Raw genomic sequence first — 125,000 nt, 5'->3', positions numbered from 1 at the left:
CACAGCCCATTGATCCTTCATATTCGAGGGCCCAGCCCAGCCCGCAGCCCAGCCCAGCCCATGGCCCATTGGGCTGGCCCGGCCCATGGCGAACACTGGTGTCGATGTATAAAAGTTTATTGGCGGTGGCATATCTACGCACCAGATCACCGTATCGGATTGATACCGGAGCGCGAGATGCGTAAACATCATCCAAATTACCTCAGACCAGCCTTCATAGCCTTCTCACAGATGCATACAGTGTACCCACATAACCAGTTTCAATCACCGAAACTTCAGATGCCTGCTGTTGCGGCCGAACCTGTTGACAATACTTAATCGTAATCCATGTAGATGCCATGATGCACGTAAAGTAGGATCAATCCGTTAAGACCAAAGACGTGTTTAATGCATCGTAGAGCGTAGATAGTTTTGGTAGGTATAGGTACTTCATTCATTGTGCATTTTTCATTCATCGTCCATTTGTGGCAGTTTTCACAGGCAAGACATCAACTATGTGCAATAGAACGACTAAGTTGAAAAACATGCCAAAGGAGTAAATAAATGATAGGAGGGCAGCGATCAACGGATGTTGCCAATAGGTAGAAGGGCTGCGATCCACAGGAGGGCGCTAATAGGTAGAAGAGCCCCGATCAACATCCCGAGTTTCGACAGTAGGGCACCGATAGGTAGGAAGTTGGGGAGCAGCAGGAGGGCGCCAATGGATAGAAGGGCAGCGATCAACAGGAGAGCACCAATAGGTAGGAGGGCCCCGATCAACAATCAACAGGAGGGCGCCACCAGGTAAGAGGGTGGCGAGGAACAGGAGAGCACCAATAGGAGGGTGGCGATCAACAAGAGGTCGCCAATAGGTGGGAGGGCGGTCATCAACTGGAAGTCGCCAATGAGCGGAAGGGTGACGATTAAAATGGGGGTGGCAATGGTGAGGAGGGCGCCTTTGCTCAAGAGGATGACACGGGAGGGCGTCTGTGCGGAGGGCGCTGGTCAACAGGAGGGTGCCAGTGGTTAGGAGGGCGGCGATCTACACGAGGGCGCCAATAGGAGAAGGGCCCCGATTAACATTCAACAGGAAGGACTAGGGAACCAATAGGTAGGAGGGCAGCACTGAACAAGAGGGTGCCAAAGGGGAGAAAGGCGGCCTTCAAAATTTCACATGAGGGCGCAATAGGTAGGAGAGCGCCAATAATTATGAGGACGCCGATCAGCAGAAGGGCGGCAATGTGTAGCAGGGTGGCGACCTACAGGAGGGCGCCTTCGGGTGAGAGGGCGCTTATTTACAGGACAGCGGCTTACATAGGCGACCACCGTTACGCTTAGAGCTACAGCCTACAAATGTGGTTGGAGGGCGCCCGAGGGAGCCCTCCAACCGTATTTGGAGGGCGTATTTGGAATGGGCGTCCTCCGAGGGCGCCCTCCATCCGTATTTTCCCTGTAAACACATTCGCGATTGGAGGGCGCCCTCCAGTCGCGATTGTTTTTCGATTCGATTATATCACAATTGCATTTGCGACGGCGCCCTCCAATCGCAAAGGGCGCCTTCGGTGCCCAAGGGGGGGCCATGGCCCAGTGGCCCCCCCTGCCTACGCCCCTGCACCACACAGGTATCCAAAGGTAGCAAAGAAAAACAATCTTTTGAGAGAACAATGCACATTGCATGCGTCATGCTTTATTAACTCGTTTTTGAGTCTTGCACAGTAATAAGCTATGTAGTTATAATTTTTGTTTCAGTCGCGAACCCCTGACTCCACTTTACAGTTCTTGGCCCAGCCCATCCACAGCCCATCAATCCTTATTTGAGGGCCCAGCCCAGCCCGAAGCCTGAGCCCAACCCATGGCCCATTGAGCTGGCCCGGCCCATAGCGAACACTGTTGTATTCCCTAATCCTCAGCAGATGCAACTATAAAGGCACTTAAGACGTTTCATACGTTGATTTGTGTGACGTTCCATTTGGTCGGCAGCCGCCTGGTACGAGGCAGTTTTCGTTTTCGGTGTTTCCTCCTCTTCTTCTTGTGTTTCCTCCTCCTCCATTTTCTGCGCTTCGTGTTGCTCGGGTAGGGTATCAAACTGAAAAGGCACGGGTACATTTAAAGCCTCAGCTCATCACCAAGTCGATCTGTGATATGCTCAACTACCGGTCTGTCTAGCTGACCGATGTACGTGTATTATTCATGAGACGTGGACTGCTAGTCTAACTTCTCAGTGGCATCACTAAATTAGGTATACGAGAGGAAATAGGCAATGGATCATGCTACTTGTGAGATTAAAAGAAGAACACGTTACAAACAAAACAAGCAAAAGTTCGCTCAGCTATTTAACGTAATTATAAACTTCCTAAAAAACAAGCTGGGAATAATTCATGAATTGCAGCTGGCACTGCCTACAAATACCCATTGTCCTCCTTTGTATTATGCAGTGTATCGGTTACGTGTCTCGGGTCACGTGACACGATCGGCGCTGCTCCCGCTCACCTGGGATCCGCGCGTTTCCGCTCCCCTGGAATCCGTTCCGGCTCACCTGGGATCCGTTCCGGCTCACCTGGGATCCGTTCCGGCTCACCTGGGGTCCGTTCCGGCTGTGACGCCGCTCGGCTGTGTAACCGCCATGTGTTCTCCATAGTGTCTGAATACGGCCACATTCTGCTCAGCCTTGGACCCCTCCACTTCATACCGGTAATAGCCGTCCTCTGAATACGGCGACAGTCGGTTGTCCGACACCGAACGGCGCAGCCGGCTACTAGAGCTTCCGTGACCCCCGCCAGGTGGCAGGAACTCCGCGCGGCGAATGTCACCACCAGATGGCGTCTCAGGCGCTAACTTTGGCACGTGCAGATAGTTATGCGTGATATCGTTCTCCATGGAGAAATCGTCATCGGTGTATACAATGATGAAGGGCTGTAGGTGCCACCTGCGCAAGCGATGTCCTCGAACAGGTCGAAAGTGAGAGCGCCCGGGGCGCTTGAGTTCGATTCTCAGGCCAAGCAGGTGTTTTTGGGAGGTTAGGGCGACCCGAACGGGCGCGCTGACGTCGAATTTCTGCCAACCAGAGGAGCTGCTGAGGCTGAGAACGATATCTTCGAGAATGGCGACCTGAAATGGACGGGACATGTCGAGAAAATGAAGCGGACAGAGGTAAAGCCAGCATACGACTCAAACATACATAAACTAAAAATACACGCATGCTTGAACACATGTAACTGAAACTAACCAGTCACACTGCAAAATTCCAAAACAGTGCCAAAACGGAAGCGATGCAGCGCTTCCGTCAGTCACCGTTTCAATATTTTTTTTCTGAATGGCTACGGGCTGTGTGTGTTTTATTCTACCAGTTTATGTCATGCCTTCACTCCAGTCACCCGGAAACTGGTGGCACCAGCACAAGACCAGTCAGTCGACAGATCTAATACCAGTGGGTATCCCACTCTCCCTCCCCCCCCACACACACACACCACCACCACTCGACGTCAGAGGCGGATCCAGCTCAGAGTTTGGGGGGGGGGGCAAACCATAACAATTTATCGATTCTTTCCATGCATCGTCCATAGGCGTAATGTTAAAATTATGCCGTTTGGGGGGGGGGGCAAATGCCCATTTTGCCCCCCCCCTGGATCCGCCACTGCTCGGCGTCAGCCTGACGGGAACAGCAGCTCAAAAGACGCCCTTCAATGACCGGGCACAAACAACATATCCAACTCTCATAGAGCGCCTGCCGTCACCTCCCGGTTCCCGTAAATGCAGTGTGAACCGAGCTTAACTGCCAATCTCCACCCGTACCGGCGCCACGTGGCGCCATTTATTTGGCGCGATATTCGGCGCCGCGCGCCGGAATGGCGCCAACCTGGCGCGCCAATTATCAGCTCGGTGGCGCGCGCAGGGCGACTGCACGCGGCGCGGAGTTCTTTGAAAGGAGACATATGCATCGGAGTGACGCGACGCGGGCCGAAATTGGCGCGCCGCACATCGATATTGGCGCGACCGGTGCCGAAATTGGCGCGCTGAGCTGCAGGTAGGATCTGTGCGTCGAACTGCATTGCATTAGTGATTAATTCAGTGTGTTAGATATGTTCGGCGGTGCCCTCTTTGAGTGAATGACGCACGGCTATTGAATGAATGGAGCGGGGTTTGAATGAATGAATGTTACCCGACGTTTGCTCCGCGGCCGAGTGGAAAATTTGACGCTGCGATTAGAGGGAACAGGACTGCATGTGTCTGCATACATTTAGCTCTGACTGTGTTCATGGAGAGCCTTATGCAGAAGTCAGAGCTCATGGCTGGTTTAAAAAGGAGATACCTACATTCGGAAGCATTCGGTAGCAATTTAAGTTTGCCTCAACATAATATAGTCGACGGACTGAAAGCAACTGACTCGATTTCTAGTTTCGACTTCCCCTGTTCCTCACCATGTGATGCTGAATAATGTGATACTGTGATACCGTGTGATACTGAATAATGTGATACTGTGAGACCATATGATACTGAATAAGCACCGAGACTGCCCAGTGTCCCAGGTTAACCAGGACTGAGCCCCAGACTGAGTCAGACAACAGTCTGTTGTAGGGGAGAGCGGGGCCAGTTGAAACGGGTGCGTATTATTTAGGCCAGGGTTCATAATGTCCAGGGCACAATGTGTCCAGTGCTCGAATTGGCCAGTGCCTTGAATTGGCCAGTGTTCACATTGTCCAGGGATTACATGGTCCAAAAGTGGCCAACTGGCTGCAGATAGGGTAAATTCAAAGAGGCCAGGGTTCATAATGTCCAGGGCACGATGTGTCCAGTGTTCAAAATGGCCGGGGTTCATAATGTCCAGGGCACGGTGTGTCCAGTGTTCGAAATGGCCAGGGTTCATAATGTCCAGGGCACGATGTGTCCAGTGTTCAAAATGGCCAGTGCCTTGAATGGGCCAGAGTTCATAGTGTCCCAGGGATTACATAGTCAACCCAACCCAACCAAACCTAACCTAACCTAACCTAACCTAACCTAACCTAACCTAACCTAACCTAACCTAACCTAACCTAACCTAACCTAACCTAACCTAACCTAAGGTAATGATGTTTGCCTACCAGGGATAAGGAAATAGTTTCTCGCATGAATAGATTGCAAGCAATAGTAAATCAAATATTTTTAGGTTAAGTGGTTATGCATCAGGCTTCAGGCCTTCGGCCTGAAGCCAGATACATAACCACTTAACCTAAAAATATTTGATTTACTATTGCCTGTAATCTCTCCTAAGGCATTGCCTTCGGCACTGCACTGCTTTGCATTGAGCTGATTCCGTGTTTTTTACATAATGACGTCACTTTCAGTGACTATGTAATCCCTGGACATTATGAACTCTGGCCCATTTAAGGCACTGGCCATTTTGAACACTGGACACATCGTGCCCTGGACATTATGAACCCTGGCCATTTCGAATACTGGACACATCGTGCCCTGGACATTATGAACCCTGGCCATTTTGAACACTGGACACATCGTGCCCTGGACATTATGAACCCTGGCCATTTTGAACACTGGACACATCGTGCCCTGGACATTATGAACCCTGGCCTCTTTGAATATACCCTATCTGCAGCCAGTTGGCCACATTTGGACCATGCAATCCCTGGACATTATGAACTCTGGCCCATTCAAGGCACTGGCCATTTTGACAATGGGCATAGCGTACCCTGGACATTATGAACCCTGGCCAGAATGAATGCTCCCCGTTGAAACACGGGGTCAGATGAAACATGGCTTTATTTTCAACAGTATGCAGCATATGGCGTTGCCGACACCACTGCGCATCCGCGCTCGACCACTTCCTTTGTCAACGGCGTTTGGGCGGCAAACGGACGGTAATTTTGATTTGACACTTGTTTTTGTGTTTTTGAGGGGCGTTTGGGAGAAATCGTTTTTATGAATATTTTGTGATATCTCATATTCCTTTGTTTGCTGAAAGAAGAACTCCTGGCTCCGGAATAACACCTTATTTGGCCCTTCATTCAGCATGATGCCGTCCCTCCAGCTCGTTTGACATGTGCTTTACGGCGCGTGCGAGATGGCGGGAGCGGATGGGGTCAATTGAAACGCTTCTCTGAGGGTCAGTTGAAACAGGGCCACATGCCGTTTCAATGGACCCCGGTGACCTTTGCAATGGTTATTGTTCAGAGGCTGTAAACATTAAAGGAAATAGTCCACCTTTGAAATGAGCTTTTAAACTGAAATAGTAGTTTAATAGGGCTCAATTTTTAACCCCTTTTCTCCAGCCTTTTGCTTGAAAGCACACTATAGCCTGAGATATTTCTCATTTTCCTCATCCACCCATTTTACCATAGTCTATGTACTTTATGTCACCTATTATGAGGAACTTTGCACTTTTAGCTTCCCAACGACCTATTGAATGTAGCATTTGGAAAAGTAAACCGGACAAAATATATCCGTAAGAAAGTGGCCTTAAAGAGGAAAACACCCCATTGTTAAGGATAGGTGCAATTGATCCCATGGGCTGGTTCAATTGACCCTCGCATCGGGGTCATTTGAAACGGGCGTAGAGCTGTTTTATAAGCATGCGTTTGGCAGCTAAATATGTTTGAAACATAATTTTACATATCTTAAAATAAAGCCAAAAGAACATATTTTTTCATGGTATTGTGCATTTTTCGATATTACAACTAGATCTCGCTGTGCATGTCAATATATAAAAAGTGGTTCAACTGGCCCCGCTCTCCCCTAATGTAACCCTGACCGTCCCCGGCAGACCGAAACAAATCTGACGGAAACTATAGCTGACCCCAGCCCACACCACAGTTATGACCCTAAACGACCTCGTCTGACCTAGCTTCATAACTTGTTTCACTGACCCAGCCCCCCCCCCCCCCACTTACCCGTTCCGGTGTCAGATGACAGACTCTCAGGCGCAGTGAGCCCCCTCTGCCCATCCCCCTCCTCCCCGACAGGACACGCCGGTGAAGATGCAGCTCAGCATGCCGCAGCACCTCCTGGTCGTGGATGCTGCTCAGGTTGAACAGCTGACCCGGAGACCCTTCGAGAACACCTGCAGATAGAACACGGGGGAGTTACACAGTGAAGGGGTGTGAGGTTACACAGTGAAAGGGTGTGAGGTTACACAGTGAAGGGGTGTGAGGTTACACAGTGAAGGGGTGTGAGGCTACACAGTGAAGGGGTGTGAACTGTGAGGTTACACAGAGAAGGGGTGTGAGGTTACACAGTGAAGGGGTGTGAGGTTACACAGTGAAGGGGTGTGAGGTTACACAGAAGAGTCATCGATGAAGTGAAACGTTAGCCTATTATGAGGCTTATTCATTGGTTTGCTTATTGTGAGGCTTATTTAATTGACATTGACGTTTTGTCGTTATTGGTAGTATAAGCATAGCTCAATTAAAACGATTGCATTGATGGATATCGGTTTAGTCGAAATGACTCCCTCATCAGCTTGTTCGGAACTGAAAAAAAGACGAAGCTGAATGAAAAGACACGTTTAATCGTCACTGTCACCAGACATAACATAGCTCGCTTGGACGGAATCAGTGAAGAATCGCGAAACAAGTCCAACTTATCAGTGGTATACGGACATGGAAAACCTGCGTAAGCATCAAATATAAAAAACCACAAATCACAAATATCAATGGCAATCACAATTCAGACAACCGCTCGCCGAGAAATTTAGAGGGGTCTACCACCCAAAACCGTCAAACCCATTTACATAATATTCTATATCCAATTCTGAGTTATCTTGCTGCCGACCTTGCCGTCATGCGTGTGTGGCTGTGGACGCCCCGCCGCTGGCCAGCCGCTCCATTCACACGCACTATCAGCTCGATGTGTGATAGATGTTTGTCCGGCCAGTGCTCCACACGACACTGGTCTCCTATGTATCCTACGTGAGGAGGATCGCACCAAAGGCAGAGTTTGTGTCGTAAGACTTATGGTACACGTGGACACACGTAGCTACACGTGGTGGTACACGTGCGTGGTACACGAGGTGGTACACGTGGTGGAACACATGTGATGACTACACGAGGTGGTACACGTGGTGGTACACGTGGTGACTACACGAGGTGGTACACGTGGTGGAACACATGTGATGACTACACGAGGTGGTACACGTGGTGGTACACGTGGCTCTACATGCGTGCCGTCAAGTGGTCATTCGTTGCTCTAAGGACGGAACATTTCTAAAATAAAGTAAAAAACACTTGCTTGTACATTTTAACCCACGAGCCGCTGGGGGGGGCATAAAGTTGCCCCCCCTTTACGTTTTGTGGAATATCTCCAAAACCTGATGAGCTACGAACGTGAAACTTGGCATAGCTTCAAATGAATACCTAGGCAATGTTTGAAGAAAGTTTGGTGGTTGTAGCACCTAAGATGACGTCACAGTGACGTCATAAAGTTTTGTCATTTTCCGATATGGACCGTTTCTGATGACGCTGAGCATGAAACTTAACTGTAAATGAACTAGACAGCACCTGCTGTCATCCTAAAATATCTAAGTACACTTCCATCTAGTTCCTAACCAATAATCGGCCCTTTATATTCGGTCCCATATATCTGATGTATCGTGAGGAAACTGAGAGTCGCAAATCTATAATTTAACTTATGACGTCACTGTGACGTCATTTCAAATGGGTTCGACACCAAATTTGGACACAACCTCGGCTAGGTATTCAAGAAGATGTGTGCAAAGTTTCGCTTCTCTATCTCTTCGCGTTGCGACGATATCGCCGCGGAAGTAAAGGGGGGGCAACTATATGCCCCCCCCCCCCCCAGCGGCCGGCGGGTGGCGCGGAGGCCCAGCGGCCGCCGGGTTAAGGTACTTTTACATAGGTACCTACTACATACACGTGACCATATAAGACCGCAAGGGTTGTAGATTTGAACGTGGCTACACGGGTTTGTACAACTACGCGGTAGCACGGATATAGTTGACGTGGCTGGTAGCTATACACACAGTGCAGTAGTACGTACTCGTTCACCTTTTTACGCCCAATTTAGGCGGCATTACACACGTTCCAGCAATAGTGCAGGCGATTTCGACAGTGCAGCATAGCCAGTTTATGGCGAACTGTTGAAATCGGTTGCACTTTTACTAAACTGTGTGCATTATGCCTATATTTCGCCGTAAAAAGGTGCCTACACGTGTCTATAGATTATCTGCTGACATCAACCAGTAGACGGTATTCCAAATAGCCCTAGAAGCACTTTAAAGTCCTTCCCGTCTGTATCCGAGCCCATCCTCTGCCAAGGGTTAGAGAGCGGGCCGGGACGAGGACCAGTGGGGTTGGTGTGTGTGGGGAGGGGAGGGGGAGGGGCTGTTTGTTACCCGGGAGGGTGGAACTGGTGACCCTCTGCTGGTTCCTCCCCAGTGCTGTCATATGCACAGCTGTGGGTAACTGCCAGCAGGAGGGAGAGAGAGAGAGAGAGAGAGAGAGAGAGAGAGAGAGAGAGAGAGAGAGAGAGGGAGAGAGAGAGAGAGAGGAGAGAGAGAGAGAGAGAGAGAGAGAGAGAGAGAGAGAGAGAGAGAGAGAGAGAGAGACAGAGAGACTCATAGCAAGCATCACCACCAATAGTCTTATTCAGAATTCAGAAACGCCCGCAAAAAGTTTTGCTTTCCTCACCCCGGATGTTTTCTTTTCCCTGTCTAACCAGAGACCGTTGACGGTGTCTGAGATGCGTTGACGGCCCGTTCGGGACAGGCGGGCAATTCAGAACAGATGTTACGACTTACTGTCGTCTAGCGAGCGTCAAAACTGCCGAATGTGAACATCAAAACTGCCAAACTGAGCGCCAAAATTGCCAAACTTTACTCCCGATCGAATACATTGAGAAACTGGATCATAGGAAGATAATAAAACGAACTGCTGACTGAATGTAGATAGTAAAAGTTTCAAGTTTGTTTACTCTAAACGTCTGCTTGAAATGGAAACATTGGAAGCGTCTTTCAGGATACCTAAAAGAAGCTTTTCTCATTCACTATCAACTCATATCATCAGTATTTATTATTGACTAAATTACATGTGTCATTATGTCTTACATATGTAGGTATGTGCGCAAGTATAGGTACAAACTACGCACCAACTTTTTTACAACTATATTTATGTAAGAGGCCTGGCCGCCGTCCACTGTAAAAGAAGAAAACTCCCGAGAGGTAGGCCGAGTGGGACGCCATGTTTGATTATTTTGTACTTACGTTCTGGCGGGATGATGGAGAGGTGGGCGGTCGCTGTGCTGAGCGTTCGGGTTTGGTTGTGTGGACGGAGATCGTTGAAATATGACGGAAAAGACGAAGGTAACGGTGTATAAAAACAAACATATATAAGCCTATATAAAAGCTTATATATGTGAGCTTATATATAAAGGCAGCTAACGAAGAGCGTGACGGTTCACCGAAGAGCGAGACGGCTCTAACATTTAAACCAGTGTTCACAAGGAAGCATCTTGTCGGCGGCGCTGAAAAGTTTCACTTCCGTTTGCGCTCATGTTTCCCGATTTCTGTGACTGATTTTGATTGTGAGTCGTAACAGGCCGCCGTACAGGAGTCGTAACAGGCCGCCGTATAAGCCATTATTCCGTAAGGACCCGAGATTTCATCCCCATTTGGTCAGAGAGGGGACGGGATGATGTGAGGCAATCATACAGGAGCATGCACTTATTCGTGAAATTGGTGTAACTTTACCTGACACAATGGCTGCATACTTGGACACTATAGTCTGGGTGAAGAGGCACCCGGCAGGGACATGGATACAACAGGATTGCACTTCCCAAAAGTGGGTTTGAATGTGAATACAAAATGGAATGGGATACATCTCTGGACATGGGTATGAATATGATATGAATGCATGATATGAAGAAGTGTTACATGAGCATTGAACATGAAGGTAAAAAAAAAATCAATCTGCATATCTCGCCTCGAGCCAACTTTTTAAGCTTTCTTATCACCTCTCTCTCTCTCTCTCTCTCTCTCTCTCTCTCTCTCTCTCTCTCTCTCTCTCTCTCTCTCTCTCTCTCTCTCTCTCTCTCTCTCTCTCTCTCTCTCTCTCTCTCTCTCTCTCTCTCTCTCTCTCTCTCTCTCTCTCTCTCTGTCCACCCCCTCTCTCTCCCTTTCAATCCCATTGGCCGGTTTTATAATTCCCCACACGCCTCAAATCAAACTCGAGCCTCTGTAGCCGTAATTTCCCGATTCTAATCCGACCAGTGCCAATAGCTGGGCTGGCCGCCGCCGTGGCTGCTATCAGTATCAGCACCGAATCCTTCCACCACAGTGTATATCCTTCCACTGCTCATGGTGCCATAAAAGTTTGGATTTCCTCGCTAAAGCCGCTGAGTAGATCTGCTTTGCGGAAACCGCTGGCGATTTGACGCAGTGGCTCAATAGGGAGGCGGAGAAGGGGGGGCTCGTATGGGGCAGTGTGGAAGGCAAGAGCCACCAGAGGCGCTTTTTAATGATAATATTCGCACATTTTATCTCAAACATTTCAGTGGTAAAATTATATATTATACATATAAACGCCAGTAACAAGCATCCAACCAATTAATTAAAAAGACCGCTCACTATACCCACCTGAAAACCACAAGGTGAAGGCCAAGTCGATATCATATAAAGCTCACAAACTGCTGCGAAAGCACATCATTTCAACAGAATCAACAGGTAAGCACTTTCGTCCCAGCGTTAGCACTGGCTATGATTGACATTAATGGCGCTGGCTCTGACAAAATCGACGCAGTGGCAGATATCAGCTGGTGATCGCTGTATTGTGTTTACTGACAGATAATGACAGAGAGGGGGAGCAGGCGTGTATCGGAAGGAGAGAGGGGGAGAGAAAGAGAAAGAGGGAGGAGATGAAGGAGGGGCAGAGGAGAGAGGGAGAGGGAGAAGGAGAGAAAGAGGGAAGAGAGAAGGAGAGATTGAGAGGAAGAAGTTAGAGAGAGAGTTAGAGAGAGAGAGGGAGGAGAGCGAGACAGAGAGAGAGAGAGAGAGGAGAAGAGAGAGAGAGAGAGAGAGAGAGAGAGAGAGAGAGAGAGAGAGAGAGAGAGAGAGAGAGAGAGAGAGAGAGAGAGTCCGTAAGCCCGTGGCGGATCGCTGTCATGCACACATGTCAGCGATCTCTGGCTCTACATGTGATGCACGTTCTCTGCTTGCTTGGAGGCTGCCATAACGTTTGAATTCTGTGGTGCCCTTACTGGCGTAAGTATAATTATCAGCGGTGGGTATCATTCACTAGACGGCTTTCACAAATATCTAACGGAAGTAAATAATGGCGTCGTGACGTTCTTATCCCTAATCAGACCCCTATAGAAGTGGATTCGGCAAGTTCTAAGCATTCCACTCAATTTGCAGAGTCGACGAGTGCAAAAGTGAGCACTTCAAAAGTAAAAGACTACCGTTTTATCATTTCATAGTCCCTGTACATTGTCAACTACCGTTTTACATGTCATAAGTGTTTAGGACATACAAAGATGCATATATTTACCGAGTTATCACCAAAGCCCTTCAGACCGCCCCGCTTTGAAAGGTAAGATCAAAGCTCACTCATGATCGCGATGTATTCGGGATAGCTCTAAACGACTCAACATAATTTGTATTGCATGCAGCCCTCTGAATTTGATAATAGACGGAAGATGGCCGTTTTTACGGCGGTGAGCACGGTAAATAGGACATGGAATGTCGGCGACAAAACATTACATTCACTGAAATGTTGTAATATTTATATAAAACTTGACACAGCGCATACAAGTGACACAAAAAGCATAGACCGGGTGCATTTCGCATCAGTGCTAGGCGTAATACGAAGGTAACTTTTTATTATTTCAGAATAGTCCACGATATCATTTCAATGGTACATATCTGACGAAACTAACGCACGAGAATTTCATCAGCTAAATGAGCCGCTGATGCTGCCTCATTCCATCCACATCGCCTCATTTTGTCCAGCTTTAAATCCCGCTCGAGCTGGAGCTACTGATGGCGCGAGCCCAGCCGAGAACATCCCAACTTTCCAAGCAGTGTCGAAAGCTTCCGGAGGAAAGTTTTAGGAGCGGTGGCCGTAATCCATGTCAGCCCATATCAACCGAGCCAAACTGCTTTTGACATTTTGAGAGCCAGCACGGATAACTTCGGTGCTCGCTGAGTAACGGCGGAGCTAACTTATTGGGACACGGCCGCCGGGTTTTAATTCGTCTGGGGTTGGACGTGGTGGGAATAGATGGATTACGGGGTAGGTCACAAGTCCTGTATTGGTCACAGGTAATCAGTATAGAGGGTTTGGTATCTGCAGGATGGATGAGTTCGTTGTGTTTACCGCTGAAATAAACAGTAGGGGTATCATTGGGAGTGGGTACAGATAGGGTATATCATCAGACTGCATTGAAATCAAAAAGTAACTAATGAAAGACCGCAGTCTGAAAAGTATGCCTTTGTGACTAGAGTGAATATTCTATAGGTTTATGTTGAAGATGAATGGTGAATATGTGCAGCATTTTCAATGAGCGGGTATCAATTGCTGCATTTAGCTGTGTAGCACATTCACCACCATGCACTAGATATCACTAGTGATCTTTCAGCATCAGCATAACACGCGGGGCCGGTCTTGAAGGGATTGAATGTTTTCGCCGAAGACAGTATGAAAACTGTTGTAGCCACAAGACCGCTGGAGCCTCTAGGACCGAACCATAGCTTAGGACCACAGTACCACAGCCTAGGACCACAGTACCACAGCCTAGGACCAGACCGTACCACAGCCTAGAACCACAGTACCACAACCTAGGACCAGAGTACCACAGCCTAGAACCACAGTACCACAACCTAGGACCAGAGTACCACAGCCTAGGACCAGACCGTACCTCGGTCACCAGAGACTCAGACCAAGGACCAGACCAAGACCACAAATGACTCAGGACCAGACCAGCAGGAGCCTCCTGACCGCTCTTGACGACTCGAGACCGATCCCCGCCGCCATGGGACCACCAAACCACAGACGAAGATGACACCGGACGCTGTCGTCGGCCGCCCGATAGTTTTGAGACGTCGCCGGCCGGAGCGCTGAACCTGGGACGGCGATATCCTATTTCGGGCCGCCCGGGGGGGGGAGCTTGGGCCTGTGGACCGTGGAGTATATCTAGCAGAGCTGTGTGCTGGGTAGGGTGTCTACTGAGCTGAGAGACTCTTCGTTTGTGTTTGTCACATGTTTGTTGATTTTGTTTTGATCTGTTTGGATGTAAAAATGTGTCCGTTTTGATAGCCACTGTCCTTTGCCTCTTTGACTGCTAAAAAGTTGTTGTTTTTTATAAAGCACTTGTTAAATGTTGTTAAATGACTATTTTCCACATTATGCCATTATATCATTGTGCATCTTGTGCTTATGGTCTTACGGTTGTTATTACATCACCACTCTTCACCATTTTAGGACATCAGAAGCACTTTAGAACGTTATCGTATTTGTCGCCATGTCTCTGTCGACGAACGTCACGTCACGTCCAAAGTAGTCACGTCCAAGAACGTCACGTCAAGTGCGATGTCAACCTGTCAATGTGTTTGAACCATCCAAGGATCTTAACTCAACGAAACTACCGCGAGAAAACAGCCCGCACATTAGTCGTGTTTACATAGGGTTCCCTTAATCTTCCCCTATTTCTCCCTTATTTTCAGATCGAATTTTAGGCATCATAGCGCTCGCGTGTAACGTTGCTATGGACGCCATTGTTGTTAGAAGCATACTAAGCATCGTTTATGCTGTAAACAATATAAATTAGGCTTATTTAATACTCGAAATTCAACAATTCATATTTTGAAGTAATTTTATCCTGCCCTTCAATTCCCTCTTTAAGCGACAAATAGGGGAGGATTTGGTAGCGTAGCGCCTTTCCAAAAGCTGCTACGCTACCATATCCAGTGGTTCTCAAACTAACACATCACAAAAGCGGCGTGCTGATTGGCCGGCAGTTCCGAATCGTCCGACTGGTGGTCCCCGACTCGACAAGCGCACGTGCGCCGACTGAGGATTTTTAAGTGGCATTAACGCATAAACGGCAGAAAGTCAAGGCGGAAATTTGACAGGTGCAGTGTTCTGATATTGCCGTGGATGTGATTACACCTACTTGAATAATAGCTCAGCCGTTTAAAGTATGGTAAATGCCAGATAGTTTTCTGATTTTTCTTGCTTTCAGCTTTCATGTGCTATCACTTTTACCTCAGTGTCTAGTCTGGAAGCTATTTGGGAGAGCCCTAAAGGTAAGTAACAATTGCAAACTGCTTCTAGAATGACTTATTTGCGCCATATTTGTAGTGAAGCGAGGTAAAGGAGACAGAGGATTCCTTTATAAGGGACATTTAAGAGACAAATAGGGGAAGATTAGGGGAACCCTATGTAAACACGGTTATTGTTAGCCAAAGGCCTAACTCAAATAGCCGGACACCCGTTCAAATATCAACACGGAGGGACCCTTTAACCACATTAATCCCTTCAGTGTGTTCAGGAACTGAAGTTTCTGCTGTAAATGTATTTACCCACAGGGCCTGTCCAAACCCAGCCCACCATTGAAATGCCAGTCTTCTTACAATGGGTCGCTAAAGGGGTGGGGTGGGGTGGGGGGTCCGCAAGTAAGGAGGGGGGGGGGTCGAGTGACAGTCACTATACCCGACACGACCGTATAGCTCGGCTGACATCCCGTCCTCTGGTGTCGTGTTGACGGACTGACGGACTGACGGACTGACGGACTGATGGACTGACGGACTGACGGACTGACGGACTGACTGACTGACCTGACTGACAGACTGACTGACGGACGGACTGACGGACAGACGGACTGGCGGGCTGGCGGACTGACAAACGGAAGTCGGTGGGGCGGCGACATCAAAATGAACCGACAAATATGGTCGAGCCATAAGTAACGTCGCCGGCCAGAATGGTTCAACTTCAAACCCTATAAGGTAAACGCTATTTATGATCAAACACTCGAATCAGCACTCACTAAAGCATAACACAGAGGAAACAGTAACACGACAATTTTTCACACGTCAAGCATGTGTGAGGAAACTGCCCCGGTAAAAGTTCGACCTAAATGAGACCCAATGATGATATCGGCATTCCACAGCTCGCGCGTGAGCAATTCATGAATTGAAGACATTTGGCTATGGTTGACTCCATGAATAAAGTCACTGTGGGCAACAGATCGCAACACACCATTGCACGTGCAATGAATGACAAGGCGTCTACAGAAGCCCATACACTGTAAAAAATGCTAACAAACCAGTTAGTTAATTCTTCAAGCAAAATCTAGTATAAAAACACACGTTGTTGCAAAAAACGGGTCAGATAACACATATGTTTGCAACCTTACACCACATCCATTTCATCCAAGCAGAAAAGCTAACATCATTGTAAGCCGACAAATATTATCCGTGCAAACCATGCCGTGTTATTTGACAAACATGTTTGTTTATGCTTTCTTTGCCTTTTTTTCTGAGTAACGTGTTAATTAACAAATCAAACGCATGTTGTAACTTACAATCTTAGTTTTCTTACTACCCTTTTTGTTGTAGCATTACAAAGACCTTAGTTAATTGAAAAAGTTCGCCATTTTGTGCGCCCCTCTGCGCCCGCCATGTTCAGTCTGTGCCAAGTCAGAGAAGGGAGAAGACGTGTGCGTTGTGAAGGGTGGCGTATACAAAGTGTAAGTGTTGCGTGTGTGCAGTATATAAGGAGCTGCTGTGGTGTTAAGAATAAGAATAATAAGAAGTCAAACAGTGAAATGATATGGATTGTTGGACATGGCTTTCATCCTTACTGGTATGGTGAGTGATTATGGGAAAGATCAGTGCAGATATTGCTGGCGTTTTAGTGTGGTTTATGTACCTATGTCACTCATTCTCTTTTCAATTGAACCTCCAACCAGGCTTTAGAGGGTCTCAGGTTGGAGACACTGTTCATTTGTTGACTGTCAATTGACGTCTGTAAGTACATATGACGGACTGAACAATGAACATGTTGCACACTAAAACCGCATTAAGCTTTGAACAAGAAATTAAATGTACCTAATTTTTGGTTGGGCACTCAACCAGTGAACGCGGTGAGGTGCTGTTTTATGCAATTCCTGTCACTGTACCCATGTTGTCAAATAAAATGTTTGTAGTCACATGAGCCACCATTGTTCGGTCAGGGAATTTTTGCCCTTTTGTTGCAATTTAGTGTACCCATATCGACAGAAATGAAGCATTCTCAATGTTTTCGTAATAGGTATTTGGAGCCTGTATGGTGTCATGGCTGGTGCGGATTCCTGCAGGCTATATCCCTATTAGTGGCAGGCTCCTGGCTACCCCCTATTAGTGGCAGGGGGGGGCTGTTTACGACCCCCCCTTGATATCTCGAGATCTAACGGGCCGATTTTCAAAATTCAAACGGCATTCGATTTCGCTTAACGTGATCTACATTTCTAAAAAATAAAAATTAAAAAATGTCAATAGGGGGGGTAGAGGGGGGTAAAAACGGGCAAATTGCAGATACATTTTAGACTGTTTATCACGGCCAGGTTTCTGAACCAATCTTAACGCAACTTTTACCGATCGATAGAGAATGAACCAGGAATTCACATGGATCCTAAAAAATATGCATTTTCAAAAATCATAGGCGGATACAGATCATTGAGATTGGGGGTACACAAAAAGTATAGTAAATAAGGTTTTTGTTGGTACTGTTTCTAAAAAGGGTGGTAATGGTCTTGTTATGTTATAATTTTCTGATGAGAGAACGACTAAAATTGTATTGGTAATGCATAGGCGGTGTCAGGGCACCTATGTTGGGAGGTAAAACATAACCCCCCTTTTTGGACGCCTGGATCCGCCTATTATAGCAAAAACGTGTCAAAAGAGGATGCAAAATAACTGTATATGTTATCACATGATACCTTTTATTCACTGTTCGTAAAACTGGTGCAGCATCGTGATCTTCGCCCAAATGACTCGCTTCACGAATAGGACCCCCCAATTCCCAGTGCTCTGGAGCCGCCCCTGGTAAAGTTATGAACTTGAAATTTTCAGGGAATGTGCCCAATTTAGTTTTAGGAAAAGTCAGAAAATTTCAGCATCGTAGCTTCAGCGGTTTCGGAGATATTCCCGAAAAACCTGAGGGGTGGATAAAAACAACCCCCCCCTGCCACTAATAGGGATATATAGCTTAGAACGTAACTTTAGAACGGAGCGCCTTTGCCGCTCGGCAGTTTCCTACAGAAGATTACTTTTTTAGGTTCATTTTTAGTACAATAAGAGAAATATTACTGTATGCAGTTGTAAGCTTGCTGAAAGGAGCTTGAATGCAGTTTTGAATAAACATGTTTGATGAGTTTAATTCGATTCGTTTTTTTTGGGGGGGGCGGCTGTGAAAAGAGGTGACTAACACGCACATTAGTTAAGTTACACGCCTGTTCTCAAAAATGCATTTAGTTTATTAACACGCACAGCTTAGTTAGCTAACACGCAATATGTGTGTTTTGCGTACACGCATATAGCTAGTGAAAAGTGGCCGTGTGACAAACACATGTGTTACCTAACACGTCTGTAGTTATTAACAAAACACACCGATGATAGTCAATAAACACGCTTACACGGCTTATCTTAGTAACCTGGCAAATATTCGAAAACTAGGAGGTGTGTTTCAAAACACGCTATTCAACCTTTTGCGTGTAATTGAAAACACACTTAGTCATGAAATGCGTGTTTTGCTTACACGCCTATGGTTAGTGAAAAGTGGCCGGATAACTAACTAGTTGGTAAACTTTTTTTACAGTGTAGGATGAATCACTGCAACGAGTCGTGATGGCATCGGGCTGCGCTAGACAGCTACTAAGGCTATCGTGAAACCGCTGTACAATGCTACAAGACGCCAGAGGCAGAACTGAGCCAATTTTGGCGCCTATGAGACATCCGGGACGATGCGACTAAATCAAAGGGCAGGGATTTGCGCTGGTGGTTTTTGGCTATTTCAAGGGCAGACTCGATTGGGTTAGCAGAAAAAGCGAAATGAAATAAAATACCGATACCGTTCACTCGATAAGATTACAAAACCTCTTAAAATGATCCTACCATGTATTTGAGTTCCTTCCGGCCACGGCGTGAGTCGCGTGCCTGTGTGAGTGGGGGGGGGGGGTCTGGAAGGCTGAACTCTGTGGGTGTGGGTGCTGGTTGGGGGGTGGGGTTACTATGTGTGTGTGCAGAGGGGGCGGGATGCGAATTGTCGTCCCTCCATGCTCTGAGTTTGCTGAGAGCCTGCACAGACATAGATGGATCCAGTGAAAGCTGATATCTATCAGAAGGGCGCCACCTCTCATCACGTGATGGACAGAGGAGAGAGAGAGAGAGAGAGAGAGAGAGAGAGAGGGGGGAGGAACGGCGGAACTCGGTCATGGCTCATGTACCGAAGTGACAATATGACCGAAAGGTAAGTCTATATGAGAGAAGATGGTCTACGATAACGCTCAGTAGGGGAAGCCGGGGGAAGCCCGGGCGCGGGGGAAGCCCGACCACCCCGTTTCCGGCTAAATTATTCACAATAAAATGCTCAACTGTTTGTCCTTTCAGCGTGGCAGCTAAGGCAACGCCAGCAAAAAAGTTAAGGCTAACAAAAATTGCGTATTGTTAAAGTTATAGAGCAAAAATGATATTTTAAGGGTTTTTAGCTAAAAAGTGAGATATGTTGCACTGTTAATGTTATACCATACAGTACTAATATTTATACGAATGTTATGTAAGGACCGTTTAAGTGTTTGTAGTGAGGGGTGACGAGGCAGGCTGGCTTAAGTATGACATTTTTTCGAACATCGCTGTTCTAAAATAAAAATTAGCACATTGGGGTAACCCCGGGCGAGTGGCCAAGCTTACCCCCAACCGAGAGCAATGCCACTAAACCACTGTTTTCCATGAGATAAAAGGTACTGAGCAGGTTTGGTTTACACCTAGATCAAAGATAAATTTCGAAAATAAACATGTTATCATAGACAAAGCCAGTCATGTCACTTAAAGGTAGTGTGCCACCTTTGAAATATTTCCCATTTTATTTTTCCTAGGATAAGAAGCTTCTGTTTTTACCTAATATCGCAAAAAAAATCAAAAATGGGCCTGGAATAGTGCCTTTTTCGCCTAAAAGTTTATCGGTTTTTAGATATGTATAACAACTGTAGTGGGCTCACCTGCAAACAGGCGTCGGGCAACAATCGCGAATGCGGCGCACTTGTGACAATAAGCAAAGGTCATTATAGTGTTACGACCATACGACGTACGGGAATGAGTTATCAGCTGTCTAATCGTAGACAACACAATGTCGAGCCTTAAACTATAAGCCCGTATTGGTATTGTTTCTTTTATTTGGCCGTCGAACATTATTTATGGTTTGAAATATGATTTTATGTAAAATAATTGATATGAAAAAGCCGTCTTATAAGTTATGACCCCATTTCACCACACGCAAGTGGCAGAAATGACAATGATCAGCTGACGCATTTTTCTTGGCCGAAGTCAGAGCGCGCGGCCCGACGCACCACGCGTATTTGGAAATTCCGACCTCGACGAGCATCAGAAGCCAACTAACAGGCGTGTTCGAAACCGCAGGAGCTGATGATGAACGGGTTTATCGAAACTTGATTGGATGAGCATATCGGTAATAGCGATTTCAGTGTGTGCATTTATTGTTCATAGTGGTGTGAAATGTGGTTGGGGTACGACCGACAACCCGTCGGGGCGAATTTCGCACTGGGGTACTCAAAATTTGAAGAATTTAAGACGTTTCCATGAGTTTTGAAGGTATGGATAAGTTCTAAAAATCCGGTTCTCCTTATCTGGGCCATTAACTCCATACGGTCCAAGAAAGCTGGCACACTACCTTTAAAGGGATTATCAGGGTTTAAAAATTGAAAGGAATCGGCATAAATTTCCAATCAATGAACTCCCCAGACTCTGCCGATTCTAAATATATGCATAAAATGTAAATCGGTACCAAAATTTGCGAGATATAGCCGTTTCAAAATTGACAAAATTGTACTTACTCACGCAAAACAAGTACTTGGGCGGCCAAGTTGGCCCATCACTAAAATGTAAACAAAGAGCAGCCTTGGGAAATTTCGCCAAGGCCGCCGCGGCCGCACCGCACTGTCGATTTCCACAAGACGGGCCTTGTCTGTTTTGTTTTTGTCTGTTGTTTTTAGGGCCTTGCAACAAGATTTCAGTGCTTGGCATTGAATTTGGATATGAACAAATTGAAGATTTGCTTTTCAATAAGACAGCAAGAGTTATCAACATTGCCAAAGTTATTATTTTGATTTGGGTGTGATTTGAATAGCTTGAGCTTGTTTGCTGATCATCAAATCTTGATTAATATCATTTAAATGTCAACAATTTTCAAGGGTAAATTTGAGTGTTTTATTTCAATAAATTGAAATGTAAGTGCATCAGGCACAAGAGCTCAGTTTCAATCTGATTATTTTGTCAAGAGTGGTCAATCTAATGTAACGTCTTGCGAGAAAGCTTACCTAAGTGACTGAAGAAAGCGCTACCTACAGTTTTTCAAGATCTATGTTGATCTGTTTTTTCGAACAACAGGTTGTACAACATGATGTTGTGACATGACCTCTGTGTCCTGTACGTCTCCCCTGCTGCTGCAGCAGAGCCCCGGCTTCAACTATAGTTTGTTATGGGTGGGCTCTCCGTGAACGTCTTGGTGCGTTTCTACATATTGCTGCTGTGAAAGGACGGTACATGAAAAAATATGTAACTTGTATGTTTTTATTGCCCTGGTACCTACTTAATGTATATTTTTGTTGTTTATGAGTGATAAATGAATATATTTTGAGGAAAATTGAGGCATTTCAGTTTTAGTTTGTGGAACAGAACAGAAGAAGCTGCTGAGTGCGGATCATGCTTCAATTGAGAGAATCATCCTCAGTTATCTACATATAGGCATGCTTTGTAAGCTCCTTGCATTTTGCCAGCTTCTACTTGCTAGTCAAAGTTGTAAGAAATGCCACCATGTGCAATCACCAAACGAATGAACGTGAGGGCCAAGTCCTTCACACAGCATGGATGCTTATAGGTACTGCACTAATGTATAATGTTCATTATGTTCATATTAGCAACTCACCCAGACAGCCTGCCTTGTGGTATTTCTGAGTTTAAGATTTTGTAAGACTCACACTAATCATAAGGTAAATTATATTGATACGTATGGATGAACAATGTGCAAAGGGGTCGCACGTGCCTGCTCAGTGCTCAGCCATGGATGCACGTGCCTTCTCAACAATGGGCGTGCTTGCAGACATCTCCATGGACGAACAATGTGCAAAGGGGGGGGGGGGCGTGCCTCCGCGGCCGCCTGTTGGCTCAGCCGCTGCTGCTGCTTGGCGCCGCTGCTGAGCGCTGCCGGAGACGCCGCTCGCTGCCGGAGCTGCCGGAACAGTCACCGGAGCTGCCGCCCGCTGCCGGAGCTGCGGGAGCCGGGCCCGCCGCTCATCTGTCAGGACCGCCGACGGCAGCACGCCCGTCTGTCAGGGTCTGTCAGTGCCGGCAGTGGACGCGCGCGGGTGCGGGCCGGGTACGGACGCGCGCGGGTGCGCGCCAGGTACGGGTGCGCGCCGGCTATGGACGCGCGCGCGCTTGCGTGCCGACGATGGGCGCGCGCGCGTGTATGCCGACCATGGCTGCCGCCCGCTGCCGGAGCTGCGGGAGCCGGGCCCGCCGCTCATCTGTCAGGACCGCCGACGGCAGCACGCCCGTCTGTCAGGGTCTGTCAGTGCCGGCAGTGGACGCGCGCGGGTGCGGGCCGGGTACGGACGCGCGCGGGTGCGCGCCGGTACGTGCCGGGTACGAACTCGCTTAGATCATTTTCTTAGAAGAGAAAATAGATCATTGTGCTTTAGATGAGCATAATGAAGAAGCGTTCCTGAAGTTGAGTTAGTGACTTTCCATCATCCATGCCAGATGGCCAAAACACACCATTTCAATACTGTCCCAAAAATATATTTCAAAACACTTATTGCATGGCTATACACACCAGCTTACTCAGTCACCACACTCAAACCAAGGCCATATAAGGGTAGTAGTATAGCAGGCGTCACACTTGTTTTTTTGCAACCATGAACGAACGAAGGGAGGCGCTATAGGTTAGGTTTGGTTTGGTAAGGTTTGGTGAGAAAGCATCTCTGGGTATAGCGCATCTCCTTGGTTGCAAAAAGAAGTGTGACGCCTGCTTTATGACTACCCATATAAGTAGACTCAAACACAGTCTACTGATACAAACGTCACTGGTCTCAAGTCTGCGCTCAATGCACCAGATGTACACTACTCACAATACGTCAGGACTCAACGTCAGCCACCAATTTTCTACATCAAAATTCACATCAGGTTTTCAAAGTAACAATGTATGTGCCACTTCTGTACTTTGTGCTACAAACACAGAATAAATGATATCAGTCAGCAATGCATTGCTCATTGTCAGCCAAAGTCTGCAAAGTCAGTCCGCAGGCTTTGCAAGTAAGTGCAAAGTCTGCGGAGATCAGTTGCTTTACACACCACCAATATCATGCTGCAATGTGCTCAAAACATGCCTATACACCAACAACAAAGCACAACCATGAAGCACCACTGATAACACTTAACCTCAAAGCACACAACTTGATAATTTATTTATTTTGAGTACCTACAGAAACAGAATGTCTCAAGGCCACTCGTGCTCACTCCGAAATCTGCCAGTCGCTCAGCCTTGAACATTGACATTATTTCATCTGAAATCTATTTTCTTCACTTGATCAAAGTTGATCTGCGTCATACATCTTACAACGGATGTCTCGAATTATTGGTAACGTTCAGCACTTAGCATTAAAAATGATAGGTAACTTTGATTCAACACTAGTTCCATCCAAGCTTCTTCATTGCTTGAGCTATATCACTTTCAAGTTTAATTACTTGAACTAAGACATTCTTGAATTACACTCGGGATGAGCTTAGTTTGAACGCACACAACACAATTTTTTAATTTGAATTATTTTGATAACCCACAGGATATCTAGAATGAGAAGCTGAGAAGAATGAGAAGAAGGTTGTGTTCGTTGTGTTACGGACCTATGCTATATTTCCCTATTTTGTCTTGGGAAAATATAATGGAGCATGTAATCCATTATATTTTCCCTAGATCCATTATATTTTCCCTAGATCCATTATATTTTCCCTAGAAATATTTAGAAAAGTCTCCGCTAGTGTAAACCCTATGGGCGTTTAGAGATGGACCACCAAGTACTCGCAAGTTTACGCGGCTGGCAGCCGCGAAAACTTTGGAGGCCCACCATTGGAAAATTAGGCAATTTTGAGACGAATGACTTTGGATTGGGGCTTCAGTCACCTTCTTCTACACGTTTCACTGAGTAAGTCCGAAATTTTGGAAAAAACCCTGATAATACCTTTAAGGTCAACTAGGGCCAAACTACGTTTTTGCAGATAACGCGACAGACAATGAAGCTAGAGCTTCAAAAATGGTGTCGTTGTGTCCTTCTTCATCAGCCGAGTCGAATTATCTGCAATATGATGCATTAAGGTAAAAAGAAAAAGAAATTTTAAGGAATTTTGAAATGCACATTTTTTTGTCAATTTTGCATCACGATTTTCATCGATCTGTCCTGTATATTTGGTAGACGCTAGCTAAAATACCAGTAGTGACATAAGCTCTAAGATGTCCAGAGCTAATCAGTACCTCAATATTTCACTTTCCGTTAATATTTGGAAGACACATAATGGTTTCATCAACTCGATGTAAAGCGCTGGGGAGGTGGCCGGCGTTACCCCTATGCCGGGCTCACCCCAGAAAAATCAACACTTTTTTAATACTCGATTTTCTCAACCTTATACTTATTCCACGAAACCGAATTTTTGGGAAAACACGGCCAATGAACTTAGCTAGCTAACAGGATATCAACATTTTATACAGCACGTATGGTATGTGTTGTGTCGTGAATTTAGTTGCGCTGTTCAGTGTTCGTATCAGCTGCGCCAGAATTGTGCGAGGTTGCTTTGTTATTTTTAGGGAAGACCCAAGTCGTGTCAGCTGATTGCAAATTCCGAACCGGCGCCAAGGTGATTTGTAAAATGTAGACGTTTCATGCCCACGCGTTGTAGTCGTGCTTAGTTTCTTATTTGATAGGCACTACGATTGTAAGAACGCTCACCGCCCTCTCGTCTCGTGTTTAGTCACCGGCATCGGCCCACTACTAAGTCCGGGGTGGACTTCCGGGAATGGCGGCGTGGGCGTTGGTCACGTGGTTTTTTGGTATCTTGTTGTGCGGCGGCAGAATACATGTCCGGCAGTTCCGGTGATTGTTTTCGGCCGCCCGCCTCTCACGAGGCCACAGTGAAGAGGCAACACAACAAAGTGGCGACTGAGGACTTCGAACAGTGATTTTTCACCATGGATTTCGCGGCGGCTCCCGCGCCGTTTTTGCCCACCGCTGGAGCTGAGCCGGCGATTCCCTGGCCTCGGTGGGTCAGGATGTTTGAGAACTTTTTGTGTGCGGTCGGAGGTGACGCTTTCCCTCCCGCACGTCGCCAAGCTGTCCTCCTGACTTGTCTAGGGACGGAGGGGCAGCGGGTGTTTGAGAATCTGCCACCCATGGAGAAGCTGGAAAGCGAGGACGACTTCCAATGGTGCCTGCGCCGCCTCGAGGCCCATTTCGCTCCCAAACAGAATGTTTGTGTTGAGCGCTACCGCTTTCGCAGCCGGGGGCAGCAACCAGGTGAGATCACCAGTCAGTGGGTCTCCGTGCTGCGCCAGTTGGCCAGCACGTGTGAGTACGGTGCCCAGATGGACGAGTTTATCAGGGACCAGGTGATTGAGAAGACCGTGAGCTCTAAGCTGAGGCAGCGGCTTCTCATGGAAGGGTCAGGTCTGACTCTGGAGAAGACCCTGACTCTGGCCGACACCCTGGAGTCTGCTGAACGAGAAGCAAGGGTGATCGAGGGACCAGCCGTGCCTGTGCCTGTCCAGGCCCTGCAGCCACAGAAGTTTCAGCGAGGGGGGTCCAGACGCCGACGCTCCGGCCCGGTCCCAGCCCAGCAGCAGGAAGGACGGCAGCAGCTTCCGCAGGGGAGGCAGCAGCAGCCGAGACGGCAGCAACCACAGCAGCAGACAGCAGGCCCTGAGTGCTGGGGCTGCGGGCGCCCTGGACATCGCAGAGGTGACCGCGGCTGCCCAGCATTCGGTAGGAAGTGCTCCAAGTGCGGTAAGACCAACCACTTTGCCCAGCACTGCGGTGCTAGTGTGGTTTCTAGTGTCCAGGTGCTAGCTGTTGGGGCTAGTGCCGTGCCGCTGACCCTTGATGCTGAGGTAGAGGGGCTCAAGGTAACTTTCACTGTGGACTCAGGGTCTCCAGTTTCCATCCTGCCGAGGGACTCTGTGCAGGGTGATCTCGGGGCAGCCGAGGAGAGCCTTTGTGCCTACGGGGGGAGCGTGCTAAATGTGCTGGGGGTGAAAAGTGTTCATGTGTCATGCCGTGGGAAAACAGAGATGGTCAAAGTGTATGTTGTGCCGTCAGGACGCGCTCTGATGGGCCTTGACCTGATGGAAGTGTTTGATGTTTGTATTGTGGGCAACCGTGTGTGCAGTGTGTCCACCAACCCCACCTGTGTGTCCTCTCCTGAGCCTGCCCAACCCACCAGCCCTCCTGACGAGCTACCAGCCTCTCCGGGGGCCCAACCCGCTATCCTTGGGTACCAGCACCGAGTGACAGTTGACCCAGGGGTACCACCAGTGCGCCAGCCACTGCGCCGCCTGCCTTTGGCTGTGCTGGACGCAGTGAGTGCCCGGATTGATGAGCTGGAGGCCCAGGGCGTGATTGAGAAGGTGAGCGCGTCTCCCTGGATCTCACCACTGGTCGTTGGCAGGAAACGGGACGGTGCCATCCGCCTCTGCGTTGACATGAGGAGGGTGAACCAGGCGGTCATCACGGATGGTCATCCTCTCCCGAGGATTGAGGACGTTCTCGATCGGCTCCGTGGTTCGCTGATGTTCTCCAGGCTGGACCTGAAGGACGCGTACCACCAGCTGGAGCTGCATCCCGACAGCCAGAACCTGACCACGTTTGTCAGCCACAAGGGTTTGTACCGGTTCCGCCGTGTAAACTTTGGTCTGGCGAGTGCCGGCCCTTGTTTTCAGAGGGTGATGACGTCGATGCTGGAGGGCATCCCCGGGGTGGAGGTGTACCTCGACGACATCATCATCCACGCACCGTCCCAGGCGGAGCATGACGCTCGCCTGAAGCAGGTGCTGCGGCGGTTGGAGGACCACCGTGTGAAAGTGAACTGGTCCAAGAGTGCCACCGGCTGCCGTGACATTGATTTCCTCGGTTACAGGATCTCAGCGGCCGGTGTGCAGATCGACCCAGGGCGGATCAGTCCGCTGCTGGAGGCTCCAGAGCCACAGGACGAGAAGGGCCTCCGCGCCTTCCTGGGAGCCACGGGCTACCACGCCCGTTTCATGCCGCGGTACTCGGACCTGGTCGAGCCGCTGCGAGCTGCGCTGCGCGCTGACAAGTTCGAGTGGTCGCCGGCGCTGTCCAGCGCCGTCCAGCGCGTCAAGGACGCCATCCGTCAGTCACCGGCGCTGGGTATGTTCGACCCCGCGCTCGCCACGGTGCTGACGACCGACGCCAGCGACGTCGGAGCAGGCGCGTGTGTGACGCAGATCGACGCCTCGGGGTCGCCCAGGGTCATCGCGTACGCGTCTAAGTCGTTCTCTCCGGCCGAGCGTAACTACTCCACTGTGGAGAAGGAGGCGCTGGCCGTGGTGTGGGCCTGTGAGAAGTTTCGCCACTATCTCTGGGGGCGGAAATTCACTCTGCGCACGGATCATCAGGCTCTGTGTACCATTTTCGGTCCCAAGGGTTCCACGCGCGTCGGCCGGCGTGTCGCGCGGTGGGAGGCCCGCCTGCTCGAGTTTTCTTTCGACGTTGAGTACGTCCGCTCGGAGCGGAACACCGTGGCCGACGGCCTGTCACGGCTGCCGGTAGCCGAGACCTGGTGGCCGGATGATGACGATCTCCAGATTGCAGCTCTGACGGTGGCAGCAGCCATCTCTGAGGAGGAGCTCAGTGACGCCTCGGCGGCCGACGAGTGTCTCAGCGTCGTCCGTGGGTACGTGTCCGGGCAGTGGCCCCGCCAGAGGGACGTTGACCCCCGAGCAGCTGGTTTCTTTCAGGTACGGGACGAGCTGTCCGTACACGGCCAGCTGCTGCTCCGCGGTGACCGGCTGGTGGTGCCAGCGGCGCTGCGCGAGCGCGTTCTGACTAACGCGCACGCGGGCCACCAGGGGGTGGTCCGCACAAAACAGCGGCTTCGTGAGCGTTTCTGGTGGCCGCGCCTGGACCGGCAGGTGCGTGACCTGCTGAAGAGCTGTGAGGTCTGCTCTCAGCACGATGGGCACGTGCGGAGGGAGAGGCCGCCCCTCCAGCCCATCCCACTCCCAGATGGACCGTGGCAGCGCCTCATGGTGGACGTGATCGGTCCCATGAGAGGTCCGTCGTCTGAGCGCTACGGCATTGTGCTCGTCGATATGTACAGCCGGTGGCCGGAGGTCGCGCTCTGCCAGGACGCGACGGCAGACAGTATCTGCCAGTTCCTGGAGACAGTGTTCGCTCGCGAAGGTGTGCCGCTGGAGCTACTGTCAGATAACGGCCCTGCGTTCCGGTCGGGCCGACTCGCCGAGTTTTTGGGTCGCATGGGCGTCAAACAGACGTTTAGTTCGCCCTATTCGCCGCAGACCAACGGCATGGTCGAGCGGCTGAACCGGACGGTTAAGGAAGCCATCCAGTCGGCTCGCCTGGCGAGGGAGCCGCGCTCGACGTTTGTCAGAAAGTTCCTGGGTGAGTACCGGGTCACGGTCCACCCGGCGACCGGAGTGTCGCCCTTTGTTTTGATGAGGGGGCGGGAGGCGCGGACGATTCTCGATGTGACCCCGTCCGATGTGACCCCGTCCGGCCGTGCTGCCGAGGATCGAGCTGTCCGGCAGCATCACCAGTCGTACCAGGAGACCTACAGGGCCCGGTATGACCGCACCGCCACGGCCGCCCCGCGATGGGAAGCTGGCGACTGGGTGCGAGTACGGAAGCCCGGGACGGGCCGGGTCGAGGGGCAGCGCTCTGTGCAGGTGAGCCGCAGGACCGGTCCGGTCAGCTACAGGCTGGCCACAGGTGAGCGGGTGCATGCCAGGCGCCTGGTACCGGGCCGCCCGGGGGAAGCTGATCGCGAGGTGCCGGTGACCTTTTACCCAGTCGGGGGCGAGCCCGAGCCTACTGACCCAGCCCCTGTGACCGTGGACCCCGCTCCTACCGATGATGTGTGTCCCGAGCCGCCCAGGGGTACCAGTCCTGTCCCAGCGGCGCCAGTCGGTGCCGCCCCTGACGAGCATGCGGCCCCGCGCCGCAGCCGTAGGGTGCGTAGGCCGCGGAAGCGTTTCTCGCCGTAGGTTAGGCGAGTTTGCGCGTGTACAGTTTAGCTCAGCACCGTACCTGTGCCTGGGTGTTTTCATAGGGTGTGTTTTCCCTCAAAGAGAGGGGTGGTGTTGTGTCGTGAATTTAGTTGCGCTGTTCAGTGTTCGTATCAGCTGCGCCAGAATTGTGCGAGGTTGCTTTGTTATTTTTAGGGAAGACCCAAGTCGTGTCAGCTGATTGCAAATTCCGAACCGGCGCCAAGGTGATTTGTAAAATGTAGACGTTTCATGCCCACGCGTTGTAGTCGTGCTTAGTTTCTTATTTGATAGGCACTACGATTGTAAGAACGCTCACCGCCCTCTCGTCTCGTGTTTAGTCACCGGCATCGGCCCACTACTAAGTCCGGGGTGGACTTCCGGGAATGGCGGCGTGGGCGTTGGTCACGTGGTTTTTTGGCATCTTGTTGTGCGGCGGCCAGAATACATGTCCGGCAGTTCCGGTGATTGTTTTCGGCCGCCCGCCTCTCACGAGGCCACAGTGAAGAGGCAACACAACAGTATGTAATAAAAATGAAAAAGAGCTTACTATGCCGGGCTTCCCCCGGCTTCCCCTACGGTTGATGAAGCAGACAAATCTGGTCAGACTGAGCAGAGTCTGACAAGGCAGTCTGATTAGTTATGCAGCCTTAGTCGGCACCAGTCTGACCTCCGAGTAGTCTCAACAGAGTACAGACCGACCATCCAATTCCTCTATACCCTAAAGACAGACACAACATGCTGAGCTGGGCACTCTCTCCCCTCCCTCCCTCTCTCTGCAGCCGAGTCGGTATCCAAAGGGCGGCAGGGTCACCACCTTTAGCTGACCTCTGATCCCAATGACCCAGCAGACACGGTACGGCGAGGCTGTGCTGCGGATAACCACAGTGCATGGGGGGGGACATGGGGGGGGGGCGTAACTCACACCGTGAGATACCTATTACCTAGACTGTACTGTAGAGTTAGGAGTTGAAGCCTGGAGGAGTTAGTATAGACAGCCGGGATAGATTCAAGACAAAATAATAAATGCTAAATCCTAAATCTGCTAAATTGGTAAAGTTCAGTTAAAACTGCTAAATCAATTACCTACTGTTCTTCTACGTCGGACTTGGAACCGTATTCACTATTTTATAACTGCCTAGCAGGACTTGGAAATAAAACCTACGTAACAATGAAAATATTTGATCTCATCATACATGGCAGTCTTCAAAGCAGCAGACTCGTCAGATAAATCAACTCCATTTCAATCAGCCATTATTGGACATCAATTACAGGAACCGGCTTCCCGTGTCTCCCTGATACTACACAATCTCCCATCTACCCAGTGTGGTGTGTGCCTTCCCCAGGGTATCTCCCTAACTTCCCGGCGTCTTACCAGCGGCAAGCCGTCTCTCCATCTCTCTCTCTCTCTCTCTCTCTCTCTCTCTCTCTCTCTCTCTCTCTCTCTCTCTCTCTCTCTCTCTCTCTCTCTCTCTCTCTCTCTCTCTCTCTCTCTCTCTCTCTCTCTCTCTCTCTCTCTCTCTCTCTCTCTCTCTCTCTCTCTCTCTCTCTCTCTCTCTCTCTCTCTCTCTCTCTCTCTCTCTCTCTCTCTCTCTCTCTCTCTCTCTCTCTCTCTCTCTCTCTCTCTCTCTCTCTCTCTCTCTCTCTCTCTCTCTCTCTCTCTCTCTCTCTCTCTCTCTCTCTCTCTCTCTCTCTCTCTCTCTCTCTCTCTCTCTCTCTCTCTCTCTCTCTCTCTCTCTCTCTCTCTCTCTCTCTCTCTCTCTCTCTCTCTCTCTCTCTCTCTCTCTCTCTCTCTCTCTCTCTCTCTCTCTCTCTCTCTCTCTCTCTCTCTCTCTCTCTCTCTCTCTCTCTCTCTCTCTCTCTCTCTCTCTCTCTCTCTCTCTCTCTCTCTCTCTCTCTCTCTCTCTCTCTCTCTCTCTCTCTCTCTCTCTCTCTCTCTCTCTCTCTCTCTCTCTCTCTCTCTCTCTCTCTCTCTCTCTCTCTCTCTCTCTCTCTCTCTCTCTCTCTCTCTCTCTCTCTCTCTCTCTCTCTCTCTCTCTCAGGCGTCCCGCCGCCCCATCTTCCCCCGTGTGTCGGCGCACTGTGCGATGTTTGCTCCCAGAAGTGGCCATTATTTGCTCCTCTCGGCGCCGACCAGTCGGGGAACACATTACACCGGCTCCGCGGCGCGGCGCACCATGGGGACAGGTGGGGCCCACTGAGACAGGCGGGACTGTGGGACAGGTAAAGAACCCAGGTGGGACAGGTATAGACGACCACCGGCGGACGGTCAATAAATAGACGGCAAGGGAAAGTGGGGGTACAGACAGCAGGGGTCAGCTGGTAACGGCTGTAAAACAGCCGAAAAGCCGGCTGGAAGGCACGCACTGTGGAGTTAGCAGTCCAGGGATGGGTGAAAACTTCTGGATGGCTATCCATCCAGAAGTCCTAGGATTTGTGGCTGTATTAGCGGATTCCACGAAACTGGTGTGCGACCGGCGCGGCGCCGGGATCCAGTTTTGGACTCCGTACCCAGTACTCCGCGGACTCCGTGACTCCCTACTACTGACTCGTGACTCATGACTGAGCCCTGCATCACGCGTCTCTCACCCTCTCCCTCTCTCTCTCTCTCTCTCTTCCTCCCCTCCCTCTCTCTACCCCTCCCTCTCCCCCTCCATCCCTTCCCGTCTCTCTCTCTCTCTCTCTCTCTCTCTCTCTCTCTCTCTCTCTCTCTCTCTCTCTCTCTCTCTCTCTCTCTCTCTCTCTCTCTCTCTCTCCCTCCCTCTCCCGGACGTCTCTCTCCGTACAGAGACAGACGCCAGGCGTCCGTCTCTGTACACACACACGGACTAGACGGCGCCGGGCCTATTTACCGTGGCGGGCAGGTGCACAGGTCAACTAATCGGCGCACGTGGCCCGCCCGGGTGTGGACTGGGAGCCGACTGAGAAAGACTAGGGAGCAGAGGAATCGTCCAAACCCGACGCACTTTGTATTTACGGTCATAATAGGTCACGTCTTTAATGCTCGCTTACCACGTACCTCTACCTATTTTACTAAATGTGTTTTAGGTATGTCAGTTAAGCTAATAGGTTCCTGTCATATTGAGCATAACTGGGCGTAGTAAAACTGTACAAAGCATTACAAGATTACTGGCAGTCATGAATGCCTATTATTGGCTACCTAACTGCAATAAAACTTTCATAACATTTGCAGCATTATTGAGTCCTACTGTCGAACAGAACGGGGACACGACTGGACTGGGACTGGACTGGACTAGGACTGGGACTGGGACTGGACTGGGGTAGGACGTACTGGGACTGGGACTGGGACTGGACTGGACTGGGACTGGGACTGGACTGGGACTGGGACAGTGACTGGACTGGGACTGGACTGGGACTGGGACTGGGACTGGGGCTGGGATTGGACTGGGGCAGGGACTATGGCAGGGCGGACTGGGTCACGGCGGGACGAGCAGGAGACACTACTCGTCGCCTACGGGTGCTATTGAAAGGTTCATCTTTATTGTCACATTTTAACACGACTCGGACTTCCCTCATAGGGGAGAGTGGGGCAATGGCGGACGGTGGGTAATGCCGGCCACCCATCTCTAGTGAGTACTTTGTCCATCACTAATCAGCTGATGTTGTTTACATTTCAGTTGAGCGCCATTCTAGCACGTGGTGCAAGTTTGTCACGGTAGCTCCATTATTTTCATTTTTATAGCGTTAAATGTGTTTTTCGTATCTGATTTTTAATTTTTGTTGCATCTATTTGCTGACTGTGAAATGTGTTAACGCATTTTCAGAAGTGCTGCTTTGCAATGACCTTCAATTAAGCCTTTTTTAGGCGACTGCTGGATGTGAGGCGTTTGCGGCGCAATGCATTTGACTGCTGCCTGCTTTCTTAAAATAAAGCTGACCTCGGGGTAATACCGGACACGTGTCCGGAATGACTCCACGCGGTTTTGTTTGTGCCACTTCTGTCGTTAAAGCTCAACGTTTCGGGTTGCTGTGTTTACGGCTGTGTTAGTTTGCTTGCTGTGTTTACGGTTGTGTTAGTTTGCTGCTCTGTTGGCGCCGCGCTGTTGTGTTGCAGCGAGTGCAGTGTTGTGTTGCAGTGCAGTGTACTGTTAACTGCTGAATACAGTTGTCGTTTGTTAATTCTCACTTAAATTTCCATCGAAAGAACGGTGTAAGGATGAATACCAGTGACGATATTTCGACTTTTTGTGCTATTGCACTTAGTGGCCGGCATTACCCCTCGCTTTTTTGCACCTCCATTTTTCACCACATTTTCGCGTAGGCTCTGAATCTGTCATAAGTGATCTGAGATACTAAAACTGGGTGCTATCTGAAAGCCTATTCCTTTGGCTATAACCACAATCAAAATCACCATAAAATAGCTTCAAATAGCTAAGCTATTGAGCAAAATGCTTATGGTGTCGCCATTGCCCCACTCTCCCCTATTTCCCTCATCTTCCGCGCGATGCAACCCTCGCATGCGTGCGGCGTTTGCCAGTTTCTGACGTACAGAATTAACTGCTGGTTCAAAACTACACAACATCAAATATCTAACTGCATCAATAAATGAAAGATCATGCACAAATGTCATTATTAGAGCTAATCTAGTGATTATCGCTGTTTCTCACCATGGCAGTGTGTGTGTGTTTTCTTACCTTTATTGGGCAGAATGGCGTGAACAGCCGTGCTCGCCGTCCGAGACTGGGCATCTTCTCCAGCGAGCTGTCGGTAAAAGTCCAACAGGTACTTGGGTAGCCTGACATCTGACCTGACCTCTCCGGATGACCCGACCTCTCCAGCTGTCACCGGCCCGGACACCGCCCAGCATAAGGTCACCGCCGCCAACAGCGGCCAATTCCGCCAAACCCCCATCGTATTTCGGCACTGAATAAAGAGCCAGTTTCACATGTCCGATTTCATTCAGGAGACCACGTGATGGTCACTGTGGTAGCGCAATGTGGTCACGTGATGACAGATGTGTGATTGGCAGCGCACCACTGAAGCCCAATGAGGTGGTCTGGACGCGATAATAAGCTCAGAGGAGGAGCTACAAGAGCCCTCACCCTCTCAACTCCAAGACACGGACTGGATCGCGCCCTGCACCGCCGAGAGCGGCGCGCGGAACTGACGATACTAGCGACACGTGGTGGCCAGTCACGGAACTGCGGCTGACACAGATGGTAGCGCCGCGTAGTGGCAAATGCAGTAACTAAAGCTTTCATTGTCAGAGCTGTAGGTGACGCAGCCACCTTCATACAATCGTGATCATCCAATCATCGAATCATTTGGTCATCCATCATCGAATCATGTTTCATTCAATCGTCTTCACGTTACTGGAGGATTGGACGATCACGTGATCAAATGATGTAGTGGTCATGTGACTAGATGATTGGACGATCGACTAGATTGGATGTTCGGATAACATAACCACAAGTGATTAGAATTAGATGGTGATGTGACTGGATGATTAGAAGACGGGGCTGACTGGGTGGTCGCCTGATCACGTGATGACACAACCGCATAATTGGATGATTACGTGACTGTGTGACCTGGCGATCACGTGATTGGGCGGTGCCGTGATTGGACGACTGTTTTCGTCCGCGTTGCGACTGCGTCCTATTTTTAATTCCGCGGCGTTCATGGTACACCGTTTACATGTAAAACACACAGACCCCTCGCGCCATTAGAGTGATGTATTGAGACCGCGGCTCCGTTTAGTACATCAATCGGTGCCCGACACGGCGCCGGTCTCTGGATGGACCAATGGTCCCGGACCGGACCACCGCGCCGAACCCTGGTCTGACCCTCGGACCAAACATGGGACCAGACCAGACCATTGGACCAGCTGCCTTGTGGGACCAGCGGTCAGCTACCTGTTTCCGAGGTATGTATCGCCCGACAGACAGAGGGGTACAATTACCCCCCCCCCCCCCCCACTCACACCACCGAACAGCTGTTGAGAGCCTCACCCTACTCCAGTTCGGACTCTGCATTCCGAACACAGGTCAGCACTAAGGCTGAGTTAAGTACCCGAGCGCTAAGTACAGCTTGGGGCGGAAAGTTTAAAACAGACGGACGGTAATTGACTTATAACGAGTCTTGGTTCAGCGGATTTCAGCAGCTATGCGGTCGTTTACTATGTACGATCAGTCTGCGTTGGCTCGTTATACCGCACAACTAGCTCTCCTGATTAAGGCTCCAGTGAGATGTGATTTCGAGCACTGACAGACGCATCCAGCGGGGGAAGATACAGAGCGTGATATACCGGGAGAGCGAAAACACCACGAAACAGCTTAAGGAAACAGCTGAACGGCAGACGACGTAGCCCGAGACCCACGCACAATAATTTACCTACCACCTCCCCGCAGCCGAGTCGCCCAGATCAGATGTATGACGTCACAGTTCGGACCGGCCACCAATCAGCGTCAGTGACGTCACCACCCTACGACACGGGGAGTGACGTCACTGCAAGACACGGCTCTTACGTCACAGGTGGCGCGGGTGACGTCACAGCTGCGGGTGATGCCGACGCGCTGAGTGACGTCACTCAGCTCTATGTCGGCTGACGTCACAGGTGAGTATGACGTCATCGTCAGTAGGGCTCTGCCGGCGGTTAGCTGGCCTTGGCTGCCAGAAAGTGGACTTTGTTGACTGAAACAACGGGGAAGAACAGAGCACGGGTCAGGCCAGCAGGTCAGGTCAGGTCAGGTCAGACCGGGCACAACGGCGGCATATCAGGCCGGCCGAGCAGCTATCATTCAGTCACACGGACTATTCCATCGGCTGTCACCCGGATCATCGAATGATCAACGTCTCACGATCATGCATCCGATTACGGTAGTCACGGATCGGCGCGGCGCTCCCCACTCAGTGGCGGCACCTATAGCAGTGACTTGCAAGCTTTAGTTCTCTTGTTTACCACTGTGGCGCTAGTATCGCCCCAAGAACCCGGTCGGCTACTTCTAACACCTAGGCGGCGCTAGTGTCGGGGTTTCACTTTTCAGAGTTGATTTGGCGCTCAGCGGGGCTGGGCCTAGTGCTCCGCCGCCGAGAAATTAGATCTGTCTGACGTGGGCCGACCCGATTACACGCCGCACATGCCACAACAAGCAGCGGTACAGTTTAGTCCTGAGTCAGTCTGTCCCCGTGCACTGCCCGTCGGCTTTCCCCTCAGACTGTCTGTCCCCCGTATAGAGTCCCCTGTATCCGCGACCCCAAAATAACCCCCGCTATAACTAAATATCAGGAGGTTGGGGGTTACTACTACTATGGCAGTCGCCATAATCAATATACTAGTATTTCATCCCCCCCCCCACATACACACAAATAAACCTCTATAGCTGACCGTAATTGGCCCCGTACGAGGCTATATGGGTGCGATATAGCCTCGTTGCTGGTGCGCCCTTAAACAACAAATCATCATCATCATCATCATCATCATCTCCCCGTGACCGGGGCCGGTGTGCAGTGAAGGTAGAAGCCTTCGGTACCCCGTCCCCGTCCCAGTCAAGGTAGAAGGAGCCCCCGTCCCCTGCCCCTCCCCAATCACCAACTGGTCATGGTCCTGTCCAGACCTCTGTCCCTGCCCCTCGCTCCCTATCCCCCCCCCCTGACCACTGGCGCCGTCCAGTGCGGCGGGCGGGTGCAGGGACAGTACCAGCCCCCCCCCCCCCACTGACCACTGGAGCCGTCCAGCGCGGCGGGCGGGTGCAGGGACAGTACCACTCCCCCCTCCCCCCACTGACCGTTGGCGCCATCCAGCGCGGCGGGCGGGTGCAGTGAGGGCGCCGCGGCCAGCAGGGCCTCGGCCTCGGCCACAGTCAGCTTCATCTGCGCCGAGTCCACAGTCACTGCGTGGGTGTCCAGTCCGTGGGCGTCCGCCTTCCCGGAGACGAGCTCCCGCCAGTGGCCGGCCGTCTCAGAAATGACGCCGTGAGCAAAATCCCGGTCCTTAGCCGCGCCAGAGAACGCGAACTGCGGGAGGGAGGGGGGGTGTGTCAGAGAACGCGAACTGCGGGCGGGGTGTGTGTCAGAGAACTGAACTGGGGCGGGGTGTGTGTCAGAGAACTGAACTGGGGCGGGGTGTGTGTCAGAGAACTGAACTGGGGCGGGGTGTGTGTCAGAGAACTGAACTGGGGCGGGGTGTGTGTCAGAGAACTGAACTGGGGCGGGGTGTGTGTCAGAGAACTGAACTGGGGCGGGGTGTGTGTCAGAGAACTGAACTGCGGGCGGGGGGGGGGGTCAGAGAACTGAACTGGGGCGGGGTGTGTGTCAGAGAACTGAACTGAACTGGGACGGGGTGTGTGTCAGAGAACTGAACTGGGGCGGGGTGTGCGTCAGAGAACTGAACTGGGGCGGGGTGTGTGTCAGAGAACTGAACTGGGGCGGGGTGTGTGTCAGAGAACTGAACTGGGGCGGGGTGTGTGTCAGAGAACTGAACTGGGGCGGGGTGTGTGTCAGAGAACTGAACTGGGGCGGGGTGTGTGTCAGAGAACTGAACTGCGGGCGGGGGGGGGTGTCAGAGAACTGAACTGCGGGCGGGGGGTGTCAGAGAACTGAACTGGGGCGGGGTGTGTGTCAGAGAACTGAACTGAACTGGGACGGGGTGTGTGTCAGAGAACTGAACTGCGGGAGGGGGTGTGTGTCATAACTGAACTGGGGCAGGATGTGTGTCAGAGAACTGAACTGCGGCGGGGTGTGTGTCAGAGAACTGAACTGGGGCGGGGTGTGTGTCAGAGAACTGAACTGGGGCGGGGTGTATGTCAGAGAACTGAACTGGGGCGGGGTGTGTGTCAGAGAACTGAACTGGGGCGGGGTGTGTGTCAGAGAACTGAACTGGGGCGGGGTGTGTGTCAGAGAACTGAACTGGGACGGGGTGTGTCAGAGAAATGAACTGGGACGGGGTGTGTGTCAGAGAACTGAACTGGGGCGGGGTGTGTGTCAGAGAACTGAACTGGGGCGGGGTGTGTGTCAGAGAACTGAACTGGGGCGGGGTGTGTGTCAGAGAACTGAACTGGGGCGGGGTGTGTGTCAGAGAACTGAACTGGGGCGGGGTGTGTGTCAGAGAACTGAACTGGGACGGGGTGTGTGTCAGAGAACTGAACTGGGGCGGGGTGTGTGTCAGAGAACTGAACTGGGACGGGGTGTGTGTCAGAGAACTGAACTGGGGCGGGGTGTGTGTCAGAGAACTGAACTAAACTGGGGCGGGGGGGATTTATACACCGTGGACAATTAGCTGAGGAGGAGGAAGCATTTAAAGAAAAAAACGCGAGCTGGAGAGGTGACAATGTTATACACTGAGTACTAGCACTAACAGGGATTAGGGAAAAATAGTTTAAAAGGCGCTAAGACAATGTTATGCTGGGACCAGACGGTTGCAGCGCCACCTATCTTCTGCCTGCCCGCCACCTGGCGGCGACTTACGGAAGTTGTAATGTGCGGTCCGCTGCCGCCTTCAAGTCAAACACACGCAGACAGCTGAGCTGACGTAGGTTCTGAGCGGTTCGTCTCAGTACACCGTGCAGCAAATGACGACCGGAATGGACAGATATTACAATGGAGAGGGCAGCCGTTTGGCGCATCGAGAACGGCCTGCTGGTTCTCAGGATGGACTCGTACTCCGGGACAGTGTCTCCGGGATATACTGTCTCAGTGTCTGGCTGTGTCTCAGCCTGTACCCCCTCCGCGTCCTGACCTGCCTCAGTATGTCTCAGTCTCTGGCTGTGTCTCAGCCTGTATCCCTCCGCGCCCTGACCGTGGCTCAGTATGTCTCAGTGTCTCAGTGTCTCAGCCTGTATCCCCTCCGGGTCCTGACCGTGCCTCAGTATGTCTGAGTGTCTGGCTGTGTCTCAGCCTGTATCCCTCCGCGCCCTGACCGTGCCTCAGTATGTCTCAGTGTCTCACTGTGTCTCAGCCTGTATCCCCCCGCGCCCTGACCGTGCCTCACTGTCTCAGTGTCTGGCTGTGTCTCAGCCTGTATCCCTCCGCGTCCTGACCTGCCTCAGTATGTCTCAGTGTCTCAGCCTGTATCCCCCTCCGCGCCCTGACCGTGCCTCAGTATGTCTCAGTGTCTCACTGTGTCTCAGCCTGTATCCCCCCGCGCCCTGACCGTGCCTCACTGTCTCAGTGTCTCGCTGTGTCTCAGCTTGTGTCCCCCCCTCGCGTCCTGACCGTGCCTCAGTATGTCTCAGTGTGTCTCGCCCGTCGCTCCGGTGTATCCCCGCTCACCGCCTCACCTGGTTCTCCGGCTTTCCGTCGGGCACTTTATAAAGTCTGAACCACTCGACGGTGGCCTGCAGGTAGCCGGGAAGGTGCTTCTCCACGTCCGAGACGTCTGTACCGGGAGAACAGACAGGGGTCACGGGTCAGGACACATATTCAGACCGGATCTGGTCTGAACGGTCATACATACGTACATACATAGACAGTAGACACGTACAAATAGTCGCGGCATTACGGGGGATCGTGTCACATCAGGTAGGACCCTACTCATCTACTACGAGACATTTGGGCATGTGCACGTACAGGGGTCTACTATGTAGTCTACTATGTAGACCCACTGTATACCCCCGATGAACAACTGTGGTACACGTGTACGGTATATTGGCCCCCGTAGCGCTGACACTGAAACTCCGTACGTATATTGCAGCACACAGTCCCCTGGTTACCGTGGAGTTTGTCGGCCAGCGGGTCGTCCGTGTTGATGGCCAGCAGCTTCCAGTCGGTCTCGCCCTCGTCGATCATCGCCAGAACGCCGAGCACCTTCACCTGGATCACCTCGCCGCGGCGACAGACCTGTAACGTCACACAATGTTACACCTTCACCTGGATCACCTCGCCGCGGCGACACACCTGTAACGTCACATAATGTTACACCTTACACCTAAAGCCAGCGTTCCCCGCCCGGCCTGCGATGCACCCTCCCCGTTCTTGGCTGCCCAGCTCAGACAGTATCAGGTGGCGTCCCCTATAACAGACGGTGCCGCCCTCTATACCTTGCCGCCCAGCTCACAGGTGGCGTCCCCTATGACATACAGTGCTGCCCTCTATTATTCCGTGCTCTCCATACCTACGATCTTTTGCTTACGATCTTAGGTCGTACGATCTTTTGCGACATACGATCTTCATCTTACGATCATTTTCCTACGATCTTTTTCATACGATCAATTGCTTTACGATCTTTTGCTTACGATCTTTTGTCGTACGATCTTTTACAACATACGATCTTTATCTTACGATCATTTTCCTACGATCTTTTTCCATACGATCTTTTGTCTTACGATCTTTTGTCACGTAATCCCATACCTTGCCACCCAGCTCACAGGTAGCGTCCCCTATGAAATACAGTGCTGCCCTCTATATTCTCGTACTCCATACCTTGCCACCCAGCTCACAGGTAGCGACTAGTGATGTCAATTACGGAAAATCGTGATACCGATACCAAACAAAATACCAACAATATCCACGGAAAAAATACCGAAACCAAACCGACTTGGGAATGTGAGGAAAATACCAACTTTTTACCAAATCCTCAGCCTCTTTCACATTAGTGAGGAATCATAATACCAACAAAATACCAAATGCAGTCGCCTTGAAATACCAAATAACAAGTTGGTATCGGTTTGGTATCGGTATACCAAAAAGTTGGTATCCGATTGACATCTCTAGTAGCGTCCCCTATAACAGACAGTGCCGCCCTCTATATATCCGTGCTTCCCATACCTTGCCGCCCAGCTCACAGGTAGCGTCCCCTATAACAGACAGTGCCGCCCTCTATATTTCCGTGCTCCCCATACCTTGGTGCCGAGCTCGCAGACATCGATGGGGTCGTTATCTCCCTTACAGCCGGTGGATTCGTCCGTGGAGTGCGGGTTCTCCCAGGTCTGGAGACAAACAGCGGGCACATCGGGGGTCAGGTCATGGGGGGAGGAGGGGGTCAGGCCACGGGCGGGTTCTTCCAGGTCCAGAGACAAACACAACGGGCACATAGGGGGGGGGGGTCAGGTCACAGAATGAGGGAGGGAGCACACTGAATCATGCGGCAGCGCGGGCGGATTATCAAAATCGTAATCGCCACAATACCTTCGAAATTCACACTGCCCTACTGACCCGCGCGGCGGCAGGGCTCCGCAGTTCTCGATGTATCCGTGGTGGGGGAAGACGTTAGCGACATAGCGCAGCTTTCCCTTAATACTGACCGATACAGACCTGGGGCAGGGCTCCATAGTTCCAGATGTATCCGTGGTGGGGGAAGACGTTGGCGACATAGCGCAGCTTTCCCTTAATACTGACCGATACAGACCTGGGGCAGGGCTCCGTAGTTCCAGATGTATCCGTGGTGGGGGAAGACGTTGGCGACATAGCGCAGCTTTCCCTTAATACTGACCGATACAGACCTGGGGTAGGGCTCCGTAGTTCCAGATGTATCCGTGGTAGGGGAAGACGTTGGCGACATAGCGCAGCTTTCCCTTAATACTGACCGATACAGACCTGGGGCAGGGCTCCGTAGTTCCAGATGTATCCGTGGTGGGGGAAGACGTTAGCGACATAGCGCAGCTTTCCCTTAATACTGACCGATACAGACCTGGGGCAGGGCTCCGTAGTTCCAGATGTATCCGTGGTGGGGGAAGACGTTAGCGACATGGCGCAGCTTTCCCTTAACACTGACCGATACAGACCTGGGGCAGGGCTCCGTAGTTCCAGATGTATCCGTGGTGGGGGAAGACGTTAGCGACATAGCGCAGCTTTCCCCAATTACTGACCGATACAGACCTGGGGTAGAGCTCCGTAGTTCCAGATGTATCCGTGGTGGGGGAAGACGTTAGCGACATAGCGCAGCTTTCCCTTAATACTGACCGATACAGACCTGGGGCAGGGCTCCGCAGTTCCAGATGTATCCGTGGTGGGGGAAGACGTTAGCGACATACCGCAGCTTTCCCTTAATACTGACCGATACAGACCTGGGGCAGGGCTCCGTAGTTCCAGATGTATCCGTGGTGGGGGAAGACGTTAGCGACATACCGCAGCTTTCCCTTAATACTGACCGATACAGACCTGGGGCAGGGCTCCGTAGTTCCAGATGTATCCGTGGTGGGGGAAGACGTTAGCGACATAGCGCAGCTTTCCCTTAATACTGACCGATACCGACCTGGGGTAGGGCTCCGTAGTTCCAGATGTATCCGTGGTGGGGGAAGACGTTAGCGACATAGCGCAGCTTTCCCTTAATACTGACCGATACAGACCTGGGGCAGGGCTCCGTAGTTCCAGATGTATCCGTGGTGGGGGAAGACGTTAGCGACATAGCGCAGCTTTCCCTTAATACTGACCGATACAGACCTGGGGCAGGGCTCCGTAGTTCCAGATGTATCCGTGGTGGGGGAAGACGTTGGCGACATAGCGCAGCTTTCCCTTAATACTGACCGATACAGACCTGGGGCAGGGCTCCGTAGTTCCAGATGTATCCGTGGTGGGGGAAGACGTTAGCGACATAGCGCAGCTTTCCCTTAATACTGACCGATACAGACCTGGGGCAGGGCTCCGTAGTTCCAGATGTAGCCGTGGTGGGGGAAGACGTTAGCGACATAGCGCAGCTTTCCTTTCTTGGTGTCCTGTTTGATGGGGTTCAGCCGCTCACCGGTGGCGATCTGTGGACAACGACCAATCGGGTGAGACGTGCGGTGGGGATGGACCAATCAGAGGGGACGTGGGGTGGGCACGGACCAATCGGGTGAGACGTGCGGTGGGGATGGACCAATCAGATGGGATGTAGGGATGACAAGAACCTGGGTTCGAAACTCCCCCTGTCATTTGGTGCTGCAGCCAAACACACACTGTACATATACAAAATGTTAGGATTGCAGAGCGTTGACCAGTTTCCATTGTTTCCATACGTAACGATTGTTATGTTCCATGTATAAAATATATCGGGTAAATGCCGGTAGAAATACATCCATGACATTCACCAATGTTCCCATCAGCCCTGAGACACAGCCCTGGCCTGAAGTACCGTCCAATGCCCAATCCCATTCAAGGCTGCTCCGACACCTGTCCTCAAGGCCGGCTGCTAGTCTTCTCTCTCCCGTCTATAGAGACAAAATCCAACAACCGACACTGCGCGGCCGCCGTCCACCGGTCGTCAAAGACGATAGCGGCGATCGGGGTGCGCTAGCAAAGGCACAACCGGCACCCCAATGTCGTACTTTGGCTTGGGTGTCAGAGGGGAAATGGCTCTCCAAAAATGGGGATGAGAGTGGCGTATATTTCTGAACAAGTGTGGTGAAAATTAGAATGCATAACAACCAGCCACACAAATGCTTTTCTCAGTGAAATTGACGGTGGGAAAGTGCTCTTTAAATTGGAGGCGACAGCGAAAAATGGTTTTCATTTGGATATCGTTTCCTACCTAAACCAACCCATTTTGTGACACTGTACGCCGCGGTACGGAGACCGGGCGACCAGACTCGACAGGAAAGGTACACCGAAAACATGATTAGCCAAATGGGCTCACCACAAACACCGAAATACACATGGATAGGAACACGTAAACATAACGGAAAGAACAGACATGACTCAGGCGCTGTGTTTCAACATGCTCAGGTAAATAGCCAATGCTGGCGCTTACGAATGCCGCCTTAATTTCGGGGGCGGAAATTGGGCCTTACTCACCCCCCCCCCCTCCTCCTGCACCCGAGCAGCGCCCGTGGCGATGACGACACATACCCCCCCCCCCCCCTCCTTCACATAGGCTCAAGTGTCGGATACATGCTCTCTCACACAAGTGGCGACGACATCCGCCTCTGATAGGTGACACGCGCACCCCCCCCCCCCCCCTCTCGAGGAGTGTCTGCTCACGGTCCGGGGTAACCTTTGACCCTGGCAGTCGGGGTCATTGGGTCATGATACACCGGCCGGGTAAGACCTTAGCCACCATACATTGAGGGTCAGCGGGGCACCATGGGTCATTGGGAAGGGTCAGTGAGTGAGTGAGTGAGTGAGTGAGGTGAGTGAGGTGAGTGAGTGAGTTGAGATGGAGAGAGGCATAGACTTTCAGACATTTGTTGACACTGTCACGCAGGCTGTCATATGTAAAGGTAACTTCCGCCAGACCGATAGCTCCGACAGGAAAGTCCATCAGATAGGTCAAGTAAAGTCTCCCAGATAGACCACTAATGCCCTGCCGATTAGTGAAGTCAGTAAGCCATTAACGGATTAGCCGATAGGGCCAGTGAGCTGTCGAAAGGCGTGATACCGTATCAGGGGGGATTAGTGAGCGGGATCTACCAGGTGATACCGTATCATGGGATTAGTGAGCGGGCTCTATACAGGTGATACCGTATCATGGTATTAGTGAGCGCCTGTGATACCGTATCTGGGAACTCAGTAGTGGCTCAGGGGGTCGATGACACGACTAGCGCCCACCGTATCAGGTCAGGTCGGGAGGAACAGACTTCCGACCCGTCTCAAAACTGCGATGAGGAGGGCAGGATCACATTACGGGTCACATTACGGGTAGCAATGCAGGTCAGGATCGGGGTAACAATACGGGTCATATTGAAGGCCATCGAACTTTTGTCACATTTCAGACCGCATTGCCATGTGACACATATGTATCAAATATCAACATCTTCGATAGTACGGGGAATATTTTATGACCTGAATATAATTTTGAGCAAGATCGAACGTTTAACGATTTGGAGTAGAAACTAGCGAATGTTGTGATAACTGACATTATCGCACATCGTCCCAGCACAGTAGCCGCCAAAAACGAACTCAGAAGCCAACTCCACTCGCCAATGGTACAAAGCCACTGACTGAAGAACAGACTTGTCATTCTCCGCAGATTACGTCAAGTACCCCCGATTACTCTCCCATTACCTACACCAGAGTGCCCTTATCCGGTATATCTGTGCTAACCTCAAAAAGCGGCGTTAGGCGGCGGTCCAAGGTCGGGTTATCTTAGCTCCATCTCCAGTACTGATACCGTACCGGTGAGTGGTTCTATGACGTCATTGGATCAGATCAGCCACTGGGCGGCCGTTCAGCCGGCCGGAATGGTTAGGATTTGGTGAGGTTTGTCTGTCAGAAGCTGAAGGTGCGGCTGGGCAGCTGGGGTGTTGAGCCGGCCGGAATGGTTAGGATTTGGTGAGGGCTGTCTGTAAGAAGCTGGCGATACGGCCGGCGAGCCGGGGTGTGACCGGTGGAATGAGACGAGAGGCGCGGTCCGTCTCTGAACGGGTGACAGTACAGGCCCGGGCCATAACGGTAGCTGAGTTTTACCGGTCCGTCAGTACCCCCACAGGGGGGGGGGGGGCAGGGAACCGGCTGACCCTGACAGAGAAAAGCAGCGGCCCCGCGAGTCCCTCCTTTAGTTCCCCACACAGAAAACGGTCACACATCACGGCAGACTGAACCAAGCTCTGCTACACCCCGTTACACCGACAAGAAGTAACTGCAGACTGGCCAGGGCAGCCGTCCACAATCACATATATAAACCGTTTCCGGGCGACGCAGACCGCCCTCACTGCTCCAAACGATAGCCAGTTCCCTAGGCTGGATTTACACTGGTGCAGGGGCCAGGTGACACCCGAACCAGGCCCAGATCACGGAACTAGACTAAGTACGCTGGATTCACTTTACTATCAATAACCCAGCGCTGGATAATTCTAGACTTGCTGGCATTACCCGTCATAGGCGGCGGAACAGGTGGGGGGGGCACCGTGGCCCCCTTGATTTTGCCATTTTAACATTAGCCCTATGGGCGTTGCATGGAAAGAATGGGACGGCAAAAGTCGGCAGTGCCCCCCCCCCCTCTAATTGAAGGAGTTCCGTCACTACTGTTACCCGTAATGCTAGCATTCACAGTTAGTGGCAGTCACGGTGAGCCCATGTCCCATCCCCCCCCCCCCCCGGGGGCCGTACGTCCGAGTTTATTTGGATACCAATGCTTGGCCGGGGTGGTCAGGAGACGTCATCTCAGCGTCCAGACGGGCAGCGCTGTGGGGTTGCTGGTCGGCTAAACCGTGCCGCACGGAGGGGGGAGGGGGTCAGCGGCCCGCCAAACTGGACCGTGTGAACTGTACACAGACTTCACACAGTGTATACATAGACGGCATTGAATAGTACGCTGGATTCACCAGTTGCGCTTTGGAACCGTGTGTGTGTGTGTGTGTGTGTCGAAGGGTAGCCTGGTTCAAAAATAATTCAAGATGGTCGAAGGCGGAATGAAATGTGTCAAGTACCTTATTTTCTTCTTTAACTTCCTATTTGTGATCTCTGGCATCGCGCTGGTCACGCTGGGCGCCGTCATCAGGGGCTACTACGACAAGTACCTCGACTTCCTCGGCGATGGCGTCGTGGTCGCGCCCATTCCGCTGATCACCGTGGGCGTCGTCATCTTCTTTGTGGCGTTCCTGGGCTGCTGCGGCGCCATCCGGGAGAGCTACTGCATGACGATGACGTTTGCCGTGCTGCTGACACTCAGCTTCATCCTGGAGCTGGCGGCCGGCATCACGGCCTACCTGCTGCGGGACGACATCCGCACCACGCTCCACACAAACATGCCGGCGACTCTGCAGAACTACGGCCAGGACGACTACGACGGCGTTACCAGGACCTGGGACGCTGTGCAGATGGCGCTGGACTGCTGCGGTACCTCCAACTACACCAACTGGGCCGACACCGCGTACGGCTCCCACGGGGACCGCGTGCCCGACACGTGCTGCCGGATCTTCTCGGTCGGGTGCGGCGCCGGCGTGGCCGCCCTGCCGGAGTCTGACGCGGCGCGGACCATCCACACGGCCGGCTGCCTGTACAAGCTGCAGGAGGAGATGAAGGAGAACATGGCGGTCGACGGAGGTGCCGTCGGAGGTGCCGTCGGAGGTGCCGTCGGAGGTGCCGGCGGAGGTGTGGCCTTCCTGCAGATTCTGGGCGTCATCCTGGCCTGCTGTCTCAGCAAGAGCATCAAGAAGGAGAATGAGACCGTGTAGCTGGCGAAGCTGCCGTCTGAGGGCTTCGCGCCGCTCGCCGGCCGCTGCTGCCGTCTGCGGGAGCTGCTGCCGTCTGCGGGCGCTGCGCACCGCGCTGCTCGGGGGCCACCGTTAAACAGCACGTCTATCTTTGTAGCGTCTGTCTCTGCCGCCTGTCTTTGTCTGTCGGTCTGCCTGAATCTCCGCTGTACCATACTCTCCGCCGAGCGATCTGATGTCTGGATCGGTCTCCTCGCGCCTGACCTCGCCCCCTCGGATCTGTACGGACCGTGTTTAGAACGTGTTAGCGACACAGCCGTTCCTAGCGTAGAAGCCAGCCGCTCGCGGTCGCTCGCCCGCGCGTGCTCCGCCGTTGGGGACCGTTGTCTGTTGGAGCTGTTTCTGGATGTCGCGCGCGGACCGCGTTGGGCCGGGGGTGCTCCGTATCGCGCCCAGCGGGCGTCTGCTGTTGCTTTCACGCTGGGTCTTTTGACGCCTTTTTGGGGTGTGTTGTGTCGCGCGCGCAAACGGACCTGTTCTCTTGCCGTCATCCGCGGGTGTTTCGTATTAGAGATGTCAATCGGATACCGACTTTTTGGTATAGCGATACCAAACCGATACCAACTTGGTATTTGGTAATTCAAACCTCAAGTTTTTGGTATTTTGTTGGTATCATGAATCCTCACTAATGTATAAGAAGCTGTGAATTTGGTAGAAAGTTGGTATTTTCCTGGCATTCCCAAGTTGGTTTGGTTTCGGTATGTTCCCATGGTTTTGCCTTGACCTGAGGTCAAATTTTCAAGTTGACCTTTCAAGGTCAAGTTATAGTTCATTCGATGCGTCTTGACGAGAGGAACACGATGCCGGTAAAAGTAAGCTCGTACAAGGCTTGGGTCAAAAGTTATTGCAGAAAAACTGTTTCCGAAAAAAATCGGCTATTTTTGCAGTTTTTGCCCCCTGCAGGCAAAACCGTTGACGTTAGGTCAAATCTGAGAGAATTACTCAGAAAGGGCGTTAAAAGGGCTATCGAATGCACTTTTCCGCGGCGCTGTAGCTCTATTGGTTCCCGAGTTATGCGTTGGCTTCTTGGAAATTTTCGACATTCGACCTGGAAATCGGCGAAATTTTGCCTTCAATGACCTCTGGTGACCTGACCTTTGACCTGACCAAAAAATTGACCGAAGTGATTTCGTCATTATTTTTGACGCTCTTTCGAACGCCGCCTTCCGCGTATCGCTACGTGGCCCAGGAGCCGAGTTAGAAGGGGGGGGGTGTTCAAACACCCCCCCCCCCCCCAGCAGGGCGTGGAAATCCAGGACCCCCAGCCGGGCGCGGGTTAAATGAGATGCATGACATGATAGCTCGATTGCAGTCAATGACATGTAATATTCACCTCCGCTGCAGGCATTATAGCTGTTCGGTGATGTCGTTGCCACGGCCGAATCCACCGTTACCGATCCCCCACCCCACCCTCCCCTCGCCCGCCGACCGGCCCCGTTTTGGGATGGGCGCTGTCGCTGTGTGTGCAGTGCCATGCTCGGTGCGCCAATAAAACTATAACAAACTCGAAAAAAGTACGCTGGATTCACTTTGCTTTCAACAAACCAGCGCTGGATAATGCTAGACTTGCTGGCATTACCCGTCATAGCGGCGGAACAGGGGGAGGGGGCACCGTGCCCCCCCCCCCCTTGATTTTGCCATTTTAACATTAGCCCTATGGGCGTTGCATGGAAAGAATAGGACCAAAAGTCGGCAGTGTCAGCTAAACCGTGTCGCAGGGGGGGGGGGGGGGTCAGCGGCCCGCCAAACTGGACCGTATTTATACTGCACACAGACCTCACAGAGTGTATAGACGGCACTGGCCGCACAGAATGCATAGTGTGTGTATATAGACTGGCTGTAGTGTATATGCATTCGCGCAGACACGACTCAAATCGCATATAGCAGTGATGGATAACACTGTACCATAGGCGTCGATTTGCATACTTTTGTGGGTGCCCGGGCACCCACAATGCTAAGTTGGCCACCCCCTAAGGTGTTCTGGGCACTTACAACCAAAGTTGGTACTAGCATCACTGGGGCGGCATCACCTAGATCGCTACGAGAGATAGCCGTACAGTTTTTGATCCACACATATTGCCATGGCTTGTGAGTTGTGAGCCTGCCCGGACGCGGGGCGGCTGACGGGCGGAGTTACATCACCATGGCAACGAGCGTCGCTACCAAAACAAACAGCTGTCGCGGGATGGATCCGCCGTCAACATATCGTGGCCACCAGGCCATATAGTCCAGTCTGATATTAATGTGCCAGTTCCGGTCGGTCTATTAGGAGGCAGGAGCTTTCAAGATGTCTCACGGTACACACAAATGTTTAATGCACCCAGTGTATATGGCGTGTCACACGGCATTGAAAAGCCGTGAAGCACCCGAAACCGCGCGAGCGGTAGAAATATAATGTCAGCATTATTTTAGAAGAAATCGAAAACAATGTCGAACATCAGGCAAATACAAACTGACATTTTTCGCCACGAGTTTGGCGTTTCCTCGCCTACATTTTGGCACATCCCCTTCCATTTTGCATACTATGATCTCTATTTCGACATAAGCTCCCTTTCACTTTAGCATATTCTCCCCTTCACTTTGGCGTGTTCTCGCCTTCACTTTGGCGTATTCTCCCCTTCACTTAAGCATATTCTCCCCACCATTTTGACGCCCCCTCTATCTTTGGCATGTTCTCCCCACTATTTTGACGTATTCTCCCCTCTATCTTTGGCATATTCTCCCCACTATGTTGGCATATTCTCACCTCCATCTTGGCGTTTGTCCATCTGGGCACCTCCACCACCATATTGAAGATCTTTTTCTCTTCGTCGGCGTACAGTGGGATATCGTGGAACGGTGAGATCGGGCCGGCGGCGTTACCTGTGGCACCGCGGTCAGATATACGGTGAGACGTCTTACCGCTTGGGATACCAGACACACACGAGGGAAATACTGGGAAATGTTATCGAGGGTTTGGGGAAAAACAGCTGACGCGGTATCGTACCCGTGGGGTATATAACGGTCATGAGTCATGACTCATGTTACCGACATTAAAAAGGCCAGTCCCTACAAGCTTTACGATTTATGCCATTAAAATCGACGAAACATTCTCAACAAGAAAGTCTGGACAATTCCTGGCTGCCACGATTTTAGCCAGGCATCGTCAATGGTGTGCGGTAGACAACATTGAACAATCTCGAGTCCAAGAACCCACACGGAGCAGTACCGACAAAAAGCCAGACGGATCACCACCAGCCGTCCCTGCCCAATCTTACCAATGCCGTAAATAGGATTTGGCAGCACTGGCCGGAGTTAACGGCACTGATATATAAAATATCCTTTTTATTTACACCCAGCTAATCTTGTCCACTGCTTTTGATAGCGTGCATGATTATGAATGTTGCCTGAACGAATGAATAAGTGAATGTGGAATAGTTCTGAATGTTACCAAATGCCGTGAGTGCGCAATGCGCATTCACGGCATTTGGTAAGATTGGGCCGGTTCCGCGTTTAAGCGTGGAGGCGGCCGGTTCCGGCCACCCGAGCCGAGCCCCATAGGAGCCGGTCACATCACAGCGAACTCCAGGCTATTATCCGTTACACGATAGGGCATTGATTATTGATATATCGAGCCGGGATCATATTACGCTGGGGGGAGTCGCCTCGCAACTATTAAGCGTGTATTCGGCGTCTGGAGAATCAAAGATAATTTTCCTAGATCACCGGGACCAATCGGCGTAATGGGATTTGGGCTGACACCTTGCACAATGGACAATGGACATGAATCAGAAGCGAAACAGTAGCAATGTAAAAACATGACTAATTGCATCGTTGGTCCCTGAAATACCAAATATTTACCGGTGATCCCGGAAAATTAGCCCTCATTTTCCAGATGCCGAACACACACTAAGGCAGCGGGTTGAGACGAGGCTGTACGGTACTGGGACATAGCACCATGGGTGTTCGTGACATACGGTCCTATGGGTACGATGCACGAATGGTCACCCTGTATGGATACGGCGGTTGTCACCTACTTTGGGTAGGGTACTTTGTGAATCAGTGGTCATGCCACATGGATAGGTACCAAAGGCGAACGACGGTGTAATACGGTAAAATCGGAAACTTCTGCTCCGATATCGTAATCTAGTCCGATAACGTAACGTGTCTGCAATAAAAAACTTGACCGTTGTTATTACGTCCGGACAGAAGTGGCCCGACGATTACCTGAGGAGCCATGACTTTGCCACGAACACGATGACTCGTCATCAGGTGATCCAAGGGCAGGCCGAGACCCTGAGGGCCGATATGATATTTATCCACTACTGCACCCACTTAGACTCGGAATTGGACAGTGGTGACCGACCCGTGGGCCGTGACAACAGGACACTGGCACTAACACGGGCTCGGAGCCGCAACGTTGTTATTGGAAACGGACCCCGAAGCTGGGGCATGTCGAAACCGGAGCTGGGACAAACTGAAACAGCCGGGGCCGGGACTTCGGAGCGGAACTCCCAGCCGAACGGTCAAACTCCAACCGATTCATCACACTATCACACACGAAGGTAGCCAAAATCACGACTCACCAACTCGGCAACAATTCTGAGCAGGTGACTAAATGCTGAACATGCCATTACACCGGTAAAAATTGTATGCACCATAAAAACAATAGGTAGCTGTACGCGGTTGCAATGGCGTCGCTAGCTCACGAATGTTGGGGGCTCATCAGACTTTGCAGTGATTGTTACGAATGAATTTGAATTATATCATGCATAAATACGACGAAACAATTAGCTGAAAAATGAAAGATTATTTTCTTGATATTTATATTGTGTTGAAGAGCATAGGTCAAGGTTCGTCCGCAAACGCCGGTAGCCGGTGACCGCCCGTGAAAGCCGTCCACTTTACTCACGATAATAGATGCGGTAGTCGTCCGTGTTGGGCGTGCCCCGCTCTTCCAGAGTTACACCAGCCATCGCAGAAAATTTCCGAAACGCTCTCGCCACCAGTGGTTCAGCCCCCAGCACACCAGAGCTGCCCAACACCGGAGTTCCCACGCCGGCTACCGAGCTAAAAGACCGCAGGAGCGATCGCAGCATGGCTCTTCATCCAGGTGGCGACCTTGATACTGGCCAATGCCAGTGAGTACTGAAAAAGCAGTACTTGTTTGCATAATGATAAGGAAAATTCATTGTTTTTCGTTAGATTTTGCTGTTTATTTCAAACTACATTCATCTTAGATAAATTTAAGGAATTTTGTAACAGATAGCGCGCTTTTTGCGATCAATTTGCCATTCAAAAACTAGATTAACAAGTACTAAGCATGAAAAGGTGACCTCCATCTCTAGATAGTAAAATTTGGAGACAGCAACGACGCAGATGCTTCAAAAGATAAACTAAAAACAGATGTACTGCCTGTTCAGCGTATCTCACTGTTCTGCACTCAGAATGCTCGACCAATGAAAATCAGGCATGAGCAATAAGAGAAGTTGAGATGACGTCATACGCTTGGAATCCACACTCGTCATTGGCGAACCGAAAAATATTACATCATCATTGATGACCCATGTTTCGCTAGCAGAAAATAAAGATTGGTTAAATAGCTATGTGCCTCCACGTGAGCTTCGGCCTCATGATTTGCAAATATCAAAGGGTGTTATCAAATAAATGGTCACGCGCCCTAATTCAACAAGAAAATATTCTGTTGGGATGCAACATCGATAGCTGCTGGTGTATTTTGTTAAGCTTTTACATTTAGTTTCGATTGTAATATTCCCTGATCATGGGCAAAAAAGGAAGGGGAAAGAAGGTAAGAAAGCATGAGAAGGAAATTATAAAAATCTAGGAACACTTAAGTTTCCGAGTCCTGATCTCACTAGAAATAGCTACATTCTTGTAAACCATGAATGTATGTCAAGTTATTTCACATATAGGTTATCACTGCGGCGTAACCTCCGTCATTTCAGGGAAAGACGAGGAGGAACAATGAGGCATCCAAAACCCTGGAGCCAGAGGAGCTGAAGCGCGCTGCCCACTCGTTTGTCGTCTCCCGAGGGCGGACCGGGAAATATGTGAGCCAGCTGGTGATGAACTTCAGGAAGGTCATGGAGCCGTTCACAGCGTCACAGCTCAAGGTGGGCCGTGCCACTGCGATAAATACCAGGTGGCATCATGAGAAATTAGGTGTGTCGAGGCAGGCCGACGTCATGGTTCGAACATTTGCGGCAGTGGATTGAGCATTCATGAGATAATATTAGGCTTATAGATATTAAATTTTCATTAAAGTGTTCCTAAATCTTACAAAAAAGTCAAAAAGTAGTACATTTATTTTATATTTAAGTGACTTATCCAGGAAAGGTCCACTATTCACTCCACCTCACCTAAACCCAACACGGTACAGGTTTGCTATTGATTACAGCCTGGGTGGTGCCACCAGTGGATGGCCAGAGTCCTTCAGTGACGCACAGTTTGTTTGTTTGCAATAGTATTTATGAACTTTTGGTATTCAATTAATAGTGAATCAGTATTGTTGTTAATAATTGTTTGCGACACCAGTTTGGTTTATTTAAATGATAGTTTTATCATCTTCTGTGTGAAATGGTATACAGGTATTCAGGTTCAGCATTCTCCATTCTCGAGCTACCTCATGGTGATAACGGACAACTTTGCGTGCTATGACGCAGGCCAAAGGCACAACGGTCCGCGACCTGGCGTCGGTGGCCGGCCCGCTGGGGGTGACCCACCTCTGCCTCTTCACGCGCAGCCAGATCGCTACCTACATGAAGCTGGCCAAGTTTCCTCGCGGACCCACCATAACGTTCCGGTGAGACGGCTGCTCGTGTGAACCACCTGCCCCTGACCCTCTGCCTGTGAGTTGGAGTGAGTTTTGTGAGCTGTTTTCTTGTCATTGTTTTGCAGTTTTATGATGTTTTCTAAAGTACCTACTGATCTTTGTTGAGTACCATCGGTTTCTGCTCAGAGTCGCCGAAAGTGAGTTTGTTTCCTGGCATTCGTTTTTCCGTAAGGTATTACCAAAAGGTACCTCGTTTTCCATATTAATCACTGGGGGTCTCGCTAATGGTGCAGTCTCCCCAATGATGCAGATTGGTCGGAGTGGTTATGGGTAATAAACGCTTATGAGCCACCTGACTTATTGTAGAATTTTACCTTACTTGAACAGCGAGCTGCGGCTCATTGGATATTTCTAAGTTCGACGGTGAGAGTTTCGAGCTTGGTGACAATGAGACAATGTGACTGTTGTGATTTCGTGGTCGCGTTCCTTTCTACCTTCACCCGTGCGTATGCTGATGTGGCTGATGTAATCTACCATTCTTCCCCCAATAAAACTTTCCTTCATTTGACCGCCCTTTTCCTGAATCCTTCGCTTTTAGTTCATGATGTAGCGCTACCATTTCTTCACCGAGCCGACTTCGTTTTGTTTTGATCCGCCCACGGCAGAGTTCTTTCGTCGCCGATACCGTGCGCATTTGCGACCGAGCCTACCGAGTTTTGTCATCGCTAAGCCACCGCAAGTATATAACTACCCGAACAAATATTATTTGCCTTCCCACCTTACAGAGACGATGTTGCATAGCCGTCAGTGTCGTTAGTCCCAGTGTGTTGGCATCGTCTCCAACTGCCCCTGCCGTCAGGGTGCTCGACTACACGCTGTCCCGGGACGTCCTCCATTCGCTGAAGCGGATGGTCACATACAGCAAGCAGTTCCTCCACGGCCCGCTGCTGATCCTCAACAACTTCAGCGGCGCCGAGCAGCACCTCCAGCTGACGGCCACCATGCTGCAGAACATGTTCCCCGTGCTGAACGTCCACAAGGTGACCGCGGCCACACGTACTGCGTACTGGTATACAGCATGCGTGGTGTTCGACGGGCTCACTATATGCACAAGGTGTATAGTATAGGTATATATGACCTGCTGTTATTACGCCTAAAACATGCAGTTATAGCATTAAGAGAGCAAATTTTATCAACTGTCACATTTAGTAGGCCAAACATATGATTTTCCTGTTGAGAATCAAGCTGGACTGATTTTATTCTCCGGGAGCAGGATCAAAATTCACAATTCCAACGTTACCCCCCCCCCCCCCTCCTTTCCCCAGCTGAAACTGAACACGCTCCGGCGGGCGGTGCTGTTCAGCTACAACGCCTCGGACGGCACCATCGACTTCCGCCACTACACGGTAAAGGTGGTGCCGGTCGGCATCTCCAGGGGAGTGAAGAAGCTGGTCACCCGGCCCGCGGTACCCAACATGGGACGGCTTCAGGACATGGCCGACTTTGTGGTGAAGTGAGTCGGGCTGCCGTGGAAGGGAGGTGGTCGGGGTCGGGAAGTGAGACATGGGCTACTCTGTGTCATACATAGACTATAATATAGTAGCCCGTGAGTCAGCGTAAGGCAATGTGTAGCAGAGAGTTAGGTCTAGTAGCCCGTTTAGTCAGTATAAAGCAGTGTCGTGTAGCAGAGGGTTAGATCTATTTGAGTGTATATTTCGTTTGGGGTGTTTCACTACAAGGGATTTTTCAGGTCATATTGCGTTATTTTGTAAGTCCAAGAGACGTCCGAGTTTGGAACCGTGCCATGGGGTGGGATAGCTGAGGCCGAGTGTGAGATAAAGCACAGGTTACAGTAGGTGCGCTATATCGCTCAATATCAATTATACGTGTGGAGGTGTGCATAAAAAGCGGCGAAGACGCATTAACGTGGCTACATGAGCTTGAATGTGAATACGATCGAAATATCTGAGCTGACCTGACCTGATCCCACTGACCCAGGACATGCTACCTGACCTGACCTCTATCTCAGGGCGGGATTTATGGCCTGACCCGACTCGACCGGACCCTCTGTGACCAAGGGCCTGTTACATGTCACTATATTATCAGACCTACCTGACCCTACTTGACCTCCCTGACCTGACCCCGTGTGACCCAGGGCTGGCTATATGTAACTATATTGACCTGACCTGACCCTGTGACCCAGGGCGGGCTACATGTCGGAGTCTGAAGGGGAGGATGACCCCAGCTCTCACGTGGAGCTGGCGCAGCCGGTCCGGTCCAGGGGTAACATGGTGAACGCCCGGTCTGCCATCCGACTCATAGAGCTCGGTCCCAGACTGACCCTGCAGGTAAGAGGGGAAGTAGGTAACAGGTAGTAGGAAACAGAAGCGGGAGAGCTTAATGTGTCAATTAGACTTTATTGTGTGCACGGTGTTCACTTTTGAACGTCACTATTTTTCGTTGATATTGTCTAGTATTTCTCAAGTTATTTTTTGTTTATCTTTCGTTGTTGTTAATCGCCTGTTTCCGCAGTGCGGTAATCAGAATAGGTCAAAGGTATGTAAAACAAACATAGCCACTAATCAGGCTCTGTCCTGCCCAGGACGTTAGTTGTCGTTGTTCGTGTCATCTGCCATGTTCCCTTTGTTACACATGTGATTAAGGCCCAGTCCGGTCTGGTTAAAGACTAGGTGCTGTTCCACAGGGTTTACTGGTGAAGTGCTATAACCGTCCCATGTCGTCCCCCAGGTGATAAAGGCCCAGTCCGGTCTGGTCGGAGGAGAGGTGCTGTTCCATCAGCTGATCACCAAGACAGAGGAGGAGATAGAGGCCACCCGACTGAGGAGAGAGCAGAGAGAGTGAGTGGTCCGGGAGAGAGCAGGGGTGTCCGCGGAACGGCGGTATATCTGACCTCTAGCCGGCAGCGTGTCTGACCTAATGGTTTTAGCAGAGCCGCTGAGCCTCTCGTGTTAGAACCTCTCATATTATATTACCTCTCGTATCGTAACCTCTCGTGTCATAACTTCTTGCGTCGTAACCTCTTATTATAGATTCTAAGTTGTATTACCTCTCGTTTGATAAATTCTCGTCTCGTAACCTCTCGTGTCATAACCTCTTGCATAGTCTCGTATTATAAGTTATAACCTGTCGTTTATTGAACCTCTGACCGGCTGTATTTAATGTGCCCTGCCGAGTTTGACCTCTGACCTGACCTCTGACCCGCCCTTTGACCTCTGACCTCCGACCTCTGACCTGTGCCCTCTGACCCACCCTCTGACCTCTGACCTGTGGCCCGCCCTGTGCCCCTACAGACAGCTGAAGGCCCGCCGGCGCGCCGAGCAGCAGAGCAACGTGGAGCGTAAACAGGCGCTCAAAGAGGAACTGAAACAGAGGGCCATGGATGGTGGGTGGCTGCACCACTGGCGGGGCGCCGAGACACACTGGGACATAGTGAGACTTACTGAGACACTGGAACACACTGAGGGACACTGAGGGACATTGGGACATACTGAGGCATGTTGGAGAGCACTCAGGGGGACACCGAAACATGCCGAGACATATTATTGAAACGCACTGAGGAATAGGGAGACACACTGAGGAACACTGAGACATACTGAGATGACACACTGACTCGGTGTGTGTCAGACACACTGACTCGGTGTGTCTCAGACACACTCAGACCCTCGGTGCATGTCAGACACACTGAGACCCTCGGTTTAACTTTGTGTCGGTCGACAGTGTGCCATAACTCCTGATCGTCAGTCTGTCTGTGCGCTTGGTATTGATGACGATTGTTCAGACATGTTTGCTTTGTTGTAACTTTGTAACGCATATCATGCCGTGAATGTTAGCTACAGAAAAGTAGACCTTTGGTCGCCTCAGAATGTTAACAGCCCGATATTGTTTTCATGTGCGCAAAATCGGATAGATTTTTACGCACATCTTACCTTTGGCACGTTTCAGGATAGGTGTTTTCAATGGGCTCGTTATCCCAGCCGCCTTGTTTGTGATTCTTCTCCAGTAGTTCTGTCGCTGTCGTTTCAGGCATGAAGAGGGCGATGGCAGCGGCCGCCGCCACCAACAGCGGCTCCTCCGACTCTGAGGGAGAACCTGAGGAAGACGCTGCTGCCTCTGACGCTGAGGAAGGCCAGGAAGACGGTCCCGCCGCCGAGACTTCCAAACCCTCCGCTGGGGGAGACAGTGAAGGAAGTGTGACAGAGGAAGGGGAAGAAGATGGAGAAGAAGATGATGATGATGACGCCGAGTGGTATAGGAAGGAGGTGGGACAGGAGCCTGACGAAGGTGAGACGGGCGACGGGTAGGTGGCAGAGGTAGCTGAACATTGTGGGGACGCCAGCCAGGGGGTGAGCCCGCCTGTAATAGAATGTCGGTGGGAGGGGCAGACCAATGTCTCTAGTAGAGGGTTCGTTCTAACAGGACATCCAACCAGGGGGTCCAATCGATCCAGTGCAAAGGTCAGACGAATTGTGTCACTGATGGATGAGTCGTGAATGAACCGATGAGACCCCAGAGGGGGAGTGCGGACGCTGGGCTTTACGATTGCCTGTGCCATGGTCAGAGTGTCTGTATCTTCTCGCCGAGCTATGATCTGACCCTCTGACCGGAGTAAGATCGGACCGTCTGACCAGTGTGAGACCTGTCGGGTGTAGGTACAGGTCTCGCCGGTTTTAGCGGTAGGTTTTGTACCTAGAAAAATAAGTGTACTTCAAGCTATATCTTCGTCGTCTTATGCTTTTAAGTGTTGAAGATGCGATCGACTTGTTGGGTAACAAGCCGGCCATGATCGTGTAAAATGGCTTCATCGTAGATCGATTAGTTTCTGAGATATAACCGGAAATGTAAAAGTGCAAAACCTACCGCTTAATCTCGCGAGACCTGTACATGACTCGCCGTCCGGTGTGGGTTGACGAGAGCCGTTGGCGAGAATGACCCCTGTCCGGTATTCCCACAAGACGTGACACCCGCGCTAACACCGCCCCCGCTCTGTCCCCCAGAGTTCCGCTCTCTGGCCTCCGGCTCCGGGGGCGCGTCCCGCTCCGTCGCCAAACGCTACACCAAGAAACGCCCCGGACCCGGCGAGCCACCACGGGGAGCCAAACGAGGCCGGAGGGAGGAGGATAAAACTAGCGCCGCGGAGCGCTGGAAACCGCGGAACAAACGGGGGAGGCCCATATCGGGGACGAAGGTCCGACGGAAGCAGACAGCCGGCGCGGGAAGGCGGTGATTGGCTGGGAGGGTTGGAACGGGGGCGATGATTGGTTGAGGTGGGTGCGAGGCGGTTTGTGATTGGTGGGTCACACGCAGATGTGCTGCTGGTGACTCGTATGTGCGTTGTGTGTATGCGCGTGACATGGTATGGGAGTAGTGCCCGGACCGACGCCTGGCGATGAACTGCTGTTGCCGACTGGTTGCCGACTGGTTGCCGACTCATAATGTCGTTAATAGCCGACTCTGAGAGCGGATTCTGTTAGTGTTTGCTGGTGCGCGGACAGCTGTGCGCTCTGGATATTCACGTCACCGTTTACAGCACAAAGTAGAGAAACCAGGAGCCACTGCCAGTCGATTATAACATCCTCTCGGAAAACTTGTGCGCTCCTGAATGTAACTAGACTCCCCATCCGCGAAATAAGCGACTGACGAGTCACTTATTCCGCAATTTATTTGATCATCCGTGTCACCATACACCAACAACATCGTATCGTAGATCGTAACGAGCAACACCGCACCAAAATATCGCGCATATCAAGAGTAACATTGTATGAAAATATCATGTAGAACCAATCACATTTCACCGCAATATCATGTATAACCAGTAACAGTGCACCACAATATCGTATATAAGCAGGTAGGTGTTCACCATAACCTCGGGCATGGCCGGCAACAGGTCCCAAAAATATCGGACAACTCCATCTCCCCCCTAGTTTGGTTCCTTTAGAACACAATTAGACTCTGCTCCGCCCAAGGCACAACGCCCGATAAATTAACGTCTAAAAATAGTTCAACCACAGGGCAACTGGCGCCCAAATGCCCAGTCTGAGGGTCGTAGTCCCACTCTACGCCCCGAGTATGCGGTCCAACAGCTGTCCCAGTCCCACTATACAGTCCGACTGTCTGTCCCACTATACAGTCCGACTGTCCCAGTATACAGTCCAACTGTCCCACTATACGGTCCAACTGTCCCAGACCATGTCCCGGTCCGTTCATTGGTCCCATGGCTCCGTCCCTATGGCACCCAGGTAAGGCCGCCCGCTCCCGGCACATACAGACAAACCACTCCCGCCTCAAAGGCACAGACGAACCCCCATACAGTGGGAGCCGGTGAATGCCCTGATGGCGCCGCTGAGCCCACGTCAGCTAGTTGTGCCTCAGTGATCGAGATATTGATGCCGCGGAGGCCACAAAAATACACACCGGAGGGCGCTTCACTAGCGCTTCAGAGCGAGTATCCCGGAAGGAGTCCGCCTGTGGAACGGTGTGATACTATGACCCAAGCGAAGCGTGCGGGATAATGTCCTGTGGCTGAGCCGAACGAACCCCGACAGAGCTCAGAATCAGCCGGAGCTGCCAGTCTTCCACACGGTCAACGAACAGACCAAACAATTACCAAGGAGATAACAAATAAGACCAAACAATTACCAAAGAGATAACAAATAAGACCAAACAATTACCAAGGAGATAACAGATACACAGAGACCTACCGAGCGCCCAGCAATGCCCCCCGCTGCAGTACTTTGGGATTGTCATTGAGCAGGCCACGGGCCGGTTATCCCCTATTGGGTCAGCGCCGGCCTCATTTACCCCCCTGATAGACACGGTATAGACGCAACAAAGGGCTGGGTCACCTAAGACGATCAATACCCACTGCCTAATTCCTTGCAGCCCGTATCAGCGTCCCATATATAGACTGATGGGCTGATCCTAGGCACCCACCTGATACCAGACCCCTTGGGTGGCAATCAGTATCCGCCGTCCGTCCGACATTGCCGATATTATATCGGTGACTGTACTGTTCAGTTTCAGTCCTGATCCGCCGAGAGTACCAGAGGCAGACTGCCCGGTCACTTAGCTCGGACCACTATCCACTCGGTACCCACTGGCCCGACACTGCCCGGTCCCCTGTAACACGGCCCCACCCGGCGGTAGCTGGTCGTGTCTGTCCATTAACCTAACAAGACTCGACGGGCGGCGGTGGTGGCCGTCTGTCTCTCTGTATTACCCGAACATGGCGCGGCAGGTGTCTGCGTTTCGCTGGTTGAGGTTGAACGTGGCCCCGCCCGAGGAGCGGGAGCGTCTCCGGACGCGCCGCAGACGGTGGCGGCTGCCCGGAACCCGCTCCTGTTTACGGACCACCTCCCTAGAAAGGTAGAGGGAGGGACAGTCAGACGCCACACACGGCCCTGGTTACGGACCACCTCCCTGTGAAAGTGAGGTAGAATACGTCATCACTGATTCCACCACCGGGTAGGCGAGATAAGTAACCAATCCATACCAAGGATCATATAACGGTCATAAGCTAAACATCGCATCGGTCTCTCTAAAGGTAGTCTCACCCCAATGCAGCAATGGTGGACTTTTACACCACTTCAGCTTCCATCTCTGCCGTTATCCCCCCCCCCTACACACACACACTAGCACCATCGGTTAGCACCGCAAAGCTCACCGTAGCACCAGTGGTTAGCACCTGACGCACCACCCGTTAGCCCCACGCTAGTTGATAGCTCATCGTAGCACTTGGCGCTAGCACCAGTGGTTAGCACCTGACGCTAGCACCACCCGTTAGCACCTGACACTAGCACCACCCGTTAGCACCACAGTAGCTCTCACCGTAGCACCAGTGGCCGGTGTCCGATCCTGGCGCAGGTTTTCGGTCCGTCAGAGAACTGCATGTCTGTATCAGCTGCCATACTGGCCTCCAGAGCCTGTGTGGACTCTATCCGGGCCCGGACAAACGGCGTGTGGACGGTGGAGAGAGCGCGGAGCACCACAGCAGCCCTGGAGAGAGGGGGAGTCAGCAGGGGGCAGAGCGGGCGGCCCCGCGGGGGGGGGGGGGGTTCTCAACACCCACTGCCGGCCCGCCGCGGCCGGCAGTTCAGTAGGCGACAGAACGCTAAAGGCCTGGCTACACTACGCGTTTTCTGCGCGCGTTTTTTGCCAGTTTGGGTGTTTTGCGTAATATCGTTCTAGAAAAAAGACGATATGACGTTTTTGTGATATTTTTTTATATTAAATTTTAGTTCATATCAGAGTTATTTTATCTTTTGTATATAACTAATGCACAACTAATGTAAAAATTATATTATTTATAACTTTTTTTCTAAAACGATATTACGCAAAAAAACGCAAGCCCGCAAAAACGCACGCAGAAAACGCATAGTGTAGCCAGGCCTTAACGTGCGCACCATTCGCCGATTCAACAGACACTAGACAATCCTTCTCGTCAGAGTAAACTGATTCGCCGTCCGCTGGGCTCTCAGTTACATAATAAGGGCGTGCCCACACACTCACTCGGCTCTCGGCACGCAGATTATCAGCGGGGACCGCGCGGCGTGTCCCGTTACAGTGATCTTTACCTCACACGAACAGGAGTAAGGCACTCAATGAACTACTGGCCTCCGTTGATGAGTCCCTGTTCTAGCAGGCCGTCACTGATCTGGCCTTGGCGCAGCTATAGGACCGCTGACTGAATCATTGATGATTTCAGAGGACCGTCACTGACCTGGCCTTGGCGCAGCTATAGGACCGCTAACTGAACTATTTCTGACATTGACACCTGAACTGACACCGACGCAGCTATCACCTGACCTCACCCACTGACCTCTGCCACCCCCGGCCGACTGACCTGATGTCTGACCTGTGTCACCTGACCCCACTGACCTCTGTCTGCCTCCGGGCGACTGACCTGCAGTAGTTCATCTCTGCCTGCGCGGCCCGGCTCCAGCGCCCCCCACGGACTTGGCCTGACGACCACCCCGACTGACCTGTTGTTCATCTCCGCCTGCGCGGCGCGGTTCTAGCGGCCCTCACTGGCCTCGTCTGGCCGCTATACGACCACCCCCACTGACCTGTTGTTCATCTCCGCCTGGGCGGCGCGGTTCCACAGGGACACCTCCACCCGGCCCGCCAGGTCGAATGAGGTGGCCGCCAGCACGGTCAGGTGAGCCGTCAGACCGTTCTGCAGCGGTACGGCCTGGTCGTGGTCCTGTAGCAACACGGTACCCTGGAAAAGACGGGGTAGACGGGGGGTTAGAGGTACCTCGCGGATATACCCACATGTAGCACGGTACCCTGCGAGAGATAGACAGGGGTTAGAGATACCTCACGGATATACCCACATGTAGCACGGTACCCTGCGAGGGACGGGATAGACAGGGGTTAGAGATACCTCGCGGATATACCCCAGTAGCTGCACATGTGGCACGGTGTAAAATACACAGTTTGTTTGTTGGGACAATACTATCCGGCAGGTCGGACAGGGCACAGACTAGCCTTCAGCCAAGTCTGAAAATCACAGAAATAATTCCAAATAGACAGTCCCAAACTCTCAGAACCAATCTGATGAATTAAGGCAGACCGAACACTTCACACAAATGTCTGAGCTCGTCAGTAATGAAGCTCAGCCCAAACCCGCCACAAACCCGGAGTTCCAAACCAGAGTAGTTGGTACTCCGTTCTCAGAGTAGTTGGTACTCCGTTCTCAGAGTAGTTGGTACTCCGTTCTCAGAGTAGTTGGTACTCCGTCCCGGTCTCAGAGTAGTTGGTACTCCGATCTCAGAGTAGTTGGTACTCCGATCTCAGAGTAGTTGGTACTCCGTTCCGATCTCAGAGTAGTTGGTACTCCGTTCTGGTCTCAGAGTAGTTGGTACTCCGTTCTCAGAGTAGTTGGTACTCCGTTCTCAGAGTAGTTGGTACTCCGTTCTGGTGTTAGAGTAGTTGGTATCCCGTTCTGGTCCCAGAGTAGTTGTTACTCCGTTCTGAGAGTAGTTGGTACTCCGTTCTCAGAGTAGTTGGTACTCCGATCTCAGAGTAGTTGGTACTCCGTTCTGGTGTTAGAGTAGTTGGTATCCCGTTCTGGTCCCAGAGTAGTTGTTACTCCGTTCTGAGAGTAGTTGGTACTCCGTTCCCAGAGTAGTTGTTACTCCGTTCTCAGAGTAGTTGTTACTCCGTTATGGGTGTACTCACGCGCAGTGCGGAGGTGGTCTCGCTGCCGGCGCCGCTCCACAGCAGCCCCATCAGCTCGGTCTGGCTGCCGAACAGGCGCCGGGGCCGCAGCTGCCGCCCCAGCAGCCCCAGCTGCAGGCGCGCGCGGGCGTCCGCCGCGTCATCCGGATCGGGGGAGCCGATCAGACTGGACAGGCCGGCCGCCTGGACCGAGAACTGTGGAACAGAGACCGTACAGGTGACCACCGGGTGGACGCTTCAGCTGTACACAACACACCGGTACACGAGCAGTATAGGAGAGCAGTGAAGAAAACAGCTCAGCGAGACTACCCGCTGCCAAACAGCTGCAGCGATTTAACGACGTGTGTTAAAGTCACAGCCCGATGACATAATGTAGGTTTGTTGATAGTTACCTGGGCGACTGAATACACGTCTCCGACTCAACAGACTAACCCCTCCTCTGACCTGAACACAGGACATCTCCCCAACTCTGTCTCTGTCTCTGTATCTCTCCCCCTCTCTCTCTCTCTCTCTCTCTCTCTCTCTCTCTCTCTCTCTCTCTCTCTCTCTCTCCCCTCTCTCTCTCTCTCTCTCCTCTCTCTCTCTCTCTCTCTCTCTCTCTCCTCTCTCTCTCTCTCTCTCTCTCTCTCTCTCTCTCTCTCTCTCTCTCTCTCCCTCTCTCTCTCTCTCCCTCTCTCTCTCTCTCCCTCTCTCTCTCTCTCCCTCTCTCTCTCTCTCCCTCTCTCTCTCTCTCCCTCTCTCTCTCTCTCCTCTCTCTCTCTCTCCCTCTCTCTCTCTCTCCCTCTCTCTCTCCCTCTCTCTCTCTCTCCCTCTCTCTCTCTCTCCCTCTCTCTCTCTCTCCTCTCTCTCCTCTCTCTCTCTCCCTCTCTCTCTCTCTCCCTCTCTCTCTCTCTCCCTCTCTCTCTCTCTCTCCCTCTCTCTCTCTCTCCCTCTCTCTCTCTCTCTCTCTCTCTCTACCTCCCTCCTCCCCCTCCCCTCACCTGTAACATATCCAGCCGCCGTCCGTCCGCCTCTAGTCTGGCGGTGAACTCGCTCCGCCGCAGTGCGCGGGACCTGCCCGCCTCCAGCAGACTAGTGAACCCGGCCGCCGCGCCTCCCGCCGACCAGAGCTCCCGCTCCAGGGCGGCAGACAGGGCCCCCTGCGCCAGGATGTCGTAGTTGGCCAGGCGGCTGTCGGAGAGGAGCTGACCCAGCGCGCGGCGCAGCGGTTCGTGGCGCGCGGCCGCCGCGCGCAGCCGCTGCAGCAGGTAGGAGCTCTCCTCGGCGGCCGAGCGGTCCTCCAGGCGGGAGAGGAGGAGCCCGGCGTCAGACGGCCGGGGGGAGCGCAGCAGGAGGTCCGCAGAGAGCAGACGACTGGTGACGTCATACCTGGAGACAGTGACGTCATTCACACACACGCAGTCGGTATGGTGGCACTGTCAGTACAGGCGGCAGTAGGTTACTGTCCTTAGACTCGGCTCAGGCGGCAGAGTTGGACTTTAAGATTGGGAGCTCGAAATGCATGCCACTTGCCTTCTGCAATATCATGAGACATTCAGTCTAATTAGAGAAAAGGGGAAGAAACCAGGTGAATCTAGGCTTCACGGGTAGTCAGGTTATGGTCTATGTCAGTATCTAGTCAGTATATGGTCGGCTGATATACAAGTCAGACGGCTCAGCTGACTGAGATACACAGCAGGGGTGGCAGGTCTGGACGGAGCTACTGACTGACACGGACCGGTACCAGCGAGGTCAGGGACTGTATCAGCCCCGTCCCCCCGGTCCTCCCCCCCCCCTCTGACCCTCCCCCGCTCTGACCTCTCGGGTTGACCAAAGAGGGCCTCCAGGTCGGGTCTCAGCGGCCCGGTGACCTCGACTGGCAGCGCCGACAGGGCCCGCAGCGCCTCCGCGCGACACTCGGCTAACGTGTCACCGGACAGAGCCTGTGTGTACACAGAGACACAGTCACTGCACTGCAGCTGTCAGTACGGTATTTGCAAACCGGGATCACTTGTTTGAACCTAGCTACAGCTCGCAGCTCGGGGCCGGCCGGCCGGCAGACCGGCACACGATATCACAGACAACATCTATACCTCCATCAATGTAGCCGAATTCTAGTCACATTTGTCCCTGTCCAAGGTATACATCAGTTGCACCACTGGTACACATCAGTTTCCCAACGTTAGATATCAGTTCCGGCACCGTTACCCGCCAATTGCCCCATTTTTACCCCAGCGTTACCCACCAGTCCCAGTAGCCGTAGACTCTGTCCGTAGGCCACCTTCTATTTAATTACCCCAGTTACCCCCGGTTACCCATCAGTTTGAGTAGCCCGGTAGACTCGGTCATCAGGTTACCCGTAAGTTACCCCAGTCACCCCAGCGTTACCCACCAGTTTGAGTAGTGGTGCGGCAGACGACTCGGTCCGTAGGTTCCCCAGGGCCCTCAGCGAGGGCAGACAGCAGTCGGCCGAGTCATCGCCGACTCCACATGACTCCACCTGAGTCAGCAGCTCGACGGCGAACTCTGTGCACAGCTGTGGGTTATGTAAAGGATTCAGTGTCTGTTAGAACCAGTGGCAGATATCGTGTCAATTACCGGGACTTGTAGTGTCAATTACCGGGACTCTATAGAGGCGGAATAGACAGCGCGGGAGTCGTGCGGTGGAAAACTCAGACAATGACCCCTCAGCAGGCGGGGCGAAGCCGAACACTAACCGCCATAATATGGGCAGACAGAATGTGAGCGAAGACGACTGGAGTCACTCAAACGGAGTACGTAATACGGCTGAACACCAAAAGGACAGAAGAAAGAAAAGAGAATAACAGTGTAGCTAATATGTCTGGATCAAACGAGCGCCGGCTAACCAGGAAATGGTCGGGAAAAGGACACCATCCTGAAACGCCCTGACAAAAGAACACTCTCCCGCACACAGATGGACACAGTAGGGTACTGGGTATCCCCCTAACACGGTCCTGATGGTTCGCACCTGTTCAGCCGTCCCTCCCGTCTGCGTACAGAGGCTGGAGGCCAGCGCCGCCGCCGTGAGGAGGACAGTCTCGTGTAGCTCCGGGGACGGCAGTTTCTGACGGGACTCGGACAGCAGCGCTGAAACAACGCGGCGGGGCGGGCACTGAAACACGGCATACATCGGGACCGGGCACAGGGCGGGCACTGAAACACGGCACACACACCGGGACCAGGCACAGGGCGGGAAAACGCTGGATGAAAACGACTGATTTAACAGATGCATTGGCAAATCATAATGCTGTCGTCTACATTCACTACGGGATGAACAGTGCAGAGATGATTATTGTTCACATAATTTGCAGGATTCACATAATTTGTCTACGAACTGTCGTCGGATGAGAGTGCTAGGATCGTAGGATAACAGTGCCTGTGACAGTGCGTAGGATGGCAGTGTTCAAAGCGCTTCACATGGTATGGTATGGCACAGCATGGGAACTATTGGTGCCAATCGGAATTTCTTTTCTTGGAATTCCAATTTTTGTCCAATTCCAATTTGGAATTTGGACGGAATTCTTAACATTTTTTGGAAATTAATCGGAACACAAGGCCTTTAAAATTTACAATTTTAAAACGGAGGCCCTTAAAACGCTTTTAAACACTTTTAAAATTTACGCAAAAAATGCAAAAATCGTTAAAAATTGGAATAGCCACCGCTTTGGACAAAATTGGAAATTTACTTGGCAATTTCTTGGAATCGGATCGGAATTGGAATTGAAATTTCATGAAATTGGCACCACTAATGGGAACCCTCGCTCTCCGCACACGCCGTACCTCTAACCAGCGGCGAGTCGGGATGTCCCCCGGTGGACAAGGCCACTAAATACCGCTCGTAGAGCGCTATGTCGTCTCCGGACCGGGGCGGCCACCCCAGGGCCTTCTTCACCGCCGAGTGAACGGGTAGGGTGTGCGCGGCGCCACAGAGGTCCAGCAGGGACAGCCTGCGGGTCAGATACGGGTCACACAGAGGTCATAGAGAGGTCACACTGGCGGGGAGAGTCTGGGGGTCAGATACGGGTCATAGAAAGGTCATAGAGAGGTCACACTGGCGGGGACAGGTCACAGGTCATAGAGAGGTCATACAGAGGTCACACTGGCCGGGAGAGTCTGGGGGTCAGATAGAGGTCATAGAGAGGTCATAGGTATAGAGGCCACGCTGGCGGGGAGAGTCTGAGGGTCAGACACGGGTCATACAGAGGTCATATAGAGGTCACACTGGCACGGAGAGTCTGGGGGTCAGATACGGGTCATACAGAGGTCATATAGAGGTCACACTGGCGGGGAGAGTCTGGGGGTCAGATACAGGTCATACAGAGGTCATATAGAGGTCACACTGGCAGGGACAGGTCACAGGTCATAGAGGTCACACTAGCGTGGAGAGTCTGGGGGTCAGATACAGGTCATAAAGAGGTCATATAGAGGTCACACTGGCATGGAGAGTCTGGGGGTCAGATACAGGTCATAGAGAGGTCATCCTGACAGCGACGGTCTAGTGAGGGTGGGAGTCCGGTTAGAACGTCAACAATTGAACAAAGTCAGAGCAGCTCATACATCAGTGAGGATTGATGATTCATAAAAACACAGCAGAATACTGAAAATCTTAGGCTTGAAACAGCAAACACCACTTGGCTGCCGGTCTTGGCACTAATTATCGGTAAGATAAGTTCATACCCTAGGGTTTATATGTGGCATCTCAAACACAGGTCGCTCAGCAGACCGACAGAGGTGGTCCGGCTATCAGTGAGCGGTATATACAGTCGACCCCGCGGTCAGTCCCACCTGATGTCTGCGTTCCGTTTGTCCCGCAGCACCTCCAACACCTGCGTCTCCGTGGCGGCCCTCAGCGCCGGTACTAGCGTCACGGCGCCGGTGGCCGCCGGAAGAGTGGATAAGACCGGCTCGGTGAGACCGGTCCGGAGTCGGGAGACGAGATCCGAGAGCTGCGGGGGGAGGGTGTGTCACTGACACAGCTGACACACTGAGCTGCGGGGGTATCACTGACACACTGAGCTGCGGGGGTGTCACTGACACAGCTGACACAGCTGACACACTGACATACTGAACTGCGGGGGTGTCACTGACACACTGAGCTGCGGGGGTGTCACTGACACACTGAGCTGCGGGGGTGTCACTGACACACTGACACACTGAGCTGTGGGGATTTCACTGACACACTGAGCTGTGGAGGTGTCAGAATGACACACTGACACACTGAGCTGCGGGGGTGACACTGACACACTGAGCTGTGGGGGTGTCAGAATGACACACTGACACACTGAGCTGCGGGGGTGACACTGACACACTGACACAGCTGAATGGGGCGGAGCTAAGACACACATCATACCCAACGACATGTACGAGTCACACATACCCACATGTCGGGAGGGAATCACAGTATAGTCGACTACAGAATGATGTTCCACTTTTCACCGGCATTTATTTGCCTTGAGTGGTAGGCTGTGCCACATCACACGGGCTGAGTTCACAAATTATAGCTTTGTCCCAATGCTCACAATCGACACGCTTAATTGCGTGATAAACGGCACAACTTAGCGCTCCGGTCAACTGATAGCTTCTGAGGAGTGGAACATCATTATGTAGCCGACTACACACGGGAGTCACCCACACGGGAGTCACACACCCACGGGAGTCACACCCACACAGTCACACACCCTCCCGCCCGTCTGGCCGCTCCGTCCCACTGGCCCTCCCGGCTCACCTCTGGACAGGCAGCGTCCCTGTCGCAATGCCTGGCGCCGTCCGCCGGGGCCGCCCGCGACCACAGCCGGGTCTCCCGGGGAGTCCAGCCGAGGGCGGCGGAGTCTGTCAGACGCCGCAGCGCTTCCTGAGCGGACACGGCCGAGACGGCCGGCGCCGAGCGGGTCCGGCCTGAGGCGGGGGTAGACGAGGGTCAGTCGGGGGGAGGGGCGGACTAGGGTCAGTCAGGGGGCGGGGTCAGACTAGGGTCAGTCAGGGGGAGGGTGAGACTAGGGTCAGTCAGGGGGCGGGTCAGACTAGGGTCAGTCAAGGGAGAGGGGCGGGGGTAGACTAGGGTCAGGCCGGGTCTATAGACTCATGGTCCCACCAGCCCACTCTGGACGGTCAGTAGCCTAACAAAGGAGGTTAAACGGAACATACAGATAGAGGTAAATGTGCATGAGCATAACCCAACGACATCATCACCTTCCATAGTAAAACACACGCAGATACGCCAGTATTCAGGCCAGCCCCAGGATACTTCAGCTCAGCCTTCCATCCGCTGGCCACCCGACCCCGTCCAAAGTCCCGCCGTCCCTCCTCTGACCTGAGAGCTGCAACGTCTGCAGGGCCGTCACGGTCGTCCCGTATCCGTCACGGGCCGACACGGCCGGCGTGACGCCGTGACGCTCCTCGGACGTCACCGTCTCCAGCTGACCGGCCGAGAGCGAGTAGCGCGTCACGCGCTCCGACGTTACGGATACGTCCAGAACCTGCGGAGACGGGGGAGGGGAGTCAGTGACGGTACATCAGGGACGATACATCAGAGCCACGGGCACGGGGCGCCGAAAGGATAGGGCGGAACGTTAGTTCTATAGGTCGGGATAACGATATGTCAGTCGGTCATGGAATGACAGGTTACTGGCGCCAGAAAGCCATTAAAGTAGCACCAACATGGAAAAGCTACGATTCAGCACTGCTGCCTGAACATTGTGGTAAAAATCTGACCCTCCTTTCACAATTCATACTTACTTTTCCAAAATTAAGTCATCACAATACAATACAATTAGAAAGTCAATATAGGCCATGCTGAGTCAATTCAATACAAATCAATAAGTCATACTATTTCGCGCTGATCAGCAATTAAAGCAGTGGGCGTTGAGTCTTAATTCACGGAAATTTCCAATCAACCACTGGGTTTCGGATCAAGCATGAGCTGCCTTGTATTGTAGTCTGTCTTAAAAGCGCCGCGCAACAGTGCGGTGGATCCATCAAGCCTGACCGAGGAAGGACCTGCTGTAATTTGAAGTCACCGAACTAATTGACGGTCCTGGGGGAATGGACGAGGATGTCAATAGCTTTGGTAACTAAAATTTAGCAGTCCTTCCACGGTCGGGCTAGACGGATCCCCCGCACTGTTGCGCGGTACTATTAAGACTGACTATACAGTATTATCATTGTACGGTACGTCCAGTACCCGGTATCTGCCATCCCCCGTCCCCCCGCTCCACCAGATTACTCACCGGATGGCCGGCGGTGTATATTGGCGCCGCCTCTGAACACCGCTCCTTGGTCTTCAGCACCCGCTGGGCACCCTCCGAGACGTACGTGACGTCACACTCGCCCGAGGCGTCCGTCTCCCGGTACTGCCGGCGGCCGGGTGTGACGTCATACACCGGTACTGAGCCGGGGGATATACGTGACGTCATACTACATACTCGGTCAACGGATAAAGTCGAAAACTTTGTGAACAATAGTCACCGATGTTTCAGGCAAAAATGTTCAGAGCATTCAGAACAAGTATTATATCGTCCCGAAAAAAAATACATCGAATGTTGGCAGGTTCCCCATTTACACGAGTACATCGTTGAAACTACTTGTAGCGAAAAAAAATGGTAACACTTTGAGACAAACAGCTCACCACACTCCCTTTATGTCTCTCTGTCTCTCTGTCTCTCTGTATCTCTGTCTCTGTCTCTGTCTCTGTCTTTCTCTCCCCCCTCTCCCCCTCTCTCCCTTCCTCCCCCTCTCCCCCCTCTCTCCGTACCTTCCCCTCTTCCCGCACGGTGATCAGTCCGAGCAGGCCTCTGGCCAGTCCGACCTCCTCCTCCGCCCTGCCCTCCGGCGCGTACAGCTGTTTGGCGGCCCCCTCTGCAGTCAGCAGCAGCACCTCCACTGGAGGGATATCGTCCAGACGGGAACTGTGGGCGACAAACCCGTCCGGCTGGGGGGCGCGCCGAGAGCGGACCAGCAGCTGCGGAGACGAGACCTGAGGGTAGAGGGGAGGGGGTCACTGGGGAGTCACTGGGGAGTCACTGGAAGGTCACTGGAGAGTCACTGGAGAGTCACGAGGGGAGTCACTGGGGGTCACTGGGGAGTAACTGGAGGGGTCACTGAGAGTCACTGGGGAGTCGCTGGAAGTCACGTATATGCAAGGCATTCACTGCATGTATGCTATTTCAAGCAGCCTACCAAACTCACCAGATAAGGCAAACCAAACCGGATAAAGCAGCCCGTTTACTTCCATAGTTCTGAGCAATTAGGAGCAGCGGCGAATCATACAGCAGCCCCCTCTCTATATCTTACCGTGATTCTGAGCAGCTGCTGCCGATGGTCAGATATGGCAGCTCTTACCGTGATCCTGAGCAGCTGCTGCCGGTGGTCGGCCGGGTGCTGCCATATGACGGCGCACTGCGCCTCGGCCAGGATCTGGTAGCCCACGTCCCGGACGTCTCTGCCTGCCGCGCGCGGCCGCAGTTCGCTGAGCAGTACAGTGGTGTTGTAGTGGAAACTGTAGGTGACTCCCAGTTCCAGACCGCCGGCCGCCGCTGCCGGGGGGGGGGGGGGGGGGGTCACAGGTCAGCAGGGTGTGACTGGCTGCAGGGAGGTCAGAGGTCAACAGGGTGTGACTGGCTGCCGGGGAGGTCAGAGGTCAGCAGGGTGTGACTGGCTGCAGGGGAGGTCACAGGTCAGCAGGGTGTGACTAGCTGCCGGGAGGTCAGAGGTCAGCAGGGCGTGACTGGCTGCAGGGGAGGTCACAGGTCAGCAGGGGTGTGACTGGCTGCAGGGGAGGGGTCAGAGGTCAGCAGGGGTGTGACTGGCTGCAGGGGAGGGGTCAGAGGTCAGCAGGGTGTGACTGGCTGCAGGGGAGGTCACAGGTCAGCAGGGTGTGACTGGCTGCAGGGGAGGTCACAGGTCAGCAGGGCGTGACTAGCTGCAGGGAGGTCAGAGGTCAGCAGGGTGTCACTAGCTGCAGGGGAGGTCACAGGTCAGCAGGGCGTGACCGAGGTCACAGGTCAGCAGGGTGTGATCGAGGTCAAGCACCGGGACCTGCGTCATGGCACCGTCAGCCGAGTGGCCACCAGAGCCAGCAGCCGTCGTCAAACAGGGCCAGGCTGAGCAGTGAGCAGGATACACAGACATCACTATAGCTGCTGCCGGAGGCCAATCGAAGCGGGCCATTCCAGTCTCCCTATCGACAGTTCAGCGCTGGGCCCCAGCCTCGGACTTAAAATCGGTACCCGACCCGAGTTCAGATATGAAAGGAATGCTCTGAAAAGACCGCACATAAATTACTAGACTCGGGCATTAGGAAAGGACGGGACGAATCTAAGGGAGCGCTTATGAGCTCATGCATCGATTGTCTTGGCGTCATTGTGAACAAACAGACACACGTTGCCTAAAGTCACGCGACCAGGCAGTGTAAATGCCACGTGGAACGCATTCGAAACATCGTTTGCTTTAGATTAGAGCCATGGGACAGAGCCCTGTGTCCGTCTTGGTAACCGGGTGAATCGCAGTCCGAGTGTCACTGAGAACACATCAAAACATGGTCTGCTTCTTTTTTACATCTGTGTCACTGAGCACAGTTCATGGAGCCCGTGTTTACAGCAGTGGGCATCCAAAGCCGACGCTTCTATGTAGATACTGCTGACTGGAGGGCACACATGGACCAATGTTTACCAGTCGCCGGAACCAAACACAGCCTACGGACTGAATGACCCACAGATCAACCTGCCCACCGACCGACCGAGGGAGGGACGAGGGCAGAGCAGTACGGCGGCGAGCGGCTTTGCAGCCGTACGGCCGTCAAACGACGGACCGTCAATACGGAAACGGACATACGGACATACGGGCGGACGGACGGACGTACGGACGGACGGTACAGTCGGTGGGAGAGAGGCCCACAGAAAGAGCCGATGTTTGGCACTCAGCAGATGGCAATCGGCGGTAAAGAGGAAAGGAAGCAGTGCCAGCATCTGTCAATGTAGACAGCGTAAAACAGCTGCCCCAGCAATCTTCTAGATGATTCGGGCCGCAGCGGGCGATATTATTGAGGCAGCAGTCACTAAAGACCAAACCAAGCTAGCTTTCACGAGTTATTGTGAACCACATCAATCTCCAGAGAGAAGAGCAATCACAGACATCCTAGGCGCGCGCCTCCCGGTACGGATTAAAGCTTCCTGCCAGACTAGTTTTTACCGCCCGTGCCGCCACTGTGTGTATGTATGTGTGTGAGTGTACACGGGTCATTGACCTAACCGGACTGCCCCCCTGCCGGAAGGGGGGGGGGAGTGATTCATCACTGAAAGACTGGTCCGCAGTTGCCGGGGCCGACGCTCTCACAGCGGCAGCGGGGAATGGAACACAGTCGGGAGGCGTGTGGTGACGTCATAGACATTCTACTGATGACGCAGTGGTGGGGCTAGCCGTCGGAGGTTACTACAGCCGGCCAGAGACGGTGATTGGTCAATCTTCAACACCATTACCGACCTGGACAACTACAACTGCAGAAAACGAGCATGGCAGGCGCAAATCGCGGTGTTACTAGAATACAATTCAAACAGCAACACTGTCCGATAAGTATAGACTGCCTAACAGCCACCGAAATGCATGTCCCAGGACCCACCCGTAACTAACGTCAGTCACAGTGAATGGTCAATGATTACTATTAGTTTGACACTAGTCACAGAGGATGGTACGATCTAAGACTAGGTGCGTCCAGCGGTAAATAAAGGAGCTCTGTACAAACTTGGCTGCAGACCGATGGTACCCGAGGCCCAAGAGTCTCGCTACACTGTTTGTGTATTCAGGCTTTAAGCCTGAAGCGGACACTTTCCGCAGTCAGGAAATCGCATGCGAAAGCCCATTCAAATAATTCTGCCCGTATTAATCGCATGCGGGAGGTGAGCGCGATTGATGCGAGGGCGCTTTCATATATTTGAATGGGCTCTCGCATGCGATTTCCTGACTGCGGAAAGAGTCTGTTTCAGGCTTTAGGATGGCTCCACCACCAAATCGGTAAAGGATTGACTAATGACAGACACGATTCTCAAACACGGTTGGACACCACTGCCCAATATTAGACTGGTCTCCAGCAGACACCGGTCTGTTTCAGAGCACGCCCTCACCGAGCAGTGACTAGTGAGTGAGCCGCACCCTATTTATCCAGATACACCGCTCCAACAGCCCCGCTGCCTAGGGTATAGTATCTAGTTTACCCGGCGAGCCAGTCCCGTCCTCCGCGACTCACCGGTGGGCGCCTGACAGTGGATCTCTGCGGACAGACGGACGGACGGACGGTCACACACCGAACACATGGCGGCGGCGGCGACCCGCACAGCCCGGTACAGGTGAAGATGAAGTCCGAGTGGCACGGAGGCTGGTAGGTAGCAGGCTGGTAGGTTTAGGGTGGTAGGATGAAGGTTAGTAGGTAGGTTAGAAGCAAGGTTAGGTCAGGTTATATTATGTTTTTTATCTACTCGGACTTCATCTTCACATTTACCGACGTCCCAAGCAGTCGGGCCAAAGCAGGCAGCACAACCCGCTACATAAGCATGGATCTGTGAGCCGCAGCTCATTCAGAACATGGACAAAGCAGACGATGTGGCCACAGGCCCTGCAAGGGAACCCAGGACAGCACGCGCCACATACGGTGTGATGATGGGCCAGCACGGGACTGTCAACGGGTGGGTGGCGTAACCCAAGCCATTCTATACTGAGCCTTGCAATCCCACAAAAGCATGGCCAGTGACTCTGGTGAGTTCCACAGCGACCTTGAGCCGTCATTGTAATGTAGGTGCTTGGAGCAGATCAGGTCATCAAATTCATCTTATCTAAGGGAATAAATAGGCACCCATATCAAGAGCACAAGCACCCTGATTCAGCTATAAGTGGCAAAGTTAGGTACCAAAAACAGCAAACACAGCATACCTACTTACCAAACACAGCAAACACAGCATACCTACTTACCAAACACAGCAAACACAGCCAACTTACCAAAAACAGCAAACACAGCATACCTACTTACCAAACACAGCAAACACAGCCAACTTACCAAACACAGCAAACACAGCCAACTTACCAAACACAGCAAAGAGCACAACAACCAGGAAGAGATGCCTGTCCATTGTGATTTTACTGACCTGTAAATCAGAGCAAGAACGTGTTAAAGGGACCCTCCCACCTTCAAAAAAGTTAATGAATTGGCACGATAGTGATGTCGCTCGGTTCAGAAAGAGCGAAAACGAATATCTACCAAATTTCATCGAAAAATATTCACCGGTTTTCAAGATATTAGACTTTTACTTTTGTTTACTTTTTGGGCTCTCCGCTGTTCCTAGCGACTTTATTTGAAAGTGCGGCATTTGTTGCGCGCAAAGCAGCATATACCACCGCGTGCTACCAAACGTTTTAGTAAAAGATTTAAAAATCGTTAGATCTCCGCTGACGTCACAAATTCTAAGGGGGCATACCAATGCACTAGCCCCTTAGAATCCGAAAACTGCAAGTTTGAAATTCCATATCTCCGAATTAAAGCATTTGTCGATGTTGTGAGTGCCCAAACCGGTATTTGCAGGCCATGGCCACCAATTTGGCTATCTCAACTCAAAACTAATGTTAAGGTGGGAGTGTCCCTTTAAGCACTGATTGATAAAAAATATTATCAGGATGGCAAAATCCTTTCAACACGTCACATGCCATCCATTTATATCCTTGCATAAATAAATAGCCTAATTGACAACTTGTATGTTTGTAGGTTGGTGGGTTGTAGGTTTGTAGGTTGTAGGCCTTAGGTTGGTAGGTAGTAGCCAGTAGGTAAGGTTAGATCCGGGCCCTGTTTCACCGGTGATAGCAGCAAGCTGCTATCACGTTTCGCGAGCTGACGTCATGTCGTGACGCCATACTGTTGACGTAATGGGTAGTTACGGCGCACGATTGCCGCGACCTTGGCGGCAGCATTAAGTGACGTATTAGCCTAAAAGTAAGAGTTTACGCAGTCATGATAGTATATATATTTTTGATATATATTTTTCCAATATGATGTATTTAAAAGAAGTTGGGTTTAGGAAAAATTTGGACATTAACTTCGAACATTTAGCTGATGACGTAAAACAATATTATGGCAATCGTGCGCCAGAATTGCCCCTTACGTCAGCAGTATGACGTCATCACATTACGTCAGCTCGCGCAATTTGATAGCAGCGTGCTGCTATAACCGGTGAAACAGGGCCCAGGTATGTCTTATTCCGTAATATCTACTTTTTGATGAAGACTTCTAAAAGCAAAATTTGGGTAATTATCTCAAGAGCTGACAAGTCTAGGGACTTCTCGTAAAAGGCAGCACCTGAGATGCCTGCTATAATAGTATAGTATTTTTAGTATTTTTATGGGTTTTTATGGGTATTCCGAGATGGAATGTTTGGAAACCATTTCAAATGATGTACTTACTTGTACTTGTTGGGTTAGGGCGCATAGTTCAAATGATGTCTTTTAGCATTCAGTAGCATTTGAAAGCTAATTAGCTACATTGCAAACGCTAGGTCATGCCACGAACTTGCACCAAAAATTCAGAATGTTCTGACTGCGGGAGCAGGAGCAATTTGTAAAGGAGACCAAAATCTTTTGGACCAGATGGCCGGCTGACTCTACAGTAGTGACGAGGAACCCAGGCAGGTGAGTCTGAGACAATAAAACAAAAAGGATCCTATTTACAACACTGTTGTAACACCAAACACGGGTATCAGATGTTCTTATTGCGTTATGTACAGAACACTTGAAGCTGTGAATCATGATTTCTACATGAGCAAATAAAATGGAATTTATCCAACTTTACCCAAAATATACCTAGATAATTAATCAAGCTACCAAAATAACTCAAACTGAGGGAACAAAACACTGCCCAAAGCCCGCACCCTCACGGAAAATGACTCAATCGATTCCAGTGTGGCCAAATTGGCGATGTTGTGGGGAAAGACACTGATGGATTCAATAATGACTACACCAATGTATATAGATACCGGTCACACGGGTCACAAAAAATACACAAATTATCCACAGCACATCCACACGTGTCCGGACAAAATTTCGTCTGACATTTTTTCGTCGGACAGTTTTTCGTCCGCAGATTTTCGTCCGACTTTTTTTCGTCTCGCATTTTTTCGTCTGTACATTTTTTCGTCTGTGCATTTTTTCGTCTGTACATTTTTTCGTCTGTACATTTTTTCGTCCGGACATTTTTTCGTTCGTATATTTTTTCGTCTGTACATATTTTCGTCCGGACATTTTTTCGTTCAATAAATTTTACGTCTGTGCACCCAAGGTTGAGTGAAAACATACTACAATGCTATTCAACTGTGAGGCAAATGACATCATAATAATACTCGGGGCGAAGCAGTGCAGTGCCGAAAGGGGCTCCGCCACAGGGGGGGTCGCGGGGGTCCGGACCCCCTCAATAATTTACCTGGGGGGTACAGTACCCCCCAATACTCCAGATACCTATAAGCTTGTTTTCGCGTAAAAATGACTAAATCATTCACTATATGCATTTTGAGTGTGTTGACAGTCGTATAGCTAAGGAACTGAAGATCTAGAAATGTAGGGAACCCTTATAATGTCATAGCAGACGAAGTGCTCGACAGTGACACTCACCGGTCTACGTGGGAGTGTCATCATTTCGCCATTTTTGTTATCACTATGAATGCATTTAAGATTGAGATGGCTAGGATTAGCTAGGTATGCTAGAATTTGGCTATAATTTTGCGAGGGGGTCCAGCTTGTAGGGCACCTCATTGACACACCTGCCCTAAGAGAGCTTCAAAACGATCTGAGAATTCTCTTTCAATGTGAGGTAATCCTATAGTGTCGGGGATCCATGCCGGTCCTTCAGAGCACCATACTAGTCTAAGCATCCTCACACCGTTCTGAGGTAATTTGCAATATATCTGCACAGGGCTCTAAACGCAGGTTCGTAGAGGTAGGACGTTCACAAGTCACAATCCCAACAGCAAGTGGAGCATTTTGCTATCCATTTTCAGGTCAGGATAGGTCACACTCATCACAGAGACTGAATTGAATCTGAATGTCAAATTGTCAGTCTCTAAAAGGACTCTATGTTGCTATATGAGGGCAAGGCTTTCAAATCCTTACAATAACTGCTAAAGTCCTGAGCTTTCCTTTAGGTAAGTACGGCCTAGGAGAGCTCTACACTGGCTTTAGAGACTACGTAGATACCTGAGGGCCTATTTAGGTCCCCCAAGCCCATGCCAGTCACTGAGAGTCCAATGCGTTCACTGATGGCCAATACCTTCCGCCTTTGAAGCGCGCAACACTGGCCTCTACTCCTCAAGAACGTCAATTTTAGAGGCCGCCACGTCGGTGTCAATAGGGTTCTGCTCCTCGGTTTTCGAGTCCTTATACAATCTGAACCTTTGTTTTGCAGTTTAAAGCAAACCTCTTCCAATAAAATTGTTAAGTTTCTTTGTACTCAAGAAAAACAGCAATTTTCGTCGATTTCGGGCGCTGCGGTGGGGGGGGTGGCATCCTGGTAATTTCTGGCGTTGCGGTGGCATCCCCTTGAATGCCACCCTGGATCCGCCAGTGATGTTTTGTGTTTTGGGTCGGACCCCCCCAATCCCAAAACCGTGGCGGAGCCCCTGCCGAAGGCAATGCCTTAGGAGAGATTACAGGCAATGGTAAGTCAAATATTTTTAGGTTAAGTGGTTGTGTATCTGGCTTCAGGCCGAAGGCCTGAAGCCTGATGCATAACCACTTAACCTAAAAATATTTGACTTACCATTGCTTGCAATCTATTCATGCAAGTAACTTTTTCCTTATCCCCCGGTAGGCAAACATCAGTAGGTAAGGTTAGGTAAGGTTAGGTTAGGTTAGGTTAGGCTAGGTTAGGTTAGGTTACGTTGAAATTGTAGACGAAAAAATGTCCGGACGAAAAAACGCACAGACGAAAAAATATACGAACGAAAAAATGTCCGGACGAAAAAATGTACAGACGAAAAAATGTACAGACGAAAAAATGCACAGACGAAAAAATGTACAGACGAAAAAATGCGAGACGAAAAAAAGTCGGACGAAAATCTGCGGACGAAAAATTGTCCGACGAAAATCTGCTGGACGAAAAACCGTCATGGAATCCATCCACACAGTGCCGGTGTAATAGAAAAAATGAAAGATGCAAGGGTTCCTGTAAATGGGCGGGGAAAATCCTAACCCATAAAAATATGACGTCAAAAATATCAAGGACAGGGAGACAAGATTCGCGTTTACATAGCATTTTTGACGAGGCTCTAGCTCGTTTATTTGGCGATAATGTCGATGCAGTGATCTTCAAATAATGAGAGGGGATTATTTTGTAAATTGTTTAGCACCATTGACATCTTTTGCAACATCACGGACGGAGATATAGCTTGCAACAAACCCTATATAAACGCGTCTAAGGAGTGACACGTGTAGTTTCACAAGCAAGACACAAGAAAAGAAAATGCATCTTTATATCCTTGAGAATTTTACTGTCCGATAAATGGAACAAACATTATCAATATATGCTTTCGTTTTTTGTAAGCATTTCGTTTCAGTCGCCTACAAGTGGGAAGGCCTACATTGCATAAACATAAAGACATAGGGGAAAGTGGGGTAAGACGGGCACCTTAACTTTGGAGCCATTTTTCGGCCGGTTAGAAACATCATAGAAACGGGAAACTGAGTGAAAACCTTTTACAGACATTTTACTTCCATTTGCCAGAAGATGAGACTTAGACCTGACTCAACAAATAAACTGCAGCTATTTTTGCAAAACCTTGCAAAAACCCATCTTACCCCACTCCATGGGGTAAGACGGTCACATGGGTAGGGCAAGACGGCCAGCTTCTTTCACCGACCAGCACAGCTCGCAGCAAATGCCCGAGATTAGCCGCATTGATACAGTCGCTCGTTGGTCTCAAGTGCTTCGGAAATGGCAGTATACGAGATTCGTGCAGAAGGCGTATACTCGTATATAGGCCCTAGTTCAGAAGCCATGTAGAGCCGTTTTTCACATTCATTATTCGAGAATAAACTGTGCCGAAGGAATATTGCTAACATGTCTGTGAGTATCGGAATCGAACATATTCTTATCAGAAATGCTTCTTTTTTCCTACAGCAACAAAAATATTTTTACCATTACAGACCCATCGGATTCATAGTTGCCCGTCTTACCCCAAACTCAATGTCAGAAGTTCAGCACGATTTTTCTCTGTGGACAATTTGATGCAGACAAAGCAAATCCGCGGTGAATGAACACTGGAGGCATATGAGTGTGCCACAAGTGATTGCCAGTTTTTAACTCTATAGTGCTGCACACAAAAGCTTGCACAATACATTATGAATGTTTTCAATGAAATGAGTGTTTTAAAGAAATCAAAATAAAAGATTATTGACCGAACACAAATTCACCAGACTTCAATGGCGGTGTGTAGTGGGAAAGGCTATTCTGGTCCTAATTTTTCTCGCTCGTAGCGCTATTGGTTTGGTCTGCAGAGGGGGTGCCCGTCTTACCTACCTTGACCGTCTTACCCCACTTTCCCCTAGTGTAATAAATAACAAGTGAAGACACTTCGATTATTTTGTGTAATGCGTTTTCTTCTGCCGGAAGTGCTCTTTCAGAAAATTAACGATATCTGATGACGATTGATGACGTTTTCGTCATTGTAGTGCAAAAGTTTCATCCCTGTAGTGAAAACTTCTTATCCAAGAAACTACTATCCAAGCTTATAGTTATATAAGTGTTGGTTTTAACAGCTAATTCACTTTTATTTACGACAAAACACTGAAAATAAATCCCTCTACACGCAACTTGAAATGTAATACCACTTAGGTAAACATAATGAGAAGACCAAAAACCTATTTTTACTACATATCTTTATAAGCTAAGAATGTCTTCTTTATGCCACAATGGGTATAGCGTATGAACACTGGACAGGCACCAATGCATACATAGCTCGCAATACCTAAAAATTCATGCTCTCTTATCAGGCATATCGTTCGGAAGCTGTGTAAATGCCGACGCAGTGTTAAAATGGGCCAAACAGCTATTCATCAACTGGGCATTTCACCGGGCTGAAACGCATCGATGTCCCCTGATTTTGCATATTATATTTATAATGCATTCAATAGGAACAATGAACATGTGATGAATCTCATTCATTTCGCGCAATAAAAAGCATAGGTTCTCAAGTCAAAGTGAAGGAAAAGACCGATCAAAATGACTCGTATAATACAGACTTTGTTTGAATACACTACACTTTTGGGGCTGGTACTGTTATGGTGTCCTCTATTTTTTGAATATTTTCATACCGGTTCTGTCACATTGCATTCAGTAAGCGACCATACATGCAATAAAAACAGTGGGTTCTCGAGAGTAACGTTACGGAATAGAGTGAATGCTGATACGATGTTCAACATGTTGGGGCGCACTTAGATCGAGAAGGACTTTCATAGGGCTGTGGCACATCGATGTCCTCTGATTTTAAATATTTTCACGCATTTTATAAGAAAATATGATTATTTTCTTTCATTAACCCGCGCCGTGCTGGGGGGGGCGTTTTTACGCCCCCCCCCCCCTCAGGTTTTTCGCGAATATCTCAAAAACGGCGGCGCGCAGCGCCGCCGTTTTTGGTACACGTGTTCCTACATCATTTCCGCACATGTTGTGAAAATTTCAGACCTAGGCCGTTCAAGGTCAGGTCACCAGGTCACGTCAAGTGACCTTACCTCAGAAAAAGTTCAAAGGCTCGCTATAGCTACACCGACTGAACGATCACTTTGAAACTTTCAGCGATTGATATGAGTAACAGTATGTATAAAATGTATATCTCGGATTTTTATATCTGTGACCTAAGGTCAGGTCAATTTTGCGACCTCTCCATTATAAGTCAATGGGAGAAAATTGAAATGCGCCTCTTTTGGACGAATATCGTTCAAAACGCTCTCAAACATCGGTTCATAGGTAAACATGACACACTGAATAGGAAAAATGCACCTGTGACCCCTCTGTGTGCCCCTGAGGTCATCTCAGGTCATGAACGGTCGCCAGCAGTTTTTTGGCTATAACTTTTGATAGAGACGTGCTAGAGCGGTGAAAACACGTCAGATGTGTTCAGCTCGACGATACGGATCGACTGATATGCAACATGACCCTTTTCGGTCAGGTCATGACCTTGACCTGAGGTCAAATTTTCAAAATGACCTTTCAAGGTCAACAAATAGTTCATTCGACGCGTCTCGACGAGAGGAACACGATGCTGGCAAAAGTAATGTCATGGCGCTTATGAGTCAAAAGTTATTGACGAAAAAACGTTTTTCGTAAAAATGTTCGGAACACGCATTCTCGGGTAAACACCACGGCTCAGTTAACTAATGTATTAATCTATGCACATCGGCTCATTACACGCTAATACCCTGGTTGCCCATCAGGCCGGACCACCTGTCCGTGAGCCCATCCCAGAGCTCCTCTGGGCGAGCCAACCGCTCCGCCCCGAGCTCCACCCGCCGAGCCACCCGCTCAGCGACTGCCGCCGCCGGCGATGCGCCGCATTATATAGGGGGGCTGGGCGCCCGCCGACCAATCAGCGGCCGCCACGTCACCTACGTCACTGGCCGGCCGAGACTGCAGGCTGCAGCGTCGGCGCACGCTGCCGGCGGCCGATACGAACGGCCGCCGCTCCCCAACAAAAACGGCTATTTTTGGAGTTTTTGCCCTCTGGAGGCTAAACCGTTGACCTGAGGTCAAATCTGAGAACATTACTCAGAAAGGTCTGTAAAAGGGCTATCGAATGCGCTTTTCCGCGGCGCTGTAGCTCTATCGGTTCCCGAGATAGCCGTTGGCAGTTTCCAAAATGTTGAAATAGTCAACATTTTACCTTTGGTGACCTCTGGTGACCTGACCTTTGACCTGACCCAAAAAATGACCGAAGTGTTTTCGTCCTTATTTTTGACACTCTTTCGATTGCCGCTTACCGCGTGTCGCTACGTGGCCCAGGAGCCGAGTTAGACGGGGGGGGGCGTGAAAACGCCCCCCCCCCCCCCCCAGCACTCGGCGGAAAGTTCAGGCCACCAGCACGGCGCGGGTTAAATGCAATAAAAAGCATGGGTTCTCGAGTCCATGTCAGTCAAAGGTCCGATCAAAATGGGTAATGTTTTAGGGACGTTGTCAAAATACCCTACACTTTTAGGAGCCGGTGGTCATATGATGTCCTCTGTTTTTGAATATTTTCATACCGGTTCTGTCACATTGCATTCAGTAAGCGACCAAACGGCAAACATGCAATAAAAACAGTGGGTTCTCGAGAGTAACGTTACGGAATAGAGTGAATGCTGATACGATGTTTAACATGTTGGGGCGCACTTAGATCGAGAAGGACTTTCATAGGGCTGTGGCACATCGATGTCCTCTGATTTTAAATATTTTCACGCATTTTATAAGAAAATATGATTATTTTCTTTCATTAAATGCAATAAAAAGCATGGGTTCTCGAGTCCATGTCAGTCAAAGGTCCGATCAAAATGGGTAATGTTTTAGGGACGTTGTCAAAATACCCTACACTTTTAGGAGCCGGTGGTCATATGATGTCCTCTGTTTTTGAATATTTTCATACCAGTTCTGTCACATTGCATTCAGTAAGCGACCAAACATGCAATAAAAACAGTGGGTTCTCGAGAGTAACGTTACGGAATTGAGTGAATGCTGATACGATGTTCAACATGTTGGGGCGCACTTAGATCGAGAAGGACTTTCATCGGGCTGTGGCACATCGATGTCCTCTGATTTTAAATATTTTCACGCATTTTATAAGAAAAGATGATTATTTTCTTTCATTAAATGCAATAAAAAACATGGGTTCTCGAGTCCATGTCAATCAAAGGACCGATCAAAATGGGTTATGTTATAGAGACGTTGTCAAAATACCCTACACCTTTAGGAGCCGGTGGTCTTATGATGTCCTCTGTTTTTGAATATTTTCATACCGGTTCTGTCACATTGCATTCAGTAAGCGACCATACATGCAATAAAAACAGTGGGTTCTCGAGAGTAACGTTACGGAATAGAGTGAATGCTGATACGATGTTTAACATGTTGGAGCGCACTTAGATCGAGGACTTTCATCGGGCTGTGGCACATCGATGTCCTCTGATTTTAAATATTTTCACGCATTTTATAAGAAAATATGATTATTTTCTTTCATTAAATGCAATAAAAAGCATGGGTTCTCGAGTCCATGTCAGTCAAAGGTCCGATCAAAATGGGTAATGTTTTAGGAACGTTGTCAAAATACCCTACACTTTTAGGAGCCGGTGGTCATATGATGTCCTCTGTTTTTGAATATTTTCATACCAGTTCAGTCACATTGCATTCAGTAAGCGACCAAACATGCAATAAAAACAGTGGGTTCTCGAGAGTAACGTTACGGAATAGAGTGAATGCTGATACGATGTTCAACATGTTGGGGCGCACTTAGATCGAGAAGGACTTTCATCGGGCTGTGGCACATCGATGTCCTCTGATTTTAAATATTTTCACGCATTTTATAAGAAAGGATGATTATTTTCTTTCATTAAATGCAATAAAAAACATGGGTTCTCGAGTCTATGTCAATCAGAGGACCGATCAAAATGGGTTATGTTTTAGAGACGTTGTCAAAATACCCTACACCTTTAGGAGCCGGTGGTCTTATGATGTCCTCTGTTTTTGAATATTTTCATACCGGTTCTGTCACATTGCATTCAGTAAGCGACCATACATGCAATAAAAACAGTGGGTTCTCGAGAGTAACGTTACGGAATAGAGTGAATGCTGATACGATGTTTAACATGTTGGAGCGCACTTAGATCGAGGAGGACTTTCATCGGGCTGTGGCACATCGATGTCCTCTGATTTTAAATATTTTCACGCATTTTATAAGAAAATATGATTATTTTCTTTCATTAAATGCAATAAAAAACATGGGTTCTCGAGTCCATGTCAGTCAAAGGACCGATCAAAATGGGTAATGTTTTAGAGACGTTGTCAAAATACCCTACACTTTTAGGAGCCGGTGGTCTTATGATGTCCTCTGTTTTTGAATATTTTCATACCGGTTCTGTTACATTGCATTCAGTAAGCGACCATACATGCAATAAAAACAGTGGGTTCTCGAGAGTAACGTTACGGAATAGAGTGAATGCTGATACGATGTTTAACATGTTGGGGCGCACTTAGATCGAGAAGGACTTTCATAGGGCTGTGGCACATCGATGTCCTCTGATTTTAAATATTTTCACGCATTTTATAAGAAAATATGATTATTTTCTTTCATTAAATGCAATAAAAAACATGGGTTCTCGAGTCCATGTCAATCAAAGGACCGATCAAAATGGGTAATGTTTTAGGGACGTTGTCAAAATACCCTACACTTTTAGGAGCCGGTGGTCTTATGATGTCCTCTGTTTTTGAATATTTTCATACCGGTTCTGTCACATTGCATTCAGTAAGCGACCATACATGCAATAAAAACAGTGGGTTCTCGAGAGTAACGTTACGGAATAGAGTGAATGCTGATACGATGTTCAACATGTTGGGGCGCACTTAGATCGAGAAGGACTTTCATCGGGCTGTGGCACATCGATGTCCTCTGATTTTAAATATTTTCACGCATTTTATAAGAAAGGATGATTATTTTCTTTCATTAAATGCAATAAAAAACATGGGTTCTCGAGTCCATGTCAATCAAAGGACCGAACAAAATGAGTAATGTTTTAGGGACGTTGTCAAAATACCCTACACTTTTAGGAGCCGGTGGTCTTATGATGTCCTCTGTTTTTGAATATTTTCATACCGGTTCTGTCACATTGCATTCAGTAAGCGACCATACATGCAATAAAAACAGTGGGTTCTCGAGAGTAACGTTACGGAATAGAGTGAATGCTGATACGATGTTCAACATGTTGGGGCGCACTTAGATCGAGAAGGACTTTCATCGGGCTGTGGCACATCGATGTCCTCTGATTTTGTGTCTACCAAGGCATTCTGTAAGAAACTGGGATTATTTACCTTCGTTTAGTGGAATAAAAAACGTGGGTTTTCATGTCTAAGTCAATTAAAAAATCCATCATGACGGGGCATGGAAGACGATGATGTAGGCCGAGGATAGCGTTCAATGATTTAGGAAGTGACGTTTTATGACGTTTTATTACGTCATACTGCAGCGTGAGTAGCTACATAGCCCACTCCCAGGTGAAGAAAAGTTGTTACATGAGTTTGCATTATAAATTGGAGAAGTGTCTTCACTTGTTATTTATTACACTATGATAAAGAATAGATTGGACAGCCCAATGTAAAAACCGCTCGCTAGATACGTAAAGTGGTCAGGCGACTAACGACAGTCCACATCATAGACTCGCTTATGCCTTGCCAGGTAAAAAAGAGCATCTTTGGCGGACTGGTACGAGTTTTTGGATCCGAGTTATATGCCATGAAGCCTCTCAAATGCGCGATTGGACCTTTCTCTTTTTGAAGACCAGGGTCTTTAGTCGCTGACATGCCTATGACAGCCTGCAGGACCCCTCCAAAGAGGACACTGCACTCCAGGTCGTAATTTTATGGCGATGAGGAAAATGATATTTTACACGCGTCAGTCAGAATATCCGCATGAAAGTGAGAAGCATGGGACTTTCCGAACCGATTCAAATGACTTTCAATTCATACAATTCCAGAATGTGTTGATGCAGAAATGGCCGATGGCAGCTTATTGGATCCATTGTTTGGCGATACTCATGCGGTCTCAAGTTTGCATGTAGTGCTCACGTATGACGCTCAAAATGAGAGATTCCGAGGAGATATTATGGTACTCGACACCATACAACTCCTGTTCAATCTCTCCCCCTTCCTCTCCCCCACCCCCACCCCACCAGCAATGGTATCCCTCGCCGGCCGAGGGGGGCGGGTGCCACCCCCATAGGGGTTTTCGCGATAGCTCCGAACACTCTGGCGATAGAGAGCTGAAACTTGGCATACCTGACCTTTAATTCAAGCCGGATCTTTTGACACCAACCGCATTTTCAGGTCAGGTCAGGTCACTGACTTATGACGTCATAAGTGAACCTCTGCACGGTCTTCAGATGTCGCAGCTTCGCAGCGCCCTCACTGTCAGAGGAGCTTTCACGGGGAAATGAAACTTGCAAACTCTACCTACCTATCCATGAGTCTCACAACTTGAATATCTCGGATTTTTGTCTTAACCCTCGCCCTGGCAGGGCATTTTTCGTAACACGGCCTGGCAGGGGGGGGGGGGTCGATGCGACCCCCCTCGCGATTGGCTCCTATGGCACCTAGAAACACCAAATTTGGTAGGTAGTTGGGTCCCCTGGAGTTCTCGGCGCAATATATAATATTTTCATGAAAAATGTGCTTGGCCTATAGGTAAATAAAACGGTAGTAACGATAGATCCAGTAGCGAAGCTGTTAAAATCTAGCCTATGTTAGCCCGCGCCGGGCTGGGGGCGTCTGTTTGAACCCCCCCCCCCCCCCCCTGTGGTTTTGGCACACGTGTTCGTGCATCTTTTCCGCACATGTTGTTCAATTTCAGACCCAGGTCGCCTAAGGTCAGGTCACCAGGTCACGCCAAGTGACCTCACCTCAGAAAAAAAATAGGTACGAATGCTCGTCATAGCTACACCGACTGAACGATTGCCTTGAAACTTTCAGCGATTGATAAAAGTAAGATTATCTATAAAATGTTTATCTCGGAATTTTGATATCGGTGACCTAAGGTCAGGTCAATTTTGCGGCCTCTCCATTACCTATAAGTCAATGGGAGAAAATTGAAAAGCGTCTGTTTTGCACGAAAGCTATTCCAGACACTCTCAAACATCGAAATGTAGGTAACAATGACACACTGAACCGGAAATGGTAACTGTGACCCCTCATTATGTCCCCGAGGTCATCTCAGGTCACGAACAGAATCTAACAGTTTTTCGCTAATAACTTCTAATAGAGGCGTGCTAGAGCGATGAAAATGCCTTAGATGTGTTCGACTCGACGTTGCAGATCGACTGATATGCAGCATGACCTTTTCTGGTCAGGTCATGACCTTGACCTGAGGTCAAATTATAGTTTATTCGACGCGTCTCGACGAGAGGAACACGATGCTGGCAAAAGTAATGTCATGGCTCTTTTGAGTCAAAAGGTATTGCCGAAAAAAAAAGTTTTCGTAAAAACGGCTATTTTTAGTGTTTGCCCTCTGGAGGCTAAACCGTTGACCTGAGGTCAGATCTGAATTCAATACTCAGAAAGGTCTGTAAAAGGGCTATCGAATGCGCTTTTCCGCGGCGCTGTAGCTCTATCGGTTCCCCAGATAGCCGTCGGTAGTTTCCAAAATGTTGAAATAGTCAACATTTTACCTTTGGTGACCTCTGGTGACCTGACTTTTGACGTGACCCAAAAAATGACCGAGTGTTTTCGTCCTTATTTTGGACGTTCTTTCGATTGCCGCTTACCGCGTGTCGTTACGTGGCTCAAGAGCCGAGTTAGAAGTACCCCTTATTCGCGCTGCGGAGCAAGCGTGTCACCCTAGTCAGCCTGCTGGCGGTAGGAGGCCGCGCCAGCCTCAGTGCGTTGACCTCCCCTCCCCCTCCCCCTCCCGCGGCGCCGGCCGGGGTCGGGTGGCCGCCGCACCTGCCGGAGTCGGAGTCGGAGTCGGAGTCGGCCGCACCTGTTCGCCGGGGGATCTCCGCTCTGGCGCGCACGCCGCACCGCCGATCCCGGCGTGCTTACATACCACCGCCACCGGGCACACGGGGACACTCCGGCCGGTATACTATTAAATGCCGCCACAGCAGCGGACTCTGGAGCCATGGCAGAGTGGCATCACCAGGAGTTTGGACAGATTTGACAAGTCTTCCAATGTGTTCAAAGGGCCTTTTTCAGATAAACCTGCGCCCGCTTTGAAGTCTTCCTCGCCGTGGTGGGGTTGAGGGGAGCGTATTTGGTCACACTGCAGGCTATCTCAGAATGTCGGGCAAGAAATGTCACAGAAAAGCAATAGATAGCTCGTGCTATAAGATCTTCCGGACGTATAAAAGTCACCTTTCCATCAGGTCATTGCTGTGGTCACTGGAATTCGCCAACACTAGAATTATCGCAAACGATTTATGCCCAATTTTAACATTTTTCCATAAACCGACGCATAACCCTGGAACAAATTAAGCTGAAGTGTGTCCCTGAAGTACCCGAACATGTACATTTTTGTACATTTTGTATTTTCTTGCTTAAGTACAATTGCGCTCGATTCTAATGATATACAAGTATCGCACATTTATAAGACGTCCCTTAGCTATCGAGCTTGCAGACTGCTTTTGGTGACCGGTCACGACTTGAGTCAATTATTATCCGCAGTCAGCAAAGAGCAGTCTTTTTTGGTTTTTAGCCTAAGCCATCAAAAGGCAATCATGGTGAATCAAGTGCTGTTCTCAACTTCGTAAACGTACTTTCGGCATGGTTCTTGCTGGAGAGCTCCAGCAGACAATCTGCAAGGAGGTAGGAGTAACCAAAGCGCAGTTATATCACCGAGCGAAGCCAGAGAGAGCAAGAGATAACCTGGTTGACAAACCTGCGCGTGGCCAAAAAGAGAGCATGCATCAGTCGTCATGCTGATGGTTGTCATGGCATGGTCAATAGACGTCACTGATCTATAAAAACTAGCTAAACGGCAGATCAGGGATAGCTACAGGACATAATTTTACTTTTCAGTTTTCACCATTACCCATCTCCGACAAAATTTTGGAACTTGTGTTTTTTTTTGTAATTAAAAATGGCAAAGCTAATGGAAGAGCAGCGCAAATCACTGTAACTCCGCAAAAAAAAATCATAATATATACAAAAAAAAATGAAGCAACTCGTGGTCTAACGAAGGTGTTCTGTTCCTCAAACAAGGCGCGTTATGCCAGTGTATGCCGTGCCAGATGGCGACAACGTCCCAACAGCGGAGAAGGCCAGGCACAAATCGAAAACAAAGTGTGAGACATTGTGAGCCACACGCCCACGCAGGCCTGTTTCAGGATGCACCGCTGGCGTCCAGGCGCCCTCGGCCCCCGGCTGGCGCGTTCCGGTGCTCCCTGCCCCGGCAGCGCGCTGGTCCCACGGACAGCCTCGCTTTCCCACGGTGTTTCCGGCGGACAGCGGGCGCCGGAAACGGCGCCGGAAGTGACTCCTTCCGCGGCTGCCCAGACGCACCTGGACGGATCCACCGCTGTTACGGGTGGTGTTACGGACAGATCCCCACACATGTACTCGTTACATTCCGTAGTCCGTACCTTAAAAACAAACACCATTTGGAGCATATTTGGAGTGCTCATAGGTGAGCTGTACATGTATTGGACATGTATGTGTGTATTTGCATTGGACACCATAATGAACCGACTCCGACAGCTATTTAAAGTGACCATCCCATTCCCACCTTAACATTAGATTTGAGTTGAGATAACCAAATTGTTAGCCAAATTGGTGGCCATGGCCTGCAAATACCGGTTTAGCCACTAAGAGCGTCTAGAAATGCCTCAATACCGAGCTATTTTATTTCGAAGTCTGCATTTTTCGGATTCTAAATGGCTAATGCGTTTGAATGCCCCCTTAGAATTTGTGACGTCAGCGCATCACGTCAGATTTTCAAATATTATACGAAAATCTTTCGCACAACATGGTGGACGGTGGTATAGGTATACATACTGCCTTGCGCGCAACATATGCCGCATTTTTAGTATGCAAAATTATTGCTTCCAAATGACATGCTCGGAACAGCGGAGGCTTTAAAAAAAATAAAGTGTAATATCTTGAGAACCGGTGAATATTTTTCGGTGATATTTGGTAGAAAATAATTTTTGCTCTTTCTGAACCACGGTCAATCACTTTTATGAAGATGGGACGGTCCCTATAAAGCCAACTATCGCTGCCGGCCCAGGTGTCGGTGATTGGGAGCCGTCTGGGAGATGGAGCCGTCGGTAAACACCAGTCAATCAATCACCTCAGCACACGGCGGAGCCGTGCCTAGGCACGTGCCCAGCTGACCAATCAACGGTCTCCGGCTCCGCCCCCCGGTTGGCTCCGACCAATGAGCGGCGACTGGCCCGGCACGCCGCTCGTCTCGGTCACAGGCTGTGGCAGCGTGCCGGGCGGCAGGTGGCGGCTCGGACCGGGAGACTGGTAATGGGTCCCCGCGTGACTCGGCTGGTCCCGACTCGCCACCCGCTGAGTCAGTCGAGTGGGGGACTCCGAGTCGTGAGCAGTGCTACAGGGGCTCCCGGCTGACGCAGAGCACGTGCAGGTCGTGAAAAAAAAAACGAGGCTTCAGTGCAGCTGGAAATCTGCCAGCAGTCCTGCTGGAGATTGAGAAACGCCGAAGGCTTCTGACAAATGTGAGTAGCTTTAGAAGGTGGAGCTCGTTATAAAAACCAAGACACTGACAAGTTACAATTAACCGCTAAGGTATACCTACATTGATTGATTATTATTTCTGGTGATCGTCTCCAACAGCCTGCCACGTGTAATCGCTTCTTTTTTATGCCCGGCCTCCCATGTCACCTTCTACCCTCCCCTATCATCCCTTTCCCTCCCCAACCCCTCGCCAGGTCCTCCGTCCCCTGCTCAGCAGTGCCGGGACTCCAGCCGGCCATGGGAGCCGCCTCTGGGAAGGTCTGTCGGTCTCCACAAACTGCGGCCTTGGTGTTACGCGGCTTGATGTTACCTGACACCATTGGTTTCCAGGAAGTAGGAACACATCCACAAGCTTCGACGCTCTAACATGGGAGAGTGTTCGAGTTTGCTGATGTTTCCATGGATACCCAACACAACGGTACCAGTGGCGTCAGGTAGCGTCAAACCATGAAACGGGACCCTTGGTTTTACGCGGCTTACGAGACTCGACAGCCGGGAACGGATCTATTACACCTCACCGGGCGGCGCCGAAATAATAAACAACTACTCAAATGGTATCTTATACCTAAAGCAGGGCATTTTAGGAGTTGAAAATGTCTTAACTTTTGAAAATGCGATTTTGATTGGACGTAAGTACCTACAACTCTGAACTTCCTAAGATGCCTATGACACCAGCTCGAGTGACCAAAGTTGTGAAAGCCTTATTTGTACCTACATACGGCAAACAACCATGGCATATGATTTGAACTGTAGGTATAAGGACAGACTGAAATGATAATCACTATCAGCAGTCACTCACCGGTAGCCGTCCGTCCAGGACACGCCTGGAAGACTGCAGCGCAGGCCACCAGACTAACGTCGAGACGTGGCGCTCTCAGAGACTTCAATGTAACACTGCACGATAGCATGCGTAGAGCGGCTTACAGGGACTGCAATATAGAACAACACAGTAGCACCGACGTATGGGAGACTGCAACGTAACACCACACGCTAACACCAGTTTCTATAGAGACTGCAGTACCGCCGCTGTAGTAACACCAGGCTCCTGGAGACTGCAATACGACACCACACGCTAACACCACAGTCCCTGTCCGCTCTCAGCTAATTTGGGGCGTTTGTGACGTCCGAAAGAACCTGTCATCCGGTGAATATGTCCGAGTTTGGGTTTGACGTTTTTTTTTTTTTGCATATCTGTCCATTACTTCCTTCCGCTTATCTTTGTCAACACATTTTTACATCTTGACAGCTTTCCGCATCAAAGTATTGGTAAATGTGCTCTAATATGCATGTTTTACGTAGTTCACTTCTCTGTATTCATACATTAGATAACCACACTCCTTATTTGGTTTATTCGCCAGCGCAATCCGGCAGCCCTGGCGCCGTATCCGGAGCCCGCTCCGTCTGCTGCCGGGTCTCCGCAGCTGACCGACCTACCGGACCAGTACAGATCCATGGAGAACTCCCCGAGCCAGTACGGAGCCGTGGGGAGCCCACGGAGCCATCCGCAGGCTGCTCTGGATGAGACCGCCGGCCACCAGCCGCCCACCACAGCGCCGGACGAGGCGGGCAGAGGAAGACGTAAGTGACGTCACTGGAATGCAGCCAAGCCCTGCTGGTCCCTGTTGTGAATTGCCAGACGGAGCCAGACGGAGCCCCCCTAGCACATTCTTTTACATTCCAGTATCCTAACATGATAAGCTCTGTTGTCATTCTCTTGTGTCCATCTATTTATGCACGCTGTGCGGCCCGTCTGCTGTATCTAACTGTTGAGTCCGTCTGTTGTGGTCGACTGCCCAGTCCTGTTGTAGTCGACTGCGCACTGCGTCTCTGCGCCGGGGCACTGCCCTCCCCCTCCCCCTCCCCTCCCCCTCCCCCTCTCCCTTCCGGTGGTAGGTTCCGCCCTACAGTTTTATTACAGCAGTCTTCACTCGTTAATAGAGCACACCCAGGCGGCACGGCGACCCGTTAAACGGACACGCTTCGTGGCCGGCGGGGGTGCATCATACGGAACTAAACGCAGGGTCGAGGGTGGAACCGGGACTAGATAGCGGACTTATATTGAGCTGAATCCTACCAAAGGCTGGTCAGCGCAGACAGGTTGGCTTGAATTTGATGCTATTTGGCTTTATTTTAACGCAACCGTAACTCTCTCAGAAAACTGGAGCAGGCAATGAAAGATCCGAAACATACGCAGGTAGCCGGTGTCCGATTTTACAGCCGATTCAGCCTCAGTATGACGCGTTATTGCTGGAGTCGGGGCGTGCCCTTCTGACGGCGCTCAGTCAGCGCGTGCCTGGTGGCAGCGTCGGCGGCAGGTGACCGAGGGTCTGCTTCCACCGTCTGGGGGCCGGGCTGGGGTAGCTAGTGATTAGCTAGTACCGCCCAAGCCGCGGGCAGCTGCTCAGCAGGGCAGGTGCCGGCGGACCACCCACTTCCGGCCCTCCGAGGGGGGGAGGCAGCATGTGCCAGCACCGTCCACCCAGGGAGTGAGCCCCGACCAAGGCCAGAGCCGGCCCAGTTTCTCACGCTCCCCCCCCCCTCACCCGGGCCACTAGGATGGCGCCGTGCGGCTCCCAGAGGACGCCTCTTTGTTTGTCAGCTGGCGCTCAAAGCCAGACACTGTTTTGTATTGTACTTCACGCCATTAAGTACACCTAGATGAATTGTGGCTGCTCTGTGCTCAGAAACCACCGAGTTTAAAAAGAGATGGCACATTGGATCGGCGTAGGTACACAAACATGCGATAGGAACATGTACAGAGTATTGCATACGCTTTTACGGCATGGTCAAGTCCCATGTGGCAAAGGCAGGGCTCACGCCATTAGCCGTATAACTCGCTCTGTGAGTAGATGCTGTCGGCCCGTGCCCCATCAGCCGTATAGCTCACCCTGTGAGCAGCTCCTGACCGCCTCGTGCCGCACCGGACGCACCACCGCCGTGTGACAATTACCCTCCACCGCCTCCACTCCTCCAGGGACAGGTGCTGCCGTGTTATAATTGCCGACCGGCGCTCCTACCAGCCGCCCGGAAGTGGGGGGAGGGGGGAGGGGGAGGACCAGCCGCGCCGTGACGACCACCTTCCGGGCCGGAGGAGACCGCGTGGGAGCGGGCAGGGGAGGGGAGGCGTGCCGTGCCAGCGAACAGCGGGCATTCGGGAAACGCGTCAAATGACCTAAAATCGCCCGAATTAGTGCTACTGTGAATCTTAGAGGTTAAGATCAGTGTTTTATAGGAAATATCTGGTCGACTTGTGCGGTGCTACGAATTTGTTTCTTACGCATCTGGTCCGTTTCCCCTGTTGTCCCCTGTTTTCAATATTAGCAATGCACTAGTCCCCTGTACGCGCTGTTTCCCGACCACTTGTGCTTAACTTGTCACCGTATCGTCATATTCACGCCTCCCAACCCACTTTGTGCCGCACCCTGTTATCACATTGCACTTCGTGTCGAACCCCTATTGTGCACTGCACCGTGCCCCAACTCTGCACTGCATTCCACCGCTGTGCACTGGTCCCTTTCTGCACTTCTTTATGCACTGCTTGCAGCACTTAGCATGGTTGGTACGGCGTGTGGCGGCGGGCAGCATCTTCCTCTCAAAGGTGGCTAAAGGCGCCCCCACGCACCTCGCACGACCTCAAACAAGACGGTGAGTCCTCGGTTCAGCTGCTTGCATAGTAAAAACTATTCAAACAATTCTGAACAACCTATAAATGAGAGGCGCGCTTTTAGATAAAATGTGCATCTGACTTGCATTGTTATCACCTCTCCCTCTGACATCTGCCCGTATCTGACCCCAGGGACCTGTGATCTCTCCCTCTGACATCTGCCCGTATCTGACCCCAGGGACCTGTGACCTTCCCTCTGACTTCTGCCCGTATCTGACCCCAGGGACCTGTGATCTCTCCCTCTGACATCTGCCCGTGTCTGACCCCAGGGACCTGTGATCTCTCCCTCTGACATCTGCCCGTATCTGACCCCAGGGACCTGTGATCTCTCCCTCTGACATCTGCCCGTATCTGACCCCAGGGACCTGTGACCTTCCCTCTGACCTTCCCTGCCTGACCTTGAACCACTCTGACCTCTTCCCTCTGCTCCAGGACCCTGCCATCTGCCGTCTGACCTCAATTAATCTCACCTGCAGGTAACTCAACCCTCTGTGACCTCCCTCCGTCTCTGACCTCAGGTCACGGCGGTGTGAACCAGCTGGGTGGCGTGTTCGTCAACGGCCGGCCGCTGCCCGACATGGTCCGCCACAAGATCGTCGAGCTGGCGCACAACGGCGTCCGCGCCTGTGACATCAGCCGCCAGCTGCGGGTCAGCCACGGCTGCGTCAGCAAGATACTCAGCAGGTGAGTGAGAGACGCTGTAAGATACTCAGCAGGTGGGGGACAGACACTGTAAGATACTCAGCAGGTGGGGGCAGGAGGACAGACGCTGTAAGATACTCAGCAGGTGGGCAGATAGAGACGCTGTGATAGATACTCAACAGGTAACTCAGACGGTAACAGATACTCAGCAGATAATGCGAGATGCATCAGCATACACAAATGTCAGGTCTTATTTTAAACGTTAGATAATCCGTGCTCCTGTTTTATATTCTCTGCCCAAAACCCTGCGTGGTGTCTCGCAGTTTTTCATCAACAGTCTTTCCTACTAAAAGAAAATCGCTGACCTCCCGTTATTGGCGACAGGTTTTTCGAGACAGGAAGTTTCAAGGCGGGTGTCATCGGGGGCAGCAAGCCCAAGGTGGCGACGCCGCACGTGGTGGACGCCATCGCCAAATACAAGCGCGAGAACCCGACCATGTTCGCGTGGGAGATCCGCGACCGGCTGCTGCTGGAGGGAGTCTGCAGCCAGGAAAGCGTACCGAGCGTGTCCAGCGTCAACAGGTACGGCAGACTGCAAACTGTAGCACAGCACAGCAGAACAGGGAGTAGCATTACATGGCAGTGCAGGGCAGTCAGCACGCCATTATGTGCCAGTAGTCCTGCTATAACCCGTCATTGCTTTGTGGCGGTATTTTCCATTATTGGGGCTAAGCCGTTCCTGTTAACTGAGCTCGGAATATGCAACATAGGTGTTTGGCTTTGAAGCGTGTCAAATTTGTCTTCTTGCGTTACATGTACGTTTTGTTTACGCTCAATTTACTCGACGTTTCACTGACCTCCGCCGTAACCCCGCTGTACCCCCTCCCTCAGGATAGTCGGTACCCTCCCGTGACCCCTCTGTACCTCTCCAACAGGATAGTCCGTAACCGCGCCGCGGACGCGTGCCGCGCTGACCGGGACCGGCCGGTCGGTCAGACCACCTCGGTCATAACCCACGCGCCGCCGCCGGTCCAGAGGAGCGGGCACAGCATCAGCGGACTGCTGGGGCTGGGCACCACCGACACAAACGGGAACACGCTGAGAAAACGGCCCAGAGAACAGGGTGAGGAGTGAGGACGCAGCGGGACGCAGGGACAGACAAAGGCCGGGTACTGGGCAGACGAGTCGGAATCATGTTAGGCACTCATTATGTCCGTCTCTCCTCGAATTTCGTCCATAAATATCATCGATATCAACGCGAATCAGCGCCGTTTCGATTCTGGTGTGGTGTTTTTGTGATTGTTCACACGGCACGTGTATGTCTGGCTCCGCATGCTGATTGATACGTCTGTTCCCTCAGACGCCCGAGAGATGACGTCATCACCAGGTGACGAGGGAGCTAAACGTCAGAGTCTCCAGCAGCCCGGATACCCGGCCGACCCGACCGGCTACCCGGCGGTGAGCTAGCGGAGTTAACGTACACCTTTAGTGGTGTACCCCCCTAGTAGCATACCAAAGGCGTTACTATTTTGATAGGTTTGCGTGTTTGGCCTGATAAGGAAGGCATAATGTGATCCAAGATCCTTCAAACACCTATCAACTATTGCACTATGAGAAAAAAAAAACAAAAATCCGACGCCCCTCTTCGGGAGACCATAACAGAGCAACTAGGAAAATGAACACTTAAGGCCTGGCTACACTATGCGTTTTCTGCGTGCGTTTTTTGCGAGTTTGCGTGATTCGCGGAATATCGTTCTAGAAAGAAACGACATTACGTTTTTGTTTTATGTTTTTCATATAAACTTTTAATTAACATTAACGTTTTATTAACTTTTATATAAATATTAAAGAAGTTTAATTAATAATAATCTTTTTTCTAGAACGATATTACGCAAAACCCGCAAACACGCAAAAAACGCACGCAGAAAACGCATAGTGTAGCCAGGCCTTTAGAGACGCTTCGATGCTGCAACCTTAACCCTATTCCTGGCAGGGGGGGGGGAAAGTTTGCAATCACGCCAGAGCTAGAGTTTTTGACCGATCAATTTCTTCTCTTCAGGCTTTAGTTAGGGTACCAGTATGTGCAATTTGTATATCTCGGAATTTTGATATCGGTGACCTAAGGTCAGGTCAGTTTCGCGACCTCCCCATTATAAGTCAATGGGGGAAAAATCAACTCCCTGTTTTTACCACTAAAACGGGTCGGAATGGCCCCATATACCATAAATGACTTCATATACGATCAACCTTCATTACCTTGAGGTTTGTTTTGCTGCTGGGCAGCTGTGAGGTCATGTGACGTCATCAAAGGTCACCAAAGGTTTTTGGCCAATAACTCCGTACAGGAACAAGATACAGACGCGTGGATGGTCTCATTGTGTTCAGCTCGTCAAGACGCATCGAATGATATATATGACGACCTCGAGGTCACGTGACCTGAGGTCAACCTTTGACCTTGACCTTTCGAGGTCAACATATATATCATTCGATGCGGATTGACGAGAGGATCACGATGATGCCCTTAGTTTGTTCCTATCTTGACTAATTCGAAAGTTATTCGAGAAAAACTCTCCATATCTAGCGCCGCCATTTTGACTTTTTCGACCCCTGTGACGTCATCTTTGACCTGACCTGAAAATGACCTGAGTAAAAAATTTAGATCTTGACCGTGCGTATCCGATGCCGTTTACCGTTTTTCGCTGCGATGTGTAGTTTTTTAGATCTGAAGGGGGGCCGAATCGGCCCCCCCCCCGCCAGTTTCTTGTCCCGGCGGAGCCCGCCAGGAATAGGGTTAAAGTGTGTTATTTCTTCATATAATTCACTTGATTGTACGTTTTATCTATGAACTCATTTCTATCTCCGCAGACTATGTTCGGTCGCCCATCGTGGCCCGGCGCGGAGTACCCCTGCGCCGTGTCGACAGACGTGGCGATCGGTGCGCCACTGCTCGTCGACAGGGACGAACTCGGCGCGACGCTCCACCCCAACGGTACGGACCGGGCTGGGAGCTCCGCTCAGACGGTACGGACCGGGCTGGGAGCTCCGCTCAGACGGTACGGACCGGGCTGGGAGCTCCGCCCAGACGGTACGGACCGGGCTGGGAGCTCCGCTCAGACGGTACGGACCGGGCTGGGAGCTCCGCTCAGACGGTACGGACCGGGCTGGGAGCTCCGCTCAGACGGTACGGACCGGGCTGGGAGCTCCGCTCAGACGGTACGGACCGGGCTGGGAGCTCCGCTCAGACGGTACGGACCGGGCTGGGAGCTCCGCTCAGACGGTACGGACCGGGCTGGGAGCTCCGCTCAGACGGTACGGACCGGGCTGGGAGCTCCGCTCAGACGGTACGGACCGGGCTGGGAGCTCCGCTCAAACGGTACGGACCGTGCTGGGAGCTCCGCTCAGACGGTACGGACCGGGCTGGGAGCTCCGCTCAGACGGTACGGACCGGGCTGGGAGCTCCGCTCAGACGGTACGGACCGGGCTGGGAGCTCCGCTCAGACGGTACGGACCGGGCTGGGAGCTCCGCTCAGACGGTACGGACCGGGCTGGGAGCTCCGCTCAGACGGTACGGACCGGGCTGGGAGCTCCGCTCAGACGGTACGGACCGGGCTGGGAGCTCCGTTCAAAGCTCTTTCCTGCCGTACAGAGGGAAAGCACGATTACGCTAGGGTGACCACTGACCTGACGTTATGAGCCTGACGTAATGACCTGACGTAATGACGTATTGGCCTGACGTAATAACGAAATAACCTGATGAAATGACGTAATGACCTGAGGTTATCGTATTCGCCTTTGCAGGGCAGGTTTTATTAATACAATATCGATGTATTTTGTTTGAACCTCTTGCCTTCAGACATCTTTGATGCATTGTATGAAGTGATCAGAGCGACTTTTCTGGGAAATACATGGGATGATACATGGGAAATACATGGGAAATACATGGGTTTTATTTCACCGCCTGTTTGGGGCCGATCGGTACTTGCCATGAGATTTCCGGGCAGCGTAGCAATGCTTCCACTTGGGTTGGCATTCTAGTTGTGCGCAATTTAAGACTGCAGTTGACAGCCTCGCCGTGCCTCAGGCTCCCCGGTATGCCTGCCTCCGCTGGCGACTCCGAGCGCTCCGCTGGAGGAGCAGTGGACGACAGCAGCGCCCCTGGCGGGGACCGCCGACAACTACCTCCACCACGGTGGGTAGCGAGAGCTTAACTACATAATTAACAGCGTAATTACTGTCTACAGCCAAACGAGGGCCATCGATATCGGTCTCGGGCGCACACACACCGAGCTACCGTGTGATTCACAGGGATTATGGGATAAAAACGGAATCCATTTTCGTTGCCATTATCCCACTATTCAGCTGAGCGCCTGCACAGGTGGCGCTGGAGGTCCTTGTCGCACTGAAAGCCCGTGTCACACCGGTCGGCCACTAAGGGCACGTTTCTGCACTCTGTTCACAGGTGGCAGCACTGCGGGACTCACCGCGCTCACCCCTCTGCCCGCCCCCAGCACTCTCTCCTGCGCTCCCTCTCCTCTAACTCCGGCCGCTCCGGCCCACTCCGTCTGCTCCAGTCCGGTGTCGAGTTACTCGGCCGACCGGCCGTCTGACACACCCTCCCCGTCCAGTGGGTATCGCTCCGGGCCCTCTCCCCAGCGCTCCGCACTCTCCCCGGAGCACTCCGCACTCTCCCCTCACGGCCACTCTCCCCCGCCCCATGTCCCAGCCGGCTGGTGGCCGGCGCACAGCGGACTGGTGACGTCATCACAGACCAGTGACGTCACGCGAGACGGTGAGTGACGAACCAATCGGCACGAGCCTACGGGTCTGTTCCAGTCGCACTTCCTAACACCTCTAAACTTCTGCAAGATTGCTTCCCTGTTCCAGTGGCAGCTCTAGCCCCTACAAATCCAAGGAGGGCCCTGCTGCAGCCTCCTCTATCTTGCTCTGTGGAAGAGTTTAGAGGTGTTAGGAAGTGCAGCTTTAACAGACCCTACGTCACTATGTTCCGGTTACGTGGGGTGGTTCTAAAGGGAACTGAGCCGGGCCTCTGCAGTCGTGGGCCTATGAATTGCTATTCCCTGTGCTGAGCAATGAGCGGTGAACGAAGGTATAGCTAAATCTGTGAGGAAAAACCCTGGATAGGTTTGTCTTTGAAGTTTGAGCAAATCCCGGATGTCGCTCTATTCAGGTGCCGCCGTGGCTCTCGTCGACTACAGCGCCGCTTACGGGTATCCACAGAACTACAGCTTCCACCCTAGCCCACCAGGCAGCTTCATCAGCATATAGCGTTTCAAGGTAAGCGAAATGTGGAAGCGAAATGTAAATGTGGAAGCCAAAAATGTATGTATCGTAATTTATCAACAAAATAGGAAACACATGAGCACGCTCACTGGGAGTTACGTGCTGACTTCAAAAAGATGTTTCGTAATCGTAACACGGCAAATGCCCGCGTTCATCGTGTTGTCTCCCAGCTCATTTACAGCTGAACTATCTGTTCTGTTACAGAGTGTAGCTGAAATATGGTCTGCGCCGCTTGGATTGGAGAACGAGCACAGTCATCTGTACATACGGAAACTGCGAACTCCCCTGACCTCTGGCAAGCTCTATCCGAGCCTGAACACTGCAATACTCTGAGTGAAAATATACCAAAGTGTTGTGATTTGTGAATCCCCTCCATTTCATGTGCACAAATGTATAACCCGTCGACCGTAGAATGATCAGTGAATAGGCTTGTTCATTTCAGCTCCGACTATCGGCTGCGGAGTACTCGGTAGTTCCAGATGTCGGCTGTTGAGTACTCAGTAGCTCCGACTATCGGTTGCCCAGTAGCTCTGACATGCTACATCAGTAGCTCTGACACGCTCAGAGTAAATCTGAACGTGGGTGGAAGTACAGACAATGCGCATGTGGGCATCGGTCGTCAATTGCAGCACCTTAGAACTCACTGTGCAATCTGCATTCACGCTACAGCGTCTGATTAGGTACTGTACGCGTACCGTCATCGTGAGCTGTTTCCCGGCACTTACCGGGGTCGGATATGTGACTCAATACATGCTGCACCCCTAATAATGGGCTATCTGGGTTGGAGTCGGAGTCAGAGTCAGAATCTGTCAGAGGCGACAGCTCTGACCAGAGTCGGCGTCGGAGTTGGAATCCATTTGGGAAACCAGAGCCGGAGTCACAGTCGCGGTCACCAAAAATCCGTCGACTCCGCAGCGCTGCCTAATCACATTGCCCCCAAAAAATGGTAAATAACTTTTAAAAATACCCATCTCCAATTCGAGGGTTTTTTGGACCAAAATTGTGCAAGGAATCCGATGGTGTGGTCCTCAAAATTTGAAAAAAAAAATCCATTTTGGAGATAGCACCTAATTTTTAGAAAAAAATTGCTATGCATTATAGTCAAATAAATTGAAAAAAATAATTATTCAATTTTTGTAACAACACTAGAATGTGTCGAACATGAATAAGCCATATGTTTTAGCTGAAATGATGCTATATCTGTGATATATCTAGGGCATATATCAAGGAGTGCGTAAACAAAAAATGAGCCTGATCGGACTTGTCAGCCGACGGCCAGAGCCTGAATTGTGAACAAGCAAAAATGCCGAAAATTTTTACTGTGACCTGACCTGTGACGTCATCGATAACCTCGAGGTCAATAAAAATAGGTTTCGCTCGACAGTTTTTCCAGGGCTATCAGACACCGTTTAAATTTTGAAGACCGGCCCAGAAGTAGTTTCGGAGAGAGGAGGGGGCTCAGGAGAGCCCCCCCCCCCAGTCACACACGTAATGGAAAATACCACAGTCATGCGCGAGCTAAGCAGAAGTTAGGTATGCCAAGTTTCAGTTGTGTACCCCAGCGTGTTTTGAGCTATTGCGAAAAATCCTATAAGGCGCCACCCGCCCCAACTCCCCCTCCCCAGTCCTCGGCCGGCGAGGGTTAATGTACTAGCCTCATGTACATGTATGCCCAGATATAGTACCATTTCAGCTAAAATATATCATAACTTCATGTTCGACACATTCTTCAACTTATTTGACTAACTATGAGTATTCATGACAACTACTTTTTTTTAAATAGGTGCTATCTCCAAAATGGAAAGTTTTCAGATTTCGAGGAACACACCATCGGATTTCTCGTAAAATTTTGTTCCAGAAATGAATAAAATCTGAGATGGGTATTTTTAAAAAGTTATTTGCTGTCTTTTGGGGCAATGTGTAATACCAGTCAGAGCCATCTGGGCCGGCCGGTCGCCCGACTCGCCGGCATGTTCAGCTGACCACGCCGTGACCGGTGCACACAGGACAGCGCAGCCGACCACGTCAGTAGGCGGAACTATGGTCAAGCGTGCCCATTTTTGGGAACGCATTTTCGTTCCCATGTTTGGGAACGATGAACTCAAATATAGGAACGCCATGTAGGCATTATTTAACCCTCGCCGGACCTATTCGTTTTCTACATACGCGCCGGCCGAGGGGGGGGGGGGTAAGAGCCCCCCTCGCCGTTTCGCCCCTGGTGGAGCTAGCGCGTTGCGGAAAAAACGAGCGTGTGCGCCGTTACGAGACGCAGAGATTGGTACCCGATTTTAAGGTCCTAGGTCAACCGGTGACCTCTGAGTTCAGGTCAAGTGCCGCAAGGCACGGTTCAGTTTTTGGTGAATAACTTCGCATAAAACGGCCGCAGAGCCGCGATTTTGGCAGCATCGTGTTCGCCTCGCTCAGGCGCGTCGAATGATATACTTTTTGTCCGGGCAGGTCAACTTGGGGTGTTGACCACAGGTCAAGGTCAGGTCAGCACCCCCAGGTCACGAAGTTGGTCGAAAGAGGTCATGTCGCATATCATTCGATTCGGCTGGTCTTTCTGAGTCCAATGGTGGCTTTCCCAACTCGCCAGCTCAATATGACCAAGAGTTATTGACGAAAAACGAATATGACCTTGATGACGTCATAAATGACGTCACGCAAGGTCAACATTGCAAAAGTGACGCATCTAACCTTGCAAGGAGTGCATCAAATCACGATTCTGTGTGCTTGAGATAGTTGGAGATCGTTCCCGGCGCCAGAATAGCAGTTTTCATTTTTCCCCATTGACTAATAATGGTGAGGTCACGAAAATGACCTGACCTCATATGACCTTAATTGGTTGACCTTCCAGGTCAGGTCAATGACCCAAAGTCGGGAAAATCGGGACCTGTTAGAAAGTCGTAAAGTGTGGCTGCTAAGGGGTTTTTCGGGGTGCTGATCACGAATATCGTGTTAGTTTTGATCACAGATGATGTCTTGAAGCATTTAGACCAGGTCGGGTCAGGTCAGGTCAGGTCAACCAGTAGGCGTCGTGACGGGTATTCGTAGTACGTGTCAACCGCCTCTGACAGCTTCCTAACATGTTACGAAGTCACCAAAACTACTTCGTAAATGTTCAAATGGTTGCTAAATTCGAATTCAGCTCCAAAAACTAGCCTAGAAACATGTAAAACTCGAAAAAGTGACCCGAGGTCACCCGAGGTCACCAAAGGTCAATGACCTGACCTGACCTTCAGGTGACCTTTACACACACGGGAGTAACATCAAATCACATGTTTGAACGTTTGAAACCACGAAAAGCTTGCAAACACGCGGCTAGTGCGAGCCGACATACGCGAAATCGCTATTCCGGCCAAACATGGTCTCGGAAAAGAGGTCACAGGTCAAAGGTCATTTGGGTCAGGGTCATGAAATTTTCAGGGTAGGTGTAAAATTGATCAATGCGAGGGTACTGAAAGTTTCGTCGCGATCGGCCGCTTTTTACGCGAGTTATTCGCGAAAAACCATGGGGGGTCCATCCGACCCCCCCCCCTACACATGCGAGGGTTAAGCCACTAATAGGCAACCATGGTGAATCAACTCCCGTTCTCAGCTTTGTAAACGGACTTTCGGCATGGTTTTTGCTGGAGAGCTTCAGCAGCTCATCTGCAAGCAGTTAGGATTGAGCAAAGCGCAATTATATCAGCTAACGAAGCCAGAGAGAGCAAGAGATAAACCTGATTGACAAGCTTGGGCTCGGCCAAAAAGGGCCATGCACCAGTTGTCAAATAAGTGGTTGCTTGTCATAGACAACAAACGTCACCGATCTAGCTAAAAACTAGCTAAACAATAGATCAGGATTATATATGTTACAGGCAAAGTGAAAACTCGGGCATTTTGCAAAATGCCTAGGCAATTTGCAAAATGCCTGACCCGCCAGGCATTTTGCAAAATGCCCAGGCAGTTTGCAAACTGCCTGACCCACCAGGCATTTTGCAAACTGCCTAGGCATTTTACAAAATGCCTGACCCACCAGGCATTTTGCAAAAGGCCTGGGTCTTCATATATTCCACCGTTTTTGTTGACTACAGGCGTTGATCATACGTTCCACTGTGACTGACCCCACAACACATTTCACATGTGTTGTGGGCACATGTGACACATTCCACGGTCACGAATACAGGGTGTCACGAAATTGTTGCGGGATGTTGTACTTGTGTCCCGAAATGTATTGCATCGTAATTGCGTCAGTGTTCTCCAGCACCTCGCTGACAAGTTATCAGCGGCCACATGGTCTGTCCCCGCGGCACCTGGTGAAGCTCAAATAGGCCTCTGTAGCCCATCATGCCCCAAACGAGAATCCCCAGTGCCCAGTGGGTGCTTCACCGTCTCGACGGTGCAGCGCCTCTGAGCTGCTGTTGGCCCAGAACTGCTTGTCGGGACGGTTAGTGACTAAGAAGAGCTCTAATAGCCGTTTTCACGACGGGCTATCCGGCGAGTGCACCTAATTTGACCAAATCTGCACCTAATCTCTTTTACAGCAAATATCTTTATTTTATGAATTTATTTCAGTGTTTTAACCGATGATGCTCTCTGATAATATGACAAAGGAGGCATATAAGCAATTAGTACAACCCTAGCTGATAACTACTAAGAGACACACTGAACCTAATTTGACCAAATATGCACCTAATCTGCACCAGATGTTAACCAAATGTGTACCAGATGGCCGTCGTGAAAACGGCTAATATCGGCTAACGGCCTCATCTATAAAAAGTCTGAATCTCTATATAGTCCTGAATGGTCCAGATTTGGTGGGTTTTGTCGAAATCCAGCTGCACCACTTATGGATGACGGTAAGTTAGGGTTGCAGCCTGAGGTTGAGCGGCTACAGCTTCAGGGTAAAATCTTCAGATACCGGGAGATGGCCGATATAGATGCCAAGTGCCCTGGTCCAGATGCCCTGGTGCCGAACCCGTTCAAATTACATCCATTCAGCACTCAGGAGGGGCATGGAGGGACAAGACCGCGCCAACCGCGTATCAAGTTCGTGACACTCTGAATACCTACGTCTTGCGTCAATTCTGTCGAGATGGAGCCAACGCTGAATGGACTTGAGCCACCGTCTCCGTACCTTTCGTATATACGGAGTTGTAGTCGTGTGTATAAAAGCTGCGATGTGCAGTATTCTGCCCTGGTGGGCAACTGTTCCGGCAGAGACGATTGATAATGTACCTAAACGTGTAACAATCAAATTTTCGTGAATTGGAAGAGTATTCTTTTCTGATCAATATCCACCCTTAGTATTTTCAAAAAGCCACCAAGAGCTCTTAGAAACAGTACAATCATTGTACCGAGCGCATGTTTACGCACGAAACCACGCCCGGTGCTCGGCACCCGACGGCCGCTGGGGCTCAGTGACCTGAACTCGGCGGCGCTACCCGGAGAACGCAGTGACCCATCGCTTGGTGCGCATTGACAGCGATTAACTTTTGTAAGCGGCAGTTACAAATGATGCTTACCTATACATCGTCGCTAGTGCGAGTTTGATGTCAGGCATTTTGCAAAATGCCTGGGAAAATATTTCAGGCAGTTTGCAAAATGCCTGGTGGGTCAGGCAGTTTGCAAACTGCCTGGGCATTTTGCAAAATGCCTGGCCGGTCAGGCAGTTTGCAAACTGCCTAGGCATTTTGCAAAATGCCCGAGTTTTCACTTTGCCTGTAACATATACAAAACATCAGTCTACTTTGCACCACTATCTTCGACAAAATTTTGGAATTTGGGTCCTTCGCCAGACAAATATGCGAAAACTACGGGAAAAGCAGCGCAAATCACTACAATTCATCCCAAAAAACATAACATATACAACAAAACAGTATATTGAGGCACACTTTGTGGTCTAACGAAGGTATTATGTCATTTGAACCGCCCGAAAAAGGCTTGTGTGAACGTCAGATGGCTACAACGCCCCAACAGCAGAGACGGCCAGGCACCCGTCGAAAATCAAATTGTATGACATTTTGAGCCACAGTGCATTCATTGGGCTTGATAGGATGGCCCAAAGACAAACGTTAGCACAGGGTACTACTGCGGTAATATTCTACCAGTGCGAAAACTGGATGCCGTGAACCAAATGGCCATGAACGGGTTTGTTTTGGAAACCAAATCTGTTGGAAGCCAAAGGTTGCGCAATGTTTAGACATGGAGCTTCTCCACTCCAGATGTAAAAAACGCAGCAAAAGTGGCGTAGGCAGAAATTTTTGTTTTGGGGGATAATACCTTATGGCCTGGGAACACTTTGATGTCAAGGTTATCTTATATGATCGTATTATCCTCCGGCAAGAGGTCAAAGAAAACAGGCCTACACTCAGTTTCGGGAGACCCGTAAAACAACTGAGACCAGCAATGGCTGGCATTTTCCATCATTGTCGGCTGATCTTGTAACAAGCGTATCTATTGCATGTGCTATTTCACAGCCACCCTAGTTGACTATATAGGACGGTAAAAAGAAAAAAGCGCAATCATGTTTGCCTTATTTTATACGCTAATTAACAATGTCCGGGTAATTATGTGACACCCTGTACTGTGTCCCAAACAGTTTGTTTCAGGGTGTAGTTTTATGGCTACCAAATTGTACTGATTTAATGTTACTTCGGTACCTTGGGTTAAGATGCCCCTGTTCTGATGGGGAAAGACGCCCCCCTAAATCCGTAGGCTGTCCTTCAAGCAGCCCGTCAAATCATTTATTGCAACTTGTGATGAGAGACAAAAGCCGACCTGGGACTATTGAGAGTCCGGTACGGTCAGGTGCTCCCCATGCCAGTCTCTCGGCCCACACAGCGACTTTTTGGGCGGCATCTGACTCTGAGAGCCCTCACGACGGCCTCTGTGGGCCCCATTATCGGCTCCAGGGCCCCTCACGACATCCTTTGAGGGCTCCCACGTTGCCTCCACGGGCCGCGCTGGCATCTGAGGTCTCCACGATGGGCTCGAGGGCCGTCAAGCATAATGAAGACCTACAAGGGCCCCACAGTGGTCTCCGAACGCCACCACGGATGCTTGTTTGGCCGCGCTGGACTATGATAGCCCTAACGATGACCTCTGAAGCCCCTTACAACTACTTTTGAGGGCCCTTACGATGACGTTTGGTGTCTACTGCAGGCTCGAAGGGACTACTGATTCGTTCAGGTGATTCACGTGCCCATTTATGTCACTTATAGTGCAGGGGGCATCTTCCCCAACGCCAGGTGGCGTCTTTTCCACCCTGTGGGGTAAGATGCCCCCTTTCACTTCTTCAGGAAAATGCTTAATAGCAAAAAAAGTTATCATATTTCAGGCACAACAGTGTGATATTTTTGGAGAAAAATGATGTCGGCTTCCGTTGAAACTCCAAGTTTGGGCTTTCCGATCGTCATTTTCGAATAATATATGACAAAGTAAAACCCTGGGCATCTTTCCCCACTCTCCCCTACTAGATCCTGCAAGTTTCATTTCCTTGTGACATCTCCTCTGGCAATGAGGGCGTTGTAAAATTGCGACATCTGAAGACCGTGCAGAGGTTCACTTATGACGTCATAGTTCAATGACCTGACCTGACCTAAAAATGCGGATGGTGTCAAAAGATTTGGCTTGAATCAAAGGTCAGGTATGCCAAGTTTCGGCTCTCTATCGCCAGCGTGTTCGGAGCTATCGCGAAAAAAACCCTATTGGGGGCGGTACCCGCCCCCCCCCCTCGGCCGGCGAGGGTTAAAACAAGAAGAAAAACCGTTATATAACGTCCAAAAGATATGAAACGATCGTGAACCGCCTGATATTTCAAATCTTTCCCCTATTTCTAAAGCTGTCCACCACCCGGGCCGCGTGCCCAAATTTGGGAACGCTCACGTACACTGGCGCTGCCCTTATTATGGGAACGGCGTACCAAAAAATGGGAACGATTTCACCGACGCCTTTCACGGGCTCTTTTGATTAACAAGTATCACGTCAAAAACCGCAAGTTATTGTCAACGCAACAATCATACAATGACCTTTCCGCAAGACCGCTGCATGTTTCGCCGGGTCTTCTGCGCTCTTATTCCCGTCGATCCCGCAGCGGGCACGCCCCCTCTGCAGGATTAAGTAATTCACAACGCTCATCGATGTTCAACACGGTCTCCCATACCTATATCCACCGTCCGCGCCGAGGGTGGAGGCATGTCAAGCAGATTTCTGTTAACCCTCGCCCGCACATGCCATTTTCCCATCCTAGAACGTACATGGGGGGGGGGTGGTTGCCACCCCCCCGCGCCATTTCGTTCCTGTTGGAGATAGAGCTTAGTGGTAAAGACCAAAAATATTCTTTGGGAAGAGACGAATCTAATGATACCCAGTTTTACCTTCTCAGATCAGTCATTGACCTTCCAGGTCAGGTCAAACTAAAAAATATTGCTGTTTTGGGTCACCGTTGGATATCAAGTGCGCTGCTTATCAAATACCGATGACGATGCTGTTTTCTGGTGCCAAGCCAGCTAGAACCTCTTTGTCACACTACCCGACCAGAATTTTGCTGCTGAGGTCATTTCAGGTCAAGTTAGGTCAAGGTCATTTATATGTGTTTGTATGTCTGTGTGTGTCTGTGTGTATACTGATGTGTGCACCGATTGTTTTTGGGTCCATATTACATGAAATCATGATCTGAGAAGCTTTTACCAAAAATGCAGTCAAAAAACTTCACAAAAAGTAAATTCGGCTTGCCTAAAACGCAATTATCTTAGATGACCTAGGTTGACCTTGACCCTGACCTTGACCCCTGTACATCGTCGAACAACATGTTCCATGATAGGTGGGAGGTAAGACTGGCAAAAAAGGCCGAAATCAGGGTGTCAAAAGCTCACAAGGCCCATGGCAAACGCAAGATGTTGAGAATTGGCCATTTGGGTCATGACATGACCTGAAAAACAAGGTCATATCTCCGAAACCAAAAATCACAGAAACTTGAAATTTTCAGTGAACATCAGGAAAGGATAGAGGAGCAGCTATACGAAAAATCAGCCTTCTAGCTTTAAAAATGTTGAGTGCAGAGCAGAAAGACTACCTGGGGGGGTGGCAACCACCCCCCCCCCATGTGCGGGCGAGGGTTAACCCGCGAGTTGCTGAGGGGGGCGTTAAACGCCCCCACTTTTTTGGCGGGCCATAGCATAAATTTTAAATTTTTGGTTACCTGTAGGGAATTGATAGTTCGTGTATTGTGACAAAGTTAAAAAAATCGGTTGAAAAATGTTTAAGATATCGAGGTTTTAGTGACTTCATGATTTTTGAGTTTCGACCAAAACGGCATATGTTCAAAAAATCATATAAAATCACAGAATAGACATACAGACCTGCCGTTCATGCCATTTGACTGATAATACCATAAACAATCAAATCGCTATCTTCGATCATTGAATTATCGTTCCGCATTTTCCAAAATCTTGAACTGAATCTTGGCAATTGCTCGTGACTGCTTCACGACCATGATACATGCATTTCTTAAATTGATCTTTTTGAGCCAAACACGTACACATATGATATTATCAATGTCACCATCGTGTTCTACGCCCCGAATTGCCCATAAAACAAGTGTGTCACAGGCTGCGAATATCAGTTTTCATTTTCAGGGATATTTGCCTACCCGGTTGACCTGACCTTGACCCTGACCTATGCTTGACTGACCCCTACATGGAGCTGACACTCTTGTAGGCCTTATATGATGGATTGTGCACCGTTTTGACAGATTTTATGACGAGAGGCGCCCATTGTGAAGTCCTGAAGTCCATGCTACTGAAGCCCGATTTCAGTTGTTTAACCTGACCTTGACCCGACCTGTGACCTCAAAATTCAGCTAAAAAGTAACCATTTGAAGCGTCTCGTCGCGTTCTTTCGTTTGCCGCCTCGTGCGTTTCGCTGTGCCTATTGGTTCTCGAGTTATCGGCTGGGGGCGTTCAACGCCCCCCCCCCCAGCAAACGGTGGGTGGCGAAATACCCCAGCAACTGCCGAGTTTTACACTGACAGTTGACGACCACAGGTAAGTATCAAAAAATGGGAACGCTGAATATGTTTCACTGTCAAAACACCAAGTCCCAATAGAAATATAGTTTCTTTCCTTTCTTTATGAGTGTAAGTGGCAAAAAGCCTGGTAGGATCGGTAGGATGGGCAAGAGAAATGATCAAAATCAGCATTAAAATTATAAAGAAGCCACACAGAGCGACCTATATAAGAGAAATCCCCCCAAAACGATCATGCTTAGAAAAACCGAAGACAAAAAGCCACGCTCATGGCGCTTCTTAAAAACTACGCTTAATAGCTAGCATTCAAATAAAATATGTCTTTCAGGGCCGATGAAATACAGCCAAATATTTTTCAACCACTTAAACTGAGTTTACAAAAGTAGTTTGGTAAAAACAATTACGTTCCACGCGGTCGTCCGCCCCGACACCAAATGTAACATTAATACTCGGGACCGTCCGCGTGGTCGCTTGTATATGTCACCATCTGGTATCGCTTGTATGAAACTTCATAACCAGGGGAAAACTATTATACTGGACCTCAAAATGAACGCTTGAAGAAACGCTTCATTTTCCTTGAAATTGCATGTTATGCTACTGTCGCCGTTCGGTCACCCAAAGCCGCGAAACCAAAACAATACCGCAACCGAGGCCGCTAGACTCACCGTTGGAGACGTATCCGTCGCCCGGCACATGCGCTTACACACATACAACGCGCCGGTCCGTTCACCTCCGCACGGGGCGGTGCGACGAGTCACGGCAGACAGCACTCCACTCGGAACCCGAGATGCAGCGCCGCACAAGACTCGGGGACCCGAGGTCTCGCACCGACCACTCGCCACCGCTCCCCGCCAGCGACTCCCGACCCGCCGCGCCGCGCGACCCAAGGTCACCCGCAGTCACGTGACCCTGCGGGCAGCCGCGCACGCGCAAGGCAGCACGCGCGCCACGCAGGGCACGGCGCCGGGAGGCAGCGCACAGGTCACGGAACGTACTTGTTACTTGTATGCAACATTCCGTAATAAGATCATGAAAATACATATTTTCTACGGAGCGAGCGAAGCGAGCGGAGTCTTTCCTTAGATAAACGGAAATTTACTAGGGTTACCCGCGTGCTCCGCAACGCGAAGAAGGGTTATTTGTGACCCGTGGGTATTGGGTTGGTCTGTGTCGATTTGGTTGGTATCCATTTCGTTCGAATGCTTTTTGATGGCCAAAACAAAAAAGATACATCGCATCGAGGTGCCCCTGTCGTATTATCATGCGTTCTACTTAAGAATGATTCGAAAACTGGCGTGAAGTCTTTTGAGGGCCATCGATGAATTTCGCTAAAAATGACAATGTAATGGTTTGGAACATTTACATTTTTTAAGAATACTGTTGCTTATAATGTAAAAATGAAGATTGAGCCTTGGACAGAATTGAATGCTCTTTCCAACGGCACCATTTTCAACTGTCAAACTTATCAGGTTATACAGCAAAACCCGTGTGAATAATAAAGTGGCATATCATCGACACACACCATTTTTTCCCGTGATTTGTACCACCTTGGCGTCGATCAATTAGCTATTCACAATTTTCCCATGAGAGGCGGTACATTTCTCTTGCCCACAGGCGTTGTTTCAACTCGCTCTGTTTAACGGTCACCTAAAAATAAAATCAATTCCAAAATCCGTCAAAAACCGCATTTTTTTCAAAAAAAGTGCCCTCACGGGTGCACGTGGCACGTGCCTTCCTCTGCATCGTACACCATTCGACAGCCCGCTCAATTATCTACACGATGCTGTTTTCCCCGTGCCGATCGGGCCCAGGGTTACCGAGATATTGCACGGGTACCGGACCCGTGTCGGGCAAATTCGGCCATTTTCGCCCGATTGTGCAAGGCGATTTATACATGTAAAGTCTATGACGCGAATTTGCACTTTTTGAGCACGCGCCACGCGCTCACTACCAATCCGATCGAGCTAAGACCCCTCAAAGGCACGTCGCGCATCCTTGATCTATAAGTTGTGCAAATTTCACCGGGCTAGGTGCAACGGTCTGGCCTGTAGTCCACGCAAAGCACCACCAAGTCGGGACCTCGGTAACGGACAGACGCACCCTCCTCAAATAGTAATATAGATGAGTATGAGCGGCTGGCCGGCCGGCCGTGGTCACGATTTTGTGACGCTTATATCTCAGCAACCATTTAACCGATTTATATTCTCGATGCATGGAGGTGACCCCATGAGTGCCACACGCAGAACGAAGGTGTCAGTTTTGTAATTGTGGCACTATCTCGGTAACTACTTGGCCGATTGCGCTGAAAGTTGGCATGTAGCACCATATAGCATTGCCATATGCATTGCCCACTAGCACCCACTAGGCAATGCATTTCCATGTGCCAAAGTAAGGTCGTTGCTTCACGTGCGTACGCGCAGGGGTCGTTACCAAGTCTCAAAAATGGCTGGACCGAAATTGTTAGGTTAGGTTAGGTTAGGTTAGGTTAGGTTAGGTTAGGTTAGGTCAGGGTTAGGTTAGGTTAGGTTAGGTTAGGTTAGGTTAGGTTAGGTTAGGTCAGGGTTAGGTTAGGTTAGGTTAGGTTAGGTTAGGTTAGGTTAGGTTAGGTCAGGGTTAGGTTAGGTTAGGTTAGGTTAGGTTAGGTTAGGTTAGGTTAGGTTAGGTTAGGTTAGGTTAGGTTAGGTTAGGTTAGGTTAGGTTAGGTTAGGTTAGGTTAGGTTAGGTTAGGTTAGGTTAGGTTAGGTTAGGTTAGGTTAGGTTAGGTTAGGTTAGGTTAGGTTAGGTTAGGTTAGGTTAGGTTAGGTTAGGTTAGGTTAGGTTAGGTTAGGTTAGGTTAGGTTAGGTTAGGTTAGGTTAGGTTAGGTTAGGTTAGGTTAGGTTAGGTTAGGTTAGGTTAGGTTAGGTTAGGTTAGGTTAGGTTAGGTTAGGTTAGGTTAGGTTAGGTTAGGTTAGGTTAGGTTAGGTTAGGTTAGGTTAGGTTAGGTTAGGTTAGGTTAGGTTAGGTTAGGTTAGGTTAGGTTAGGTTAGGTTAGGTTAGGTTAGGTTAGGTTAGGTTAGGTTAGGTTAGGTTAGGTTAGGTTAGGTTAGGTTAGGTTAGGTTAGGTTAGGTTAGGTTAGGTTAGGTTAGGTTAGGTTAGGTTAGGTTAGGTTAGGTTAGGTTAGGTTAGGTTAGGTTAGGTTAGGTTAGGTTAGGTTAGGTTAGGTTAGGTTAGGTTAGGTTAGGTTAGGTTAGGTTAGGTTAGGTTAGGTTAGGTTAGGTTAGGTTAGGTTAGGTTAGGTTAGGTTAGGTTAGGTTAGGTTAGGTTAGGTTAGGTTAGGTTAGGTTAGGTTAGGTTAGGTTAGGTTAGGTTAGGTTAGGTTAGGTTAGGTTAGGTTAGGTTAGGTTAGGTTAGGTTAGGTTAGGTTAGGTTAGGTTAGGTTAGGTTAGGTTAGGTTAGGTTAGGTTAGGTTAGGTTAGGTTAGGTTAGGTTAGGTTAGGTTAGGTTAGGTTAGGTTAGGTTAGGTTAGGTTAGGTTAGGTTAGGTTAGGTTAGGTTAGGTTAGGTTAGGTTAGGTTAGGTTAGGTTAGGTTAGGTTAGGTTAGCTTCTAATCCATGATCCGGTCTTGTCAGAAAATGTGTTATCGAGTTGTACATAAAACGGTCCTGGAAGACCTATCTTCAAAACGCTCTAAAAACGTTGTTTTTGGTATAAATTAGAATTGCGGGGTATAGGCTTGTAGGGAAAGGTCCACTCTACACGTTCGTAAAAGAAAAACTGACCTAGGTCTTTAAACTTAAGAGCTAGGTCAGGTCAAAGTTGGTCAAAAAAGGCCCAAAAAAGACCGAGAAATGTCGGTAGTGAATATTGCAGGACCGTTATATGTATTACATACATCGGTCTTTTTTTGATTATCTTCAAGTACATAAACCGGTCCTTTTCCGCACCGGTCCTCTTATTTTCTAAGTTTAAGCAGAACGGTTGCACTTAGAGCTTAGCTCTCTTCGGATTCTTAAAGCATGCTTAATTCTGCGTAGATTAGGATTTTTTTCGGATTTCTAAGTCCAGAAACTTCCAAAATAGAGAACTTCAAAAGAATCCAAGAGATGGCGCCACTATCGAAAAAGGAGCTCTTAGGCCTAGCGCCTTTGTTTTTGGTCTGATTTGATAGTTTTTTTTACCCTTCGATAGAGAACAGGGAGACGCATCTTTTATCTAACAACAAAAATTCAAAATTTTGTAAGTTTTTGGGTCCAAGTAAAATTGAAAATTTCTAAGATTTTTTTCTTTTTTTTGGTGTTAGTTATGGTTCCGGTGATGACACCATTGTCTTCCTAGCAAGGAGACAAATTTTTTGATATCCTTTTTAAGCGTTTTGCATAAACGGGTCTCGATTTGGAAATGTCTCAGAATCGCTTATTTTAGCCTTTCTGGAGTCCCGGCCGACTGTGACGTCATGGTCACGTGACCTAGAATTTTTTCGATTTTACGTTTTTTAACCATTGACTTATATGTAATCGATGGTGCTGATTCCGAAAAACTGGGTCTCAAAATGATATTTCAAAAAAAAAATTGTGACGTCATCATTATTGTCATATTACGATTTCATATGAAATATTAAATAATTGTATCTTTAAAGGTACTTTCTTACACAACTTTTTACGCTGAGTTCAACGATGTTGTCGAATTTTTTTTTAACATATACAATTTTTTATTTATGACGTCATAAATCTTTCGATATACATGAAAATTATGATTTTCAAATTTTTTTTTCCATTTTCGAATAGAACTCAAGTTTGTGCGTCAGAATGTCAAGTAACATTTTCCGCTATCATTGATAGTTACCGAGATATAGGTGGCGCCACCTATATTCTTTATATGATTGTTGACTTGAGAAAAAACACATTTCGGCTATTTTTTGACGCTGATGCCGATCTTGTCATCTACATTGAGCTATCCTAAAAGTAACACAAATTTTGATTTTATGACGTCATTAACTTTGCAAAATATATGCTAATTACGATTTTCAAAATTTTCTTCCATTTTCGAATAGAACTTGAGTTTTTGCGGCAGAAAGTCAAGTAACATTTTCCCCTATTTTTAAAAGTTACCGAGATATGGGTGGCGCCACCTATATATTTTGTATCATTTTTGACCTTAAAGAAAAAACACGTGTCAGCTATTTTTTGACCCTGATGCCGATGCCGTCATTTAAAAAGAATTAACTTTAAGTTTTAACAAAATTTGATGTTAAGAAAATTAAGTTGAATTGAAATTTTCAAAGATTTTTTTCTTTTTTTTGGTCTTAGTTATGGTTACGGTGATGTCACCATTGTCTTTGTTGCATGAAGACAAATTTTTTGATACCCTTTTTAAGTGTTTTCGATAAACCGGTCTCGATTTAGAAATGGCTCAAAATTGCTTAATTTAACCTTTCCGGAGTCCCGGCCGACTGTGACGTCATGGTCACGTGACCTCAATTTTTTTCGATTTTTCGGTTTTTGACCATTGACCTATATGTAATCGATGGTGCTGATTCTGAAAAACTGAGTTTCAAAACAGTATTTTCAAAAAAATTTGTGACGTCATAAGTATTGTCATATGACGATTTCAGATGTTTCATTGTATAATTGTATCGTTGAAAACATTTCTAACACAACTTTTGACGCTGAGTTCAACGGTGTTGTTGGATTTTTTTTTGTAAGTTTATTTTTTGATTTATGACGTCATAAACCTTTCGATATACATGAAAATAATGATTTTCAAAATTTTCTTCCATTTTCGAATAGAACATAAGTTTGTGCGTCAGAAAGTCTTGTAACATTTTCCGCTATCTTTATAAGCTACCGAGATATAGGTGGCGCTACCTATGTAAATCATATGATTATTTACCTTAGTAAAAAAACATGTGTCGGCTATTTTTTAACGCTGATAATGATTTCGTCATCTAAATTGAGCTAACTTGAAGTGATCTCCCTCCCTCTCTCCTTCTCTCTCCCTCTCGTAACCGGCTGTCGCGGAGCCGCAACCGTACCAGCCTAATTGACACCTGGCAATCGCCCGGAAGTGACCTGAGGGAACAAGCATAATTGCTCCCGAGGTTTAAGAATTTGCCCCTAACACTTCGGGCGCTTTCCATTTGGCAATTAGGCTGGTACCGTTGCGGCTCCGCGCCAGCAAGGTCCCGGGAGGGAGCATCACGCCAGTACCCCTCCAGTACCCCAAAGTTGACATATATTTTTGCCACCTGGTGGACAGTTGTAGAAGCTCGACGAAAATGCGGTTCTAGCATGTTGTAGCCACATCAATTCTGCATCGACTGACACTAGAAACTTGAAGATCGGTTCAGTCGTTTTGAGTCTAAAAGCTTCTAAAGAGACCAATGTTTGGCTATGCAGCCCTTAAGTGGTCTTTAGGCATACGAGTCAATACAGTGGTCAACTTAACACTCTCCCCTGCCTAAACTAAGAAACATAGAGAAACCAGGTTACCACCATTCGATAGTCCTTGATTGTATCTACAACATATAGGAATTTCAAGGACTTGACATTTTTGGTTTGGCCACCAGGTGGCGCCAAAGTTGACATATATTTGCGCCACCTGGTGGGCAGTTGTAGAAGCTTGACAAAAATGTTGTTCTAACATGTTGTAGCCACATCACTTCTGCATCGACTGATACAAGAAACTTGAAGATCGGTTCAGTCGTTTTGAGTCTAGAAGCTTCTAAAGAGACCAATGTTTGGCTATGCAGCCCTTAAGTGGTCTTTAGGCATACGAGTCAATACAGTGGTCAACTTAACACTCTCCCCTGCCTAAACTAAGAAAGATACAGAAACCAGGTTACCGCCATTCGATAGTCCTTGATTGTATCTACAACATATAGGAATTTCAAGGACCTTACGGTTTTGGTCTGGCCGCCAGGTGGCGGCAAATTTGACATATATTTGCGCCACCTGGTGGGCATTTGTAGAATCTTGACGAAAATGCAGTTCTAACATAATGTAGCCACATTAATTCTGCATCGACTGACACTAAAAACTTGAAGATCGGTTTAGTCGTTTTCAGTCTAGAAGCTTCTAAAGAGACCAATGTTTGGCTATACAGCCCTTAAGTGGTCTTAAGGCATACGAGTCAATACAGTGGTCAACTTAACACTCTCCCCTGCCTAAACTAAGAAAGATACAGAAACCAATATACCGCCATTCGATAGTCCTTGATTGTATCTACAACATATAGGAATTTCAAGGACTTGACGTTTTTGGTTTGGCCACCAGGTGGCGCCAAATTTGACATATATTTGTGCCACCTGTAAGTTTAGAGGCAAACTTACCGGTCTCTATTGCCTAAACTAAGGAAGATACAGAAACCCGGTTACCCTCATTCGATATTACTTGAGTGTATCTACAATATGTAGGAATTTCAAGGACTTGACATTTTTGGTTTGGGCGCCAGGTGGCGCAAACATTTACATATTTTAACGCCACCTGGTGGGCAGTTGTAGAAGATTGACGAAAATGCGGTTCTAACATGTTTTAGCCACATCAATTCTGCATCGATTGACACTAAAAACTTGAAGATCAGTTCAGTCGTTTTCAGTCTAGAAGCTTCTAAAGAGACCAATGTTTGGCTATACACCCCTTAAGGGGTCTTTAGGAATACGAGTCAATACAGAGGTCAACTTGACGGCCTCTCCTCCCTAAACTAAGAAAGATACAGAAACCCGGTAACCGTCATTTAATAGCCCTTGCATGTATCTAGAACATATCTGAAAATGAAGACCCTGGCTTTCTTAGTTTTGCCGCTAGGTGGCGCTAAAGTTACTACATGTTAGCGCCACGTGTTGAAGTTGCTATATGTTAGCGCCACCTGTTGGGCAGTTTGCAAAGCTCGACCGGAATGCGGTTCAGATTTGATATAGATACATCAATGGTGCATCGACTGACACCAGAAACTTGAAGATCGGGTAAGCCGTTTTGAGTCTAGAAGCTTCTAAAGAGACCAATGTTTGGCTTTACACCCCTTAAGTGGTCTTTTGGCATACGAGTCAATACAGAGGTCAACTTAACGGCCTCCCCTGCCTAAACTAAGAAAGATACAGAAACGCGGGTACCATCATTAAATAGTCCTTGAATGTATCTACAACATATACGAATTTCAAGGACTTGACATTTTTGGTTTGGCCACCAGGTGGCGCCAAATTTGACATATATTTGCGCCACCTGGTGGGCAGTTGTAGAAGCTCGACGAAAACGCGGTTCTTACATATTGTAGCCACATCAATTCTGCATTGACTGACACTAGAAACTTGAAGATCAGGTCAGTCGTTTTCAGTCTAGAAGCTTCTAAGTAGACCAATGTTTGGCTACACACCCCTTAAGTGATCTTTAGGCATATGAGTCAAAACAGAGGTCAACTCAACGGCCTCCCCTGCCTAAACTAAGAAAGATACAGAAACGCAGTTACCGCCATTCAATAGTGCTTGTATGTATCTAGAACATATAGGAATTTCAAGGACTTGACGTTTTTTGGTCTGGCCGCCAGGTGGCGCCAAAGTTGACATATATTTGCGCCACCTGGTGGGCAGTTGTAGAAGCTCGACGAAAATGCAGTTCTAACGTAATGTAGCCACATCAATTCTGCATCGACTGACACTAAAAACTCGAAGATCGGTTCAGTCGTTTTCAGTCTAGATGCTTCTAAAGAGACCAATGTTTGGCTATACAGCCCTTAAGTGGTCTTTAGGCATACGAGTCAATACAGAGGTCAACTTAACGGCCTCTCCTGCCTTACCTAAGAAAGATACAGAAACTCGGTAACCGTCATTCGATAGCTCTTGAATGTATCTACAACATATAGGAATTTCAAGGACTTGACATTATTGGTTTGGCCGCCAGGTGGCGCTAAAGTTGACATATATTTGCGCCACCTGGTGGGCAGTTGTAGAAGCTCGACGAAAACGCAGTTCTAACATATTGTAGCCACATCAATTTTGCATCGACTGACACTAGAAACTGGAAGATCGGTTCAGTCGTTTTCAGTCTAGAAGCTTCTAAGTAGACCAATGTTTGGCTACACACCCCTTTAGTGGTCTTTAGGCATACGAGTCAAAACAGAGGTCAACTCAACGGCCTCCCCTGGCTAAAGTAAGAAAGATACAGTAACGCGGTTACCACGATTCAATAGTGCTTGAATGTATCTACAGCAAATAGGAATTTCAAGGACTTGACGTTTTTGGTCTGGCCGCCAGGTGGCGCCAAAAATGACATATAATTGCGCCACCTGGTGGGCAGTTGTAGAAGTTCGACGAAAACGCGGTTCTTACATGTTGTAGCCATATTAATTCTGCATCGACTGACACTAGAAACTTGAAGATCGGTTCAGTCGTTTTCAGTCTAGAAGCTTCTAAAGAGAGCAATGTTTTGCTATACACCCCTTAAGGGGTCTTTTGGCATACGAGTCAAAACAGAGGTCAACTCAACGGCCTCCCCTGCCTAAACTAAGAGAAATAGAGAAACCCGGTTACCGGCATTCAATAGTCCTTGAATGTATCTACAACATATAAGAATTTGAAGGACTTGACGTTTTTGGTCTGGCCGCCAGGTGCCACCAAAGTTGACATATATTTGCGCCACCTGGTGGGCAGTTGTAGAAGCTCGACGAAAATGCAGTTCTAACATAATGTAGCCACATCAATTCTGCATCGACTGACACTAAAAACTTGAAGAACGGTTCAGTCGTTTTCAGTCTAGATGCTTCTAAAGAGACCAATGTTTGGCTATACAGCCCTTAAGTGGTCTTAAGGCATACGAGTCAATACAGTGGTCAACTTGACACTCTCCCCTGCCTAAACTAAGAAAGATACAGAAACCAAGTTACCGCCATTCGATAGTCCTTGATTGTATCTACAACATATGGGAATTTCAAGGACTTGATGTTTTTGGTTTGGCCACCAGGTGGCGTCAAATTTGACATATATTTGTGCCACCTGTAAGTTTAGAGGTAAACTTACCGGTCTCTCCTGCCTGAACTAAGGAAGATACAGAAACCCGGTTACCGCCATTCAATATTCCTTGAATGTATCTACAACATATAGGAAATTTAAGGACTTGACGATTTTGGTTTGGGCGCCAAGTGGCGCCAAAGTTTACATATTTCAACGCCACCTGGTGGGCAGTTGTAGAAGCTCGACGAAAATGCGGTTCTAACATTTTGTAGCCATATCAATTCTGCATCGACTGACACTAGAAACTGGAAGATCGGTGTAGTCGTTTTCAGTCTAGAAGCTTCTAAGTAGACCAATGTTTGGCTACACACCCCTTAAGTGGTCTTTAGGCATACGAGTCAAAACAGAGGTCAATTCAACGGCCTCCCTTGCCTAAACTAAGAAAGATACAGAAACGTGGTTACCGTCTTTCGATAGTCCTTGAATGTATCTACAATATATAAGAATTTTAAGGACTTGACGTTTTTGGTCTGGCCGCCAGGTGGCGCCAAAGTTGACATATGTTTGCGCCACCTGGTGGGCAGTTGTAGAAGCTCGACGAAAACGCGGTTCTAACATATTGTAGCCACATCAATTCTGCATCGACTGACACTAGAAACTTGAAGATCAGTTCAGTCGTTTTTAGTCTAGAAGCTTCTTAAGAGACCAATATTTGGGTATACAGCCCTTAAGTGGTCTTTAGGCATACGAGTCAATACAGAGGTCAACTTAACGGCCTCTCCTGCCTAAACTGAGAAAGATACAGAAACCCGGTTACCACTATTCGATAGTCCTTGAATGTATCTACAACATATAGGAAATTCAAGGTCTTGACGTTTTTGGTCTGGCCGCCAGTTGACGCCAAAATTGACAAATATTAGCGCCACCTGGTGGGCAGTTGTAGAAGCTTGACGAAAATGCGGTTCTAACATGTTGTAGCCATATCAATTCTGCATCGACTGACACTAGAAACTGGAAGATCGGTGTAGTCGTTTTCAGTCTAGAAGCTTCTAAGTAGACCAATGTTTGGCTACACACCCGTTAAGTGGTCTTTAGGCATACGAGTCAAAACAGAGGTCAACTCAACGGCCTCTCCTGCCTAAACTGAGAAAGATACAGAAACCCGGTTACCACTATTCGATAGTCCTTGAATGTATCTACAACATATAGGAAATTCAAGGTCTTGACGTTTTTGGTCTGGCCGCCAGTTGACGCCAAAATTGACAAATATTAGCGCCACCTGGTGGGCAGTTGTAGAAGCTTGACGAAAATGCGGTTCTAACATGTTGTAGCCATATCAATTCTGCATCGACTGACACTAGAAACTGGAAGATCGGTGTAGTCGTTTTCAGTCTAGAAGCTTCTAAGTAGACCAATGTTTGGCTACACACCCGTTAAGTGGTCTTTAGGCATACGAGTCAATACAGAGGTCAACTTAACGGCGTCCCCTGCCTAAACTAAGAAAGATACAGAAACCCGGTAACCGTTATTCGATAGCCCCTGCATGTATCTAGAACATATCTGAAAATGAAGACCCTGCCTTTTTTAGTTTTGCTGCTAGGTGGCGCTAAAGTTGCTACATGTAAGCGCCACCTGTTGAAGTTGCTACATGTTAGCGCCACCTGTTGGGCAGTTTGCAAAGTTCGACCGGAATGGGGTTTAGATATGTTCTAGATACATCAATCGTGCATCGACTGACACTAGAAACTTGAAAATCGGGTAAGCCGTTTTTGAGTCTAGAAGCTTCTAAAGAGACCAATATTTTGCTATATACCCCTTAAGTGGTCTTTTGGCATAGGAGTCAATACAGAGGACTACTCAACTGCCTCTCCTGCCTAAACTAAGACAGATACAGAAACCCAGTAACCGCCATTCGATAGCCCTTGAATGTATCTAGAACATGTCTGAAAATAAAGACCCTGCCTTTCTTAGTCTTTCCGGTAAGTGGCGCTAAACTTGCTACATGTTAGCGCCACCTGTTGGGCAGTTTGCAAAGCTTGACCGGAATGCAGTTCAGATATGTTCTAGATACATCAATTGTGCATCGATTGACACTAGAAACTTGAAGATCGGTTTAGCCGTTTTGAGTCTAGAAGCTTCTAAAGAGACCAATGTTTGGCTATACACGCCTTAAGTGGTGAGAGTCTATGTGTTATTACTGATATTGGTCTAATTCAAACCACTCTGGTGCCAAAACTGTGCTAGATATAAAGAAATATCTAACACCAAAAAATGCGCTATGTCATTGTCTATCTTCAGGACATAAATTATTTAATTTGTAAAAAAAACAAAAAAGTTATGAAGAAAAGTTCAAGGGTATGTCTAGGACCGGTTTATGTACAACTTGATAACACATATTTTACACCTTAAACATATTCCTTCTATTTTGTCGTCGAAATTCAAACCCTCTGGTGCCAAAAACTATGCTAGATATAAAAAAATATCTCTGACCAAAAAGATGCGCCAATTCATTGTCTAGCGTCCAAACTATTAAAATTTAAAGAATTGCTTGAA

General features: G+C 49.8%; 7 protein-coding genes across 9 annotated transcripts in view; 4 read left to right on the top strand and 3 right to left on the bottom strand.

Annotated features, from left to right (window-relative positions):
• The window catches only part of LOC122386026 (COPII coat assembly protein SEC16-like), a 42,701-nt gene extending 35,651 nt beyond the window's left edge, over positions 1–7,050 (bottom strand). Inside the window, exons 1-3 of the mRNA XM_043374805.1 lie at positions 6,861–7,050; positions 2,558–3,087; positions 1,927–2,065 (exon numbers count right to left, since the gene is read on the bottom strand). Coding sequence (XP_043230740.1) covers positions 1,927–2,065; positions 2,558–3,087; positions 6,861–6,914 — 723 coding nt within the window. The 5' untranslated portion in view covers positions 6,915–7,050. The remainder of the gene's footprint in view (positions 1–1,926; positions 2,066–2,557; positions 3,088–6,860) is intronic.
• Positions 7,051–25,628: 18,578 nt separating this feature from the next.
• Positions 25,629–29,443, top strand: LOC122386024 (uncharacterized protein K02A2.6-like). Its single transcript, XM_043374804.1, has 3 exons — positions 25,629–25,859; positions 26,775–29,159; positions 29,438–29,443. The coding sequence occupies exons 1-3, from the start codon at positions 25,629–25,631 to the stop codon at positions 29,441–29,443; spliced, it is 2,622 nt and encodes an 873-aa protein (XP_043230739.1).
• Positions 29,444–35,152: 5,709 nt separating this feature from the next.
• Positions 35,153–52,843, bottom strand: LOC122386037 (inorganic pyrophosphatase-like). 2 transcript variants are annotated; one of them, XM_043374819.1, is made up of 9 exons: positions 52,392–52,802; positions 50,247–50,362; positions 43,076–43,120; positions 42,249–42,323; positions 41,273–41,359; positions 40,145–40,271; positions 39,713–39,810; positions 37,223–37,451; positions 35,153–36,128 (listed from the first exon to the last, which is right to left on the bottom strand). In XM_043374819.1, the coding sequence occupies exons 1-9, from the start codon at positions 52,576–52,578 to the stop codon at positions 36,091–36,093; spliced, it is 1,002 nt and encodes a 333-aa protein (XP_043230754.1). In that variant the 5' UTR covers positions 52,579–52,802; the 3' UTR covers positions 35,153–36,090. The 2 variants fall into 2 exon arrangements, with proteins under 2 accessions (XP_043230754.1, XP_043230755.1); XM_043374820.1 differs by lacking the exon at positions 42,249–42,323 and having other exon boundaries at positions 43,001–43,120; positions 52,392–52,843.
• On the top strand, positions 46,607–47,474 carry LOC122386038 (CD63 antigen-like). Its single transcript, XM_043374821.1, has one exon. The coding sequence runs from the start codon at positions 46,682–46,684 to the stop codon at positions 47,459–47,461; it is 780 nt and encodes a 259-aa protein (XP_043230756.1). The 5' UTR covers positions 46,607–46,681; the 3' UTR covers positions 47,462–47,474.
• LOC122386036 (suppressor of SWI4 1 homolog) lies at positions 52,638–59,755 on the top strand. Its single transcript, XM_043374818.1, has 10 exons — positions 52,638–53,288; positions 53,446–53,613; positions 54,163–54,302; positions 55,132–55,312; positions 55,598–55,785; positions 56,476–56,620; positions 57,021–57,130; positions 57,584–57,675; positions 58,317–58,574; positions 59,288–59,755. Exons 1-10 carry the CDS (start codon positions 53,262–53,264, stop codon positions 59,515–59,517), a joined length of 1,539 nt encoding a protein of 512 aa, XP_043230753.1. The 5' UTR covers positions 52,638–53,261; the 3' UTR covers positions 59,518–59,755.
• Positions 59,756–59,934: 179 nt separating this feature from the next.
• LOC122386035 (microsomal triglyceride transfer protein large subunit-like) lies at positions 59,935–76,617 on the bottom strand. Of its 2 annotated transcripts, XM_043374816.1 has the most exons (17): positions 76,540–76,617; positions 75,709–75,732; positions 72,810–73,003; positions 72,223–72,444; positions 71,699–71,821; positions 70,783–70,948; positions 70,198–70,367; positions 69,258–69,418; positions 68,253–68,419; positions 67,441–67,559; positions 66,844–66,987; positions 66,270–66,394; positions 65,453–65,840; positions 64,473–64,667; positions 63,356–63,510; positions 62,118–62,285; positions 59,935–61,647 (listed from the first exon to the last, which is right to left on the bottom strand). In XM_043374816.1, exons 1-17 carry the CDS (start codon positions 76,583–76,585, stop codon positions 61,506–61,508), a joined length of 2,709 nt encoding a protein of 902 aa, XP_043230751.1. In that variant the 5' UTR covers positions 76,586–76,617; the 3' UTR covers positions 59,935–61,505. The 2 variants fall into 2 exon arrangements, with proteins under 2 accessions (XP_043230751.1, XP_043230752.1); XM_043374817.1 differs by lacking the exon at positions 75,709–75,732 and having other exon boundaries at positions 76,540–76,611.
• Positions 76,618–92,730: 16,113 nt separating this feature from the next.
• Positions 92,731–103,285, top strand: LOC122386048 (paired box protein Pax-2-B-like). Its single transcript, XM_043374827.1, has 11 exons — positions 92,731–92,891; positions 94,269–94,488; positions 97,093–97,258; positions 97,601–97,798; positions 98,152–98,339; positions 98,577–98,674; positions 100,082–100,205; positions 101,298–101,405; positions 101,676–102,005; positions 102,405–102,511; positions 102,722–103,285. The coding sequence occupies exons 2-10, from the start codon at positions 94,362–94,364 to the stop codon at positions 102,500–102,502; spliced, it is 1,437 nt and encodes a 478-aa protein (XP_043230762.1). The 5' UTR covers positions 92,731–92,891; positions 94,269–94,361; the 3' UTR covers positions 102,503–102,511; positions 102,722–103,285.
• The last annotated feature ends 21,715 nt before the right edge of the window (positions 103,286–125,000 follow it).

Source organism: Amphibalanus amphitrite, unplaced genomic scaffold, assembly GCF_019059575.1.
Source record: "Amphibalanus amphitrite isolate SeventyFive unplaced genomic scaffold, NRLGWU_Aamphi_draft 000238F_arrow, whole genome shotgun sequence".
NCBI classification, from domain to species: Eukaryota; Metazoa; Arthropoda; class Thecostraca; order Balanomorpha; family Balanidae; genus Amphibalanus; species Amphibalanus amphitrite.
Note: the sequence above shows the minus strand (reverse complement) of the source record. Positions and strands in the feature narration are given on the sequence as shown.

Coding starts and splice junctions, on each gene's coding strand:
- LOC122386024 (XM_043374804.1), top strand. CDS start 25,629: ATGGAGAAGCTGGAAAGCGAGGACGACTTCCAATGGTGCCTGCGCCGC. Junction 25,860..26,774: donor ACCAGGTGATTGAGAAGACC/GTGAGCTCTAAG, acceptor CCAGTGCGCCAG/CCACTGCGCCGCCTGCCTTT.
- LOC122386038 (XM_043374821.1), top strand. CDS start 46,682: ATGGTCGAAGGCGGAATGAAATGTGTCAAGTACCTTATTTTCTTCTTT.
- LOC122386037 (XM_043374820.1), bottom strand. CDS start 52,578: ATGCTGCGATCGCTCCTGCGGTCTTTTAGCTCGGTAGCCGGCGTGGGA. Junction 50,363..52,391: donor CGACTACCGCATCTATTATC/GTGAGTAAAGTG, acceptor GCGGTGCCACAG/GTAACGCCGCCGGCCCGATC. Junction 41,360..43,000: donor ACTACGGAGCCCTGCCCCAG/GTCTGTATCGGT, acceptor GTTTGTCTCCAG/ACCTGGGAGAACCCGCACTC.
- LOC122386036 (XM_043374818.1), top strand. CDS start 53,262: ATGGGCAAAAAAGGAAGGGGAAAGAAG. Junction 53,614..54,162: donor TCACAGCGTCACAGCTCAAG/GTGGGCCGTGCC, acceptor GCTATGACGCAG/GCCAAAGGCACAACGGTCCG. Junction 55,313..55,597: donor CCGTGCTGAACGTCCACAAG/GTGACCGCGGCC, acceptor TCCTTTCCCCAG/CTGAAACTGAACACGCTCCG.
- LOC122386035 (XM_043374816.1), bottom strand. CDS start 76,585: ATGGACAGGCATCTCTTCCTGGTTGTTGTGCTCTTTGCTGTGTTTG. Junction 75,733..76,539: donor TGTGCTCTTTGCTGTGTTTG/GTAAGTTGGCTG, acceptor GTCTGTCCGCAG/AGATCCACTGTCAGGCGCCC. Junction 65,841..66,269: donor CTCTTTGGTCAACCCGAGAG/GTCAGAGCGGGG, acceptor CACTGTCTCCAG/GTATGACGTCACCAGTCGTC.
- LOC122386048 (XM_043374827.1), top strand. CDS start 94,362: ATGGAGAACTCCCCGAGCCAGTACGGAGCCGTGGGGAGCCCACGGAGC. Junction 97,259..97,600: donor GTCAGCAAGATACTCAGCAG/GTGAGTGAGAGA, acceptor TATTGGCGACAG/GTTTTTCGAGACAGGAAGTT. Junction 98,675..100,081: donor ACCCGACCGGCTACCCGGCG/GTGAGCTAGCGG, acceptor CTATCTCCGCAG/ACTATGTTCGGTCGCCCATC.